This window comes from Trichosurus vulpecula, chromosome 3, assembly GCF_011100635.1.
Source record: "Trichosurus vulpecula isolate mTriVul1 chromosome 3, mTriVul1.pri, whole genome shotgun sequence".
NCBI classification, from domain to species: Eukaryota; Metazoa; Chordata; class Mammalia; order Diprotodontia; family Phalangeridae; genus Trichosurus; species Trichosurus vulpecula.
The window spans coordinates 313,948,374-314,077,458 of NC_050575.1; the positions used below are offsets into that span (position 1 = coordinate 313,948,374).

The window sequence follows — 129,085 nt, forward strand, 5'->3', positions numbered from 1 at the left end:
ACAAACAAAGTCACTGTGGCTTTTTTTTTTAAGTATAGAAGGGTGTTTTTTTTTTCTTTTTGGTAATCATAAGTACCTTTAACCATGTATAAAGCATGAGACATACTCAAATGGAAAGCTGTTTTCTAGCATTGTAGGTGGTAAACATGTCCTGTCTTAAATAGATGGTCTTCGAGGACACATACAGCAAGCTGGCGGAAGATTTGGAGGTCAGAGAGGAAGTCAGAGTCAGAGATACAGAAACCTTCCACACAGAGATGATAGCAAAACAACAATAACAACAAAACCAGTAGTAGATGAGATGAGACAACTAACAAAGAATGAAACGGAGACAGGGAGACAGAGACAGAGAGAGAGAGAGGAGAGGGAGGGAGGGAGGGAGGGAGAGAGAGAGAGGGAGAGAGACAGAGAGAGAGAGAGAAGAGGAGAGAGAGAGGAAGAGAGAGAGAGAGAGAGAGAGAGAGAGAACGAACTCGAAGAGGTCCATGAAGAGAACTTTGGGCAATTCCTATGTTAAACAGGTAGAATGAGGAAGATGGGTTAATGAAGATGACAAAGAAGGAGCAAAGAGGCAGGAAGAGATGGAAGCCAAGGAAAGAGAAAGTGTCAAGAAGGAGTGGGTGGCCAACACATTCAGATGCTCTCTCCTTTTTTCCACGTCAACCATGTATTATGCCATAGACCTTATCCTTCCAAGCCACAGCTTGATATCTTGAAGGATGGCTTGAATTTCAGAATAGATTAGTGAGAGGCAAAATTCTAGCCAATCAAAGGAATTATTGTGAGAAAAATCATGAAGGTGACAAAAAGCAAAATGAATACAGAGAATGACAAGCGATCCAATTTGGCATGCAAATACATAAAGAGTGAAATATGATAAAGTGGGTATTATTTTGTTGGAGAACTTGAATGCCAGGTTAGGGCATTTAGATTTTCCTTGTTATACAATAGGAAGCTTTTTGTGTGGGTTAGCTCCTTCATTTATAGCTATCACCCTAGGTTATTTCACATCCTTTGGATGCATTCATTCCCTAAACCCAGACCACTTCCATTTGCTTTCTCCAGTCCTGCCCTCAGGGCCACAAAACACTACTGGAAGAAGGTATTAAACTGTGCAGACCTCTATGAAGCCATGCTGTACAATTGTCCATTGTATTTTGTTATTACTTAGTAACACCTTTTTCTCATCACTCATGGAATCCTAAGATCACTCCCCAGAGTAGCCCAGACTTTTTTCTTCTCTCCTTAGGTTCTACCAACACTCTCAGCCTGTGACCTTGCTTCTTATTAAAGAGAGAAGTTCTAATGGAACCAATACGAGTTCTTAATACCTAATAGAACCAATACAAATCTATTCTTGCCTTGGCCTACCCTTAGCCTCCTGGCAATATTATTTTCATCCTTGTTCCTCATCTCAGAGGAAAACTAAAGAAAACCTGTCCCTTCTCTCTAAAACTGTCTGTTCCTATGCTTGAGATCCTGTCTCTTTCCAACTCTTAACCCTTCCACAGATAAAAAATTTAATCTCATTCTATCAGTTGGCTCCTTTCCTTTCGTACAGGGCTCCCTTATCCTCAAAACAACAACAACAACCCAATAAATAAAATAACTGCCTCTACTCTGCTACCCACAGTAGTGCCTTGAGACAGGGGAGAATAGTAGGAGTGTCTTGAGATAAGAAACAGCAATTTTCTCTTGAGAGGAGACAGTTTTCATTTTACTGAAGTTGACAGATCCTGGGGCTGTGGATATGAGGTCAAAAGAAGAAAGGGGTGTCTGGTGGAGAGAGGAATAGAATGGCAGCAGTGGGCATAGAGATCTAGATTGGCTCTGTGGTATGTGGGATAGATCAGGAGAAGTGGAAGAAGAAACATTGGACAATGAATGAACCTTGATTATAAGAGGCAGAGGGACTGTTTTAAGCTGGTTCTATCCATCCTTAGTACTTTGGGCTTGTGTTTTAGAACCATTAGCACACACTCACAGGTAGAGCCCAAAACCCAACACAAAAAAAAAATAACCAGGGGACCACCTGCATGTCTTTTTATTGCCTCAAACTCAACACATTAGACATTGAATTCATCTTCCTCCCTGTCTCCTACCAACCTACCAATGTCATGGGACTGTAGCTTTAGATCTTGAAGGGACCTACTTCAGAGGTGATCAAATCCAACCATCTTCTTTCATAGAAGCAGAGAGAAAAGAAGTGGTTTTCACAGGATCCCATGGCTAGTGTCTAAGGCCAGCTTTGAGCCCAAGTCTTCCTGATCCTGGGCCTAGTGCTTTATCCACTATACCCTGATGCCTTTCAATAAGATGAACCTTTATGAAGCTCATGATACACAGCTTCAGCCCTTTTTCACTATATTTTAAAAGGCTTTTCCGTACACAGAGAGTGAAACTGTTGCTTGTAGTAATTAATCACTCATTCTCCTGGAATTGTACTTGCTAAGACACCAAGGATGCTTCTCCTTTCCCCAGTTGGTAGAATGCATCTGCTTTGGAAAGTGCACGTCCCAGATTGACCATGTTCTTATTTCTACTGATAGCACCAGCATCCTCCTGGTCCCCCAGGCTTTAAGCCTTGCTTTGACTCTTACTTCTCCCCCAACCTATATATCCAAATTAGTCTCCAAGTCCAGCACGTTCTTATCCCTATGACAGGTCTCTCCGCTGTTAGCTCCCCTCTATTCATACCTGAGCATTTAGACCCTCATCACCACTCACCTATGCCTACTAACTGTCCTCCTTATCTCCAATTTTCCCCTTCCAATATTTCCTTCACCCTACTGGCAAAATAATGTTCTTGAGAGGAAGCCCTGGCCAAAAACCTTCTGAGATTCTAGCCTACAGCAGTGGTCAGTGGGACTCAAATAAAAAAGGAGGCCACTAATCCAGCCATACATAAGGATCCCTGCCAATGACATACTGGATTAGTGTTAAAACATGTTATCTATATTTTACTGTGTTTTTATTTGTTTTGTTCAATATTTCTCAATTACATTTTAATCTGAATCAGGTGGCTCTAGGAGGGGTATTGTAGGACATATGAGTCCAGAGAACCACATGATTGACAGCTCTGGCCTACAGGAGCAATTCAGTTCAACAAACATTCATTAAGCACTTATTGGACGTGTCGAAGGAATAGCAATAGGTGCAGGGGACTGGGATGGGGAGGGGTGCCCTGGGCTCTCATCCTATCACAATCACCACTGCTAGTCAGAAATTGTTCTGTCATTCATAGTCTTTGAGGAAGGTTTCCTAGGGGGGCACTTAAAGATTCTGTGATCCAGGCAGTGTATATCAGAGATGGGAATTGAAACAGAGTTTTCCCAACTTTTAACCTAGCTCTCTATCCACCACATTATTGGCAGCTAGGTAGTGCAGTGGTTAGAGTGCTAGATTTGGAGTCAGGAAGACCTGAGTTCAAATGTGACCTCAGGCATTTAGTAGCTGAGTTATTCTGGGCAAGTCACTTAACCTCTGCCTCAGTTTTCTCATCTGTAAAATGGGAATGATAATAATAATAATAATACCACCACCACCTACCTTCCAAGGTCATTATAAGGATAGAATGCAATAATTTTTGTAAGGCACTTTGAAAACCTCGAACTGCTATGTAAATGCTGGTTATTATTATACCATGTTAGGCACTAGAGATTCAGGGATAAAAAAAAAATTACATAATCCGTGCCTTCAGGGAGTTTCCATGCTACTACCTGGAAATTAACTTTGTATTTTTAAAAATATATTTTGTATACGTTCATTTTTGTACGTACTATCTCCTCTTTTAGAATATGAGCCCCTTGAGGACAAGACTTCCATGTTTATCTTTGTATCCCTAGCACCTACCACCATGCCTGCAACATAGTAGGTGCTTAACAAATACTTGTTGAGGAAGTAATATCATTGTGTTTCCGTCCTTCATTTTTGAAGAGGACCAACGACACCACAATTTCGAGGTCAGGGTCTAGAGTGCGCTTGGCTGTGGCTGATCAGTCCCCTCAGTGTTCAGAACGTTCTACCACAGGTCAGGCATGAGTAGTCCATTAGAACATTTGGGATGGAGATGTCTCTGGATTTGTGCAGCTCATGTTTCCTTTGTGTTGCTGAGAATCTATTTCGCTCATGGAGTACAGTGCCATCTTTGATGATGGGATGCCATGCTGGGTGGTCCTGTGCCAATGTCTCCCAAGTCTCACAATTGACACAACTGAGAAACCTTGAGAGTGCCCTTGTACCACTTCTTCAGACTACCGTGTGAGTGTTGGACTTATGCAAGTTCTATGTAAAATAATCTTTTAGGTAAGCATGCATTTGGCATTCTGGATATGTGACCAGCCCATTGGAGTTATGCTCCCTTCAGCAGAGCCTGCACGCTTGGCAGGTCCTCAAGTGTCTGGTACCTTATCCTACAGGGTCATCTTCAGAATCTTCCTAAGACAACTCAAGCGGAAGCAGCTCAGTTTCCTGGCATGGTGCTGGTAGACTGTCCAAGTTTCACAGGCACACAACAATGAAGTCGGCACAGTGGCCCTGCAGACCTTCAGTTTGGTAGGCAGCCCAATACCTCTTTTCTCCCACGCTTTCTTTTGGAACCTCTCAAATGCTGAGCTAACCCTGGCAACGCATGCATCAGCCTCATCATCTATGTCGGGTGATATAGATAGAAAAGAGAGGAGGCAAGGAGAGCCAAGAGACCCAGAGTGCTCCAGGAATATTTGAGAAGGAAGAGAACATTTTCCATGATGCCCTTATTGAGACCAGGACGTCAGGGAAAGCTTTACCTACAGACCTGAGTTTAACCTTGAAGAAAGATAAGGGTTTTCAAGGTGAAGATAAGGAGGGCGTGAGTTTTAGGCATGAGATGCCCTAAGTAAATGCACAGAGATGGGAGATAGCATGTTGAGTTTGGACACAGCTGGTAATTTAGTTTAACTAGAATGTAAAGTATGTGGACAGGAAAAATATGAAGTAAGCCTGGAAAGGTAGATTGCAGCCAGAGTACGGAGGCCCTTAGATGCTGCCTAGTTTTCCTAAAGACAAAAGGGACTGAGGAGTGGTCAGACCATGTCCACGGAAAAACTTAAAGAGAGCCACGTCAGCAAAGCCAAGGGAGGAGAGAGCAACCAGGTTGGGACCCTCGGCAGTGTTGAATACTAAACAAAGGTCAAGGAAGATGAGAACTGAGAAAAGACAATTAAATCTAGCAATTAACAGGTCATTGGTGACCTTTGTGGGAGCAATTTCATTTGAGTGGTGGGGTCAGAAATTCAATTACAAGCCTGACATTTGAGGCCTTCTACAATCTGGCTCCATCCTACCTTTCTAATTTTATTGCATTCTATCTATCCGTTTCATGAGCTTTATGTTTTAGACTAAATATATTTACACAAGTCATCCCCTATAGCTGAAGTATAGTCCTTCCTCATCTCTGCCTCTTGAGGCCCAGCTCAGGGCTATATCCTTCATGAAACCTTCACCATCTATCCAGTGAAAGTATTTTTTTTTAAACCAACACATTTTCCCGCAGCACTTTTTCCAGGTCTCTCATTTGCTCCTATCACTTTCTATCTTGTATTAATACTTATTATGTAAATGCTATGTTCCTAGCCCGCTCCTCTCATTAGATTATAAACTCCTGGGAGGCAGTGACTTCTGTTTTTGCATTTGCAATCATAACACTATGATTGGCACACTGAAAATAGATGTTTGTTGAATTTAATCGAATGCCTTCTTCACATACCTTCCTTCTCTCCTCCCCAAAACCCTGAGTGTACTCTGAGAGAGAGGCTTTTCTCTAGTTGCCTGATTTAATACAGGCGTTGTGCTAATGTCCAGAAACACCTCATTTTTACTTTGAACCCACTCTATAATTTCAATGGTATCAGATACTTCTGGTAAGAAAATTCCAATTACCAATGGAGATCAGCACCCAATCTACAATTTACAGTCTCAGAGAATTAACCGAGGCACTGAGGAATCAAGTGACTTGTCACAGAACCACTCAATGTCTGCCATTCTTTTGCCATGCTGCCTTTCCAGAAACACCTCATTTGTCTAACACCCTCACCTAGCAAAAACTGCTGAGACTCAAGGGTAAATCAAAGCAAACAAAGCATGTGAGTAACCCAACATAGATATTGTGTTGAAACATTTATCGTAACAAAGACTCTCATATCCTCACCCAGAGCCTCTTGACTATTATTTTAGACATAAGTATAACAAATGTTTCTTGAATGAATGAATGAAATTTGGCTTTCTCTTTTTATAAGCTCACAGCTGATTAGAAGCAGCAAAATAGAATTGGAGACAGGAGTTACTCAAGGCAAGGCTCATTGTCTGCAGTGTGGCATGACTGTAGACAGTCTAGTAGTGGATGAGAAGACCAAAAAGCAAACATTAGAAGTTCTAAAACCTAGCAGGTTGGGGCCACTTACTATAGGGGCAGAATGCCCTAGATGCCTCCATGGCTCTTGAAGGTATCGTGGTATGATAACATGTGGTGGCCCTAGGAAGTAGAGTCTGGTAGGCTATTTTTGTCAAAGCCTCATGGGGTGACTTTTCTATTGGTGAGATCACCACAAGACCAGAGTCTAGACCTCATATTTGCTGGTTCAGAAAATATTTTGTCAGTTCACTCAGGGATGAACAGGAGAGTCTACTCATGATAACAAAACCTACATGAGACAGATGTACAAACTAGAAGAGAAATATGTTCATTTGCAGTGGGAAGTGTGTCTGGTCTGGGGACTGGCACTGAGCATATGTACAAGGAACTCCTTCTTGATTAGGTGCCCCTTTAGGAAACCAAACCAGAAATTAGAAAGATGCTTAGTGAATATAGATTTAGAGCAAAAGGAATTGGATGTTAAGGGTTGTTTCCTTCACATTTGATTAAATATCCTTTTCCATATTGAGAGATTTTTTCCCCTAAAAGTTAGTGCCAATTCTACAATAACAGTAACCATAATACATTTATACGTTTCTAGATTACTTTAAGATTTATAAAGTCCTTTTATCTATCATAACACCTTCTATGGGGTAGGAAATACATCATCTTCATTTTACAGATGAGAAAATGAGTCTCAGGAAAATGAAGTGGCTTGCCCAAAGTCCCATAGAATTAGATGGGATTTAATAAGGATAAATATAAAGTCTTTATACTTTGGTTCAAAAATTCAAATTTACAAGAATAAGATGGGTCTGTGGGACTAGGGAGGAGTTCTAAAAAAAAAAGATCTAAAGGATTTAGTGGACTTCAAATTCAATAAGAGTCAACCGGATGATATGGCAACAAAGAAAGATCACATGATCTTGGCCTACAAGAAACAAAGTTGTAACTAGGAATTCTGGCACCTGGAGCAAATTCAATTAAGATCAGAGTGTGGGTAGGAACCATCTCAGATGGCTTGGCCTGTTACTCCAGAAAAAAGGCCCAACTGTAAGGTGTAGTTATGAGAGAAAGAAAGCAGCCCATCTCTTAGGAAGCTTGGTCTAGTTCCAGAATACTTCTTCTCTTTTGTGTCCTGGGCCCCTTCGGCAGTCTGGTGAAGCCAATGGACCCTTTTCACATGCGTAAAATAAAAATGGGTATGAGGACTCACCTGTTGTTAGGCCCTGGATGACAGAAGTGACACCATGTTTGACCTCTGATTGACCTGTCTTTACCAAGGAGTCCTTATGTACCCACTAACTGGCTTGGTCAGCTATATTTAGGCAAGGAATGCAAAGTCGGCAAACTATCAGTTTAGCGAACTTCATCTAACCGTGTATATAAGGTTAGTGAATGTTCCTAATCATGATGCCTTTGTGGTTGATGAGAGGCTTGGGGGACGTTTTCTGGATGTTTTCACAGTCCAGACCACCTGTTGATTGACTTCCCCTAAGGTCCCCCTCCCCTACTCATACCTGTGAGTAACACACTGCCTGACTTCACCCAAGATTTCTTCACATAAGGATTACAATGGAAATCAATTGTAATGAAATGCTGCTATTAAAATATTTTTAAAAATATAGATCCCTTGTAATCTATAGACGGGCCCCTTGTGGGAATCTGTGGACCCCAAGGTAAGATCTCCTAGTACAGTGGATAGCATGCTGGCCTTAGAGTCAAGTCACTTCAAATTGTATTAGCCTTGGGCAAGTCACTTAATCTTACTGATCCTTAGTTTCCTCACCAGTATAATGAGGGAGTTAGAATTAGATGGCTTTTTGGTTTCCTTCCAGCTCTGTTAATGATCTATGATCCTTCTTTACCCTAATCTCTGCTAAAAGCAGGTCTTGTCTGTTTTCGGAACTACCATCTTGTCCGTTCCCAGGGCTTACCCTCTCTGATAATCCCTCCAGAGATGTTGGCCGGCCCGGCGGTGGAACTAACCTATCCCATCACCTCCTTCCCCAACCTCTGGCACCCTATGATCTCATGCCTTTGATCTCTCTAATGACCCTACGACATGAAACGTGGAGACCGTGATCAAGGAGGAAATGTTGCCCCCCACTCCTCAACTGCCCCCTCCTGCTTATATCTCTCATATTAAGAATAGCAGGATAAGGAGGGGATAGTCCCACTGTGCTCTGCCCAGGTCAGACCGTATGTGGAGTGTTGTGTTCAGTGGACCATCATATTTTAAGAAGGATATTGATAAACTGGAGAGCACCCAGAAGATAAATGGAGTGAAAAAGGGCATCAATTCATTCCATATAAAGAGCATTTGAAGGAACTAGAATTAGCCTAGTGAAGGAGAGGCTTAATCAATAACCATTTATTATGCACCTACTCTGTGCCAGGCACTGTGCTGGGTGCTAGGGATACAAAGACAAAAATACAACAGTTCCTATCCCTAAGGGAGCTTACATTTTATTGAGGAGGCAACAGATACATATACGTACACATATATACATATATACACACACATACATGCACACACACATACATACACATACATGTGTATATATATATATATATATACACTTAGAGCTGTGGAATGGATTGATTTGGCACATAGTGGTATCTTTCTCATCTGAGGTCATCTTGTCAAGGCTTGATGATTTCATGTCAGATTGCCATGGTGATTCTGGTTCAGGTATGAGTGGTATATATTTACATATGTACATGTTATTTCCTCTGCCAGAAAACAAGCTATTTGAGGTCAGGGACTGATTTTGTCTTTATATCCTCCTCACATAGCACAGTGCATGACTCAGATGGAGCTTTATACAGGCCTATTGATTGATATTAGATGGTCACAGAGCATACTTCTAATTCTGAGATTCTGTGATTTTTGGACTGAAATCCAGGCAATCTGAATCCCATGCTCATTTTACTATATATCATATCCTGTCCCCTGGACATTTCTGGAGACACATAGTCTAGTCTCTTATACTCTAGCTCTCCTTTTTTGATGTTCCTTATCCATTACTTAAAGTTTTTATTGTTATAGGATTACTTCATGAGACACACGTACACCCACACATACACGCATGCTACAATTAATTAGATTTTAGCTTATTTTGTTATTTGTAATTTAGATAGATGTTTTCCTGACAAAGTTTTATGGACAGATCTTGGGCTCCTTGATGGAAAACACCATCATTTACAGATGGGTTATTTCCAGGAATAATTCCAAAGATGGTTAATCTTACCCATTTATATAAATTACTGTTATACCAATCTGAGTATCATTTCCTAAACTTTCCTTCAAACTCCCAGGGCTTAAACTCCCTACGTTGGAACTATAGCTTGCTATTCACAACCATACGGTTTATATAGCATAATATTGTGATCGATGTTCATAATGATGATTCCAGGTCATCAAAAAAAAGAAGCCATTCACTGATAATATTGTATAAATCAAATTTTGTTCTTCAAGTTTTTGGTTTCTTGGTAATCATGCATAGTTTTTGGTTTCTTGGTCCAAACTTGCAAACCCAGATCAGAGCCCCCAAAATATCTTTAAAATCATCCCAAGCACAGGATCTTTGCCTTTGCTTTGCTTGTTCATCTGTGAGCAATATTTTCTGAAGTGGTCCAGCAGTAAGACCAATAAGACAATGAAATGAAAATGAAACTATCATTCTTTCTGAAATCATCAAGATTAAGAAATGTCATCAGTTCAGGTGAGTTAAATAAATACTTATTCATTTATTGTTTACATCCTGTGTAAATATCCTCACTGTGATACGCAGGTGACCCTGGATTCTTGAAGGCTGAGATAGTGACGTGCAAACTCAGAAAGGCCTTACCAAACTGCAAAGGTTTCTCTTTTTGCTTTCATTTTATTTTATTTCTAGTTCCAGATTCTCTACCTCCTCCCCTACCCATTAATAAGGTAAGAAATATAAAACACATTACAAATTTAAAATTATGCAAAACAAATTTCTCCACTAGCCATGTTCTGGGAGGGAAGAAAAAGAGAGAAAAAAATATGCTTCAGTCTGTTCTCTAAGTCGATCCGTTTCCATCTGGAGGTGGATAGCATTTTTCATCATGAGTCTTTTAGAACCATGGTGGGTCCCTGTATTGATCATAGTTACTAAATCTTTCACAGTTTATTATCTTTGCAATATTGCTGTTCAAAGGTTTCAAGTATGAGCCCAAAGCAGACTATTTGTCTGCTATTCAAGGACCAACCTAGCTAAATTATGGAAGGCTCATCACCAGAAATTTGGCCATTAAGTGTTAAACTTTTTTTTTTTAACTATGAAACCCATGAAATATAACAAAACACAGAATGGCCCTTGATCCTGTTTAGTCTCCTTTACGTATCATCCTTGGACAAGCAAATTAAAAGAGTTGATAAAGTTGATTTTTTTTGTGAACACAAGGACAATAAGAACCATAACTTCATGGGACACTTGACCATTTCACCTTGCAGCTGTCAATGACGAACATTTGCAAACAAGCCACTATGGAAATAACTGCATCTTCAATCCCAACAACTACTTCAGAGTATGAAAGAAATAGAAAAATTCTATGAAGAATTTGACAAGATCTTCCAAACTAAGTCAATAAATACATTGGTATATGGTGACTTCACTGTAAAAGTTGGCAACATGGTAGGCTGGCAAAAAGTATCATGAAAAATAAGGTTTAGAATCAAGTAATAAAAGAGGTTAAAGGTTAGCCAGTGTCTCACAAGCTTCACTTTTGTGCATCAAAATACTTCTTTTAAGAAGAGAGTTGTGTGGTACAGACATGGTGAGAACCATTATAATGGATATAGATTATCTTCTAACAAATAGGAAAATAGCAGTCACAGCCACAGGGGTAATTTTAGAGCCATCTGCCTATGTGCAATCAGATCATCAATGGATCAGTTGAAGCAAAGTTCAAAGTAAATGCCAAATTAGAAAGATAAGGATAAGAAGAAGCCATGTATAATTAGAGCAGCTCAGGATATTCACCCTGTCTTAAATAAGGCTTTTCTTGATCTGCCCAGCTTCTAGGGCCTCCTCTATAAAATGTAAACTCCTTGAAGGCAGGTAATACTTCATTTTTTTCTTTGTATCATCAGTACTTAGTATATAATAGGTGCTTAATAAATGTTTGAGTGATTGAGTGTTTGAACTCAAACTAAATGAGCTGTCAAATTTTAAAAATGATATAGAGATAACAATGAAGACATTCACTGGAGCCACTATCATTTCCTAGAAAAGTTTAGCTGATTGAAGATAGCCATCACGTGAAGGGGGCTGAAAAAGGCCAAAAATATCTTCAGCCGATGAATATCTAATTTTCTTGCTAAATGGAGAGATGCTCCTATTTTCAATCAAATCAAGAGTAAGAAACAAGCTGGAGACAGAACATGATATAAAAACTATATTGAGAACCAAACTATTGGCTGACAAGAAGCAGAATCAAAAGTCTCATTTATTTGACTGTGTTCTGATTAAACATTTAGCAACTTTATGACACTGAATGTTGTATTATGTTGTGTAAATGTCATATAGTGAATAAAAATTATTTTAAAAATGGAGAGATATGGTCACCTAGGGCAACCTCAATTTAGAAGTACAAGTTCATTTGTAAAACATTACAGAGGAGAACCATGGAAGATGATGAGCATCATGGCATCACAAAATACCGAAGAGAAATTGAGGGGAAAACTAGACTGCAAAGAACTTGATGTGAGAACCCATTAAATGAAATCACCCCCAAAGCATTTGTAGATGCAACTGAGAGAAGCCAAACAAAGAGTTCAATAGGTCAGGTCTTCTAGATCTCTTTTTTTGTAAAATAGCAATCTCGTTTAATTGATTTTATTAGAGGAATCATCATATTTCAACTCCAGTGACTCAGCATCTAATCTAATCTAAGAAGATAAAATCAAGAAGAGTGAGTAGACCCGACCAAATACTGGCAAATGAAATCAGTTCTGGAAACACTGCAATTTGAAAGGCAATGGGGAATTGCTTTTCATGGTACCCTTCAAAAGGAAAATACCAGCAGAATGGAAAAGATCATAGACAGGGTTTTGGCTTACTTTCCCCATTCCCGGTGACCAAAAAGCTATCATAACTGTTGTCGTTCAGTCATTTTCAGTTGTGTCTGACTCTCTGTGACCCCATTGCAGGTTTTCTTGGCAGAGATATGAAGTGGTTTGCCATTTCTTTCTCCAGCTCATTTTACAGATCAGGAAACTGAGGCAAACAAGGTTAAGCGACTTGCTCAGGGTCACACAGCTAGTAATTGTCTGAGGCCAGATTTGAACTCAGGAAAATGAGTTTTCCTGACTCTACGAGGCTCCATACTCTATTCACTGTACCACCTAGCTGCCCATAACTACTGAACCATATTCTTTTTTTCATCTCTATTACAATCTTCATGAAAATAGTCTAAGAAATATAACATATATTTGTGCCATTCTTTAAAGCTTACAAATCACTCCATTTATATTATTTCACTTGACATTCACAGGAACTCTATGAAGTACATAGTGCATTATTATTCCTACATATCCTCATTTCACGGATTGCAAACTGAGGCTCATTGTGGTTGACAGAAATGGTATGGCACAGTGGAAGGAGCCCTGTCTCTGGATTCGGAGGATTTGGATGCCAACCTTACCGCTGACATCTGTGTCTCCTTGCACGATTCACTTAACTTTCGTAGATCTCAGTTTCCTCATCTGTGAAATGAGGACACTGGACTAGATGGTCTCTCTGGTCCCTTTCGGCTCTTCCATCCTTAGTAACTTGTCCATAACTAAACACAATCCTCTAGGTGAAAAATGACAAGTACGGAATACAATGGGACCACAACTTTTATTCCGGGAAGTTATGCATCTCAATACAGCCAAGATCAAAACTGACTTTTTTGGGGCTACACTCATTATATTATATTATACTATATTTTATTATATTATGTTATGTTATGTTACATCATATCATATCATGTTAGGTTATATTACTCACTAATTCTGATCTCATGATTCACTCAGACTCCCAAAACTTTTTCCACACAATCACTGTTTAAGCTTGCCTCCCCCGTGTTGTACATGTGAAGCTGATTTTTTTATACCCAAGTGTAAGACTACATTTATGCCTATTGCTTTCCTTCTTATTCTGTTCAGCCCGGTGTTAACAGCCTGTCAAAATCTTTATGGATTATGACTCTGTCATCCAGTGTGTTAGCTATCCCTCAGCTTTGTGTCTTCTGAAAATTAGAAAGTATGCCATCTTTATTTTTATACTAGTTAGTTGATTTCTCTGGGCCTCAAATTTCTCATTTGTAAAATGAACTAAGTGATCACTAAAATTCTATGATTTGTGCATGTTTTACCTATTTTTTTTCCTTAGGATATGCCCCCATAGTCCTCAACTTTCATAATATGTGATTTCTTCCAAGAATATTAATCAACTCACGGTCAGTCACACACTACGTGCAGCTATTCTAGGGCCTTTACTTCTCTTTCAGCACATATTTTATCTCTGTCATCACGCTCATAGACTATAAGCTCCTTAGGGACAGAAATTATATTTATGATTATCTTTGGCTTCTCAGTTGGCACATGTAGTTACTTAATAAATCCTTATTAAATGAATCCTCCTCAGAAGAAAGGTAGCAAAGGAAATTTGGACTTTAAAATTCTTGGGAAAGGTTTGGTAGATGGGAAAAACAATGACTAAAGGTTGGTTTTGGATTATCTTAGCATTTTCTATATCCATGTACAATGGGGATGAAGACAGATAGGAAGTTATCTCTCCATTTTAGATCTACTGAGTGGTCAACTCTTCTGGCTCAGTGGTCGTTAAGATGATTGCTTCCTCTTAACATCCAAAGTCCTTCCCCACTGAGCCAGAGTCCGTAGGGCCCAGTGGAGGTGACCCAGGGTCCTGTAGATCAGACTCACTTGTTTACCCCCATCACGCATGAATAGGTGATGGCTTTTTTAAAATGTTCTTTCCCTTTCATTGCCTCTCCCAGGCTGCTTCACCTCATCTCACCTTACCCTGGGTTTATAGCAATATAGGCCCAGCTTGTGGTAAGTGGCCAGCTGTCAGTATTTCTTGAAGGCCCACAGTCAGCTCTGGTTGATTGCCCTGTGTTCCACTCAATATTCAAGTTGCTGGCTTCAAGGATATATGGTAGAAGGTCAAGAATGGCCCTTTAGGCTTGGTCTGGGTGTTGTGTTTTAAAAGGCTGAAGCTCATCCAGTGGAGGCTGATCCCAGTGGGACTGTAAATAATGAGGGGACTGGAAATTGTGTGACATAAAGATGGGACCAGGAGGAGGGGGAAGAGGAGAAGCACAGGACTTACAACATCCACACCCTATTTAGCCAATTCCTGAAGAAAAGAAAATTGAGAACTGGGGAGGATTGTCTAGAGAAAAGATAGCTTAAGGTGGAAGATATATGATAACTATTTCCAAGTAATTGAGGGACTGGCAGGTAAAGAATGATTAGGCCTATTTTGCTTGGGCCCCAAGGGTAAGCCTATGAGCAATGGGTGGGAGTTACACATTTCAGCTTAGATATAAGGGGAACATCTTAACAATTAGAGCAACCTAATAGAGGAATTAATTGCCTCAGTAGGAGATTTCCCTTCAGAAGATCTTTAAGCAAAGCCTGGCTTGCCAGCTGTCGGGGGTGAGGTAGAAGGGATTCCTACTCAGGTATGAGGTAGGATAGAGTGCATTGTAAAGACTGGGGGATATGGAGTCAGAAAACATGGGTTCCCGCTCTGCCACCTACAATAGTAGGTATGCACATATGTACTAGCAAGTCACTTTCTTCTCTGGCCTCAGTTTCCCACTCTGTAAAGTGATGGGTTTGAACTTGAAGCCTTCCAGAGTCCTTTCCAGGTCTAAAACGTTATCACCCTATGAACCCCTCTAGCGCTGATATTCTATGATTCCTTTGATAATCTTTCTGCTGAGGAAATGATTTTACACACACACACACACACACACACACACACACACACACACACACACTCATCCTCATCCTCATCCACCTCCACCCCATCTATGTATTTCCACACCTCCATCACTAAAAGGAGAAGGGGGAAGAAAAAAACAATTTATTACTTCCTTCATAGATAAATGTGCCAAGGAACAATCGCAATTGACAATCTGTCTAATTTCCTTCATGAGCTTGGAAAAGCTTCACTTTTCTCCCTTGGGCTGGGTTGATTCTCCTAACGCTGGTACACGGTGCAATGGCCATCTGCCATTTCTGTCAGATTTCCAACGGGCTGCACACCATGCCCAGTCTGACTGTGTTGTAATGCACGGACAGACATACCAGCCGGAGAAGGCAGTTTCATTATCCTCCCCGCACGGGCCAGGCTCCTTGGACAGTCCACAGGCTTTCAGCCTGCACAGTAGCTCATTGACCGTGGTGCCCTGACTGAGTAGCCAAGACAATGTTTTATTGTGCCCAAAGTTGCAGGAGAAAATGCATGTGTTTGCAGCAAAATGTGCTCCTGATGGTGCTTCTTTCCTCCCACTCTAAGGAAGAATTTGATGCTTATTCAGTGCTTCAGAAGACAAGAGATTGAGAAATACTTAACTTGTTCTGGCTCTGACAATTACTAGCTGTGGAATCCTAGCCAAACCACTGAGTCCTTATTTCCTCATTTATAACACAGGGGTAAAAATACCTGTACTAATCACCTACTGTGGTTTTGTGAAGAAAGAATTGTTAACTTTAAAAGCTATAGAAAGATGAGTTATTGTTGTTTTTATTAACATGTGACAAGTTCTTTTGTAATTTTGTTTTGCCTAATACTCCTCAGATTCAAGAAACTTCGATGGCTCAGCCCCCATCCCAGGAGAAACTGCTTTATCTTAGGTCCAGTTATTAACAGATCATATGGATGTCATAGCACAGTAAAGCAAAATATGAATTACTACTTGAATTCTATTTGAATTTCTAAGTAGCCCAGATACAGGGATTATAAACTGCAACAGACAGAATCTTTTCTAAGGGGCAGGGTTTTCTTCTTCTCATCCACAGTCTTTCACTCAAATGCCCTGAGTCTCATTAGTGCAACATCCTTCGGGCAAACTATAATCACAGAAGCACCCTCAATCTAGGGAAAATGGATGAGGCAAGAGTAGGACTTTCTCATCGCCATAGGAACACTGGCGCCTTCATGCTTTGCTCACCGCTGATGAGCATAGGAACATTGCTCCCATGAGGGAAATGAGGGCTGCTCGGGGTCTAACAGGGCATCAACTTCATCAAATTCACCAGCCAAGCATCACAAGAAGCAACGGCAACCTGCCGATGCCGGTACCCAATGTCTGAACTCCGCAGAGGAGGAGGAATGTCAGTCTCCAAATCCTATGGCAGCGTAAGGCACACACAGTGTGCCGTTTTCTCTCCAGCCCTCCATTTCCTCCTTCACTTTTGACCTGTCTCCAGCATTCATTTAGAAAACTCCCACCACTATGTGTTTATCCAATTCAATTCAACGAGCATGTATTAAGTGCTACTACATACCAAGCGCTGGAGATTCAAAGACAAAAATAAAATATTCCCTGATCTCTAAGAGCTTGTTGTTCAGTCATCTCAGTCACGTCTGACTCTCCATGACCCCGTTTGGGGTTTTCTTGGCTAAGATACCTGGAGTGGCTGGCCATTTCCTTCTCCAGCTCATTTTATAGATGAGGAAACTGAGGCAAACAGGGTGAAGTGACTTGCCCAGGGTCACACAGCTAGCAAGTGTCTGAGTCTGGTTTTGAACTCCAGGCCCAGCCCTCTGTCTACTTCATCACCTAGCTATCCCCTCAGAGAGCTTACATGCTACTGAAATGCAAATCCACACCCCTCAGACACTTAGCATCCTAGGAAGAAAAGGGAAAAATACTAAAGTATCAAACACTTCTTTTCAGTAATAAAAATGCTATGAACAATTATTAATAATTAAGCATTATTACTTATTTTAAATATTACCTGTTATCCTGTTTAACCTCTAGGGGTCAAAAATAAAGTCCTGGGTTTGGCTTTTAAAGCTTTTTATAGCTTGGCCCCCTTTTCACCTTTGTAATCTTATACTTTACTCCAAAATCCAGTGGCGCTTACTACACTGGGGTTCCTTGCACAAGACACTCCATCTCCTGGCCACAAATATTTTCAGTAGCTGTCCACCTTGGCTGAAATTCTCTCCCTCCTTATCCCTGCCCCCTGGCTTTCTTCAAGTCTCAGCTAAAATCCTATCCTCTCGAAGAAGTCTTTCTCAGTGCTGGTTCATCTTCTCTCTGAGGTGATCCCCATTTCTCCAGTGTATATCTTATTTGTACATAGTTTGTGTGTAATCTCTGCCATTAGACTGTGAACTGCTTGAGAGCAGTGACTGATTTTGCCTTTCTTTGTATCCCTACCTCTCAGTGCAGTGCCTGTCACATAGTAGGCACGTAAGTGCTGGCTGCCTGCTTGTCTGACTTTAAATGTCACCTACAAACATGCAACTGCCAAGGAGTCATTTGGGCTTGGCTCTGCCTTTGACTGTGTGACTTTGGGCAAGTCACTTTACCTCTAAGAGCCACACTTTACTGATCTATAAAATTAGGAGGTAAGATCAGGTAATTGATAAAGTATCTTCTAGCTCCAAACCCCGTGATCTTTGTTACAATGAATTTGTGTGGCTTGGCAGCTGGAGAGAAGGCCCCCCCGCCCAAAACTCATGAAGCCTCCCTTTATTTAGCATAGAAGTACAGTGAGCTTTTTAGTTTAGCCAACGTTCACCTTGGAAAGAGGTGAGAGTCTGTGTCAGGGGAGGTAGAGTGTGGAACGGAAAGCAGTGGTGGTAGAAAGAGAAAGGAGGAAATAAGCATTTATTAAGCACTGACTATATGCCAGGAACTGTGCTAAACTTTACAAATATTATCTCATATGATCCTCACGACAATCTTGTGGGGTAAATGCTGTTACTATCCTCATTTTATAGTTGAGAAAACTGAGGCAAACAAGGTTGAAGTGACTTGCCCAGGGTCACACAGCTAGTAAGTGTCTGAGGCCGGATTTGAACTTAGGTCTTCATGACTCCAAGTCTAGCATTTTCTCCTACTGTACCACCTAAATGCCTCAAAGGAGGAGGGAAGGGTCACATAGGGTAATGATCAAAAAGGGAGAACACGGTGCTTTGGGCAGCAGACAGGGGAGATGAAGAAATCCAGACCGGAGTTTCAACAATATCCAAAGCCTGAGGTTCATTGTAACACGCAATATTTTTGTGTGTCCATGAGGTGAGTCAATATACAGGTACAAAGTCATTTATTTTGGATAAAGGGCCCCAGGTACATACTTTAAAAACCGCAGGAGACTCTGAGAGCTATTGGTTGTCTACCCTGGCTTTGCACATAACCTAGCATTAATCAGTAATTCTATTCAGAACCATTGACTAGATCCCACGGAGAGCCTCTGAGCGCAAATAAAAGCTTTGTATCCATTCCTTAGCTGTCAGACAGAAAGGCAAGCTTTTTTCGATGTCAGGGGCCCTAGAATAGTTTCCTACTTAGGTCATGGGATTTAGACCTAGAAGGGACCCTGGAGATCCTCTGGTCCAGATCACTTATTTTACAAAGGTGAAAACTGAGTCTTAGCAGAGGACTTGTTATGCACCTTCTAGATGATGTAACCTTTGGTACTGATGATCTATTATAAATTGTTTCCTGCTGTACAACCCTTTTCTGTTGGGTGTTCACGTTAGTTAGCCTTTATGCTTATGTATTAAGTCAACATGCATTAATTAAGCACCCACTAAGTATAAGGCTCTATGCTAAGCACTGGAGATAAAAAAGAAAGGCAAAAATAGACCCTGCTTCAAAAGTTGCTTCAAGCTCATAGGGGAGAAAGCATGCAAACTACTATGCATAAAAAAGATACATACATATATATACACACACGCACATATAACATGCCTATACATACACACATGCACATGTGTATATTGTGTATGTAGTATATATGATGTATATGTGTGCATATCTAGAGATATCTATATCATGTACACCTATGATAAATTGGAGATCCCCTCAAACAAAGGCATTAGAACTAAAGTGGATTGGGAAAGACTCCTTGCAGAAGGTGGGTGTTCTATTTGAAGGAAGCCAAGGAGGTAGAGGTGAAGAGGGAAAGATCTCCAGGTGTGGGAGACAGCCAGTGAAATGCACAGAGCTGGGAGATGGAGTATATTGTTCAGGAACAGCAAGGAGGGGGATGAGATATATGACTGGAAAGGTAGGAAGGGGCTAGTTTGTGAAGGGTTTTAAATGCCAAAGAGAGTACCTAATAATCCTGAAGGTGATAAGGAGCCGCTGGAATTTATTGAATTGGGGAAGGGGAAAGGGGATTGATATAGTCAGACCTGCACTTAGGAAGATCATTTTGATAGCTGAGTGGAAAGAACGGGAGTGGGTGGAGACTTGAGGGAGGGATGCATTCAGTTGTGTGTGTATGTGTGTGTGTATGTATATGTGTTTAATATGAGAGAAGAAACTGAGAAATGCATCCTTAGCTGTCAACAGGAAGAGAGACACATTGAAGATGTCTTGCCCAAATCCACTGCTGTGTGTTAGTGTTGAACTGTTAAAGGCTCCCTTGTGGGCAGAGCCATCCATAATAGAATCAATCCAAAGCACAACTGTGTTTTTGGCTCCCGCTGAGGACCACCAATCTGCGACTGTTCATTGACCCTGGATTCTGTGGTTGTGAAGTGGAGGGATTAAGGGTGCGCTGATAACCTCGCATGGTATTCCAGCCATACCTGTTCAACCCCTTGGTCACTAACCCTGCTCTGGAACAGGTTAGACTTTGAATCTCTGGGTCTGGTTGGAAAAGGAAAAGATGAATTGCTTTAGCCACACGGGTTGGGGGTTTTGCTGATTTTTGCAGATATTTCTTTGCTATCAATATGTTTGCTATTTTAAGTGAATTGTTCTTGGCGTTCATTACTGGAAAACAAAAGAAGAAACAAGTTAGATCTCTCTCAACCGGAGTCAGGGCGAGGTCTGGCACTGGTAATCTAATTATTCTTCCTGTCTTTTCCTACTTCACATCCCTTTTTCAGCTAACTAATATGATAATAATTGCTAATGTTTATACAATGTTTACTATGTGCCAGGCGCTGTGCTATGCACTTTATAATTATTATCTCCTTTGATCCTCACAACATTTTCTGGTTGAGGAAACTGAGGCAAACAAAGGTTAAGTGACTCGGCCAGGGTCACACAGCTAGTAAGTGTCTGAGGCTGGATTTGAACTGAAGTTTTCCTGAATCTGGGACTGCCACCTAAGGGTGCTTGCAAAATGGAGAATTTATGTGATTCTCTAGGTAGCTTGCTTTTGTGGAACCAAGGACCCCCATGGAACTCTTCCACTGCAGTAACTGGGATCTCTTCCTCGACTGACCATGTGTGTGAATTCTGCTGGGTTAGAGACTCTGGCGTTTGTGATGGGGAGATGCATAAACCTGGATTTGTGAAACATAGAATTTTAGAGTTGAAAAGGACTTCAGTGACCATCAAGTCTAACCCATACCTGAAAGAGAAAAGGTAAAGGGAATGAGCATTTGTTAGTCACCTACTGTGTGCACTGTTCTAAGTGCTTTACAAATTTTATCTCATTTAATCCTCACAACAACCCCATGTGGTTGGTGCTTTTATAATCCCCATTTTACAGTAGAGGAAACTGAGGCAGATAGCAATGAAGTGACTTGCCCCATTTCCATTTTAGATAGATCTAATTATTGGGAAGATTTTCCTGATAGTAAACTTATGATTGCCTCTGCAACTTCTACCTGTTTATCCCTGCCTTACACTTTGAGGCCAAGTAGAGTAAGTCTAATCCCTTTTTCCAAGTGGTATTTTATCTACCCTGAGTCTTCTCCAAGTTGAACACCACCCTTTGGTTCAACTAGACCTCATAGCTAGGCGGTGCATTGTTGCTAGGTAACTAGGTGGTGCATTGTTTAGAGGGTTAGACATAGAGTCAGGAGCTTGAGTTTCAGTCCTACCCTGGACAACCAGCTTTTTGACCCTGGGTTAGTCACTCAACCTCTGTCTCCCTCAGTTTCTTCACCTATAAAATGTCCGCTGCTTACTCCTCTTGAACTTACAGTCCACTAGAACAAGACTGTGCCTATCTCCTCCTATACTTGTGACACTGAGTTTTTTAATCTAAGATGACAAACACATTTATTGCTATTAGTCTCAGCTCCATCACAGGGGTATGCTGGAGTCATGTCTAACCTGCGAAGCCAATTCTTAAATGTTCAGCATGAGCATTTACATCTCAGAAATTGGCAAATTCCAAATCAGGGCTTGATTTATTATTCTTTTGTGGGTTGCCCAGACTTAAGAAAATAATGGAGAAAATATTAATAATGTAGATTAAATTCATATAAGGCATCTGGTTGTTAAATGTTTAGTAGCTCAACCTTAGTTCTACTTGACCAATGCTAGCCTATTGTTGCACAAGTCCCGACATTACACCTACTTTTTTTTATTCTGAACTTAAGAAATAAAATAAGCATTTCCACAGCATAGTAGAATAGGAAAAAAAAAGATGATTGCACATGAAACTGTAAATCTATTATGCACAATTTGCTATTCCTTTTAAATATGTAATAAAGTTATCATGAAGCTTTCTTTTTTTTCCTTTTTTTCTTCCCTCCCCCTACCCTAGAGATGGCTACCATTAGACACAAATGTGTGTGTGTGTGTGTGTGTGTGTGTGTGTATAAAATCATTTGATACATCTATTTATCAGTTCTTTCTCTGGATTTGGATAGCATCTTCCTTCACAGGTCCTTTGTAGTTAATTTGGGAATTTATAATAGTCTACACCTACTTTTTAACGTCTTTGCATAATTTGACTCTTTGGGTACTTTTTGGTTTAAGTGTAAATCATTGTTGCCTGTTGATATGATGTCTGGCTTCTTTTCCTCTGGAGATGAGTAGCACTGAGCTTAGCACCAAGCCTGAGGGTATACCCTTAACTGATGTAAGTTGTACCATCAGTAATAGTCTTGGTTGTTTCATTACATCACTTCCCTGAGGATATAGTGACTGTCTAAATCCAGTGTACTTATGTCTTGATCATTACAATCATTTCATTTCACCAAACAACAAAAACCCTGATATCATAGCCAGAGAGGTATGGCTTAGTAGGTAGGAAAGAAATGGTATCTGTTTTTGTCCAGAAACCTCAAGGGTCTCCTCCTCCCAGACTGATTTCGTTTTTGTTTTTTTTGCTTTTTTTGACTAGGTAAAAGAAGCCATTCTTTGCCTCATTTCTTACCTAGTCTTAATAACTAAATGGGTATTGCCTTAGTCAAAATGAGACCCGGAAAAGACCTTAGCTTAAAAAGGCCAAGGTCTTCCACTACATCCAGGGCCATCTCCAGTCGTCCTGATCTATATCTGGGCCCAGATGGTTCTGGAGGAGAAAGTGAGGCTGATAACTTTGCACAGCCCTCCCCCACTTAAATCCAATTCACTTGCAAGTCAAGAAATCAGTTTCCTTTATCATGGTCCTCTTTGAGAACAAAGGATCAACAGTGAGCCATCTGCTACCTTAAGGGAAACATGCTTGGTAATTAATGGCAATAACCATTGTCCAAAAGAAGACCCCCCCCCGGAGACAGTTTGGTCCAAAATATGATCAGAGAAAGAAAGGCAGAAGCCAGGTAGGGTCAAGCCAGAGTTCATTTGGACACAGGACTCAAGAGGGTAAAATGAGAAATAGAATGGAATTCAAAGCAGTGATCTCCAGTTGCCCAGCAGAGAGTCAGAGAAGATACACTACATCAGTGTAGGTGAAATGGGAATCTGCTTTACATCTCTCTTTTACATCTACTACGGCAGGATCCGTGGCTTCTCCTTGCTTTGCTGTGTTGGTGTTCCTGAGGCTCAAACAAGTGGGACCCATCCTCAGTTTGCCAGTATCCCCAGGAGAACCTGGCCAAGTGTCCTTGCTTCTTTTCCTGGGTGTCTAAGATGCAGGGATCTTCTAGCAGTATCTAACATGATGGAAAAGAAACATCATCGGGCTTGAAGTCAGATGATTTGGATTCAAGCCTCAACTCTATACAACTGACTCTCTGTTTGATGTTGGACGAGTTAATTCACCTCTGTGCGCCTCACTTTCTCTGTAACATGAGAATAATAATCCCTCTGTAATCTTTATGTCACTGTGGCATTATAGGAACCGCCCATCTTGTTTCCCAGTCATACATTGCTCTCATGACATCCTCTGAGCTGCATGTCCTGCACAATTCATTGTTTGTCATGTGCTGTAACTTGGAACACAAAGACAAGAATAAAGAGTCCTAGCCCTCAGGGAGCTTGGAAGAGTTCTGGGTTCTCAGTTTTACAAGAAGTTCCTTACTTATATGCTGTGTGAAACCTAGGTGAACCGCTTAATTTCCAGCCCACAGGCCTTGCCCCCCATTCAATCTCTTGCTCTGAACACAGTAATAAAATACATACTAGCGTTGCTTCTGAAAGGGTTGCCCTATGGATCAACTCACCATACCTGTCACACTCCAGATCAAAGCTGCCTTCCCCAGTCACCACTCCCCTAAATGTGTTGTCTCTCCTATTAAAATGTAAACTCCTTTAGGGAAGGGGGATTTTTGTATCCCCAGTTCTTAGCACAGGGTCTGGCACATGGAGATTACTTAACCTGCTGATATTAAATCCTAAGGTCCCGTTGGCCTTACTTTTTACTCTGCCATTAGAGAAGGGAAGAGAATGTGCATGGTACTGTGCTAAGTGTTTTTTATAAACATCTCATTTGATCCTCACAACAACCCTGTAAGGGAGGTACTATTATTTTCCCAATTGTATAGTTGAAGAAATTGAAGCAAATAGAGGTTAAGTGACTTGTCCAAGGTCACACAACTAGAAAGTATCTGAGGCTAGATTTGAACTTAGGTCTTCCTGACTCCAGGCCAAGGGCTCCATCCATTGTGCCACTACCTCTTCTTTAATCCCATTTCTATTGATAAAAACCTTATCTGTTGACCCATTTGATAATGCCAAGGGTTTTGGTGTCGAAAATTTTCTTTCTGGGTCCTCAATAGGTGTGGTTACTGAGGAGATGAGGGGAGGGGCACTGTGCCTGTGGAAGAAGTTGCCAGATCACATTTCCAGAGGGGTTGCTTCCCAGGACGATGGCTGTGAGGGCTGACCAAGAAGCAAGTGGCCTGGGAGTACTGCCATTCCTAAGGCTCTCGGGGTTTACCTGCCTACCTTGAAGCATCAGAAGGAGATTCAGAATTTAAATCCAGTCCTCTTTCTACCACACCCTGCTTCTTCAAGTTTAAGGGGAAGCCCTTAGTTCTAGAGTTCTGAGATTTAATTAACATATCCAGTCCCTTTCCTAGGAGACTAGATATGTTCACTAAACGTGTATACCTTTTGTGATTTTTGAGGTCCTGGAATATAGAGACATCAAACACAAATAGAAACAGGGCCACTAAACTATACATAAGGCTCGCTGCTGCCGCTACTCACTTAGGAAAACACATACCCTCAATCCTCAACTTTTGTGAGGGCAATTTTCCTAGAAAATGGCACAAAAGTAAAAAGCATGAATGTTGATACATTGAACCTACGGAAAATAAAGGGCTTGGGTCCCACAACCACTAAAAACTGTATTTTTTCACTAGGGATTGCTGAGAATATACTTTTCTGCATACAATTTTTATAATAAAGCATTAATTCTGGTAATATACATTTTTCCTGACATAGTAACCATGAAATAAAATTGGTAACATGCAAAACATTTTTTCTTGCTAGTAATTCCCTAAAATACTGTGATCTTTTGTGCTAACATCTTAATAAAAGGTTGATTTCAGACAATATTTGCTTTTCATAACACATGAAATCTATAGTACCATAAATACTGTACAGCAAATAAAATTCTTAAAACTAAAACATTTTATAACCTGAATCATACCTACTACTGTATCAGATGACAGTGCGAGGGCATTGTACTGTATACCATACTGCTGTAAACCTCTCTACCTTAGCTGCTCCCTGAAAAGCAAGGGAGAGGTTGCTGGGACTTTAATTGATGCTACTGGGAAGATGCTGAGATTAACAAGGTCCTCAATATCACCTCAAATACTCTTGTCCTTCGTGGATGGTGGATGGCATTGAAGATCTCTGCTTCGTGGGCTGTTTGAGATCCTTAAGGGTCTCAGAGTATGAGAGCATTGAGTCTGATTGACCTCAGCAGCCTTGATGTCTCTAGCCAGCTGGTTGATCAGGCCAACAGTGGCTGCAAATGTCCCAGCATGAAGTTTATCTACCACTTATATATTTAGGATGAGAATAAAGAAACATTTGTTAAGTACTTACTCTATGCAAAGCACTGTGCTAAGCATTAGGGATGCAAACACAAGTAAATGATGGGATGGGATGGGATGGGATGGCATAGGGTAGGGTTGGATAGGATAGGATAGGATAGGATGATATAAGAAGGAAGAGGATGAGGAAGGGCAAGATGATTCTGATGATGTTTAAGAGACAACCTGGTAATGGGTGGAGAGCTGGTTTCAAGTCCTGCCTTTGATATGACATATGCTGGTCCTGTGATCCTGAACAAATCATTCAGTCTTTTACTTAGGCAGCTCTCTAAAACTGTCACAGAATATCTGCTGATTTGCATCGGTAGTTCCCTAATCAGGGTTTCTCTACATCCATACAGTGGACAAAAAATAGCTATTATGATTGCCTTTAATCACATCTTCTCTCAATGTTCATCCTCGAAGATGGAAGAAAACTCATGATTTTCATCTGTGCCGCAGAAAACATGAAGCCTTCTCTGGGAGGAAAGCATTTTGGTCAGATAAGCCACTGGTTTACATGCCTGCCTACTCATTAGCTGCGTGACATAAAAAGAAATCAAGAAATTAGCAGGAAACGTACATAACGATGCTCTACAGCTAGATTCATATACACAGTATCATAGACAATTAGAGTTAGAAAGAGCCTTAAGAAATCATGGATCTCAGACCTCTCATTTCACCAAGGAAGAAATGAGGCCCATAGATGGAAAGGACTTGACCAAGGTCATCCAGCCAGTCCATGGCCGACCTAGGTCAAGAATTCAAGTGTCTTTTCCTCCAGCCAGGGCTCCTTACCCCACATGGAGAGTATGTTAAGCCATATGATGAGAGGCAAAGAGCGCCAAAGTTGAAATCAGAAGACCCTGCCTTTAACTTTTGGATTTGACATGAGGACCTGAGTTCAAATTCTACCCTCGTTACTTAATGCTTGACTTAGGGCCAGCCACTTTGGCTTCTCTGAGTCACAGTTTCCTCTGAAAAATGGATTGGATAGTCTCTATGGCTCCTTTTAGCTCTAAATCTGTGATCCTACAGATTGTAAATGGGGCTGATCATAATCGTAAAGCATCCTCCAAAGGGTTGTTGTTATGGAAGAACTTACTGAACCCTAAGTTCTGTTTAAATATGAGTTGTCATTAGGTGAGATTAAGACCTCAGCCAGCTAATGGAAAGGCAAGTGAGAATAGCTAGTATTTATAGTATTTTAAGGTTTGCCAAGTGCTTTATGTTTATTATCTCATTGGATACAACAATGCTGGAAGGTAGATGCCAGTGTCATTCCCATCTTATGGATGAAGAAACTGAGGCTGACGGAGGTTAAGTGACTTTCTGAGGCCACATGACCCTCTCTGAGTTTAAGGCCAGATTCAAAGATCTGTCTCACTCCAAATTCAGCATCGTCTCCCTAGAGTCACCTAACTACCTCTGTTTCTAGAGGAGTGAGATAGATAATTCCCAAATTCTTCGTATCTGTCCTTAAAATGTTATGGCGATACAGCAACTAACTTTTCTCCCTCATTCTGTCTTGATTAACCTAACACTAATTGGTGCTCCTTGGGCACACATCAGCTGACAAGAGGAAGCATCATCAAAGCATAGCAGTACACAGGTGACTTAGTTTTTTTAATTGTCCCAGAGAATCCAAAAAGACAACATTGATCATAGGTTTGAAAAGACACCACTGTCTGACTTGTGCCGCCAAGATCATGCACAAGCATCATTTTTTAAGGAGAGGCTTTTTTTCTTTTTTTTTTCAAATATGTGCAGGACCAGATAAGGTTTTATCCTAATGTCTGCACTGAGGCTCAAAGTTCACTATCTCAGCTCCACACCCAGACAGTGCTGTAGGCAAGATCTGGTGAAGGAGAACTTTGCCTCCAGGCTCTGCCCTTCCAAGGAGCTGTCTTCCATATCTTCCCCCCACAATTCATCCATTGCATGGAATTCCTCACCCCACCTTGCCGCCAATCCCCAAGGAAACAAGAAACATCTGGCAAAACATCTGTGCATAGTTGATTGAATGGTATTCATACATTCATTCAACAAACATTTATTGGGCATCAATGTGTCCAGGACGCATAAATTATGGCACATAAGTTTCCAGCCAAGATTTATATTAAAAATAAAGGAGAGGGGGAAGGAATGGACCCTGGAGGCCAGGCTCACATTTCATCTTTTTATTCAGTAGATATAGAGGATAAAACTTTTTAACCTATACCAAAGTCTCCCTTTACTTCTTCCTTCACCTATCATCTGTTGGGTAAAGCACACGTGTGTAAGCTGCCAGAGGAATCCAGATCTTTAAAGGTGTCAATGAAAGGCCCTAAACTTGTCACAGCCAACCTTGAAACAATCATTGGATAAAGAACCCACATGTAGGTGGGTTTGAATAGACAAGTAAAATGTCCTGAAATTTATACAGCTGAGAAAACATAGGAACAGTTGCTCGTTTGTCAAATATTTGTTGAGCACCAACTGTGTGCAGAGCACTGTGTTAGACACTTCAGGAAATACAAGTCTAGAGAAGAGATGGTCCCTGCCTTCATGAAGCTTATTGACTGATAGGGTAATGAACAGGCCTTAAACCCATCAGTGAGTTAGGGGGATGTCTACCCCAAGCATGTGATGACATCCCCCACCAGAATGGCAGATGAGAACAATTTGTTCCAATAGCCATGAAGGCAGCTGAAGCTGGCACTGTGGAGTGCTCAGAGCTTGGTCAGACCTCGAAGATGCCCAGAGTCATCCACTGCATTCTGAGCTATTTCTAGGCATCCTGACTTTTGTCTTGCTGCTGGATTTCAAGGACTCTGTGAGAGAGTGAAGCTGATGACTTAAATCCATTCATGCACGAGTCAAGACATCGCCCATGACGTCACTGGTCCTCTTTGAAAACAAAGGAAAACAACAATAGTCTAATAAGGGGATAAGACACATCCAGATAGCTTTAATGTACAGTACTATATGGTAGATTCATTAAAAAGGTACAAACCAAAGCATGTGGATGGGAGTAAAGCATAAAAAGGCTGAAAAAGTAGGAAGGAGCCAGGCTGTGAAGGGCTTTATATGCCAAAGAGAGCATTTTATATTTGTTCCAGAGGATAATAGCGAGCCACTAGAATTTACTGAAGCAGGGAGGATGGCGTGGTCAGACCTGCACTTTAGGAAAATCACTTTAGCAGCTGAGTGGACAATGGATTGGAGCGGAGAGACACGTGTTGGGGAGACCTACCAAAAGGTTATTGAAGAAGTCTAGGTGAGAGGTGTTGATGGCCAGCACAAGGGTGATGGCTGTGCCAGAGAGAAGGAAGGGGTGTATACAATGGATGTTGTGAGGCAGAAATGACAAGGCTCGTTAAAAGATTGAATATGTAGTATGATAGGGGTCGAGGATGATGTCAGGGTTTCCAGACTGGGTGACTACAAGAATTGTGGTACCCTGGACAGTTACAGGAAAGTTGCGAAGAGGGAAAGATTTATGGGGAAAGATAACAAATTCTGTTTTGGACGTGACGAGTTTGAGATTTCCAACAGGTCTTTGGTTATGTGGGGCTGGAGCTCAGGAGAGAAATTAGTTCTGAATATATGGATCTTGGAATTATCTGTATAGAGATCATAACTGAACCCACAGGAGCCGATGAGATCATCAAGTGAGATAGTAAAGACAGAGAAGAGAAGAACTATGATAAACCCTTGGAAGGCATCTAGGGTTAGTGGGTGTTACCTGGATGACAATCCAGCAAAGAATACTGGGAAAGAATCTTCATACAGGTAGGGAGAGAACCAGGAAAGTGAAAATTGGGAGACAAGAGATCATTTAGGAGGAGAAGAAAGGCAAAGAAACAGGTATTTCTATTGTATCTACTGTATGCCAGCATTGTGCTAAGAGTTCTTATAAATATTGTCTCACTTGATCTTTGTAACAACCCTGCAAAGTAGGTACAGTTATCCCCATTTTAAATTGAGCAAACTGGGGCAAACAGAAGTTAAGTTACTTGCCCAAGGTCACACAGCGATTAAGAGTCTGAGGCTGAATTTGAACTCAAGTCTTCCTGATTTCAGGCCCAATGCTCCATCCACTGTGCCACCAGCTGCAACAGTGTCAAATGCTGCAGAGAGGTCAAGAAGAATGAAAAATGAGAAAAAGCAGTAGGGAGATTTGTCAATCAGGAGATCACTGGTAACTTTGGAGAGAGCGACTTCAGTTGAATGATGATGATGAAGCCAGAATGCAGAAGGAAAGGAGAAGTGCAGATGCAGAAAGCTTCATTTAAATGCTTCCCCTGGGTGGGGTGGCAGCTGGAAGCTGTGAGAGGGAGAGGTGGGAGATTAGAGAGTGGTGATCATCATGGCTGGTACAATCTGCTGAAAAGGATGGGAAGGGATGGGCAAGAGAGCGTGTTAAAGGCTTGCCCTAGCTTTCATTTCATGTGAGTAAGGGTAAGAGAGCACATAGTGGAGGAAGGTGTCTGAGGAATGTGGGATGAGGAGAAGGGGAGAAGATGGACTTTTCAGTGGATGAGGTGAGTTCCTAAGCAGAGAGGGTGGAGGTGCCGCCAGGGCAGGAAAGTTCAAGAGAGATGAGAATGTCTGGAACCGCCACTGTAGTGAGTGGGACAGCAAACTCATTAGGAACATGGAAAGAGTTTGCCTTGCTGCAGTGAGGGACCAGGTGAGATGGTGGAACATAGATTTGTAGCGGACCCAATCAGCATTGTTTTGTGATTTCCTCAGGCTCAGGAGCATCCATCAGCCTGTGAAGAGGAATGAAGGAGGCAGACAGTAGGAATAAATCAAGGCTGGGGATTGGAAAAGTATGACCTTTAATATAGGATGAAGAGACGAGAGATTTGAGTATTGAGGATAGTGTAGAGTTGAACTGACTCCCCAAGAGTTGAGATGAGGAAGGAAGGAGATTGTAGCCAGTACAGAGATGATGGCCAACAAAAGAACTGGGGAGTAGGCCACAGTGAGGAAAAAGAACAAAGATGAGGTCCTAGGGAAAGATGGAATGATAAGAAATTATGATCAGTTCAAGGAATTTGGGAGTTTAGGAACTTTGTGAGTGATGGTAAGATTAGGGATATGACTTTCTCTGTTGTATTACTGAGACAAAGTGGAGAAGTAGGTCATGAGAACTGAGGAGTTTGAGGAACTAGGAGATTGGGGTATTTGAGGAAGCATCACTATGCATGTTCAGATCCCCCAGTATGAGGACAAGAGTTATGGTGCAAAGACTGAGAACTACCATTAAACTCATTAAGGAAAGAAGAAGAATGCTTTGGAAGTTGGTAGTTAGTAACCACTAGGATCTGGGTAGGATGACAAATTTGAATTGCATGGACCTCAAAGGAGGAGAGGTTGTTGAGTGATGAGGGAAAGTCTACCAGTGGCAATGGGGAGCAAGGAATATTGACTTCCCCACTATGACCAGTGAGTTGGGGGTGTGAGTAAAAGTGCAACCAAGTGGTGGAAGGGATAGCCAGGAATGGAGTGCCAGCAGGAGGGAGCCGGTTCTGAACAAGTGCTAGGAGAGAGAGTGTGAAAGAAAAGGTGAAGATTGGAGCCTGAAAACATTGGGCTTTTGATTTTGTGTACATTCCTTCCTCCTCCTACCTGGCATACACACACACACACACACACAAGGTGCTAGCTACACTCCTAACCTCTAAGAGATGGACATAATAATACATGTACAATGAATAAGCTGACACGAGGAGAGGCTTTGCATACACACTAAAGGGATATAGAAATGTGAGCAGTGGCTGCACTGCTTTTCTCTAGTGTTATAAGATATCTTAGAAAGGAAAAAGATGAAGTGTAATTTCAACTATGCTAAAATTTTTATAGTTTTAAATTAATCTTTGAATTTAGAACTAAAAGGAGCCTTAAATATCATCTGATCCAGGGGGCAGCTAGGTGGCGCAGTGAGTAGAGCACTGGTCCTGGAGTCAGGAGGACCTGAGTTCAAATGCTGCCTCAGACACTTGACACGTACCAGCTGTGTGACCTTGGGCAAGTCACTTAACCCCAATTGCCCTGTCCCCCCAAAATATCATCTGATCCAAACCCTTCATTTTATAAAGGTGTGAATTTACTCTCAGAGAGATTAGGTGATTTGCTCAAAGGTCAGTTGGTTGGTTGTTGTCCTTCGCTCTCCAAGAGGACCCAAATGACATCACTGTACTAGAGTCAAGTTTCAGTGCATCTGACTGTGGCTGATCAGACCAATATGAGCTTGGAATGTTCTACCACGGGTCGGGCACAAATAGCTATAGCTTCAGGAGTATACTGGTATATGTTTAACTACTGTCTCTCTAACAGAAAAAAAAAGTACCATGACCCACCTTTAATTTTGCTCTTCATTATTTACATTTTTTCCATCACTGTCTTAAATTTAGACAATTAGCAAAACAATAAATTAAACCCCAAACTGTAGCATGTGCTGATTTAATAATCAGCTCTAGGTTGGGCCGATTCTCATGCAAATTGCAGAGCTAGGATTTGAACAAGTTTTCTGACTCAAAACTCAGTGATCTTACTTCTATACCATGTTGGCTTATTGTAGAGAAATAGAAACCAAGCTTCAAAAAGTGAAATGACTTATGCAAGGTCTTACAGACACAGGGGAAAAGCCTCAGGATAAAATTTTAAAGTAAATTGAATATTATTGTCTTATGTAATAATTCTTCTTGTATAATTCCTGGAGAGAAGAAGAGATAGGAAGATTTCTTTTAAACCAGAAGGTTCTTAACCGGGGGTATGTAAACTTAAAAAAACTATTTTAATACAATTGGTTTTCTTTGTAAGTTTACACATTTTATTTTATAAATTTAAAAACTTTTTTCTTCTGAGGAGTCCACAGACATCATCAGACTTTATTTTCTTTGTATGTAAAATTAAAGGGCTAAACTGGTTGATTTCTAAGGTCCCTTAGGGCCTTAATATCATGTTTTCTGGTCCCTTCTAATTAAATCATTCAATGAATGTGACTAACAGAATACTGGATAGTGATAGATACTCAATTCAGCAAAAATATTAAATATTAAATCCATGTAGAATGAGTACTCCTTGAATGTTCAGTGTATCAGAATACAGTGATATCTTTGGAATTAAAGAGATCACAGAACTCAGAGTCAGAAGAGCTCTTTGAGACCTTTATGATATATTTAAGTTTATGTATGTCTGGGTAACCCAACCCTTTCATTTCAATAATAAGAAAACCAGAGCCCAATGAAAGGTAAAATGATTTACCTAAGAACACACTAGCATAGTGCCTCAAACATAGTAAGTGCTTAATGAATGTTTGTTGCCATGCTGCCTTGTAGAAGAACTAGGATTTGCCACCCAATCCTTCACAGCTCAAAATCCTGTGTATTTGCATCACCCTACATATCTATATCTATGTCTATGTCTATGTCTATATCTATATCATCTATCTTTCTCAGGACTGGGGAGGAAGATGTACTTAACATTCCTATAGCAGATAAAGGTTGGTTATATAATTCTCTCTAACCAAAGTAATAAAGTATATTGATTCACTTATTTTACTACTTGTATAATTCCTGGGTGAAGAGAAGGAGTTAGGAAGGGTTTTTTGGTTTGTTTGTTTGTTTTTAATGTGAGAGTTCTTAACCTGGGGTCTTTGAACTTTTAAAAAGTTACTGTTTTAATATAATTGGTTTCCTTTGTAATAAAAATGCAAAAAATTGCATTTTTATTTATAAACTTAAAGTCTTCTTTTTCCTAAGGAGTACACAGGCATCAACAGATTGCCAAAGGGCACTGTGACACACAAAGGTTAAGAACCCCAGCTTTAGACTATTCAATTTGGGCTCATTTGGTACAATGTGCAATGTGGTGCTGGTCTTGAATCCTGGCCTAAGACCCATTATCTAGGGCAGGTTGCCTAATCATTGTAGGTCTCTGTTTCTCCACCTATGAAATAGGAGTGGGGCGGGGTTAGACTAGATAAATTCCAAAGTCTCTAAAAGCGCTAACTCCTAGCAACCCCTTAGCCCTTTCTAGGCATATCTATGTCAAGACTGGGGAGGAAGATGTCCTTAGTGCAACTACAGCAGGCACAGCATTAGATAATTCTGTCCAACCAAAAGGCTGGTCAGAAGCACAGGATGACAAGAGTCAAATTTTCTTCCCCCGGGGTGCTCCACGATGGGAGGAGGACAGTGTGGTTTCTGTTTATCTAATCAGAACACCAGGGTGCAATTGGGTTGCTATTTGACGAAGTGTGGGAAGCAAGAGCAATACAGCCCTCGTCCTTTCCACCTTCTGAAGCCCCATGGTCTGAGACATTCCCTCTCCTGGGGTCGTGGGACCCTGGATTTCTAAGAGGTTAGTCGGGTTTGACTTGAAGTAGGTGGGTTGGGCTCTGGTGGTCCTGAGAACTCCCCCTGTCTGGCCCTAGAGGTGGTCTGGGAACTTGGTAGACATGTGGCCTCAGAATAATCAGCTTCTCTGGGTTGGGGGGTTGAGAACTGGGGGCAGGTACCCCCAAGGAACTTACACAGATTTCAGTAGCACATGCATATGATAGTCACGTCGCCACATAGCTTCAGAAGTCCAAGTGGATGATGAAGGCAGATGATGGCAAGGTCCCTGGGGGCTTTAGGGGATTACAAGTTCAAAATGAGTGGGGAACCAGGCGTGGCATGAATACTGGATATAGAATCAGAGGATGTGGATTGAAATAATAATTTGATGGTCCTAAGCAAGTCACTTAACCTGTCTGAGCCGCCATTTCCTTGTCTATAGAAGGGGGTTAGACTAGATGTTTTATGAATTTCCTTCAAGCTATGAAAGCTATAAGCATGTGAGGCAGCTGGGTGGTGAAATGGATCAGGAAATGGGGTCAGGAAGAACTGAGTTCAACTTCTGTCTCAGCCTACTACTACTTAGTTTTACTACTACTAAAACTAAAGTTTTACTACTACTCAGTCACACTAGCTGTGTGACCTTGGGCAAGTTACTCAACCTCTCTAAGCCTCAGTTTCCTCATCTGTAAAAATGAGGATAACTATAGAACCTACCTCATAGGGTTGTTGTGAGGATTAAGTGAGATAAAATGTGTAAAGTGCTTTGTAAACCTAAAGCCCTCTATAAATAACAGCTATTATTATTATTAATTACCACCCTCTAAAAATGAATGGAACTTAAATCTGCATTAACAGAAGCAGAGTGCTCAGTATTTCGCCCTGGTCAGAATACACATGGAGTCTTGGATCCAGTTGTGAACCAGCCATTTTAGGAAAGGTGTCGACGAGAAGTCTAAAGGAGGGTGACCCTGCTGGCTGGGGAACTCAGAGAAGCCTCTATGAAGTTGTATGAGAAAAGGGTTAGGAGTCCTCAGATACTTTCCCTTCAGGAAGGGGAAAATGGCTTCCAAGACATATCCATGTATCTCCAACCACATATGACCAACAGGAGCCACCATGTTTATGATGGGAAGAGTGCAGGATTTAGAGTAAGGGGATGTGGGTTTGAATTCTGACTTTGCCGCTTATTACCTATGAGTTCTTAGGCAAATGACTTAACTTCTCTGGGCCATTTTCTTATCTGTAAGTTTGTGGGTTGAACTACATGACCTCCAGAGTTCTCTTCCACCTCAAACATTGATTCTATGATCCTACAGAGGCCTACCCAAACTAACTAGGAAGAAGCTTAGATTTTAAAAATAGTTCAGAAAATTCTATTTTCAACATTTTTTAAATGTACAGATAAAAGAGTTATTATAAATAAAACAGCATTCTGTTAATTGTGACAGCTTCACACTATCCTTAGCTAGTGTCTTAAAGCACAATATATACTTGGGAATGGTTCCTTAGTAATGGTAGTGGGTATAAATCCATATTTCAAATAATCTTGATAATTCTGAGCTTTTTATCTGACTTCATTAGACACGATTAGGTCATAATTGTTTCTCCCTTGTAATGTGACTTATGTATTTCTATTAAGTGTAGAAGTTTCAGTGCTATCATTTTTTTGTTCACATATATCTATATTATTAGTGTCATCTTCAATCCTTAGTTTCTTTGCAGGAATCTTTTTAAGGAACTTCTCTATTTTGTGAGGATTAGTTTGGCTAAAAGTAAATAATGTAATCTATAGATTCACTTACCCAGACACCAATAAACTGAAATATGTCACAATACACTGAAAGTATACCCACCAGTAGGGATGTTACAATCAGTCTTTTCCTCTTGTGGAATTCCCACCCTTTCCTCAGGATGCATCATGTGTTGCATGTAAATTGTGACCATATGAATATGGACCAGGTGAGGGTAGCATCAGTGTCAATCTATATGTTAAATATTAGTAAAGCTTAATTTCTTTTTAAGCTAGCGGTAAATATAAATACAAGTTTTAGTATGTTCTTCCTGTACCCCTATGGATTATCTTGCCCAGGCGCACATACACCCCATTTTAAAGACCACTAATCCAGAACAAATGAGTTCTAAAGTAGAAGGAGCTAACTACTTTCTGTGTGTGCATCCCAATACCCAATGCAATGGCCTGCATGGAATGGATAGCAAATGACTCTTAAATATATTTACTTAATAGATTAATAATTATGAATAATAATTAATGATACATTAATATATTTAAAATAACTGCTTATTAAATGTCTGATACATTAATAATTGTAATTAATTATATCAATGATATATTTAAAGCAAATGCTTATTAAATATATTTATAAATACATTAATAAGCCATACTTTCTAACATATAGGCTTCATGAAAGTTAGGTTATTCAAGAGGACATTTGCTGTATTTTATGTTATGGAAACTGAATTCTAATCTTGACTCTGCCACTACTACTTGTACGACCTTGGGAAAGCACCCTCACTTTTCTGTGACTTGGATTCTTCATCTGTTGGCCTAGATCACCTTTCTAGCTGTAAAGCTATGATCATATACTTTCTGTAAGCCTCAGTTTCTCTCACTATAAGATGCAACAGTAGGACTAGATCTTCTCTAAAATCCCTTCTATCCTAGACAGCCAGTTTATTTTTCACTGCATTTTCCAATGCATTTGAGAAATTTTGGCCCATCATCAGCTTCAATACATTCACCATGAACATTTTAGTTGATTAATATAAGTATTTTCCCTTTGCTTTTTTCCATTATTCAGTCTTTAAAGAGCAGGTTACATCTTAGCAAGTTTCATTGTTAAAATGGACAGTCACAAATTGGCATCAGTAATGACAGTAATAATAACAATGATAGCAGCTAGCATTTCTGTAGCACTTTAAAGGTTGTGAAGCGCTGTACTCACTTTATCCTCACAACAACCCTAGGAGGTGTGTGATAGAATTACCTCTATTTTCAGATGAGGAAACTGGGGCAGACAGAGCTCAAGTGACTTGCCCAGATTCACACAATGTCTAAGGCCAAATTTGGATTTGGGTCTACCTGACTCTAGGCCCAGCACTCCAACCACTGTGCCACCTTGCTTACTCAGGATCCTCATATCATGTTGCAGCAATCAGAGGCTTTAAGTATCTCACCCAGAGTGGCCAGATGAAGATTGCAATGATTTCTGCAAGTGAGGCAGACTGATGGGATGGCAGGCGAACTGGTTCGTGAGTTAAAAGACTAGAATTCAACTCCTTTTTCTTAGAGCTTCTAGTCGTGTGGCCTTGGACAGGTCAGTTCCCTCTATGTCCCTCTGCTTCCCCATCTGTAAAATGATGGGATTGGATGATCTCTAAGGATTCTAGGATTTTTTTTATCATTTCTGCTTAGAGCATTGAGCCGGGTGCACAACTGTAAAATGATGGGATTGGATGATCTCTAAGGATTCTAGGATTTTTTTATCATTTCTGCTTAGAGCATTGAGCCGGGTACACAACTGCATTTATTATGTTGTGTTATAGATCCAGCTCAGATTACAACGTATTAAAGGACCCATAGAGACAAAGTATTTGCCTCACCTCTTTGGTTGGCATCATGGAGGACAACTAGTATCTGCTATGACCCATGCCTTGAAACCCTTAAAAGGCATAAAAACTGGACTGGAGGGACCATAGGTCAGGGCAGGGAAATGATTCTGATATCCTCTTAAGTTCTGATATGTCATAGGAAGCCATTAGAGTGGACATTTGAGTGAGAGTAAAGAGTCTGAGTTCTTATCCTAGCTTAGTCTTGGGCTTGCTAAAAGTTCTTCTGCTTGGGTATTTATCTGGCTAGAGATAGCCTAAGTTCTGGTACTACTCTGATGCACCCAGCATGTGATGAGGATGAATGAGATTAGTGGAATGAATGACTTCCTTGGGGAAAAAGAAATGGCATGCAGGACATTTAGAAGTAGCTTCATAGAATCATAGAGTCTCAGAGTTAGAGGGACCTCAGAGGTCATTTAGGCAACCTGTATGTGATTGAAACAGTAACGCAATAAACACATCAATGATAATCGTGAATATGCCTATGTAGTTCTGTATCACAAAGTATGAAAGACTCTCCATAAAGAAGGTAAAAGAAATATAACATTCAGACACCAGAAAATCATATCCCATAACCAAATGTTCAGCTCCCACAGGCAGTCAGCCCACTTTATCATAACAGCAAGGAACTTAAAACACCATATCACAGCATGGAGCCTCCCCATTCCAAAACCTCTTTGACCCGCTGCTGGAGTCTTCCCCAAAACAAACTCACAGTACAGCTAAGTCACCCTGTTCAGTTCTAACAATCACGAGGGCAGCCATTAGTAGCCATAACATCTTTCTCTCTCTCAGCATTTTCTGTGACATAACTTCCTTTTCCTTCCAGGAAACTCCTTCCACCACATATTCTTAGGCTTCCTGTGATGTAAGCAGGTCACATGGCCTATTAATGGGTGGGAAAGATCTTCGAATCTAATTGTTACTACAATGACTAAAAATACCTGCTTAACTATTCCTAACAAGTGGTCAGCCTGACTCTGCCTGAAGACTTTCAGTGGTAGAAAACTCACTATTTTCTAGAAGCAATTAGTAAGTGCCTACTATGCACCAGGCATTCTGCCAAGCTCTGGAGATATAAAGAAAGGCTAAAACAGTCCCCGCCCTCAAGAATTTCACAATCTAAATGGGGAGACAATATGGAAACAACTATATATATATGTATATATGTACATATGCATATATATATATATATATATAGATGATAAATTGGAGATAATCTCAGAAGGAAGGTACTAGCTTTAAGGGAAATTGGGAAAGGCTTTTTGTAGAAGATAGGATTTTAGCTGACAAGCCAGGAGGTGGGGCAGCTAGGTAGCACAGTAAATAGAGCACCTGGCCTGGAGACAGGAAGACCTGAGTTCAAATCTGGCTTCAGATACTTACTAGCTTGTGACCCTTGGCAAATCATTCAACTTCTCTGCCTTAGTATCTTCAATAGTAAAATGTGGATAATAGTAGGACTTCCTTGTGAGGATCAAAAGATATATTTGTAAAGTGCTTAGCACGGTGCCTGCCATGTAGCAGACACTTTAATAAATCTTTCCCTCCTTCCTTCCTTTCTTCCTTCCTTCCTCCCTGCATCCCTCCATCTCTTCCTTCCTTCCTTCTTTCCTTCTTATTTTTCTTTCCTTTTCTTTCTTTCCTTCTTTTCTTCCTTCCTTCCTTCCTCTCTCCCATAATAAGTAGCAGATCTAGGGTTTGAACCCACCTCCTCTAATTACAAATCTGGCACTCTTTCCAGTGTGAGCCACCGTCCCCTCAAAGTCTTGACGATTCCTCCAATTCCTGTGAAATAAGTTAGGTTGGGACCTACTACTTGCCAGTGATATACAAAGCTATTCTTGAAAAAAAGTCCTTTTGCAGATTTAATGTAAAGGACCTACTTTTCAAAAGGATCTGGACATTTTACTTTCTTCAGCATAATTTAGTGGGCATCAAACTTGGTTCAGCAGAAAATTCCCTGAACTGAGAGTCCAAAGATCTGCACTCAGGCTGTACAACTTATACTAATGTGGGCTTGGGAAAGTCCCCTAACTTCTTTGGTCCTTCCTTTAGTCATTTGTGAAATACAGGGGCTGAGCAAGAAGATGCCTGTGTATCTTTCAAACTCCAACAATCCATTAGACACATACACACAAGTGCCTACATGTATACGTACATACACACAAATCCAGGCACTTAAGTGGTTCAGTGGATAGAGTGCTGGGTCTGGAGTCAGGAAGACTCATCTTCCTGTGTTCAAATCTGGCCTCAGACACTTCCTAGCTATGTGACCCTGGGCAAACCCTGTTTGCCTCAGTTTCCTCATCTGTAAAATAAACTGGAGAAGGATATGACAAACCACTCCAGTATCTTTGCCAGGAAAACCCCAAATGGGGTCATGGAGAATCAGACATGACTGAAAATGACTTTACAATAACATAGATAGGTAGATCCATAGATAGATCAATAGATAGGTGGAAACACTGGTTTTTGATAACCAGATCAGAACAACAGTGCCCCGCCCCCCCATGGCTCACATTATTCCGTTCCCTTCTCTGGCTTTTAGCTTTGCCTAGAGAGGAGGTTTTTGGAAGTGGGGGTAAGCCAGCATCTCAAGACTGGGTTTCTAGGCAACAGGGAGTGGAGCTGTTGCCAGGGGAGCAGGAGGCTGAGCGGGAAGTAATGCTGTGCTGGGAATAACAGTCAGAAGCAGAGAGGAAGCCATCCGATCAGGGCTGGCTCCCGGCAAAGTTGCAAAGGAGGGAACTTGGTCTCTGGTGCCCTCCCCTGGCTCCTTTCAGCACTCTGAGCAAATCACTTCTCTCTGGGTCGATTTCCCCTTCTCTAAAACAAGAGGGTTGGACTAGATGACCATTAAGGTCTCTTCTGGTTCTAAATCCTCTTCTTTTAGCAGCTCTTTACCATCTGGTGGTCCCCTTCACCTCCAAGGACACACTTGCCCCAAACCATGCCTTATTGCTCTCGCTTCCTTTCTCTCTATTTTTCTGCCTATGAAGACTGCTTTGTTCTGTTTATTATTCCTGCCAAGTTCTCTATCAGTTATCTGTTAAGTGAGTTGATCAAGGGATGCGTGTTAATGACCAATAGTAGCACAGCCCAGGAAGCTTAGTAAAGGGTGGAAAAGGTACCAGATTTGGAATGAGAAGATCTAGGTTTGAGTTCTGGCTTTGACACATAAGTTGGGGGAGATGTCATTATATCTTTCTGAACCTCAGTTTTCTCATCTCTAAAATGGGGGCCAAAATATTTATCCTCATAAGATTATTGGAAGGAGAATGCTTTATTACCTTAACTGTTACATAACTATGAGCTGTTTTGATTATCCTTGGCAGAGATATACATTTTAACAGGGGAAGGAACAGAACTCTTCATTTCAGATTCTCAGAAAAATAGAGGTAGGGAAGTATATTTTTCTAAGGGGTGCCTTTCTAGGGACCCTAAATCATTGTCATGTGGGTGGACCCATGTGTATAAAATAAATCCTGTGTCATATGATATGTGGCAAATGGTCTAGTATTGTAACTTGTCGCTTTAAAAAAAAGCCTGAGGCTCTTTCAGCCCAAAAATATCCCTACCATCGCTAAGACAATGGAGTGGGATTTGCCCACTCCTCCTATGATATATATCTCAAGCTGTGCCTCTGTGATTTCATTTCATTGCCTTCATTCTAGTCAACAGACTTTTTCTAGTCAGCCACCAAGTGCTGGGGACTGGGGGATACAAAAATGTGACACAAAGTCTTCTCTCAAGGAATTTACAGCCAAAGTGTTAGGACTAGGACATGTATATCAATGAATATGATGCCAAATTAAATGGAATAAGGTCAAAGGAAGTTTCCAGGACAAGTGCTCCAAGAAAAAAATTTTCTTATATGTGAAGTTATGCAAAACTTATTTTCCTATTAGCCATTTTTCAAAAGAAAACACACTCATACACAAAATCAAGAAAAATAAAGAAAGTGAAAAAATGCTTCACGCTGCACTCAGAGTTCATCAGTTTTCTCTCTGGAGGTGGGCAGCATTTTTCATCATGGGTCCTTTGAAATTGTCTGCTCTGAGAAAATTTGAGGAGAGAGAAAGATCTCTGAACTGGGACAGTAAGGGAAGAGTACATTAGGACTATCATCTCCTTATTCCTGGGTACTACAGCTCTCATGCAGCCAAAAATTGCCTAAGTTGTCTTGACTTCCATATTACATGGTTAACTCATATTGAGTTTACATTCCACTAACCCCCCTCCCTACTCCTTGATCTTTTTTTCCTGTATGGACTGCTGTCTAGCCCCGCCCCTTCATATTGTATCTTAGGAAGATGATTTTTGGAATTCAACATAAGATTTTACATTTATCCCTATTAATTTCATCTTTAATTTCAACTAGTGTTCTTGCCTGTCAAAATCTTTTTGAGTACTGACTGTCATCTGGTATGTTAGCTAAACCTCTCAGCTTCATGTAGAAAGTGATATTTGAGCTATGTTTTGAAAATTAAAAAAACAAAGGATTTTGAGAGGTAGAGATGAGATGGGAGTTCATTTCAAGCATGGGGGTCATCCAATGTAAAAGGCATAGAGATGGGAATGTCATATGAGGAACAGCAAGACAGCCAGTTTGGCTAGAACACAGAATGTGGGAAATGGAGTAATATATATAAGACTGGAAGTTAGTTTGGAACCAGGCTATGAAGAGCTTTAAGCCTCAATCAGAGGATCTTATGTTTGGATCTAGAGACATCAGGGAACCATTGGAGTTTACTGAGGATGGGAATGCTGTGGTCAAACCTGGACTTTAGGAAGATCACTTTGGCAGCTGTGTGGATGATATCTTGGAGAGGGGGAGAGAACTGAGACAAGGAGTTGATTTAGAAGGCTATTTCAATAGTCAAGACAAGAGGGGATAAGGGTCTGAAGTAGGGAGATATCTACATGACTAGGGGACTGCTACAAGATATGTTGTTGAGATAGAAATGCCAAAATTTGGCAACTAATTAGATATGTGAGATAGGGGAGAGTAAAGAATCAAGGATATACCGAGATTGAAAACTTAAGTGATTGTAAGGATAGTAAGAGACTCATTAATAAAATATAAATATATTATGGACTCATAAACTTATAGAATATTAGACAGCAACTATCCAACCACATTATTTTATAGATAAAAATGCTGAGGCTAGGACTGGGGAAGTGACTTCAGTCCTGTAGTAGAATCAATGTAATAGAATAATAGAGCTGGAGGTGCAGCCATACCCCTCTAGGGCATCTTAGGGTATTGGTCCACAGGGGGCATCTGGTCCCTAGCTGGAAGTCAATCTCCCCACCTAATTCCCAACATTTGAAACTTCCCCTACTCCCTATTGCAAATACCCTTTTTACTTTGTTTTTCTTTTCCAGGTATGCCTTTAAGATACCTTATATGTATACCTGATATATAGCATTTTACAATATACAAAATACAGTATTTCTTTATGTTTGTACATGCCCCACAACAACTTCTGGGACTTCATTAATACGAACTTCTTACAATCAGTCCCATCTGAAAGGGACTGGAAAGATCATCTTATCTAAGTATTTCCCAAATTAATTGTTCACAGAACACCTTAGGATTTGAAATAGATTGACAACTCATAAATACTGATCCAGGGGAGCCTGGGAGCACAGAATACATCCAAAAAAAGGAAATCGGGGAGCAAAATAGAAACTATTTGGATTATTTTCATACTGAACATGATCATGTATGATAAGTATTGTATATATGTGTGTGTATATATATGTACACACATTTTCATATTTAATGTGTTTATTAAGCCCACCCAGGCTCTAGCCCCTCCCTCACCCAGAGTGTATGGACATATACTCTCTGTGCTGACTTGATTACTATACTTTCATATAGGCAGGCTGAGGTTCTCAGAGAAAGATCACCACCACAAGGTAATACTTAAATGTTCTCAGTGTCATAGGGGTAACCCGCTGTATTATAATGAGAACATAACCCCCCTCCTGACCATGTTAGTTCTGGATCCCCCAGAAGTTTGGGTTCTATTTGGAGAAAACCATTCACTCATAATAATGATACTTTTAGATCTTAAATATAACAATTTACTTATAATAATAAGGCAAAAATACAATACCACAGGTACTTATATTAAAGCAATTGTTTAAATAATAAATACATCACAATACACACATAATCTTGGGTCAGATTCTCCCACAGATACATTAGGTATCTGTGGGGGAGAATGAGCAAACCCAGAAATCTGCCAAGGAGACACATGAATGAGAAAAATTAAGTACTCAAGGTAACTTACAACTCTGGAACTATAAACTTCAGTGACTTCTTTCTGACTCAGGAATTGTCCAAAAAGTTCCTTCACGAAATTAGCTTCTGAGTGGAACAGATGCTTCCACTGCTAGGCTCAGCTGATCTGCACTATGCTTGTCCAATATCTTAGTTTAGTTGGCATGACATCTCAGCCAAACCAACTGATCTGCTGGGTGACTTTTCTGATCCATTGGTTCCAAGCTGATCTTCTGCTCAGCTAAACTGGTTTCTCAATAGCAGCTATAGTATCCATCACTTGCAGGTTTAAGCTTAGCTGATGCAGTTCTGAAACCTGTCCTTTCATATTACTTCTCTCCCCTTGAATCCTCCCTATGAATGACCCCACCTTAGCTTGTGGTTGGTAACCAAATTCTCATCTGTTTATACTCAGATAAATTACATCAATCCCATAATAATATTACAGTTCCAGGGCTAATAAGGAAAATCATTCCTAGGCTTATGCTTTTGTGCCTTTCCTCATATACTTCTCCAGGCCCCCATTGTTAATAGATAGTACAGTTTGTGAGTCAGGTGTAGTTGACAAGAGAAGGTGATATCTAAAACAATTAGGCTATAACTATTCCCCTATAACTGATACATATAGATGAAATAGTCTCTACTCCCCATTGCATATATACTTTTTACATCTTTTTTCTCTTCCAATCTGCCTTTGATGATTTCTTATATATAGGTGTATAGTACTTTGCAACATACAAAACACAGTATCTCTTTTACATTTAATAGCAACGCTATGAGGTGAAGACAACAGATATTTTTTGAGCTTTAACAATATTTTATTTTTTCCAATTAAATGTAAAAACAATTTTTAACATTTGGTCTTTTCTTAAATTTTGAGTTCCAAATTTTCTCCCTCTCTCCTCTTCTCCTCCCTGAGATAGTAAGCAATCTGCTACAGATTATACATGTGTAATCATGCAAAATACATTTCCATGTTAGTCATTTTGTGGAAGAAAACTTGAACCAAAAAAAAAAAGAATAAAGAAAGTGAAAAATAGTAAGTTTCAGCCTGCATTCAGACTTCATCATTTCTTTCTCTGGAGGCAGACAGCATTTTTCATCATGAGTCCTTTGAGATGCCAGCAGATATTGTTAATTCTATTTTTCAGTTGAGAGATTGAGGTTCAGAGAGGTTGTGATTTACCCAAGACTGTGACTACCTGAGTCATTAAATGGAAGAACAAGGAGTTCAAACCAAGCCTTCTACCTCCAAGTCCAACATCTCTCCACGCTATCCTGCTGCCTTCAATGTTTACTTGAACCTCATTTTACTCATTTACAAATGCCAGCAAGGCACCTAGAAGGATTTGTCCTGGACTATAATTTGAAAGGCCTTAGCCTCATATCTCCCTAAGAATGACCATGCTTCCAGCTCAAATCTGAGGAAAGAGACTGATGGATACCTGTGACTCCTTTGCCTTTAGGGATCAGTTGCAGAATACAGACTCCACTAATCTTAATTCTTATCCTCCTTCCTGCTTGTAGGACCCTGAGAGTGAGATTCAGACTATCAGGAAAATGAGTGAAGAGAGTGCCACTGAGGCTACCTCCCCGCCTCCTCCCCAGGGACAGCGCTACTTTGACCGATTCTCAGAAGATGACCCTGAATATATGCGCCTTCGAAACATGGCAGCTGACCTCCGGCAGGATTTCAACATGATGGAGCAGAAGAAGAGGGTCACCATGATCCTTCAGAGCCCTGTAAGTGGGATCTCTTTTGGGGCCAAGGGGCAGATTGAGCTGGACATGTGTGTAAAGACTAAGGGGAAGGGAAAGGGCTAATTCTTGGGTTTTCTTTCTTATTTGGAAGTTTATGTTTTTTAAATCCTTGTTTAAATTTGTAAATAGAACATCGTTCATCCAGAGAAGGTGAAAATTTATGCCCAGTAATCAGGAGTCTAATAAAAGATAATAAGCTCCCAGAGCACTGAAGATCCATAAGCAGAGGCTGCTAAGCTACTTCCTGAGGTTGTTGTAGAAGGGATTCTTATTCTCGTAAGGGTTGGACTTGATAAGTGTCTGCCAACCCAGAGATTCTGTGATTCTGTTAACTTGAACTTCTGTTTCTGTATCCTTACAATCAGCGAGCTAGGGATTGTGGGCCAGAATACTAGGAGAAGTGGAGAGACGTAAGTTAACCCTTTACGCTTCCACAGTAGCAGCCCAGAACCCTGATGAATCTCTGAGAATAGAAACTTTGGCCAGAGAGTTAGAACAGTAAGTAGCCTGGGAAACAAGAGCCCCAAATGTGATGTCTTGATTATGACCTCAGTCTGAACAACCAGATTAAACTTGGATCTGACAGCTCACCTAGTCCAGGTCCTCATTTTATGGTTGATGAAATTGAAACCCAGAAAGGTAAAGCCATGAGTATGGTTAATTAAGAAAATATATTCCTACTTTGGGAGGAAAAAAAAGGTATTCTTTATTATGAGCTAATGATCTTTCAGGTTACCTGGATGCTATTCCAGTACAGTAGCAAGAGTATTGAATTTGGAGTCGTGAGGCCTGGATTCAAATCTTAACCTTGCTACCAATAAGATATTAGGCAAAAAGTTGTCACACTTTCCTAGCCTCTGTTTCCTTATCTGTAAAATGAAAAGATTGAACTAAAAGATCTCTGCAGTCTCTTTCAGCTCTCAATTCCACTCCTGTACATGTGTAAGACCATTAACGCTCTGTGTAACTCTGGATCAGTATGTAACTTCTTGGGGTCAAGGACCTAACTCAGAGCGGTGAATCTGAGTCATAGAGCAGGGTAGCACTGTGTCCTTGGGGTCTTCTCATTGTGACCTGACTAGAGCAATCAATTCCGTTGTGTTCTAGAAACACAATGAATTGATCCCAGGGAGCCCAGAAAGGTCAGACAGACTAGGGTCTGGCTGACTAAGGTACTCCCTACTGTTTTCTTGTACTCCTCAAAAAAAAAAAGTGGGGCTGGGTCCTTTAGCCATCATCCCAGGCCCCTTGGCTGAGGGTCGGGACATAGGAGGGAGGGTCAAAAGGGGTGGAATTCTGGGGAACTTGAATAATTTGTGAAAGAGGCAGCCAGTATGGGAGCCGCGGGGTCCTTCTTCAGTCTTTCAGGGAGGAGCTGGAGAGCCTTATCCAAGAGCAGATGAAGAAAGGAAACAACTCTTCCAACATCTGGGCCCTGCGGCAGATCGCGGATTTCATGGCCAGCACCTCCCATGCTGTCTTTCCAACTTCTCCCATCAGTACGTGGGCAGAGGGAAGCTGGGGGCAGGGGATGAAGGAGAGGATGGGGAGCGCAGAGGCGGCAGCTGTTGCCAGGTTACCAAACTGGGTGAGGCTGGGCTAATAGGCCCGGTGGGAATTGCAACCTCAGAGCTATTATCCCTTTGCTCTGTGGCTGCTGCTGAGATGCCTGCTGCATAATTTTCCCTATTTAATCTAGGGGTGGGTGGATCCAAGGAAGGGACCCAAGGGAAAGGTGTCATGCATGCCGGTTATAACGCTGACGTTGAGGAAACAAGGAATTCACATACATGATGGGAGCTTTCATGAAGGACCTTGCTAACGTGAAGGTTTTACTATATCTTAAATATGGTTATACTCACTTGACATTATGGTATTCAGGTCTACTTGGAAATGCTGAGGATTGGGAATCAATTCAATGTTTTATTTTATTCTAGCCTTATTAATAAGGAATAATGTCTCTTATTTTTGATGAGGAAGGAGAGGAGGCAAATGACCAGTCCTTCTGCCCAGTTTTTTAGGGCAGTCACACTGTTGTCTCCTCTATCATCAACTTTGTTAAGTCAGCCTTTTACCCAGTGAGCTCAGGAACAATTCAACTTGATTTCACGTCTGACCGTTTGTCGGGTAGATCTGGTTGGGTTTGGGTTAGACTAGATGGCCTTGAGGTCCCAAGATTTTGTGATCTGTAAATAGGTGTAAATCCAGACTAGTTATTTGTTTCACCAAACCTTCCTCCCCACCCCTCTTTTTAAAATCTACCTCCAAAGACTAAGCATTATGAATCCTATGACAGGGATAGGGGTCTGGACCTCTGAGTATATTGATACAGAGCACTTCCTAGTGAGGAAATCTCTCTACCATTGCAGGTTGGCATCTTCTCTGCAACTCCTAGTCATAGAGTTGCCTAGAGTACTGAGAAAGTAGGTAACTTGCCCAGGGCCACACAGCCTATATGTACCAGAGGGAGGACTTGAACCCAGGTTTTCTTGCTTCTCAGTCTGGCTTTCTATCTACTCTACAATGCTGAGTCAAATAACAATATTTATTTGTGTATATTTTATAGATGATTATTTTGTATATACTCATGTGTACATGTTATCTTACCCTATAGTATATAAGATACCTGAGATCAAAGACTATCTGTTTTATGTCTTTGTATCCCCAGCACCTAACACATTGCATGGTATATATTAGATGATTAACAAATGTTTGTTGATTGGTAATAACCCACATTTATATATTTAATGATTGCAAAGCCCTACAAATGTTTATAATTATTACACCCATTTTACGGAAGATGGAGCAGAGGCACCGAGAGGTTAAAGTGACTGGCCCAGTTGTTAGCGTCAAGGTCTTCTGGCTCCATGACCATCATGTATTGTTATTGTCCTTCCTTTAACAGACTGTCTTCTTTTGCTTGACAGACCAACCCCAGTGGACAGTGCTAAACAGAGAGTATGAGCTAAGACTTAGTACAATAGACTAGGAGTCAAGAATTCCAGGTTATTGATTTGACTTGAGGGTAAGTTACTTAACTTCCTCTGAGCTTCACTTTCTTCAACATTTCTGACAAAATAAATTATCTACAGGAAGAGCTCTAAAGGGACAGGATTATTAAGAAATTGGTATAATTTCCAAGGAGGGGGAGCATGGAGTAGTAGATGGAGAACTGGCTTTCAAGCCCAGAGGGCCTCATTTTAGGTACAACCTCTGACCCAGGCTGGGTCTACGATACTGGGAAAGTTATTTAATTTCTCTGTGCTCAAGTCTAGGCAGTTAGTTGCAGAAATTGTCTCGACCTGCATTGGTAAAGGGAGTTTCCTCATCAAGGATTTCCCCATACCAATAAAATCACAGGACATATCCCTATCCCATTGCTCATAACCCACGTAAAGTCTATACTACTGGAGTGTTAGGAAGAGTTTTGACTCTGGGAAGGTCAGAGAAGGAGAGAAGAATCCGGTGGCCAGGTTGCCTGATCTTGGGGTATCAGCTCTGCTCCCCACTCCCCTGCCCCTCCATAGATCTCTCCATGATGACCCCCATCAACGACCTCCACAGCGCTGACTTGCCAAACTTGGCCAAAGGGGAACGGCTCATGCGCTGCAAGATTGGCAGTGTCTACCGACTCTTAGACCTATATGGATGGGCCCAACTAAGCGACACCTATGTGACGGTGAGGAGAAAGGGGAACGTGGTGGGAAGGCAAGTGGGGGTGGTGCGGGAGGCCAAATAATAACCCCACAATTCTCTCCTGGAGAGACTCCAACTCTTACCTATGCTGCAGGTATCAATCAAAATGGCCTTCCATGAATTCTATCTACTATGATTGTCCAGAGCAGAGGCAGCCAATGGGCACATGCCTCTTGTGTGAGCCATCTTATTCTCGGCTCCTCCCTTGATCCACCAACTGAATCCTTTCCTTTCTCTGTGCTTAGATTTCCCCAGTTCCAGAGAAAGGGCAAACCTCTTCTACCTTCTTCTTTTCTCCCAAGAGAACATAGAAGATAAAGTTATTTGAGTTGTCAAGTGTAAAGTGGCGGGGGTGTGAAAGAAAGGTATTAGGCAGATACCCAGAGAGACTTGCAAGTTCAAAAAGGCTGAATACCAAACTTCAGGGGAGAGCAGAGAGGGGAGTGCTCATGGGAATATACCAGTTAGTCCTAGGCCAGACTTTTCCCTTAAACTTCTGTGTCCTTCCTTCAGCTGAGAGTCAGCAAAGAGCAAGATCACTTCCTGATCAGTCCCAAAGGCCTCTCCTGCAGCGAAGTCACAGCTTCCAGCCTGGTGAGTTCTGGTCAGCCGTTTTACTGTCCTTCCCTTCACTGTCAGTCCTCATTAGCAAAGAAGTCTAGACCATCCCTCCATATTTGGAGTTCACTGCCATTTAAATATTAGTCATTCCCTCATTAGCAATTCCTCTGCCCCTCTAAATCAGCATATAACATAGTTCATTCCTATAACCTCTTTTCTAATTTAGTGTCTCTGTTTCCTCAAGAAATTATTGTGTCAGCCTACTGATTGGTTTCCCTGACTCACATCTCTCCCCACTCTGGTCAACCTCTACTCAGCAGTCAAATTGATCTTCCCAAAACACAGGTCTGATCCTATCGCCCCCCCCCCACCCCATTCAATAAACTCCAGTGGCTGCCTGTTGTCTCAAGGATCAGATATAAAATCCTCTGTATGGCTTTCAAAGTCCTTCATAAGTTGGCCCCTTCCTAACTTTCCAGCCTTCTTACACCTTACTCTCCTCCACATACTCTGTGATCCAATGACAAAGGCCTCCTTACTGCTTTTCTCACACCTCCATCTCCTACCTCTAGGCCAGGGGGTGGGGAACCTGTAGCCTCGAGGCCACATGTGACCCTCTAGGTCCTCAAATGTGGACCTCTGACTGAATCCAGACTTCACAGAACAAATCCCCTTAATAAAAGGATTTGTTCTGTAAAACTTGGACTCGGTCAAAAGGCCACGCCCAAGGACCTAGAAGGCCACATGTGGCCTTGAGACCACAGGTTCCCCACTCCTGCTCTAGGCATTTTCACTGGCCATCTGCCATGCCTGGAATACTCTTTGCCTCTGGACTTAAACATCCTACTTTCTATAGGTAGCCTTTCCCAGTCTTCTTTAATCTTAGTGACTTCCGAGAGAGTACCCCCAATTTATCATATACGTACACATACGTGTATATGTATATATGTATGTATGTATATACACATACGTGTATGTATATTCATATATGTGTGTATATAGACATGTGTGTATACATGTATAACTTGTTTGTATGTAGTATTTACACTGTCTCCACCATCAGACTATGAGCTCCATGAGGACAGGGATTGTTTTATTGCTTTCTTTGGCTCTCCAGCATTTAGCACAGCCCCTGGAGCATAGTAGACACTTAATAAATACTACTTGGCTGACTGACATAGGGCACACATATTCAGAAACCCAAGATAAGATTCCAGGGTTCTAGACTACTACTTAGAACATGAAATCACCAAATTATTCAGATTAGAAGGGACCATAGAGATCATCTTGCCCAACTGACTCATTTTTCAGATGTGGAAACTGAGTGCCAGGAATGTGACTTGCCCTGAAATCCCTAGATTTCTACAAGACTCAAGCACCATCTTTTATATAAACCCTTTCCTTATCCTTCCAACTATTAGTGCCATCCCCTTTCCCCCATCTTTTAGTATCTATTTTGTAATATAATATATGTGTGTGTGTGTGTGTGTGTGTGTATAAAAACAAACACATATGTGTCTCTCCTGAGGGAGCGCAAGCTCTCTAAGGGAAGGGAGTGTTTTACTTTTTTGCTTTGCATCCCCAGTGCTTCATATAGTGCTTGGTATATAGTAGGAGCTAAATAAATGTTTGCAGATAGGTTAATTGATTCTACTATACCACTTTTCCTTTCTAATATCACTGCCCACTTTTAGGATTGTAAGAAAACAAGAACATAGATTCGGAGCTGAAAAACTCATTGGTTCAACCTCTTTACAGATGGGGACAATGAGGATCTAGGAGGGGAAGTGACTTCCCCAAGGTTATAAAGGTAGCAATTATAAGAGCCAAAATGTGAACCTGACCAAGGAAGATAGTGCGATCCAATGGAAAGAGCACTGGTTCTGGAGTCAGAGGATGTGGGTTCATGGCCCGCCTCTGATGGTGATGACATATTTTGTTATCTGTCTTGTATTTACTTGTCTCCATACATGCTACGTCTATAGAATCAGTAAATTTAAATTTGTCTAGCATAGGAATTGTTTGGTTTTTTAAAATGTATTCTCAGTGCCTGGCATACCATAAGTGCTTAATAGATTGAATTGAATTCAACTTCATGGAAGAAGTCTGGCTCTAGCTAGACTTTGAAGGTGAATTGGGAATAATTGGGAATCAAGTATAAAGGAAGAGGAGTGATTTTCAGGTGAGGGGATATATTGGAATAATACTCGTCCTGCCTCCTCCCTCTCCAGTCTGGGATTTGAAATCAACACACTTAATTGATCTGGCTACTACATTGATAACTATTCAAACGAATCTATTGATGTATCCTCACTGCTTCTCCTGGATCTCAATGTTGATTGTGATTCCTACATGTGAAGGAATCATGTGATGGTCCCAGGCAGCCGGCCTAGGTTAGATCGAAGTGGTAGTACTGGGAATGGAGAGGAAGGTCTGTGGATTTTTTTTTAAAAAGTACATTAACTAGATTTTAAAAGTGGGTTAAGAGAACTGGAACTTTTTACGTGTACTGTAATATAGAATAAATAGATCACAGACACCTTGGAATACACAAGTCATCAAGTATGTCAGATAAGGTTGAAGGAAATGTGGTTAAACAATACTGTCCAATGGAAAAAGATCTGAAGATCTTAGTGGACTGTGGGCTCAATATAAGCTAACATCATGATGTGATAGCCATTTAAAAAAAAGGAAACAGAAATTAGATCTTCTGCAACAATGATAGAAACAAGGGAGTTTGTAAACATAGGAGCTACTAGATTTCCTTTGCTGTCAGGGGCTATACTTAATGAACTTAGCCATATCCAACTGTATCACCCTCCTTTCTTGGGCTTTTGAAGCAATAATTTAAAAGTTGTTGACACATTATAGAAAAGGTCACCGTGTGAGTCCACAGCACTATTACTATTTATTATTAATTCTGACGGTGTACCTAATTCTTGTGATTGGTGGTTAACTGTGATTCTCAGCATCCTTTGTCCTCTTTTTCACTACTCTACCTTTCCCTATAATTGAGGGATATTTTACATTTCCCCCATTGCATGGGTTGCCATTTCCAAGGAACTTGGAACATAGGCTCTTCCACCATTTGGGAGGCAAGGCATCAGACAGTAGATACACAGACTGTGGCAGGCCTTACTTAAAGTCTTTCCAGCTTGAGATATAACTCTTAGACGCCATGAGAGTCACCCTAGTAGCTGAGATCTTTGCGGAGAGTAGATTCCTAGTTTGACCATGCTGACTGCAGAGAAAACCATTATCCCAGGAGGGAATTCTGAGAAAATTTCTTTGACACATCAGGGGAGAGCCTCATGAAGTGATGAAGCGGTTAAACAGAAAACTTCTCAGATTCTACGAAAATTATGTGTTTAAAGTATGGAAGATCATTCCTGAGACTGAGATCATTAGTGAGGGCTCAGAAAGGTTTAAAACAATAGTCTGCCAGTTACTTTCATTCTATAAAACCAGCATTTCAGTAATGTCAGGTTGGAGGAAGTGTTTCGACAATTCAGCTAGCGGCTGCTGTGGGGGTGAAAAACCAACACAAGCCCAACAACAAGACGGCTGCAAGCACAGGTTCTTTTGATCTGCTTTACTAAGGAAAGTAGCGTTAAGGCGTTAACAATCTTATTTCAATCCAACATACAAACATCATTCACTTAGTTCAGGGGGAGAAGCCAGCACCCTGAACTTCAAAGCAAATACAAATTACAAACATACATTATAAACAGACCAAATACAATTCAAGCCGGGAAGCTCTTACAGCAACTGCCCAGAGTCCCATGCCACCACTCTTCCAGTAAGTGAGAGCCTCCTGCAAATAGCTCTGTTCTCTCTTTTTATACAGTCTTTGGACGTCATCAAACATCATCTGAGAGACCAGAACTTAGGTGCATACTATTGGCTCAGGTCTTAGCAACTCCCCTTAGGACGCTGAGGGCTTCACACCCAGATAGGGGTTTGGGCCTGGGGCTTTGCACCTAGTAAGGCTCAATCAAAGACACTCAATTTATCATTCTAAAGCAGTAAAAATGTCCCAACTTAATTGATAGTACAGGAAGGTCCAGAGTGAAAGCTGCAGGGCCCTGTCCTCTTCTCCATTTTTATGAGTGGCACGGATAAAGGCAGAGATCAAATGCTTATCAAAACTGCGGATGACAAAAAGTTGGCAGGAATAGATGTTAGATGACAGAGGTGGGATGCAGCAATATCTCAGATGACTTGAACGATGAGCCAAGTTTAGCTGGATGAAACTTAATTAAGGGTAAATGTAAAATCCTTCATTTAAAATGAAACAAGTACAGGTTAGATAAGTTGCCAGTGAAAAGGGTCTTATGTCCTTAGTGGATGGTAAAACTATTATGAGCCAATAGCAAGACATCTGAGCCCTCAAAGGATAGTGTATCTTAAGCTGTACTGATTGAAATGGGAACAGTGAGAGCCCTGCCTTCTGACCTTGTCACACCACATTTCTAGTATTGTGTTCAGTTCTGGACAGTCCAGTTTAAGGAGAGACCTTAACAAGCTAGAGGACCAGCTAGGATCAATCTCCCATCTAATGGAGGGAAGCCAGGATGCTGAATGGTCTGGAAATCACAAGAAACCTTTGAAGGATGTAGTGATTTTCAGCCTAAAAAAGGGAGGATTTAAGGAGTTATGTATATTGTCTTCAAACTGCTGAAGTTTGCCTTCAGAAAGAGGAATTAAACATATTCTATAAGAAGGCAGAACCATGGTCTGTGGGTGAGGATAAAAGAAAGGCAAATCGTGACTCAGTAAAGACCTTTCCAATACTTAGAGCCATCCTACATTAGAATGGCCTGACTTCTGAGGTAGTGGCTTCCCCATTATTGCAAGTATCCAAGAAGAGATTGAATGACCATACAGTAGAGATGTGTAGAGGAGAATGAATCAGGTTGAGCTAGGTAACCTATAATTGTCAGGGCAGCTAGGTGGCATTGTGGATAGAGCACTGGTCCCGGAGTCAGGAAGACCTGAGTTCAAGTCTGTCTTCAGATACTTACTAGCCATGTGACCCTGGGCAAGTCACTTAACCCTGTTTGCCTCAGTTTTCTCATCTGTAAAATGGGGTGAAGAAGGAAATGGCAAACCACTCCAGTATCTTTGCCAAGAAAACCCAAATGGGGTCTCATAGAGTTAGACACGACTGAGACAACAACAACAAAATCAGCAAATGGACTTTTTATTGCTGAAAGAACCATTAGGCATCACCCTAATCTAACCTCATTTTACTCATGAGGAAACTGAGGATCAGAGAAGTCTGTTTGTTGTTCTTGGTTTCAGCCGTGGACAGCCTAACAAGAACATTGTTGTTATCCAATGCAGAGTTAGAAAGCTACGCTTGATTACTGAAGCTAGTCAAGTTCAATCAATTTCACATGGCCAACTTTGTTATAGAAGAGCTTTGTTCCTAGAGGATTAGATAATTGACTTACCATTGTATTTTTTTCTAATAACTTTACCTTGGCTTCTTCAGAGAGATACCGAATATTTTGCAACTATCGTAACATTTAACCTCCTGCATATGTTGACTTTTAGATTTCTAAGTTTCCTGTAAAGTTCTAGGAAAATGGAATTTTGTAAAAACGGTAATTTGCTCTAAACACTTACCAGTTCATAAGACTGATAGCTGAAGGTCATCTAGCCTAATCCCTCATTTTGCAGATGAGGAAAATGAAGTAGAGAAAGGCCAGGAAACTTGCCCAAGGCCTCATAGCTATTTAACAACAGAGCCAGAATTCAAACTCACGCCTTCTAACAACAAATACAGAGCTCATACAGCTGTCCACCAGAAACAATTGGAATTCCATGTCACTTTGCCAACATTGGGGTGTCTCTGTATCTTTCTTCCGCTACCCCTGTGATTTGTTCAGCTTTTTAGACCCAGTGTAGTTATGAGGAAATACAAGCAAACTCTGAAATCAACAAGTGTTCCATATGAAGAAAGCCAATAAAAAAAATTTTATTTTTAAAATCCACTTATTAAGTCTTAAAATGTGCTAATTAAGACTGATTTTGTTGCTGTTTGTTTGTTTTGCTTTAGAGGGTTGTTTTGCTTTCCTTTGTTTGGGGTATTTTTGAGACTGGATCTTCCCCCTAGGCTGGAAGTGCAGCAGTGACTCACAGGCCCAATCCCAACATGGATCAGTATAGAAGTTCTAGCCTGCTCCATTTCTAACCTGGACCAGTTTTGCCCCTCCTTAGTCAGTCTAATTCACCCCACTCCCCGGGGCTCATTATATTGGTGCCACATTTAGTGGACATTGGATTTAGCTTTAGCCCTGTTGCAGCTCAGAACTCCTGAGCTCAAGTGATCCACCAGTCTCAGCATACCCCAGTAGGAAGGACGACAGGAGCATATCACTATGTTTGGCAAGCATGTTGTTTTTAAAAGCAGAAGATCTATGAATATCTTTAAAGAAACATTTTAATCTTCAAATATTTAGTCATTAGCTTCTACCTAACAAAAACAAGAAGCATTTATTAAGCGCTTACTATGTGTAAGGCATTATATTAAGCACTGGTGATATTAAAAAAAAAGCAAAAAAAAGTAATGCGGCTTCTCTGTCCAGATTGACCAAAGTCTCTAAGGGTTGCCAGAGAAATACTGGACTCTAAAAGAAAATTTGGGTTCTGTTAAGTCCAAATTCATACATGACAGGAACAGAGATGATGTCTCCTTGGACTACTATAGCGTTGTGGCCTCCATGCTCAGAATTTCAGTGTTGGCAGGAAATGGGGATCAGGTATGGCATAGGAACAGCCCTTCACCTTTATGGACATTTCCTTCCATTCCTCCTTTTCCTGTTTCAACTTTGGTGCTTCTCGCTTCCAATTTCTTGGACAAAATTTAAGATCATGAGATCACCAATTTGGAGGTAGAAGAGATCTCAGAGGCCATCCATCTCTCTTATTGTACAAATGTGTAAACTTAAGTCTAGAAAAGTTAAATGATTTTCCCAAAGCCACACAGGAAATCAGTGGCAGAGGCAGGATTTGAACCCAGGTCCTCCACATTCACTGCTCTTTTCACCATACAACACTAACTCTCAGGTGACTTCTGAGGTGGCATCATACCTTTAGGCATACTCACATAGAATTCTGGGAAATGTCATTTCCAAAAGAACATGACCTAATCCCAAAGAAAGGACTTGGGCCACTATGGAACTTGGTGCCATTTTCTGTCTAGGATGTTTTCAGGCTTACAAAATACTTTCCTCACAACTCTGTAGAGTGGGGAAATAAAACAAATAAAAATTTTCAAAGACCTCAAGTGATATTACAGCATAGCAACCCAAGAGGCGCTCAAATCAATATGCCTCACATTCTTAAGATCTGTGATTTTCCCTGGTACTCCTTCTACCAATGTAGATTTCAGTCCCTCAATATTTTTGTAGGACCAGTCTTCATCTGGTTCTGGGGCCAACATAATTCATCATCTAATGCCCAACCTTTTGATGATGAACCTCTCTACGCTTAGCTAGACTAGTCTTCAGGTGATAATCAGTGAGCATTTATTAAATGTCTGCTGTATACCAGGAACTCTTCTAGGGACTGGACTTACAAAAACAAAAGAAAGGAAACAGGCCCTGCTCCCATCAAGGGAGACACCATGTCCCTATAGCAATATGTACCCAAGAAATACAAAGAGATATAAGATAGGGAAGAATGTCACTATACTTGGAGTGAATCAGGAAAAGCTTCATGGAGAAGGTTGTTGCTTGCTCTGAGTTTTCAAGAGAATGAGAGATTCTATGAGGTGATAAGGAGGAAGCATATTACACACATAGGGGACAGCCAACACAAAGGGATGGGCATAGGGGATGGAGGGTCACTGTACTCCAGTGGCAGACACATGCCTTGTTCCTTGGCCCCTGCTGGAACCACTTACATGTTAGTAAGATCTGCCAAAGTCTCCCTCCCCTGATTAAGAAATCAGGATCACCTCCATACAGTTATGAGATGTTGAAATAGGACAAGAATCCACTGAATTGGCAAATATTGGAGAACCCTGAGTTAAAGGTACTGATGAGGAAAGATAAAGCATTGCCCAGAAGTACCTAACCAAGGGTTGAGGTGGAATAGTGTGTGTGTATGCACATCTGTACATGTATGTGTGGTTGTGGGAGTCATGTGTGTGCACATGTGTCTTCTTTGCTGTCAGTGACCTATATCTGCTTTACCCTGTTCCTCAGATCAAAGTGAATATCCTTGGTGAAGTAGTAGAGAAAGGCAGCAGCAGTTTCCCAGTGGATCCCACGGGCTTCAGTCTGCATTCAGCCATTTATGCAGCCAGGCCTGATGTGAGGTGTATCATCCATCTGCACACCCCAGCCACAGCAGCGGTAAGTGGTTCACCAGTCTGCCTCTAGCCCCAAGATAGCCTATCCACCATCCGCCGCATCCTTGCTCGACAATTCTTTCTCTGAGGCCAGCAGTCTAATTTGTTCCACAAAGTCACAAGCTCATCCTTTAAAATTGTACTGGCCATTACCATCTGGACTGGAGACCCCAGAGAGATTTCCTGATGCTTTGCTTGCCAGAGAAACCAAGCCAGCCAGACTATAGTTCCATTCGCTCAGCTTGTGCTATGATCATTGGGATCATTCATGATCTTTGGCCACTAGCCCTGTGTTTCACTGCCCAGGCTTAGGTCTATCAGTTCAGGTACGAACAGAATTCTCAAAGTGTGTCAATCAAACAAATATTTATTAAGCCCCTGGTATATGCCGGGCATTGTGCTAAGAGCTGGGGATATAAGAAAAGTCTAAAAAACAATGTTTGTTCTCAAGGAACTCACAGTCTGACGTGGATCCCCATTCCCTAAATTGATCTCCAGGGTGCAGAGAAAATAAGGGGTGGCAATGGTTTCTTGTCCCCTTTCCAACCAACATTAAATCAGTCAGTGGATCAGTGAACATTTGTCATATGCCAACAGTGTGCTTCTTTAAATTATATGGCACAGTTACTGCCCTTGAGGAGTTCACAATCATCTTGCCTGTGCTCTAGTACCCTAAACTTCCGTTTATATGTTAGTAGCACCCTTGTTCCAATCATACAAACTTGACAGTTTGGCATTATACTGTCCATCCTTCCCGTAGAGTGTAAGCTGCTTGAGGGCAGGGATTGTTTTACTTAGTTTTTCTTTGTATCCCTAGCACCTAACATACTGCCTTCTATATGGGCTAAGGGTAGGAATTTGACTTGTGATTTCATTGGTACAGGGAGCTCCTAGTGGGGAATTTTCTCTACCAGTGAAGGTCATCACCTTTGCTACAATTTATTTATAGTCTTAGAGAATGACCTAGAGCACTGAGAAGTTAAGTGAATTCCTTAGGGTCACATAATCAGGATGAGTGATAGGCAGAACAGAAAGCTTGAATATAGGATATGTTTACTAATTTGTACAAAATTTATTGGATTAGATTAGCTTGAATTGAATTACTATCTAGTAAAGGGGAAAAAATCTAATTCTCAATAAAAGATAGTGGAACCCTGACTGTACCTACCTTCCCATACACTGTTTTGGGATTAGAATGAAAAAGATGGGAGAAAAGAAAAGAAGGGAGGGGAAGAGGTATTCTCTGGTGTAGACAGCAACTTCTTTGAAGTAAGGGAGTGAAATTAAAGCTGTCAAAAGGACAGTGTGCTTTCACCCAAAAAGATGCTATCTGTGCTTATCAGAACTCAGTTCTGGGTGTGAGGAATGAAGCCATTTATCTCTTAGAAAAAGAATACTCCCCAAGACCAGCCATAATATGGTCTCCTAGATGCTCTGAAGGGGACCTACACCACTGTGGGGGCAATTCATATTAATGGCAAGTTTTCTATCATCCTCTCCTTATCTTACTTTATGTCAGACTATATATAAGCTTTCTGGGTCCAAGTGACTCTCTTTGGTCTGATGCTTCCTCAACAAAAACTTACGGTAACAAAATTTAAACCTCTGGCTTTGATACTGAAAATGAATGAGTTTTTATTGTGTACAAACATGCACAAAACATAGAAAAATTGGAGAGAAGGAAGGAGGAAGGGAGGAAGAGAAAGAGGATAGAAAGAAATGAAAGGAAGGAAGGGGAGAGGGAAGAAAGGAGGGAAGAAAAAGGAAGAAAGGAGAGAGGGGAAGAAAGGAAGAAAAGGGAGGAAAGAAAAGAAAAAAGAAAGAAAGGCAGGAAAGCAAGGAAAGGTAAGAAAAGGCAAAAAGGAGGGATGCTGTTATAACTTATCTTCGTTTCCTGTAATGTATAGCCCCTCACTTTCATTGTAACATAATTAGTCTTATGTCTCGATACATTCATAATATGCATGCTGTACACATATATGCACTCAAATCTATGAAGGCTGTACCAGTAATAATGTCGCTTCAGGGACATCTTGGTTTCACTATGTCTGTCCTGTGAGTCGGTCCCAACATTATGGGCCTCAATGGCTCCATCCACTGTCATTTACACACCTTGAGACAACATTGATATTCTCCAGGCCCGGCTTCTTTACACTAGTTCTAAATCTTTGGGTCAGAAGCAAGGGAAAATGGCAAAAATTATAGCACACAAGATGGTGACCGTTTCTTATTGTCTCACTCAAGGTGTCAGCCATGAAGTGGGGCCTCCTGCCCATCTCCCATGATGCACTGCTGGTGGGGGACATGGTATACTATGACTTCAATGGAGAAATGGAGGAGGAAGCTGATCGGATCAATCTGCAGAAGTGCCTTGGACCCACCTGCAAGGTTTGGTTTGGTGCTATAGGCAGAAGGCTCTGGGGTGGGCCTCGTCACAGACCAGTGTTGTAGTTGCAATTGCGCTTTAATGGTGGTATTAAGTGGAGAGATGGTGAGCCTAATGGGGAGAGAGTCCTACCCTAGAAATCAAGATTAGTAGCTCCTCATCCCAGCTCTACCAAATGCCTCACTGTGCTACCTTGGACAGCTTACTTCCCGTTGGCTTGCCGATCAATAAAGTGGTGATGAATATTACATGTTGTTCTTTGAGCAGCCCGAGGGATGGTGGAGTCATGAAATCTCAGACTTCGAAGGGCTGGCTGGTCCAATTCCATGCCAGATGGGTGAATACCCCTCTCTACAAAATCTGTGACAGGAGGCTCCACAGTCTCTGCATGAACATATCTAGTGACAAGGAGCTCATTATCTCACCAGTGGGACTCTGCTTACTATTTGTGTAACCTTGATCAGCTCTCTTCTTTGGTCCAAGATCCCTTCCAATTCTAAACCTGATGGCCCAAGGCAGACAACTTCATTTCCAGATCGCCCTTGGAAGCTAAGACATTCTGTATATTACAGTTATAATCAATAATCATATTAATAACTAGCATTTTATAGCACTTTGAGGTTTGCAACGTTTACATCATTTTATCCTCACAACCTTTGGTTTTTGTTATGCTAATTTATCCTAATTTTGTTGTTGGTTAGTCGTATTTGACTCTTTGTGACCCCATTTGGAGTTTTCTTGGCAAAGATACTGGAGCCATTTGCCATTTCCTTCTCCAGCCCATTTTACAGATGAGAAAACTGAGGCAAGCAGGGTTAAGTGCCTTGCCTAGGGTCACACAGCTAGTAAGTGTCTGAAGCTGGATTTGAAGTCATGAAGATGAGTCTTCCTGATTCCAAGCCCAGTGCTCTAGGCACTGCACCACCTCACTGCCTCCCATCCTCGTTTTACAGATAGGAAACTGAAGTAAATAGTGGTTAAGTGACCTATCCAAGAACACATAGCTTGTGTCTGAGGACAAATTTGAACTCAGGTCCTCCTAAATCCAGATCCAATGGCTCTATCTGCTACACTGCCTAGTTGACTCAGGATGTGGAGCCAATATCTTCCACTTTGTGTCTTTCATTTGTTGTTCCTAGTTTTGCCCTCTGGGCCAAACAGAAAAAAAAATCTCTCTATTCTACATAACAGTTCTCCAAATATTTGAATGTTATAAAGATAATGGCTCCATAATACAGGGTGTCCCTAAAGTCTGAACACATAGGCAAAATGCATATTTTCAAGAAACGAAATGAACTGAAATTTTCAACAACATTTTATTTATTTGGAATATTAACAGACCTTAGCCCCCTTGACTTCTTTTTCTGGGGTATGCTAAAGAAGAAGGTGTACCCAATGAAAATCACAGATGCAACACACTTGGTTGAACGCATAAAGAGTGCATGTGCTAAAATTGACGGCAATGTGGAGTTATCGCATTGAGTTCACGTGAATCTTGCAAAGCGCACCAACTTTGCATCACAAATGATGGAAATCATATTGAAGATGTTATTTGTTAATATTCCAATTAAATAAAATGTTGTTGAAAATTTCATTCATTTTATTTCTTGAAAATATGTATTTTTGCCAGACTTTAGGAACACCCTATAGAAGTGTTGTGTACTTGTTTACACTTAATGAAACCTATGGCTCAGAGTTCTAAGCTCTTTCAGTCAGAAGCCAGAAAATAGCAATTATCACCCACATCACTTTCTTTTCACAGATCTATAAGCTTTTCATCTTCTCCACAAGTTAGTGAGTTGAGAAGAAGTAGGAGAAAAGAGTTAGCTTAGTACGAGGGCAAGAACACTTACTCTGGAGTAACAGGACCTGGGTTCAAATCCTGTCTCTGATGTTTACTTCCAGTATTACCTTAAATCACTTTCACTCCCTAAGCCTCAGTTTCTCCTGCTATAAGCAGCTTGTATGGAGAACAGACCAGAACATACAAAGCAGTTTGGCTCAATTTTAGTCACCTATGCCAGCCACGAGACTTCTATGAACATCTGAGCAGAAATGGTCAATCCCTCAGTGCTGCCCTCAGTGATCAATACATTGGAATGCTGATGAGAGTGGAGAAAAAGAGGAGATTATAATGTACCCCCATTATACTGTGGAAAGAGTGATGTGCGGGGTCTCTCTGCCTGATCTCATGGCAAACAAAGCGCTCCAAGGAGGTCACGGGTCATAGGCATACTGAAGGAAGGAAACACCAGGCAGGTTATGTAGCAAGGATGACAGACCTTCTATGGACTGGAGAATATGTACACTAATTCCCACAGGGCCACAAACTGCCGGAGAGGAAACTGAAAACTCAGGAGGCTGGGCCAGTGGTCTGGTTGTGTGGGCAGTTATGGAGAGAGTAAACTTTGCGAACTTTATAAATGTCATCCCTTTATAATTAATATAAATGTCAACTTATAATTAATTTTTATATCTGGTGAATCTGTACCCATTGAGCAACAGGATATTTGAATGTAAATGTGAATATTATAAAGTGGGGTGAGATTCTAATATCAATGAAGTACTCTGAGATTTTGTGAGAAGGGAATATTCATAATTATATTCAATAGTCTTTGAAGGTCAGAAGGCACCAACTCTGAGACATCAGAGAGGAGAAGGAGACAGACTTTTTCCAGAAGGAGAAGATGAAGGCATGTGCTTCAGCCCAGGAATTGAGTTCCCACAAAGACACACTATTAGAACTGACAGAGGTTCTAGGCTGATGTTAATGCTGACATGGATTCACAAAACTAGGGTCAAGATCTAGAGTTGGAAGGTCTCAGATATCATGTGACTTAAAGCCAGAAAGGACCTCAGAGAGCATCTTCACCAACCCTTCATTTTACAGGTGCGGAGACTAAGGCAACTCTTTCAAGGTCACACAGATACTAAGTAGGAGATCTGAGAATCAAATTCAAATCTTCAGATTCCAAATTCAGTGTTCTTTCTACTAACCACATTGAGATCACCATGCAGGAGGAATTTGGAGGGGGGCAGGGTAGGAAGGGAAAGGATCCTTGGTCCTAAAAGAGTCATGTTCTTGAAACAGGTCCATCTCTGGTTTTTCTTTTTCACTCCTGTCTGTCCTAGACATTCCTCCAGGAACCGTCATCCTTTGCTGCCCCAAGGCACAATCCATATTAATTTATTATTGAGCAAAGAGAGTTTCAGGCTGCCAATATCAATAGTGACGATGTATATAATCATTTCGATTCATAGAACTTAGCCACCATCTATTCTATCACGCTTCCCCACCCTTATTTCATAGAAGAAAAAGCTGAGTTACAAATTGCTTAAGAGACTTGACCAAAGCTGCATTGCTAGTTAATGGCAGACCAAACACTAGAACACAGGTCTTCATTTAGTGTTCTTTCTACTATAGGATGGGCAATTTCCCCCCAAAATTAGTTTTTAAACCCTGTAGACTCACAAAATCCAAAGCCTCAGGCACTGCCCAGAGAAACCTGAGACATTAACCCTTGGTTTGCAGAGACATTTTGTTTTTTGTTACATTTTAGGGTTTTGCTTAGGGAACCTTATTGTGGATAAAGATAGGATGGAAACAAATGAACAAGGGTCATTTGAGGACTTGCAATGGGAAAGGAGAGAAGCCGATAAAAAAAATTTTAAATAATATCTTGTTTTTTTTTTTTCTTACAATGACTTTTGGGGAGTTTGTAGTTTTAACCGTGTATATAATCTCCTACAGATCCTGGTGCTAAGAAATCATGGAGTGGTTGCTCTGGGTGACACTGTTGAGGAAGCATTTTATAAGATCTTCCATCTACAGGCAGCTTGTGAGATACAGGTAAATGAACGTCCTCCTAGAAGTGGGCCCTGGGGCGGGGGAGGGGTGTGTTGTAATGGGTCCTGTCCGGCCAAGGCCAGAAACTCCCATACTTAGAGTCACTGCTGGGAGAGCACTGGCTCCATATTCATGTGTTATTTGGGAGGATGTGTCTAGTATATCTCCATCAATTAGTCAACAGTATATATTAAGTACTAATACCAGGTGCTGTGCTAGGCAGTAAGAATACAATGACAAAAATGGTACCATCCTTCCCCTCAAGGAACTTACAGTCTGTCAGAGGAGACATTATGTATACCTGTACATATTCTATGTGTGTATATATATATATGCATGTAAATATATTCAGAATATATACAAAATAAATAAAAGATCGTTTAGGGAGGGAAGGAACTAAAAGCTTGGGGAGTCAAAGGAAGAGGGGGAAAACAATAATAAGTGTTTATATGGCACCAGATATGTGCCAGGCACCATGCTAAGTGCGTTACAAATCTTATCTCATTTGGTCCTCACAACAGCTTTGCAAGGTAGGTGCTGTTATATCCTCATTCTACAGTTGGGCAAACAGAAGCCAAGTGACTTATTCAGGGTCCCACAGCTAGTCGGTGTCTGAAGCTAGATTTGAACTCAAGTCTTTCTGACTCCAAGCCCAACACACTATCCACTGTGCCACCTAGCTGCCCAAGAAAGGCCCCATGTGGAGAGTAGTACTTGAGCTGAGTCTTGACAGAAACAAGGGATTCTACAAGGGAGGTTAGGGGGGATAGGAAGAAGAAACAAGACAAAGGCGCGCAGAGGTAGGAAATGAAGTGTGTTATCCAAGGAACAGTAAGAAGTCCTGGCAGAACCTTAAAGTAGAGTGTAGTGGAAAGAATCCTATGATTGGATTTTAAAAGTTGTTTTATTGTTTAGTCATGTCCATCTCTGTGTGACCCCATGGACTTTGGTCCATGGGGTGTTCTTGACAGAGACTGGAGTGGTTTGCCATTGCCTTCTCCAGTGTGTCCCCATTTTATAGATGAGGAACTGAGCCAAACATAAGTGACTTGCCCAGGGTCACTCAGATATTATGTGTCTGAGGCCGGATTTGAACTCAGATCTTCCTGATTCCAGGCCCGGTGCTTATCCACTGTATCTTCTAGCTGCCCCATATGACTAAAAAGGACCAGGTTCGAATCCTGTGACACTGGGTGTGTCATCTTTATCTTGCCCTCAGCTTCCTCGACTATCTCGAATGTGGTTGTTGTTTGTCCTTTGTTCTTGAAGAGGACCATGACATCAGGGAGGCGATGCCATGACATGCAAGTGAATCGGATTTAAGTGAGGCAGGGCTGTGCAGAGTCACCAGCCTCACTTTCTCCTCTGGAGCCATCTGGGTCCTGTAGCAAGACATAGATCAGGAGGACCAGGGATGGCCCAGGATGCAGTGGGAGGCCTTCAAATGAAGAGGCTGGATAAGATGAATCCTAAGGTTCCTTCCAGTCCTAAGATTCTATAATTCTGAGGGTACAAAGGGTCGGTGAGGCAATCGAGTTAGTCATTTTATCTGACTTTTCCTATTACCACATTAACTAGGTTTCCTTGATCAAATTAGCTAGCTGTCAGCATATTGAGCCCTCTACAGGAGATCTATAATAGTTGTGGTAGTTCACGTTTCGGTAGCACTTTACATTTTCCAAGTATATTCTTTACAGCATGTTCCATTTTAAAGATGAGGAAACTGAGGCTTAACAGGTGCTTTGTAAACCTTGAGGTTTTATATAAATGTGAATTATTGTTATTATTATGTCACCCACCCAAATCTTCTACCTTTATGTCCACTACTCCATCTAGGACACACCACAGTGTGGACAAGAAAAAAAGTCCAAGATCAGGGCAAAGGCAGCAGGGTCAGCCTGGAGCAATTGTGGGGTGCTGAGATGGGGGAGGCCTAGGCACCTGGGGGGGAGCATGAGAGCAATTAACCCAGAAGGGCAGACCAGGAAGACCTAACGAAAAGTCCTCAGAGTGGAGCTGGAGAAGACAATGGAAAGGACCAGCAGCTTACAGGAGAAAGGGAAGGGGAAGGGGAAGAAAGAGGGAGATGGAAGGAGAGAGGGGAAATAGGGTGGGAGAGAGGGGGAAGAGAGACGGACAGAGGGAGGAAGGGAGAGCAAGGGGTGGGGACAAGAAGGGAGAGGGAGAGAGAGAATAGCCCTGTGAAGGAGTTTCTGTGTATGAATGAGATGGGATCGGCACAAAACGGGTTAAAATATGGACAAGTGATTGGGGAAGGCAATGGTCTGAATCTGTCTTTCATGATAATTTCATGAGCTCTTTGTCAGAAGGCGAACCTGTTGCCCTCTCCTGGTAGGTTCTGATATAGCAGCTCGAATCAGAAATCAAATCAAATCACACGGGCGATGCTTTCCCTGCTGGACAGAAATTTGCATTGCTTTTCCATTTTCGTGGTTCAAATGCCTGTTGCCCTGAGCTCATGTAATGAATGATATGCCAGTAGTGAGACTGGCATATCGGAAATGGCGGCACTAAGTACGGAATAATAATGGGAAAATGCCTATAGGAATTGTTAAAATAAATCGATTCAATACACATCTGTTAAAAACTACTGTGTGCTCAGCAGTAAACTAGATGCTAGCGAGATACAACATTTAGATAAGATGCAGTTCCTGTCCTCGTGGAGTTTGCTATTCAGTAGAAGGTAAAGGACACAGACACAGATAAACTCTAATGCCCCATGACAAATGCAGTAGAGAGGTACAGAGTGCTACATTAGGTCTAAGGGGATAAGGTTATTGGAAGGGCATTCTTCTGTAAGCTCTAAAGCACTGTATAAACCAGTCATTCCACCCTGAAGCATTAAACCTTTATTATTATTGAAATTGTTGTTGTATTAGGGAAAAAGGAACAGAACTGGGGAAAAGGAAAAGAGCAAAGTCTAGATTGAAGGGACCGCTGTTCATTCTGACATTAAAAAGCCAACGTGCCGATTATTTAATAATAACAACAATAATGATGACTTACCTTTATATAGTACTTTATAATTTACAAAGCAACATCATCCTAATAACCCGATGAGGAAAATGGAACAATTACTGCTAACTCCATTTTACAGATGAGAGAACTGAGCCCAGGGAACCGGCAGAGCCCAGAATTCAAACTTAAGGTTTCTGACTCCCAGCCCAGCACTATTTCCACCACACTATGCTAGTTTTAAAATATGTGAAGTAACAATAAAATTGCCATCCACTCTGGGTATCATTTGACATCCATGGTTCAGCACTTTTGGCAACAGAGCTGAGCCAACGCTGGCTCCTGCAGTGGTCCCAGTTCTCTGTCTCTGTGACCATATGAAACACGCCAACCCTCTTACAATCAATTTTAGTGGCTTGAGGTTATCAGAACATCACTTATCATTTCTCCTGAGGGCCGTGTCTCATTGCTTTAGATCAGCCCAAGGGCTAAAAGAAAGTGGGTCATCCCCCAACTGTGGCTGGCAGCTTCCTGAGCCATCTGCAGGCAGGCAGAGAGAAACACAGGCAGTCCTTGCCTCCATCTGCCACCTGAACCCATGAGGATACCGAGAGTTAGGAGAGCGGTGGCGCTGCAAAAGCGTGGGCAGTCCTAATTTTCCTCATTCATTTGTTAAAATATATATATATATATGTATACTATAACAATATATATGTGTGCATATATACATACATATGTATGTGTATATGTATATCTTTATATCTATCTATCTAGTGCCTGTTCTATGCAAGGAACTGTAATCCTTGCCAGGAATACAAAGAAAATATGATATAGTCTTTGCTCTCAAGAAGTTTCTGATCTAACAGTGGGGAAAAGACATGGTTACAAATGTGGAAGGAAAGAAGGAAGGAAGGAAGGAGGAAAGGAAGGAAGGGAAGAAGGGACGGGAAGAAAAGAAGGAAGAAAGGAAAGAAGGAAAATTTTAGCGAGATGAGACATGTTAGAGGAAACATGATAACTGTCTGAAGAATTAGACTTGTATGCTTGGCCATAGGGGAGAGGACAAGGAGCAATGGGTAGAAGTTGTAGATGCAGATTTTGGTTTCATCCGAGTAAAATCGTCTTCAGAACTAAATGAAAGCTATTCTCAGAGTAGAATGGGCTGGTTCGGGAGATTGTGAGTTCTCTATCACCAGAGACCTTCAAGCAGAGTCTGGCTGATTACCTGTTCAAGCAGTAGAGGGGATTCCTGTCCAGGTAGGGATTGATCTAAGTTGTCTTTGGATTTCCTTACAACTCTGAGATTCTGTGATTGGAGAGCAGAGAGAGCACTCTTAGCTGGCTGGGTGTTAGGGGAGGCTGTTCATAGAGAAGGGGAATTTTGTTCAGCTGTTTCATTTCTCATTCAAAGTTCATCTGATCATTTCACATCTTGGGCTTTGTATTTGTATGCCCTACTGTAGCGCTTGGCATGTGGTTTGTGCTTAATTGATTGCTGATTAATAGGTGAGGCACTACTCTGCCAGGTGGCTTCTCTCTGCCCACTCTAAATCACCAAGTAATATCTATAGGCAAGGGTGTGCTGATAAATGTTTAAACAGCTCCCTGGGGATTGAAGGAAAATGTATGTAGGACACAATTTTATGTTTTTTTAATTTAATAATTTAGTTTTCAGCATTGATTTTCACAAGAGTTTGAATTACAAATTTTCTCCCCATTTCTACCCTCCTCCCCACTCCAAGATGGCGTATATTCTGGTTGCCCTGTTCCCCAGTCAGCCCTCCCTTCTGTCACCCCACTCCCCTCCCATCCCCTTTTCCCTTCCTCTCTTGTAGGGCAAGATAAATTTCTACGCCCCATTGCCTGTGTATCTTATTTTCTAGTTGCATGCAAAAATTTTTTTTTGTTTTTGAACATCTGTTTTTAAAACTTTGAGTTCCAAATTCTCTCCCCTCTTCCCTTCCCACCCACCCTCCCTAAGAAGTCAAGTAATTCAACATGGGCCACATGCCTATCATTATGTATAACCCTTCCACAATACTCATGTTGTGAAAGACTAACTATATTTTGCTTCTTCCTTTGCTTCACTTCTGACTTCCTTTTGCTTCTTCCTTGCTATCCCCCTTTATTGAATTTTCTCCCTTGACCCTGTCCCTTTTCGAAAGTGTTTGTTTTTGATTACCTCCACCCCCATCTGCCCTCCCTTCTATCATCCCCCCCTTTTTTATCTTCTTCCTCCTTCTTTCCTGTGGGGTAAGATACCCAATTGAGTATGTTTGGTATTCACTCCTCAGGTCAAATCTGATGAGAGCAAGATTCACTCATTCCCCCTCACCTGCCTTCTCTTCTCTTCCTACAGAACTGCTTTTTCTTCCCACTTTTATGCGAGATAATTTACCCCATTCTATCTCTCCCTATCTCCCTCTCTCAATATATTCCTCTCTCATCCCTTAATTTGATTTTATTTCTTTTAGATATCTTCCCTTCATCTTCAACTCACCCTGTGCCCACTCTCTCTCTCTCTCTCTCTCTCTCTCTCTCTCTCTCTCTATATATATATATATATATATATATATATATATACACATATATATATACATACATGTATACATACATACACACTCACATATACACATATATACATAAACACACACACACACTACATATATATATATATGCATATTCCCTTCAGCTACCCTAATACTGAGGTCTCATGAATCATACACATCATCTTTCCATGTAGGAATGCAAACAAAACAGTTCAACTTTAGTAAGTCCCTTGCAATTTCTTTTTCTTGTTCTTTTTCTTGATTACCTTTTCATGCTTCTCTTGATTCTTGTGTCTGAAAGTCAAATTTTCTATTCAGCTCTGGTCTTTTCACTGAGAAAGTTTGAAAGTCCTCTATTTTATTGAAAGTCCATATTTTGCCTTGGAGCATGATACTCAGTTTTGCTGGGTAGGTGATTCTTGGTTTTAATCCTAGCTCCATTGACCTCCAGAATATCACATTCCAAGCCCTTCAGTCTCTTAATGTAGAAGCTGCTAGATCTTGGATTATTCTGATTGTGTTTCCACAATACTCAAATTGTTTCTTTCTGGCTGCTTGCAGTATTTTCTCCTTGACCTGGGAGCTCTGGAATTTGGCGACAATATTCCTAGGAGATTTCTTTTTGGGATCTGTTTGAGGAGGCGATCTGTGGATTCTTTCAATTTCTATTTTGCCCTGTGGCTCTAGAATATCAGGGATATCATTAAGACAATTTCTGAATTGTGTTGGAAATTGAACTAAATTAAATACAAGGGCTCTTCTAACACTAAGATTCTAGTACTCTTGACTATGGGAGTCTATGAACTAGCTTCTCATTGACTCAGCTAATGACTCAGCCTCTGACATTTTGTTTCAGGCACTCAGGGAAGCTATAACACAAGACTAACAATTGATATTCAGGAAATAAAAACTCCGTTTGCAAAGGCTGGGTTGAGATAGCCCAAGTCTAGCAAGCAGAGTGTCTAGAACCCAGCTTTCACTCTGACTTGCTAAGTAATCTGAATATCCCCATCCAGTTTCTATAAAATATCTAATACCTTGGGGCAATCCCACTCACCTGTGCCCTTTTTCTAGTACTCCATGGGTCCACATTCAGTGAGCAATATAGTGGAAAGAAGGCTGGGTTTGGAGTCAGGACGCCTGGGTTCAAACGATAGTTCATATGATCTTTAGGCAAATCACTTAATCTCTTTGGGCCCTAGCTTCCTCATTTGTAAAATAGGCAAGTTGGATTAGACAATAGCTAAAGTTCCTTCCAATTCTAAATCTATAATCCACTCAAAACTAGAGTTCCTATTTCTCTGCCAAATGTGTTTACTTTTATTGGTTAGCCAAAGGACACACAGTTTATGAAGCAAAAGCATTTAATGAAATAGCACAATAAGAAAATTAGAAATAAAATATTTCCTCCATAAAACTGGGACAGTCCTGTCACAAATATAGGGACCATCAGTGGGAAGACTGGAAGGAACACGGAGCACACACACATGAAGAACATGTGGTCCTGGCACAGGTATGGAGGGGAACATATATGGCCAGAAAGCATACTTGAGGGACAGTTCATACCTGTAATACTGCAAGAACATAGATGTCTTCTGGAAATGTCTCTTTGCTCTTGCTGGTGCAGTTCACTCTTAATTACTGCTTTATGCTCAGCTTACATCTCATTGTAACTGTACATTGAGACTCCTCTCCATTTTTGTCTCTCTGCGTTTCTCCCTTTTGTTCTCTCCCATCTCTTCTCTCCCCTTTTCTCTCCTTCTCTCCTCAAATTCTTCTTGCTACTCCCACCTATTGAGCATCAACGACTGGTGTGCTGGTATGTTTAACAACTGGCTCTCACAAATACCTGGAAGTTTAACCTGCCTTATTAAAATTTTTGTCCATCCCTTCCTTAATCTAGGGTAATTGGGTACTGATTGACAGCCTTTGCCAAAATGTAAATGTTCACACTGAAAATGTAACAATCTGTTCCCTTGAGCCAGAGCTGGCTCCATCACACTTCCGTCCCTCAACAGGAGTCCCCATTCCTCCCCCATAAGAGGAGTCATATTTACTGTCTTTCTTTTAACTTTGATTACTGAACCTGTTCCAGCTCTTTCAGTTAGAAAGGAATCTTCTTCAAAATTCAGTCTTAGGATTAGGACTTTCCCTCCAAAAGGAAAGAGATATGACAGCTCCCAAAATCTTGCCTCCAGCTACGAAGCTCCATTGGAACACAGACAGCTAATTAGAGCCCTTAGGCATTTAAATTGTCCTTGAATCTTACTTTCTCCAGCTAGCCTTGAAGTAGAAAGTCTTTGTAACTCATTTAATTTCTGCTTGCCAACTCGTATCCCCTTCTAATTATTTCAGGAGCAACCTTTTAACAAACCACAAAGGACTGTGTGGGTGGAAGACACCACAATTTTCCTTTGCCTCCCAATATCCATTGATTCTCCCAGGCAAATAAGGGGAGAAGGCAAGATGTAGCTTCTATAAGGGATCATTTCCCACTACAACCTTTTTTCTTGTTTGTTTGTTTTTTTCTGATTCCTGCCTTTACTATCGATATACAACCAAAGCCTTCTGGATTTGGAGCCTCAGTCTTGCCCCAATAAAAAATTTGCAGTCCTTGCAAATTATGTTTTTAATGTATCAAGACATTTGTTTCCATGCAAATAAAGGGATCAAGAAGTAATTTAAAAAAAAAAAAAGACAACCTGAAGCCATTATGAGGCTTCTTAATGCTTTATTTCAAATTCTTGCCTTAATTATGTATAGATGGCCAGCAACAAAACTCTTAGACTTTGATCCACCCTACACATATAATTGGGTTACCTTGTAAAGGATGAAGTCCCTAGCACTGGAAATTCATCAGAGACAGAATTCTTACTTTGTTCAAGTAAAGTCAGAATGGCTAGCTGCTAGAGACATTAAGAAGGGAAATGTCCAGTGGGTGAGAGTTTAGACTAGAAACACTTACAGCCTTAAATTCTGTAATATTATGATATTATGATTCTATGATTATATTTTATAGGCTATGGAAACAACTTGTTCAAGTGAAAATGGCATTTCCCCTTGGATCAGTATCTTATCCAAGGATAGGCCCTAGAACGATTAAAGAAATATCCTATATCCCGATTTTAGTGGTGGCAGGCCAGGATAGCTGTCTTTAGGTGTATAAAGTGTATCCCATAAAAGAAATTAGATTTGTTCTGTTTGGCCCCAGAGGGCAGCAAGATCATAGAGTAGAAACAGCAGAGAAGCATTGAAATGATATAAGGAAAAATTGCCAACAATTAGAGCTATATAAGCACAGGATTATAGGGCAGCTAGGTGGCACAGTGGATAGAGCACTGGGCCTGGAGTCAGGAAGACCTGAGTTCAAATTTGGCCTCAGACACTTACTAATTATGTGATCCTGGGCAAGTCACTTTTTGCCTCAGTTTCCTCATCTGTAAAATGAGCGGGAGAAGGAAATAGCAAACCACTCCATCATCTTTGCCAAGAAGACCCCAAATGGGGTCATGAAGAGTCAGAAACAACTGAAAGCCTGGCATGGGCTGCCTTAGGAGGTAGGAGAATCCTTACTGGACATCTTCAAGGGAAGGGTGGCAGGGAGATGATAGAAGGGAAAGCCTGGTTAGGTCGTTTGGACTTTATGATCTCTGAGGGCCAATATAACTCTGAGATTCTATTATTACTTTATATTACACTAGACTACATTGCTTTTAAATTACAAAAACTTTTTATGATCATCTGCTCTGGAAATGTGGAATAGCCATGACATATACCTAGCACTCTGCACACAGAATAAAGGAAAGAAGGAAGGAAGGAAGAAAGAAAGGAAACAAGCATTTATGAAGTACCTACTATGTGTCAAGCACTGTACTGAGCACTTTGCAGATATTATCTCATTTGATGCTCACAAACCTGAGAGGTAGGTGCTATTGTTATCCCTATTTTACAGCTGAGTAAACTGAGGCAGACAGATTCAGTGACTTGTCCAGGGTCACACAGCTAGTAAGCATCTGGGGCTAAATTTGAACCTGACCTCAGACCCAGAGTCCTATCTACTGCTCCACTTAGGTGCTTCTAGAATGAATGAGTGAGTATTTATTAAACACTTGTTGTGTGCCAAGTCCTGGGGATATAAATGGAAGAGTCAAACAATTGCTGTTCTTAAGGAGCTCACTTTCTAATAACGAGAGACAGTGTATCCAGGAGGTATCAACCGGCAAGTCACAAGAAAAGGATCTGTGATCCTAGGGTTATAGGATTAATATGGTGGAGGATCTTCCCCATCCATTCAGTAGGCCTCAGGTGGGGCTAGGTGGGAAAGCTTGATTCTATCTTTGTCTGTAAGTAGGCCTAAAGCTTCTACTTACCAGGTACTAAGTCAATTTGGGGAGGGGGGAGTTGCTAAGACCAGAGTCAATGGTATGTGCACTGAGTTCTAGCCAATCAGATGCTGGCTAGGACTGTATATAAAGAGAGCCAGAGTGTGAGGGAATCAGAATTGAAGAGGGGCAGAACTGAAGGGAAGCAGAATTGAGAAGCAGACATCAAGAGGGCTCTGACGAGCAGACAGTGGACAGAGCTGCAGAAGAGAGTGCTGAGCAGAGAGTTAGGACTCATGAGCGATTGTTTACAGGAAGGCCCTAGCAGGGGGGAAGGTTACAGGATGACTTGGTTCCTCGCTATGATACTGTGTTATAATCTCCTTGTTGCTACATTGAGGTGGGCTTGGTGGTTTTGGAATATAATTACTGCCATATCGAATTGGAATTACTGGTCCTGGGGTTGGATTTGCTGCTGTCTAAATAAATGTTATACTCCCTCTGCCTTCTACCTAGAGAGTTTTTCACACTTTGCAATTAGAAACCATTCAGGCACATTCATGTTCATCCTCGAGGTCATGAATCTTGCTTTACTGATACAAGGGTGCAAAAGCAAAGCAGATGGTAATACATCTTCCTTAATGTCATTTCCACTGATAAAATACTCTGTTTCTGATGTTTGAGCCATTTGATGGTGCCCAGGACTTGGGTGGCAAGAACTCTCTTTTCTGGGTCTTCGGTAGTTTTGCCTGCTGAGGATGTGAACGCAGCAACCCCTGTAGAGGCAACTGCATCTTAACCAGATCCTCTCTCCCCTGGATGCTGGCTTTGGGGATTGGGCTGAAAGCAGGGCCAGTGGTCCAGGGAACTTTGCTATTCCTAGAACTCTTGGGTTTAGGGTTTTGCACTCTCCATTGGGGCCCTAAAGGGATATAATGGCAGTGGTTTTCCTTACCTGGAAGATTGGTTGCCTCTCCTTTCACCAACTGTGATGATCTCCAACTTATCGAGTGAGTGTGTGTGTGTGTGTGTGTGTGTGTGTGTGTGTGTGTGTGTGTTGTTTGTATGTGGTTGTTTGTATTTCCTCTCACCAAGTAGACTGTGAATTCCTTGAGGGTAGAGACTACTTTTGTCTTTCTTTGTATCCCCAAGACAATGGCTACACGTAGTAGGCACTTAATAAATGCTTGTCCACTTGTTAACTTGACTTAAAATGTCTTGCTGCTTCAGCTGAGCTAGCTTTCCTGCCTCATAGATGTCACATGGTTGGGTTGGCTGGCCCTTTCTTCACAAGAGTTTCTCCCTTGGACAATAGTTGTGGGGGATTGGCTGGAAGCAGGGCCAGTGGCCTGGAAGATGCTGCTATTCCCTTGATAAATATTTAGTGAACTGTAATTTAGCTCTGATGTTGTGATTATCTCATTTCATTTCAATTATATATAGAAAAGGGGAAAAGTCAGTGGCTCGGGAGGGTTGCTTGGTCCCCAGAAGCTTCTTAAAAAGAATGGTGGACCATGAATCAGTATGCCTGGGTTCAAATTCCACTTCTAAAACTTATTATCTGGATAATTGTAGGCAATGCAATTAAACTCTCTGAGCCTCAGTTTTCTCATCTGCAAAATGGGGTTAAAGTACTTGCACTATCTAACCCCACAGGCTTGTTGTAGGGAAAGGGCATTGTAAACTTTTAAGGGCCAGGATACATGTTATTTATCCCAAACATACTTACATATGTTCCCCCTTTTTTCTAGGTGTCTGCTCTGTCCAGTGCTGGAGGGTCAGAGAACCTCATCCTGCTGGAACGAGAGAAGCATCGGCCACATGAAGTGGGATCAGTTCGATGGGCTGGGAGCACTTTTGGACCCATGCAGAAGAGTAGGTTGGGTGAGCACGAGTTTGAGGCTCTCATGAGGATGCTGGATAATCTGGTGAGTCTGTGGCCAGAGCCACTTCTTTCATAGACCTTTGTTGGCCGGTGTACCCAGAATTGCTTACATAGGGATTTGATAGGACATCATTGGTATTGATAAGAGTATAGAAGACTTCGTTAATCTGGACCCCAGTAACATGTTTCAGTACTTCCACGGATCCATGAATTTTATTGATGTGGATGTTGTCTCCATTGGTACAAACTGAAACTCACCTGTGCTTTCTCATTCTGTGCATTCTTGTTCTTGTTCTGACATTGGTCCCCCATATGAAACCTACCACAGGGTTGGAAGCCTTTCTTCATGAGTGGGTACTTAGTGGGTACCAGCAAAGCACTAAATTAGCTGTGTCTTTTATCCTTCAGTCTCACCATGTGATTGGCCCAGCTCGCTTTGTGTTCATACTCCTTTAATGATTACCCTTCTGCTACTTCTGAGCAAACCATGAAACTAATTTGTGATTTGTATTGAGAGGGCATTAGGGTTGAAGTTCATCTTGATCAATTGACTGGATCTTCCTGACCAAGAACTCCTTATTCCCAGTGGATCCACCTCCCCTGATTCTAGATTTCCTTCCTTCTAGCTGCTGGTGGCCTCATGGTTTCAGCCACTATAATCAGAATTGTAGAACTCATGCCTTCTGACTCCCAGTCAGACAGATAAGGGAGCTCACATTAACTGTCTTGGGCCAGAAGAGAGATCATGCAGTGAAAGTGTAGTTATAAACAGTAGGAAATCACTGGCGAAATAAGAAGCTAGGATAAAATCTTAAATAGCCCAGTGTAGAAAGCAGACAAAGGAAGTAACAGAATCATAGAAATTGGATCAAGAAAGAACCACAGAGGGGCAGCTAGGTGGCGCCCAAGAGTCAGGAGAACCTGAGTTCAAATGCGGCCTCAGACACCTGACACCCCTACTAGCTATGTGACCTTGGGCAAGGCATTTAACCCCAATTACCTTGCTTTCCCCCTTCTGAATGAAAGAAAGAAAGAAGAGTAAGAAAAGAAAGAAAGAAAGAAAGAAAGAAAGAAAGAAAGAAAGAAAGAAAGAAAGACAGAAAGAAAGAACCACAGAGATCATCTAGTCAGATCCCTCATTTTACATGAGAGGAAACTGAAGCCCAAAGGAGTGAAATGGCTTTCCCAGGTCACAGAGGTAGTACATATCACAAACAGTCACTCACTGTCATGCCCTGTGCTCTTTGCCCTTTTGTTCATCCCCACCACTGCAGAAACTACAGTGAATTCCAAAAAAAATGGCCTTTCCCCTGTATTGTACAACACAGAATCTAACTAGGCTTCTTCTCATCATGGCTCCCAAGACTTGTTTTATAGGATGGGGTTCTAGCATCCAGACTCCCAGACATCATTCTTCAGGGCTTCCAATTTAATAGAGCCAGGTCTAGCCATCTATTTTGTCTTCCTCTCCCTCCCTCCATATTTTTCCCACCCTACTTTATATAAACTAATTCTATAAATAAACTCCTCATTTTGTACCCACCCTAATTTCTTTTGTAAACATAAGCTACATCTCAAGCCTCTTTTCAGGCACTTGAGGGCTAGTTTTTTTCTCACCCTTTCACCCTACTTTAATACTACCAGAGATAGTACATCCCAATGTCTTTTATGGGTCTAAAGAAGAACTGGTAGCTATGAGCAGTAACATGCCCCCTTTAACCTTGGTGTCACCACTGTTCTACTTGCTGGCATTCCATTCGCAGCCTTGAATGCTAAGTAGCAGATCTAGTATTCAAACCCAGATCCTCTGATTTCTGCAGTGTATCTTGTGATTCAGAACAGCCTTGCAAGGCAATTGTAGGTATAAGATACAGCTAATAATAACAATTTCACTTAATTCAACAAACTTGTATTAAACATCTTTTACTTACAAGGCTCAATGAGATACACAGATGAAAAATGATTTAGTTCCTACCCCCAGAAAGCTTCCATTCTATTTTTTTTGGTTTTTTGTTTTATTTTGGGGGGGAAGGCAGGGCAATTGGGGTTAAGTGACTTGCCCAAGGTCACACAGCTAGTAAGTGTGTCAAGTGTCTGAGGTCAGATTTGAACTCAGGTCCTCCTGACTCCAGGGCCAGTTCTCTACTCACTACGCCACCTACCTGCCCCCAAAAGCTTACATTCTAATATGGCATATACAAAAATAAATATGGTACAAGGTAAATGGCAATGGGGAGAGAGAACAGATTCAGACAGAGTGCTAGAAGAAATTTGAGGAAGGAGAGAATTACTCTCAGCTTGGGGGATCAAGGAAGGTTACAGGGAGGTGGCGGCCCTTGATTTGAGTTTTGAAGGAAGAGGTTTTCAAAGGTGGAAATGTAGAGGGAGTGCATCCCAGGTATGTGGAATAGACAGTGGGAATTCATGTATGTAGAAAAAGGCAAGGCAAGATCAAGAAACCCCTAGTCTAAAATAGCTAAAAAATGGATTATACAAAGAAAGATAAGACCAGAAAGGCAGGTTGGAGCCAGGATTTGGAAGATTTTGAATGCTAAGATAAAGCACTTATATTTTATACTTTAGGCCTGTGGGAACAGCCTGTTTCGAACAGGGTCCTTTGCATACAGTGGGACTGCAAGTAGGGGCTGCTTTCCAAATTCATTCTCAAGCCACAAACAACCCTTTGGGAAGCTGGAGTAAAATATATTTACTTTATTCAATTAAAGTTTGTTAAAGCAACTTTGAGCATCATAATAATTTTAGCCAGACAATTAGATTTATGGAAATCTACACCAAAAAACTGTGAGATAACAAAAAGTACAAAAGCTTACTATGTTTTTAAAATTCATAGCCACAGAGTAACAATATAAGCAACAAAATGACAGTTTAACACAGTGCCTGACACATAGTATGCGCTTAATGTTTATTGAATTAACTCTGTATCATCCTAAAATAAAGATAAACACAATCACATCTTAGTTTTTTAAAATCATAAATAAATTTTAAAGTTTTATATATGTGTGTATAGATATATACACGTATATACACATACACATATATACATGTGTAATCTATATATATTCAATCTCTGTATTAGTTCCATACACTGACTCTGCAGGGCAGGTAGGAGGCACATTAGACAGAGTGCTGGGCTAGAGTTCAAATCCAGCCTCAGACCCTGGGCAAGTCACTTTACTCTGTTTGCCTCAGTTTTCTCATCTGTAAAATAAGGTAGAGAAGGAAATGGCCAAAAAAAACCCCAAATGGGGTCATGCAGAGTTGGACACTACTGAAATGACTGAACAACTATTTCCTGCCTGCAGGTCCTGCATTGTACCCACTGTGCCACCTAGCTGCCTTATGCTGACAGTACTCCAGCCCTGATTTTAATCTGAATTCTACAGACTTACTGCCTAGGTCCCACCTTCCAAGAGCCCCCATAATCAGTGTGTGCTTATATACTTATCCCTCGTCTTGTACCAGATGCTGGGACATTGTTTCATACGTTGATCTTTTGCTCACTCTGACATTTTCAAATGCTAAGCATCAGTTCTCAAAGGGGACAATCACATCAATAACTGGCTGACAGGTTCTCATGGTCTAGAATTACAAGGTCCAGCAAAGTGACTCCTCTAATCCAAGAACTATTAGCTTTGCCCATACCTCAGTGGTCTCTGTTACTCTCCTCGCTTTTACTAGTCCAGTAAAAATGGCACCATACAGTTGGGTGATAGCATTGCTACCAGGGATGGGTGTGATGGCACAGGATATAAGGATATAAGGAAACATTACATGCCCACACTGGCGGTGTGTGTATCTGTGCCCACGGAATGAAGTGTAATCTCTTCAGGGGCCAAGGCCCTCTGCAGTTTGGTGGTCCTCTACCTAGCCAGTCTTACCTCCTATTTCTCTCTTCCACATGCTTTACTCTGCTCTAGTCCGGGTGTTCTTAACCTGGGGCCCATGGACTCTGAAGATTTCTGCAGATAGATTCCTGGAGGTCCATGAATTTTCACTAATTCTTGGTTTCCTTTGTAATCCCACGTATAGTATTTTACACATTTAAAAACATTGTTCTGATAAGGGATCCAACAAAGGGATCCATGGCACAAAAAAGGTTGAGAATCTGTGCTCTAGACAAACTCTCAACGTACCTTGCACTTTCTCTACACCTTGGTTCATGTGTCCTTTGTGCTTTGTACCTGTTAAATCCCTACTCATTTTAAAAAGCACAATGTAAATGCTCTCTAAGCCTTCTCAAAGCCTTGTCTTCTCCTCAAAGCCTTCTGTGATCCCCCTTAACAGGGATGACAGGCTCCCCTTCAGGGAACGTATACACTCTGCCCCACCCCCGATACTTTTATCATTTGATCAAAGGTGGGTTATTGTTGTCTGCATGTATGTCTTACCCTTCTACTCCGGAACTCTATGAGGACTGTCACCAGCACCATTATATTCAGTACCTTAGGCACTCATTATATTTGCTGGAGAAGGCACAAGGTGACATTTGTTTGCTCAAACCATAGTTTTTCCAAGGTAATTTACTGCTACTTTTTTCTTCTTAGGGTTACCGAACAGGCTACACCTATCGATATCCTTTTGTCCAAGAGAAGGCAAAGCACAAAAGCGAGGTTGAGATCCCAGCCACTGTCACGGCCTTTGTTTTTGAAGAGGATGGAGCACCCATCTCCACTCTGAGGCAACATGCTCAGAAACAGCAAAAGGAGAAGACCCGTTGGCTGAACAGTCCCAACACGTACCTTCGGGTCAATGTGGCGGATGAGGTCCAGAGGAACACGAGCAGTTCTCGGACCAAAACAACAGTAAGGGTTGAAGAAGGAGGGCAGTTTTCACTTGCTTAACCACAAAGAGCACTGCTGACCAAGTGTCTGACCCTATTCATTGATGAGGCTGGAGGCTAGCAGATCCATGCTCACCCTAGAAATTATTTAAGCCATTATTAGATTGTACCAAACTCTGTAGTGATGCTCTGTCTTACATAATGCCAAGCTCACTATCATTATCAAAGAGCTGGCTATATCTGTCCCCTAGCTTGCCTTTTTTGTGGATAGTATTCCCCATCTAGTTAGTCTAAGATCATAATCTATGCGGATTTATCTCTTTAGTCTCTTGGCTCAGAAACCATCCACTGGTGCTCTCTTCCCTTGTTTCTGAGTTTCAGTGGACTTCAATGGACATGTGAGCATAGCATAATGGAATTGATAGCAAAAGTTTTACTTATATCCATAGAAGTAAAATGAATAAAATAAATTAAAAATAACTTTTGTGCAGCCTCTATGCCTATGGCCTCTCTCAGACCTAGATAGCCTATAACTGAGCATAGGCTTGTCTCAGACCTAGGGATATAGGTCAGGTGCTCAGATTCAGACCCTTCCATCAGGTACTCCCACTAGGACCTAGCAAGTATCCTCCCATTGCTTTTCCACTCAGGCCTTTGAAGTAGTGTCAATGTCCAATTATCTGAAGGAACTTGGGATCTCGAAAGCTGATTCTCCTTCCATCTTCTCTTTTCTGATCACTCTCCTGTCACTGGTTAGGACCTTGAATCCTGCTTTCCAACTGCTTCCTTGGGTATTTGGTTCATTGGCCAGTCTTTTTACATCTTCCGCCAACCCCAACATACTCCCTGATATTCCTTATGCAAGACAATGCATCTCTGGATTCCAGGCATTTTCACCAGCCTAACTGAAATTCCAGGCCTGGAATTCTCTACCTCCTAATCTCTACCTCCACTTCCCTGGTTTCCTCCAAGTAGCAGTAAAATAAAACTAATCCTGTTCCCCTTTAATTCCTTTTGCTGATTTTCTCCAATTTATCTTGTAGATAGCTTGTTTGTACATAGTTGCTTTGCATCTTGTTTCCCCCATTAGACTGTAAGCTCCTTGAGGGCAGTGCCTGTCTTTGCTAGGCACATAGTAGGCACTTAATAAATGTTTATTGGCTGGAATGTATAGGGCCCAATCACTTCTTTACTATTTGTTCATCACTAATGAAGTAATGGAATGGTCTTTAGATTAGTCGCAGAGATGAAGAGTTTCTTCCATGCCTTCCATTCTTCATTCTTGTCCTTGAACTCTCCATGCCTTTCCTGGCTTAAGTCATTTTTTGCCTTGGAGTGATGACTCCCTGACTAGTTGGTTCTTTCCCAGTTATCAATGTTGAGGCCCACAATAATCCTGTTGTGGCATTTCCTGTAGAGGAAAGTTCCACAAGTGCTATTATCTCATTTTACAGATGAGAAAGATGAGATTCATTGTGGCTAAAGAACTTGCCTTTGGTCATATAGCTGGTATCACAGGTGGTAAATTGAACTCGGCCCTTCCTAACTCCAAGTCCAAGCACTCTAGACGGTATCCTATGCTACCTTATATATGCTTATGACACTGAAAATGGGCCTACAGGCAAAAATCTTCATCACTCAGGCCAGAGGTTGCCAAATCCTACCTTAGGTGATAGATCTAAAAAGAAGCCCAGGGAGAGACAATAGTACTGATCATCTCTGAAGGACAAGCAGATTGCCGATTTCATGGAATGCTGTCTTTCTGAGCATCCTTATTCTTTTGCCTAACCTTGTCTGTGTTGTATTTGGTAGTGGATGAAAGCAGACGAGGTGGAGAAGTCTACCAGTGGAATGCCAATCCGAATCGAAAATCCAAACCAATTTGTGCCTCTCTATACGGACCCCCAGGAAGTGCTGGAAATGCGAAACAAGGTAAAATGATGCCTGGTTATCTTCTCCATTCATGTCTCATTTGGTACTATTTCAGGACTTACAGTTGTGGTTTTCAGGATGAGCCTGAGTCCCTGATGCCACAGGTTCTTTATGAAGTGAGGATGTCTGAAAGCTGCATCTGAGAAAATGAATGCAAATGGAATTTCTATAAATCAAATTTTATTGTTCCATTGGCATATGTTATGATTTCACAAATGACTTGTTTTCATTTTTGACTCTGCCTTACATTTCAGTTGCTCTGGTCTCAAATAGTATTTCTTGAACTGTCTGAGTAAAAGGCCAGTTTGCTAGGACCAGAAACCCCACAGAGAATCTACCCATCTGTTCCCACTTGGCATCTTGCTTCTCAAAATCTCAGTTCATGAATATTGCAAAATACTTCTCATCATAATTAAGTGATTACCTTGAAAACAAAAATAGATATTATCTAGTAAACAAAACATTCATTCATCCATTCATTCAACAAGCATTTATTGTGCAAAGAGAATTGTACTTGTTAGGCAAAAAAAAATTAGTACACAGTCTCTGCCCTCATAGAGTTTATAGTTTAATAGGTGGATAAGATATATACGGCATGGAAAAAAGAGAATAAAGGTCATATTGGGGGTAGGAAGAGGTAAGAGCATAGACTAGGTTCAATAGAATATAGGGCATGTAAAGGAGAGTAACATGAAATAAGCCAGGAAAGATAAAGTGGTGTCAGACTGTGGAGAGCCTAGAATTCCAGGCAAAGTAGTTCTAATACATTATATTGGAAACCACAACAAACTCAGAGACCACCTAGAGGACCTTCATGGACCACACAGCTCTCTAGGTCACACTGGAGAACACCACTTATGTATCAGGAATGGCAACTTTAAAAGGGTCTACTATCCCATCATGGTGAACTAACCACTGGCTTTCTGTTCTTTCCCTTTTCAGATTCGGGAGCAAAATCGTCAAGATGTGAAGTCAGCAGGTCCTCAGTCACAGCTGTTGGCTAGTGTCATAGCAGAGAAGAGTAGGAGTCCGGTTAGCAACCAAAATTCCTTTCTGAAGTGGAAACATTTTCCTTCCATTCTGTTGGTCACAGCTTTTAGTGAGAGAACAAAAAATTGTGGGGCAGAGGAAAGGAGTACCAAGTCTCCTAACTCATAGGAGTTTAGATTTTTGTAACTAGAAGGGGCATCAGAGGTTATGTACTCTGATCCCCTCATTAGCCAATCAATCAATGACCATTTATTAAATACCTATCACGTGCCAGGCCCTATGCTAAAGCAGGAGAGATACATGTTGCAGATGAGGAAACAGAGGCTTAGAAAAGTTAAATGACTCATCCAAGGTCACACAGGTATAAAGTAGGAGAGTTGGGAATCTAACCCAGATGCTCTAATTCCCAATTCAGCACTCATTCCTCTCTATCACTCTCCTTCTTCTCATGCCTGCCTCTCCCAATTAGTTCCCCTATGACTGTTGGGTGAGTCACTTCTACTCCCACTTATCCCAAAATCTTATCCTCCTAATCTATCTCAGGGTTTTTTTGTTTTGTTTTTTGAGAACAAGAGAAGCCATTTAATTATGTAGGCTACAACACATGATGCAGGGAGAACATTTTTCTTCTATCTTCCTCCCTTCTTCTCTTCTTAAACCACAATTCTGGTCTAGTTTCAACCTGAGTCAAAGCTGAGTCATGGAGAGTTGTAGTTGTCAGCATCCAGACCCTGAATCTTCTGTGCAGTCACTATGCTGTGAGGTCTGAGCTCAGATGCCACGGGAGGAAGTAGAGACACAGAGGCATCAGAGAGTTCCCACAGGATGGGGAAGGGGCAGTTGACATCCTCACCTTTGCCACTTTAGCCCCAGAGCTGTCTTCCCTTACAAGAAAAGTTCTTAATCTTTATTGTAACATGGACCCCGTTAGCAGTATGGTGAAACCTATGGACCACTTCTCAGGACAGAGTTTCTAAATGTGTAAAATAAAATGCAGAGGATTCCAGAGGAAATCAATTCTATTGAAATATAGTTATTAAAAACATTTTTACAAATAAGTTCATGGAACTCAGGTAAAGAATCCATGTCTTAGAAGGTATACCTAAGTCTGGACCCCAGTATTCAAACTAGAGAATCAGGCTCATGGTGGTGAGTGAAGGAACTTCTCCAGATCTATTGTGATTGGGCCTCCAAGTGGCCAGTAGAAATAATACTACATTTGGAGTCAGTGAGCCTGAGTCTGAATCTGGGCTCTGCCACTTTCTACCTGTGAGATATTGAGTAAGTCACTTTTCCTCACCGACTCATCTGCGAAATAAGGAAGCTAGACAAGATGATCTCTGAGGTCCCTTCAAAGATATGATCCTACGGAACAAAAAGTAATACATTGTCATTTTAATGCTTGAGCTAGGATAGTATTTAGCAGAAGGGAGAAACGTTTTTGATTCTTTAGACAACAGTTGCTACTTATTACCAGGTCAAGGAATTTTACCTAAAGGTAAACAAAAGTTAACACAGGAAATTTTTCTGTCCTATATGGTAAAATAGGATCGATTAATATTTGCAAAACAACCTGAGGTTCCCCCAACATGTTCCTTTCCAGGGTATAGATGGTTTGGAATGCTGAAGCTACAGTGACTTGGTGTATTTTGCTTATGAGTTTCAAATAATTGCAACCCAGCCTCAGGATTTGGTGTGGTCAGGAAGAGCAGTCAGCTCAGGGGCCCAGGGGAGAGAGCACTGAGCTCGGAGCATGAAAGTGCTCATTTTAAACCTTAGCTCAGATGCCTTCTTGCCATGTGACCCTTGGCAAATCATTCATCTGCAAAATGAGGATAACAATAACCGACCTCCAGGGTTGTTGTGAAAATCACATGAGATCATCTATGTAAAGCACTTTGCAAACCTTAATAAATGGTTATTATGAGTTGTTGTTAGTAGTAGTATTATTAGTATTAATCCCAAAGCTTATATGCCCTGGTCCTTCTGAGATTCCGGCTGCCCACTGAGGTCTGAGCTGCTTGGAGAAGGGCTGAACAATGTTATCCTAGCTAAGAAATGCAAAATGCAAAAGTACAGTTTTAGAGATGGGTCTTCTTTAGTCTGTGACATATTTTGGTTTTGTTCTTTGACATTAGTTTGACAATCCTGCTTGATCTTGGAGACCTGAAAGCTTTTAGGAGTCAATGTCTAAGCTTGGGTGGTAGTGAAGTGTGGATGGTAAAGTCAGCCCCTGGAAAAAATACCTTGAGCTGCTTATTGCCCAAGAAGCTGCATATTGGTCTGGCCCTGACCAGATAACTGGGATGTGGGCCACAGAAACCTCAGAGAAAGTTAGTTGGAAAATTAATTAGTAGATTTGTTTCTCCATGTTCATTGGGTGTGATATGTATTCTGTGATTAACTTTCAGTCTACAGATAGCCACCTGGCCTCCAAGGGTGACACAGATACCAAAGACGACTCAGAGGAAACAGTGCCTGTGGGACCAGAACCCCCCAATCCCTTCAGCCAACTCACTGACCAAGAACTGGAGGAATATAAGAAAGAGGTGGAGAGGAAGAAACTCGAACTTGATGGTAAATTGCGATCCATCATGATTATCACAGGGATGACAAGGGTTCCTCAGAGGTATTCCAGAGCAACAGCATAGTGAAGGGGTAGGGATGGGGGTGGGGAGAGAGAACAGTGGGTTCCAGTTTTGCCACAGACCAGTTGTATGCATCTGGGCAAGTCACTTAATCTCTAGCTTTAGCTTGCTCATGTATCAAATGAGGACACTAAACCCCACCATATCTCCCTTTATCTTTTTATGAGGCTAAAATGGGATCATAGGATTTAAAGCTTGAAGTGACCATAGACTTTATCTAGTCTAAGATAATTTTACAGATGAAAAAACTGAGACCCAAATAGAGGAGTGACTGTCTAAATGGATGTGAAAAGACTCTGGAAACAAATGTTATTTATAATGTTAGTCCTATTTCCACCCACCTCCTCAGATGGGAGAACATTCAAGTCATTCCAGGAAACAGATTCTATCCTATTGTTGAAGCCTTCCGGAAAAGGAGATTCTACAGCCTTTTTCATTCGTCCATGGAACCAGCAATCCTTCATTATCAGGATATTCTTCCTTAATTAGGTTAACCTACCCTGACACACCTGCTCCCTGTTTCTTGTTGAGATGGATGAGGGGCACTATCTTGTTTGTTTCTTTTTTTTTTTTGATTCCTGGCAGACCCCAGGTGAAGGGAAGAGGAGGAGGAGGAGGAAGAAGAAAGAGGTGGAGGAGGAGAAAGAGGAGAAGAGGGACTGTGTCTAGTTTATAAGCACTGATGAATACATGTAGGGCATGCTGTCTATAAAAATAAAGAGTGTCAGAGCTGAACGTGTACTTAGGACAATGAATGTTAGAACAGTAAGAAATTTTACAACATCAAATATCTAAGAGGCCTTAAAATATAGAATTTAGGTTAGGATGTTACAGTATAAGGGGACCATATTAATGTCAGAGCTGGACAAGACCCTGGAGAACACAGAGTATTAGAGCTGGAAAGAGTTCTAGAATGTAGGATGTCAGAACTGATGAAATTCTGTATTATAGGACATAGAGGGTGAGGATGGAAGGGATCTTAACATATTTAACCAAGAATGTCAGAGTAAAGTCAGTCAATGAACATTTAATCATCATTTAAGCACTTACTCTACGCTAGGTTCTGGGGATACAGTGACAAAAATGAAATAGCCCCAACACCCAGGGAGTTTCTATTCCATTTGGAAAAGAACTCTAGAATACAAAACCCAGAATGTCAGAGATAGGAAGGACCTTGAAAATCTTATCATTCAATCCCCTTGTGTTTACAGAGGAAGAAACAAGGGTCCAAAGAGATTGTCAGGTGTTTAAAGTCAAGAATCTAATAGTAGCAGAGGAAGGAAGAAGAGCAGGCAGGTCTTCCACCTCTTAGTCCTTTGCAATACGTTCATTAAACCACTCCTATCTCACTGGTCAGCACCCCAAACCCAAATTAATCCAATTGACCCTAATAAAAACATCCTGCCTCTTTTTTCCAGCTAAACCTCTCAGGTTTTGATTGTCTTTTACTCCTTCCTAACCCCTTTAGCACTCAGCACTGGTCCCAATACCTTCCTCTTTTATATTCTGCTGCCAGAAAGGTGATCCATCTTTCTGTCTCACTGGGGAGGCCTTTGGTAGAAGTATACAGAAACAGATGATGATGGAAAACTCAGTGCACCTGGTACCCAAGTGCCACAAGAGAACTAATTTGTCGTGTCCAGGAGTCACTTTCAGAAGAGTATTTGCCTGAGTGTGCTCTGCTGAGCCCTAGGGTCCCATACAATATGGGGATTCCAATGGAATGGGGGTTCGAAAGAAAAGTCTGATGTTATAAGTATTTCCCCCTCTAAAAAGTTAAATGTTGTTTAAAAAATATGGCTCATTTGCGGCAAATTTTGGATAGGAACTACAACCGTGATTTCATTGGCATAGAGAATTCAAGGACGAAAACCTCTACCAAAGCAAGTTGACACTTTCTCTGCAACTTTTCTGCAGAAAGTAGCCCAGAGAAGTTGTGTCAAACTCAAATAGAAACAGAGGCCAGTAAACCATGTGTAAAGGATCCCTGTGGGCCATGTGTTGACTTAGAAAACCAAATATATTTATATATTTCTCTTTTCATTAGTACATCAACATGTTAACATCATATAGTAACTACATTTCAGTCTGGTTTGGGCAATGTTGTGAAATGCTGTGAGCTATAGGTGGCAGCCAGCTGAGTATTTAACACCTCTGGCCAAGAGCACTCTAAGAGATTAAGTGATAGATATCCCTAAGGACACACAGTCAGTAGGTATCAGAGGCATGACTCAATCCAGGAGTGAGGTCTCCACAGCTCCAAAGCCAGTTCTCTACATACTACATCATGCTTTCTCCCTTAAATGTATAAAGAGGCTTAGTCTATTTTTGCTGCAAAATTTCCCTGCCCATCCTCCATCTTTATCTTCATAATATTCCATATCCCTAACCCAACTGTGTCAATATTTAGGTTTCTATCAATATATTTCAAGTCCTCCTAAATGTTAGCTGGCCAAAATAGTTTGGAAAATGCTGATTTAGGGTAAATTTAGAATTTGTTGTTTGGTCGTTTCAGTCATGTCCAATTCTTCGTGACCCCATTTGGGATTTTCTTGGCAAAGATGCCAGAGTGGTTTGCCATTTCCTTCTCCAGCCCATTTTACAGATGAAGAAACTGAGGCAAACAGGGATAGGTTGACTCCAGGCCAGGGCATTGTATACATTGTGCCACCCAGCTGCCCTAGATTTAGAATGCTTAAACCTTAAAAAAAGTCTGAAAGTGAAAAAGGATTTATTAAGCACTTACTATGTACTATGTTAAGTGCTAGGATTACAAATAGAAAAATGAGATAGTCACTGCTCTCAATAAGCTCACATGCTAATGAGGGGAAAGAACACATCTGGGAAGATTCAGCTGCAAGGCAAATGGAGAGGCCCAGTAGTCCTTAGGAAGCAGAGGCTGGCTAGATGACAAGGCCCTGTGATTGCCGTGATATATGGAAAAGTTCTGAAATCAGAGTCATGCCTCGCCTGGGCATACCCATCCAATTTAGAAGGTATTTTATCAAGCACAAACTCCCTATGCCACCCTCCACCAAAGTCCTCCAGCCAGTATCTCCTGCCTTCATTGTAGCATGCAGAGAACTCTGGGCTCTTGAGAGTTGTACCAGCGGAGCATAATTTCCAGCAGGTACTACCAAAATGGAAAGGTTTCAAGTACAGTTCTGGCAATAGCTCAGAGATGTATCATCCAAAGCCCTGCTTAGTTAGCTTAGCTTGTGGAAGGGCTCACAACCAAAGTGTGTGTGCGCTTGTGTTGAGAGGGTAGGGGTAGCCGGATTGTTCTCCCCAGATGAAATCACAAACCCTCGAAGTACCGCATCATTTATGCAGTGCTAGGCTAGGAGGTAAGGGTTTTCAATGCAAATAAGACACAGCTTCTATTCTCAAGAAGTTTATAATTTCATTACATAGATGAAAACATGCACATATGAAATGAATAATGATATAAGAGGTTATATGCTAAATGCTAAAATGAATGGTAGAAATAAGAGGCGTTTACCACCTGTGTGGCCTTAGGCAAATCATTGGACCTGAGTCTCAGTTTCCTCATAAGTAAAGTTAGGGACTGAACTGGATGATCCCTAAGGTCTCTTTTTACCTTTAAATCATAGAACCCTGGCAATGGTGTGAACCAAGCCACACAGCTGGCTGTAATGTATGGGAGTATCATTAAGAACCCCCAGGAAATAGGGTGAGGCAGCAGACTATAGAAAGCATTCTTTGTCAAATGGTATTCGTGAAGGCCAGAATTTGAAAGGTGATCAAACATTTGTAAACTGTAAAAATGCTACAGTACATAAGAATTATTGCTTTGTGATAATTGTTATTGAGATTCGGCAAGCTGTGCTTTTGCAGTCTTTATAGGGGAGGGCAGAATGGGGGCCTGGGGGTGAGGAGGGGTCTGGCCCGCTGCCACCTGGAAACTGCCTGTGAAGCTGGTGATGGCGTCCAGCCTGTTCAGGGGTACCACTCTGACTGCACATGACATTCAGCGCTCCACAACTGGGATGTAAATAGTGATAAAGAAAACCTTACCAGTTCCTAACCCTCCTTATTTTGCTGGACAAATGTTCATATTCGAAAGAATGAGTAAAGCAGAGTTTTCCTTTAGCATTAATAGACCCCAAGGCATACAGGATCAAAAATGGTCCTGATTCCTTAGGGTGACAATGACCTGAAAAGTGGCCATTTATTGTTGTAGTGTTTATGTCACCTTGTTCACAGTTTATACAAGTGCAACAGCCAATACAGATGTAATACCTCCTACAACAGCCCCTCCCATGGTGTGGTGACTCTCTTTATGTCAGAGTGGTAGCTAACATGGGGTAAGCAGGATTTTGTTCCACAGTGGGACGCTGAGATCTAGGGAGGCCCACTTCCTTCTGGGTATGGGAGACACTGCTTTTTGACTTGGAGGGACTATTTCTTCTCTATAATAACTGTGGTTCCCATATTTCATCTCACAGTCCTCCACTGGGCTTTGCACCTTCCCTTGCAACCCTCATAAGGGCAAAGTCTGGACTGTCCCTTCTCCCATCATGACCATACCCTATGATCCAGCTTTTTTCTATACTCCCAGTCCTAAGACACACAGTTTTCCCCAAGAGAAAAAATTCCCTTATGTCCCATCCCAATTTTTCCCTAACATGCACCCTTACTTCTTACAGATGACCTCACCTCTGATCCAGGCCATCTAGCATGATTTCACTCATCTGCTTCCATTTTCAGCCCATTTTCTATCTCTTCGTATATCCTCTTATCTTTCCCTCCCAGCTCAGAGAAGGGCATTTCCTCTTCTGCATAGCTACTTCACTCAGATATCTGGCATTATTTTTAAAGTGAGACTATTCCAACAAAAAGTGGCTCTTTATTTCTGTGCTGTTCACATATTACCTTCTGCTCAGTTATACAAATGTTGCCAGGATCTGCTGAGCTGCCAAAAGGATGCTGTGTCCTCTCTTTCTGCCTCTTTCATCACTTTATTCTGTTCTGAGGGTAGAGGAGAGGTTTGACTGAAGGAAGGCATGCACGGTCAGTATAAAGTGAATATGGCCTTCTTTACTACAGTCCACAGTTCTTTGGAACAAGGGAAAGGCAGTATGGTATGGTGGAGAGACAAAGGCCAACCTGAGTGAGAATCCAAGATGTGTGAGTGCTAGTCTTGTCTTTGCTATGTACTAGCTACATGAATACTCACCTCTTCAGTGGCTCTTTTCATCTACAACATGAGGACTTTGGATTAGATGATCTCTACAGTCCTGTTGAGCTCACGTATAGGTTTCTAAGATCCCACTGCCCCCAGTTTGAATATTCTGTGAGTTCTCTCTCTGCCCTTGCCTTAAAGCCTGAAGGAACCAGTTTTTATAACCAGGACTTTATGATATATTTCAATAATGAGAGTCCTTTTAATGAGGTCCAAGAGGAATCCCTCTTATATTGAATCACACTCTGTGAAGGTGAAACCTTCCTCCTGGACTCTATTTCATTTTTCCTCACTATTAGAAAATTTGCAGATGACAAGAAGATGGGAAGTGAAAGAGACAGCTAATATTTTGGATGACAGAATTGAGCCTCAGAAAGATCTGAACAGTGAATCAAATATAAGAAGATATCTGATAGTATTAAATGTAAATTCCTACACTTAGGTTCAAAAAATGAATTCTATAACGCAGAAGCTAGACAATAGTTCCCATGGAGGGGGTTGGGAGGAATCCTGGGATTTTAATATATTTCAGTCTCAATGAGTTAACAGTGTAGTGTAGCAGGCAAAATAATAATGTGGTCTTAGATTGCACTAAGAGAAGTAGCATCCATAATGAAAAGTGGTAGTTGCATTGTATTCTGCTCTAGTCAGATCCCAACTCTGGTGTTAGGTTTACTTCTGAGCACTATTTTAGAAGAAACATTGAAAAGCTGGAAAATAACCAGAGGAGAATGACCAAGATAGTGAGGGAATGCAAAACCACACCATGCAAATAGCACTTTAAAAATCTTTAGAAAATAAGACTTAGAGGGAATATTCAAACACTTGAAGGTCCATCATGGTGAAGACTTATTGCTTGGCTCCAGAGAGCAAAACTAGAATCAACGAGTGGGAGTGACAGGAAAGTAATTTTTCAGTTCATTAAGGGTAAGAACTTCTCAATAATTAGACCCAATCATTGATTCAATCCAAAGGGGGATTATTCTGCCTTATTAGGTGGCAAATCCCCATTGAAAGAACTGTTTGAACAGAAAGGTTTGATAAGGAAGCTGTAGTAAGAATTCATATTTTTGATTGAGGTTGAACCAAATAAATAACCTCTGAGGGTCCTTTCCAACAATGAGATTCCATTATTCTGATTCTAGCTTCCTAACCAGCCTCACTGCCTCCATTTTTCCCCCTTCTCATTCACCTCAATCATTCCAGATAAATTTTCCTAAAATACATCTTTCACAAAACCTAAAATGGTTCACTGCTCCCACTCATTTTAAGGCCAAACTCCTTAGCTTGACAGCTGGGTGATGCAGAAGACAGAATGTTGGACCCGGAGTCAGGAAGACTTGAGTTGAAATATGACCTCAGACATTTAGCTGGACAAGTCGCTTAAACTCTGCCTGCCCCAATTTCCTCATCCATAAAACGTAGATAATGATAGCACCTATCTACCAGCATCGTTGTAAGGATCAAATGAGATATTTGTAAAGCACTTGATCAACCTTAACGTGCTTATAAATACTGTGAACGTCTTCATTGATCCCACCTAATTTCCCACTACTTCTCAACAAAACTCTGTCGAGCTATTATCCATTCTATCTCCTAGACTAGCATGCTCAAACACTTATTTTGTGACCTTGAATGGGCTCTTCCTCCATCACATCCCCGAACATCCTCCAAATCCCAGGTCAAATCTCACATCTGAAGGGCTGTCGTGCATAAAAGGGATGAGCTTATTCTGCTTGCCCCCAGAGGGTAGAACTAAAAGGACTGGGTAGAACAACCAGGGAGACAAGGATAAGGAAAGGCTTCAAACAATTAAAGTTGTTTAAAGAGGACTCTGTTATCTCGTGAGGTAATAGTGAATTCCCTTTCACTGGAGGTCTCCAAGGGGAAAACAAATGACTACTTTCCAAATAATTTATAGCTAGATGACCCCCCCATGTATATGTACATATGTATATATGTGTGTATGCATATATTATATATATGATCGTATATACATATATACATACACACATATATGATTAGATGACCTTAGAGGTAATCTAATTCAAGCTCCTCATTTTGGGAACTATTGTGGACAGAATTCCTGCTTAGCTAAAGGCTAAACAAGGTGGTCTCTGAAGCTCCTTCCCATTTCTGTGATTCTAGATTTTCTAAGTCTGCCTTCCTTCATGAAGCCTTCTACAACTACTCTAAGCCACACTACACTGTCTTCTCCATTCTAGCATTTGTAGTCTATTCAGTTCATCAGGTATTTTATGAAATACCTCCTTGGTTCCAGGCCTTGGGCCCAAGTTGTGAGAGAGCCCTAATTCTTGCAGAGAACAAAAGAGCTTTCTGCAGGGAGGTGTAGGTGAAAGAGGCAAGCACCCCAGGCATGAGGGGCACAGAGGGGAGAGAGGGAATATAGTGTATGCAGAACATCAAGTGAACCTGTTAAAGTCCTTGGCTCTCGGGTGACTTATGTTGATCTCTGGTTGTTTCATGGGCCTATCTCCTGTCATGATCCTCCCTAGATGGGAAATATGTTCTGCTTCTCCTTGCTTAGTGCTAGGCATTCAGGAGATTCTCAGTAGAAGACTTGCTGACTTGACCCTCTTGAGGGTCTGGGCACTTGGCAGAGAGGACAGAAAATATATAGAGAGGAGGTGATAAAGGTGGGAAATACAAACAGGCACATTTTTATAAATTTATATGTAGCAGTGGCTGTCTCTCACATTTAGCATGGAGGAGGAAGAGTTTGTGGTATAGCTCAAAGGGAGGCAGAATAAACCTTTCTAGCCTTTTATCCCCTCACCCTTCTTTAATTCCTGTCAAGAAAGGAAGCCCTCGGGGCAGCTAGGTGGTGCAGTGAGTAGAGCACCGGCCTTGGAGTCAGGAGGACCTGAGTTCAAATTCGGCCTCAGACACTTTGACACATGCACTAGCTGTGTGACCTTGGGCAAGTCACTTAACCCCAACTGCCCTGCCCCCCCCAAAAAAGAAGCCTTGGTTGGGGCCAGAGACCACTCTGCTCTCATCAGAGAGAAGAGGCTCCCATTATATCTACTTACTCCTTTAAATATTATTAATCCAAGGGATATAGTTTTGAGGTTCAAGCTAAACTTCTGATTACTGTACATTAATGGAGAAAGGAAGCCCTAAGCTTTATATCCAGAACTTGACTCCCTTCTCACCAAATACCAGTTCCACAATGAACATACTTAGCACATAGTAAAGAAATCCATTTATCCAAGTTGATAGCAAAACAGAAACCAGACAAGGTATATATAGGAGAATATATGCCAGACAATACAGAATGAAGGAGCTCTCCCATGTGGAGTGAGGTGACTCATCTCAATCAAGAGAGCATCTCTGATCTCACCCAGTGGGGAATTTCCCAACGTCTCAAGAATAGCAAGCTGGGGATAGTGACAGGAAGGAGACTACCAACTCCTCTCAGTCGGCTTTTCCCAGTCTTTTTCTTTAGTGCCTGAAGTGGGGTTGGCATAATCTTGAAGCTCTTGAAGCTGGAAGCCATGAGCCTAAATGGACTCGAGAGATGGCAGAAACAAAGAAAAGGACCAGTTCTCACTTCTGCTCTTGACAATTCTGCCTCCACCTCTCACACAAGGATGGGGCGTTAATCAACAATGACAAAAGAGTCCCGTGCTAATGGCTTTTGGGACTTGGGTTACATATGAATGCTACATCTACCCTGTTTTTTACAGGAAGTTAATGACATTTGGGTTGGGAGTAAACAGATTAGACTTGTTCTATTTGGCCATACAAGGAATGATAGGTACTAACTGTAGAAAGACAAATTTAGGCTTTGACCCAAGGAAAATCTAATAATTAAAGCTATCCAGTAGTAGAAGAGTGCTATGGGAGAAAGGAAGTAAGTTTCCCCTCACTGGAGGTCTTCAAGCAAAGTTGGATGGTCACTTGTCAATTGTTGTAGGAGGGATTCTTTTAGGAGTATGGGTTGGAAAAAGACCTGCTGAGGCCCCTTCCAACACCGAAATTCTATCGTTCTATAACCTTTTGACATTAATGTCATAAAGGGTAATTATATTCACCTATAAAGTAGGTCACTTCAGAGACAGAAGACTGAGTTAGATTATAGGATTTAGAACTCACATCTTGTCAAACCATTTGTTTGACAGAGGAGGAACATAAGGCCCAGAAAAGGAAAAATGACTTTTCCAAAATCACACACATAGTAACACGATGTATTAGAAAGAACACGGGAGTTGGTGTCAGGTTGGCTGTGATACTATTACTAATGTGGTTTGGGGAAAACCTTTGGGCCTCTGTTTCTTCCTCTATAAAATGAGTTGGAGTAGATAAGGGATCAGCAAACTACCTCCAAGCTAAGAATGTTTTTTACATTTTTAAATAAAATTTTATTGTATTTAAAAATGTAAAAAAATTTTTAACTCATTGTTACACAAAAATAAGTGGAGAGAGGTACATAGTTTACTGAGTCCTGGAGCAGATAATCTGTAAGGCCTTCCAACTCTCAATCCTATGGTTCTAAGAAGCAGAATTCAGTTTCAAACCCAGAGCCTCTGAATCCAGATCCCGTGCTCATTCCATCATACCATATTGCTTCTAGTCTGACCCACTATGGCAATCCTTAAGTTCTTCTATCATTCAGCAGTTGTGCCCTGAATGCGGTGGATATTGGATGAATGTTTACTGACTGAATGAACATCAACAGCAACAGATTTTACCAATGGAACTCAATTGGCTAGGTTATAAATGATGCAGGAGACAGAATTCAGCTAAGGATCTTTCTAATTGCCTCCCCAGAGCTGACAGAAAAAGCTAAGTCCTGGCTGGGCCTGGTAGAACAAACAGGTGACTAGGTAGAAAGGAGCCATTTGTCTCTACTTTCTGTTCCATCTCTAGATGCTTCACCTTTTCTGCCAGCCTCTGACCATTGTTAACAGGTGGTTTTCTCTGTTCACAGGTGAGAAAGAAACAACAGCAGAAGAGCCTAGCTCTCCTTTGAAGTCTGCTCCTGCTTCTCCAGTGAAGAGTCCATCCAAAACAGAAGCAAAGAGTCCTGCCCTTTCCCCATCCAAGTCTTCAGAGGGTGAGTTAATGTCAAAGGGGGTGGGCTGAGAGGAAAGTGCATTCAACTGACCAAAGAAAGTCCCTGAATAGAAGATAGTACAGATGTGTATATGAATAGATAAGGAACCCGTAAAAGTGATATTCTGCCTCTCCTTATCTTTCCCCAATGAACTGAAATGAAGATTGCCAAGTATATATTTGTATTATTTGCAAACTATCATGATAGACTAAGAATTCATTTTGTAAAAAGAAAAAAATCGCAGTCACGGAAGGTTTCTTACACTAAGTAACGTATCACTGCAGTTTGGAATGGATTCTTACAGGTAAGAATGTCTAACCTCTGACTGTGCACACAGGACTAACACATTTCCCATAAAGAACATAATGCAGTGGAAAGAGCTGGTTTTGGAGTCAGAAGACCCATGCCTCAATCCTAGCTCTAACACATCCTAGTGGTGTGCCTACAGGCAGATCCTTTACCCTCTCTCTGAATCTCATTTTCCTTTGTGTAAAAGTGGAGGTAACAATATTTCTTCTGCCTGTCTCAACAGGATTTTGTGAAGAAAGCAATTTCTGAGCCTTTCAGTACAACATAAATGTGGTATTGTTCTTAATCTGATCTCTAGGGAAGAGTCTATAAACTACATAGAAAATCAGTTTAAAAGTCCTGTCAATGATGAGCTTCTTCCTGAAATCTAAATTCAGTTTCCCTCTTCCCTTTTAATTCCTTCCAGAATAATGAGCAAATGAATGTTTGACCAGCAATAGCAACTCAGTTTCAAATATTAACTAAGTCAACATAAGGTCACTTTCATCCATGCTAAAGAATCATGGAAGAAATCAACGTGCAAATAAAATTGAGGGCACTTGGATTCTGGCTCTGGTTCTGGCATTTAATTAGCTATATGACCTTAGGCAAGTCACCTTACCTCTCTGTGCCTCAGTTGCTTCATCTGTCAAATGGGGACAACAATGCATGCCCTATGTACCCTAAAAGGTCATTATGAATATAAAATGTCACAACAGGTTTAAAAGTCCTGTGAAAAACCACATGTGTATGTTATTTGTGTACACATATACATATATGCTCACATTCACATGTGTGTATATGTACATATATGTATTGTGTTTGTGTGTTTACATACACAGGGTGTACCAGAAGTCTCAGTACAGCTTTAAGCTATGGCTTTGTTATTACAATAAGTAGCATAGCAGTATTATTTTCTTCCCAATCGTATAACATGGTGACACATACATTTAGGTGGTGCCGGGAGAGAGAGTTCTGGGCCTGGAATCAGAAGACCTCAGTTCAGATTTGGCCTCAGACACTGACTAGCTGGGGGCCCCCAGGCAAGCCACTTAAATTTTTGCCTACCTCAGTTTCCCTATCCCCTCCCCGGCATCATTGTGAGGATCAGATGAGAGCAGAGTCATAAAGCACTTTGTAAACCGTAAAGCACTACATAAATGCTAGCCAAGATTTTATCAATTTTTGTATGAAATCATTGTTTTTCTACAGTGTGGTGCAGTGGAGAGACGCCAGCCTTGCAGTCATACTCAGGACTTATGTGACCAGGATGAGCTTACATAAACTTCTTTACCCATCCAAGACAATGGATAGGAGAGATGGGTTGTGATCAGCTTTCGGGGAGAAAGTCTCCACAAGAATAAAATCATAAAGTCATAGACTTAGAGCAGAAAGGGATCTCTGAAGAAATCTAGTTCAACCTCCTCATTTTACAAATGAGGAAACTAATGCCTAAGAAAGTCAAATAGCTTCCCCCAAAATCATAGATGTAAACATCAGGGGTAGGATTTGAACCCAGGCCTTTAGACTCCAGAGCCAGTACTCTTTCCATGATACAGGTCCTTGATAAATAATATAATTATTTTAAAAATACTATATAACACTATATTATACTTGTTACATTTATACGATAGGCAACAATAGATATGCTGGTGTCCATTTCTACGCCATGAACCCATCACCAATGTGGTTTAATCATCTTTACTGAGCTCCTTTCACAATATGAGCGCTTCACATTCCCCTAGGGAAAGTACCTCTAGCAGTGAGGTTCCTACCTCTTAAGAGCAAAGCTCACAGAATCACAGACTATAAAAAGCCAGGCAAGACCTCGAAAATTGCCTACATATAAGGAACCTGATGCCCAGAGAGGGAGAGTAAGGTCTTAAAATGCACAGAGAGCATATAGCAGAGCTGAACTCGAACTCTGGTTCCCTGACTCCACGTCCAGTGCTCTTTCCACATTTTAATAACATTCTATAAGTGTCCACCATGAATTGACTGTGTCTTAATTCAAGTCACTTCTGCCCAGGACTCCTTTGCTCCTTAAATCAGCAACTTGCCCAAGTATGAGCATCTAAGGACGCCAGAAGAAAGCAATCAGACATAGGCGTCTTTCTGAGACAGAGACAAGAAAGTTGATGTTTAGTGATTGTTGCTGTTGTTCTCCTTGTGTCTCATTGTGGTGTTGTCCAATTTGTCTCCACAACCTGTTCCTTTCTCTCCTCATCTGTGCTTTCATCAAAGGAGTTACCTCTGATTCTGAATACTTGTCTATGTAGTAAGTATAGAGAGGTTGTTTACTAACTGTACCTACCCTTGTGCCGGGGAGGGAGGACTTTCTTTGGCGACTAACAGGAACCACGGCTACTGAACTCATCGAAAGCAAAAGGACTCCCCTCCCCACCACCTTGGAGAATGTTGCCCTCTGGATATCCTATAACCCATACCCTGAAACCCTGGGCCAATTCTAGGAAGCCTAACACTTACCCTAAGATGCTGAGCCGAAGCCAAGGAATCCTTGGAGCTGTCATAGCTACTACATAAGGTTTGGGGCTGACCTGGTCTGGTCTGGCCTGGCTCTCAATTAAATTTGAGGAAGTGTTTGTAAATCACTGTGAGGAAACCAAAGGGTGAGGGGAAGATGTTCAGAAAGGAAGTTTAGTTTGTGCTCTTTGGATTAGGACACAGCAGGGGTAGAAGAAGAAGGGATGGCATTATTCCTTATAGATGTATACTGGAGTTTAGTTTCCCAAGCCTTTTCCTTTCCAAACCTCCTCAGGAGGAAGCTCATGCAACAGGACCTTTGATAGCACTGTGCCATCTTCACCAAAACACTACAAAGTACCAAGACAGAGACAGAAAGCGCAGGATTCTGTGCCCATCTGTGGCAAAGCTATTCCTTATCATGGTGTATGTGGTGACTGATGGGCAGAGGGCCTGAAGTCATCAGAAATGGGACTATGCTCTGCCAGCCCTCTTAATAGCTTATACAGCTGTGCAGGGTCAATGATTAAATAAAAAAAGAAAATAAAAGTTTATAAATGTGTAGCACTAAAAGCAGCATGGTATACTGGATAGAGAAGTGGCCTCAAAGCCAAGATGACCTGAATTCAAGTCCCACCTTTGTTAGATACTGGCTGTGTGACCCTGGGAAATTCACTTAATCTCTCAGTGATCTAGGTCCCTCTAAGACAATAAATTGCATATAATGCATCTACCTACATTGGTAGAGGGTGTTGCCTCCCCCGGGAGTTCTGTTTAACAAATGAAATCACAGGTTCAGTCCCCATCCCTGCCTATATGCCAAGCAACATTGTGATAAGCCTTGGGGACACAAATAGAAAAGTGAGATGGCCCCTACTCCTAAGGCACTCTACTAAGGAGAGATAATATACAATAAAAAGCTTCAGGGCACATAGCAAGTCCTGGTGGTCAAGGCAGCAGCAACAGCGGAGCTGGCAATGTCTTTTAGGCTTGATACAGCTAAGGTTAATGGCCCAGGCTTTTGTTCATATTTGGATCTCCCCTTCTGGCCCCCTTGCCATCAGATCAGGTTCTCAGAGATTCCTGAATGTTCTAGGCTATGTCCCAGTAGGAGCTCTTGTTCTTTGTTTGTCTTCCTCATGTCTTATGTCTCTCTCGCCTTGCTTCCCTATCATCCTCCCACCTTGAGTTTTCTCCATGTCTGTACACTCCTCTCCTCCTGCAAACTTGAGCATTTGCATCATGTCCCTTGCCAGGGAGGAAAACACCCACTGCCTTTGTGCTGTTCTCCCCCAGCTCCTAGAACCAAGGATGAGAGAAGACCATTCTCCATGGGCTGAGCTGGCTCACTGTTCAATTAAAGAAAATACGTGCTGTACAAATGAAAATAAATATAGAAAGGAAAGATGCTCTATTGAGCCCAAAGTTCAAACTACAAATCCATTCAGTAAAAAGTTCTCCAGTCCCTAGCCAGTGTTTGCTCTAACAACAGTGGAGTCTCACCTGGCAATGCACCTTAGCTGCACTGGGTCCTAAAGAGGTTTCCCCTTGCCCTGTTGCTATGCCCTCTGACCATCAGGACTTAATCATGTGTTCTGTAGCTAAACCCTCTTTGGTTTACTGGGCCTGCTAGATGCTGTGCCTGGAGTGAACAAAATGAAGGGGTCTGGTCCTCTGTGCTTCTGAAGACATAGACATGCAGGCTACCTGTTATCCCAATGGGATGTTTCTAGTTGCCCATGGGCTGTATCTCACTTCCTAAGAGAAGAGAGTATAAAGTAAGTGAGAGAAGTTCTACCTAGCCCCAGCTTGTCCTTTCCTACCCTGTACCCTGGGAATCCCACAGTCTCTCCTGGCTACACTATACTGCTGCATAGGTTCCCTTGGTCTGGTCCAAGAGAGCCATCACACTGTGATTTGTCAAGGCTTCTGTGCATTTTTTCTGTAGCCTCTCTTAGCAGCATGATGCCCAGAGGGAAGAAGGGAAATGGTGGACAACAGTCTACCTGCATTTGAAGTTTGGAAACTTGAAGCAAGCTCAGGGCCAAGAGAAACTGGTCCTCAGACAAACATATACAGAGTCCTGTCCCAAGTTCTGTGATGAATTGTCAAGAAGGCAATGGTACCTGGTATATGGACTCTGCATATACAGGGCCAGGATGGGGAAGGAAGTCTAAATCACTCTGAGAAAACCAAAGGGTGAGGGGAAGATGTCCAGAAAGGAAATTTAGTTTGTGCTCTTTGGATCAGGCCACAGTGGGGGTACAAGAAGAAGGGATGGCATTATTCTTTATAGATGTATACTGGTCTTCAAAGTTCTAACTCCCTATAATGATTGGCCTGGCCTTCTCCTTTCCAAATTGATATAGAAGCTACTGATTACCAGTTAGGAAAAACAGGGAGTCCTCTGTACAACTCTCCTCTATTGCTCTTCCAGCCTCCACTATGGAGAATGATAGACTCTTAGAATAAGCTCTCCCTATTCTTCATCCTCATCCTCATCACTAGTTCTCATCAAGCAAATATTTATTGAGTTCCCATGAATTTTATGGCACCATACTGGTTGATAGGGATACCTGAAAGTCTAAAATAAAATCCCCGCCTCCAGAGTGTGCTCTCTCTCTCTCTCCCTCCCTCCCTTCCTCTCTCTCTCTTCCCCTCCCTTCCTCCCCATCTACCTCTCCTTCTCTCCCTCCTCTCCCCGACCCTTCTCCCTCACTCTCTTTCCTTCTGCAATACATGTATTATATTGTATATACATGTGCACCTGTACATATATATACACACATGTATATTAAATTAAAAGTAGTACATACTTGGTGCCAAATGGATTACAGACAGTAAAAGCTACAGATCACAGAAGGTAGAACTAAAATGTACTTTAGAGATAATTTAATCCAACTCCTTCCTTTTATAGATGAAGAAAGAGAAAGTCACATAAGTAGTCAATAGATAAGCCAGGATTCAACTGCATATCTAATGACTCCAAATGCTATGCCAAATACCACTATTGTGTAGAAGTAATCACTGCAGAATAGGGAGATCAGATAAGGCCTCAAGAAAGAGAAAGGACTTGAGCTGGGCCTTGAGGAAAAGGGAGAATTTAGACAAGGAGAAAGGATGTGGGAAGCTTGGAGAATATCAATTCCCCAGTTGGAGCAAACCATTTATTCCAGTCCCTTGGGCAGAGGGCAAGATTTATGGAGAAGGTGGGTCAACTAGGAATTCAGAGATAGAGTATTTAGACACCAAAATTATTCATGGTCACGATGAACAAAGAGAAAGGTTGGGAACTGAGCCTCAGCAAGCTTGTTTTGTGATTGATTAGGATGGAAAGAAGTATTTCTGTCTCGCTAGCCTCTGGAAATCTCCAGTCATTCATTCATTCTTGTGCAAAACACTGTCATAGATACCAGAAGAAATTAAAAAAAAACTTGGAAAACACAAGATCCTTCACTTCAGGGGTACTATATATGACTCTATCTGTTCATAGTCTAATAGGGGAGAGTGAGACAAATATGTATTACTTTTACTTATGTCGTTCTTTTAACTTTTCAAAAGCATGTCCACATAAGAATATAAATTTAGAGCTGGAAGGGAAGTTAGAGTTCATCTACTTCACCACCTCCATCGTCATCTTATAGAGAAACTGAAGCTCAGAGGTATTAAGTGATTTACCCAAGGTTATAAATATAATAAGTGGCAGAGCCAGGATTTGAATTCAGGCCCTTTGACTTCAAATCTACTTCTCTCTTATGTATTATACCACATTGCTTCCACAAATACTATTCAATCATCACAACAACACTATCAACCAGAGATGATCCCCATTTTACAGATAAGAAAATATGCCCAAAACAAAGACATATGCAGAATAAAAATGAAGGGCTAGAAACAAATGCATCAGGTGAACTCAAAAAAGCAAAGCCAAAAATTCACAATCTAAAAATAAAATGATAAACAAGGAAACTACATTAGGCTAAAAGGAGACAGACAACAAATGAATATCAATATTAAACTTATATTCTCCAAATGACTTAGCATCTAAATTCATTTTAAAAAAATTAACTGACCTACAAGAGGACATAGCAAATAATACAATAATGACAGGAGATTTCAACGTCCCTTTTTCAGTTTTGGATAAGTCTAACAGAAAGATAAACAAAAGGGAAAATATAGAATTTTAAAAAAACAAATTTGGGGCAGTTTGTTGACCCAGTTAAAAAAAAACTTTGCCACTGTATAACATTTAAAAAATTAATCATTTGGTTACAGACTTATATGGTGTCCTTATCAACTCTGAAGATGAAAGAAGCCTGGGATTGATGGCTAACTCATTAGGTGACAAAATCACATTTCTAAAAGACCTCAATAGCCAAGAATTACATGTCAAAATAAAAAAAAAATGTAAAAAGGATAGATGTAAATAAAGTCTTTCATTTAAAAAATTTAAAAATTTAAAAAAAATTAGTTCCACAAGTAGAGAATAAGGAAATATGGCCAGACAATAACATTTGATGTGAAAATAATGAATGAGTTTTAAGTAAATATAAACCCAATACAAGCAAACCCTATGACTTGGCAGCCAAAAAAATTACAGTGTAAGTTTAGACGTCAACAGGAAAAGTGTGGTGTTCAGAATCCAGGGGGTAAAGATACACTCTATCTACACCAGTGGGAGGATCCTTGTAATGTTGTACTGAATTCTAGACACAGCAGCTAAGGAGAGACAAAGAAACAGACTTTTCTGAAAGATGAAGAGATTTGATACTATATCACAGGAGGAATAATAAAAATAAGGAAGGAGGGGACCCTGAAAAAGAGAACTTAGGCAGATATGATAGCCTTCTACAAACATGCAGGGCTGTCATTTGGAAGGTCAGAAAGAAAAATTAGAGGTGGCTTGTGGTTATTCTGCATGTCTTTAGATGGTAGAACTAGGGCATATGGGTACAAGTTAGAGAAAGGTAGATTTAGGTGCAACATAAATTTTTTTTGACAATTTGAGCTATTCTAAAAAGGGATAAGGTGCCCTATGAGACAGTAAGCTTCCTGTCATTAATGGGGGTGCAGTAAAGAGGATTCCAACATTGTATAGGCAATTGGACCAGTTTCATTTCAATTAAGTTCAACAACCTTGATAAAAGGGGACCTTGAAGGTCTCTTCCAGATCTAAAATGCTATAATTTTAGTCTGTTGTCAAGGCAAGACTAGAACCCAAGTTTCTCATTCCTAGTCTAATGACCTTTTCACTATGCATGACTTGTAGTAGCCACAAGGCAGTATGGTGCTTGGAGTAAACCTCTCCATTCCAAAGGATGAAGGGATATATTGAAATGGGGGGAAGAACCATAGCTTCTCCCCAGAATGACAAAGTTACACACATAAAACTCATTTGTTGACGGATGTGAAGTCTGTTCATGACAGCCACACATGCATTTCTTAATCTCTTCTGCTGGAGAGATAGCTACCTGGAGAGATAGCTACCTAATCTAGTTATTTACTGTTGGGGTCAGTTGCTTGGGCTAAAAAGAGTTCCATATAAGAATCACATAGGTTAGTCAGTGCTGAAAACAAAAGGCCTTTTTATTTGGAGTGTTTAAGAGAAGACTATGTGGCTTAATAGAAGACGCCTAAAGGAACACAGAGAGGAAACCAGGGGGTATGAATGGCTAGAAACTAGGGTAACATTTACCCCCCCAAAGTTTGGACAACAGCTAACACCTCTGAACAAGGACAACTATCCACTCCCCCTCCCTTGAACTGGCACCTCCAAATCAGAACAGGGAAGAGTAGTGAAAAAATCAAACCAGGAATGTCATTGGGGAGCTTCAGACACAGTGATCTTCAAACCATAACAGAGTATTCCCATTCTTTAACTCAGCACGTGCAAAACTGAACTAATTATCTTTTGCCCCAAACCCTCCCCACTTCAAAACATTCCTTTTATTCTTGAGGGCACTACCATCTCCCCAATCACTGAGGCTCACAACCTAGGTGTCATCCTTGACTTCTCACTCTCACTCCCATGTGTAATCCCAAGACCTGTGGATTTCATTCACCTTCATAACATCTCTCGTATTTACCCCATCTCTCCTCTGACACTGCCACTGCCCTGGTACAAGCCCTTATCACCTCATACCTAGACTATCTCAATAACTTGTGTTTGGACCCTGCCTCAAGTCCTTCCCCATTCAGCTGTCAAACTAATCTTCCTAAAGTGAAAATCTGACCATGCCACACCCCCACTCTATAAACTCCAATGGCTCCCTAGAACCTCCAAGATCAAAGGTAAAATCCTCTGTTTGACATTCAAAGATCTTGCTTTGACTTGCCCTTCTCCTATCTTTCCAGTCTTTTTATACTTTACTGCTCCCTGTCCCACATGCACTCAATGATGCAGTGATACTGGCAGCCTTGCTATTCCCCAAATAAAATACTCCATCTCCACACTCTGGGCATCTTCACTGGCTGTCCCCATGCATGGAATGCTCTCCCCACTCATCTCCACCTCCTCACTTCCCTGGATTCCTTCCAGTCCCAGCTAAAAACCCACCTTCTACAAGAAAGCCTTTCCTGATCCCTCTTAACACTAATGCCTTATCTCTGCTGAATATCTCCAATTTACCCTGTACAGTATATATCCATCTTTTGTACATAGTTGTTTTCATGTTGTCTCGCCTTTGAGATTTTGATGTTCCTGAAGGGATTTGTTTGTCTTTTGCCTTTCTTTGCATCTCCAGTGGTTAGCACAGTGCCTGGCACATAGTAGGTGTTTAATAAATGTTTATTGCCTGACAATGATCTTGCAAGAGGCTATTCCCAGTACTTGGTGCATATGACACCACTCACTAATTCGAACTCCTAAATCTTTCTTCATGTCATTCTTCAGGGTAGCTCAGGCATCTTGGGGGTGAGAGGGAGGATCAGGGCAGCTCTTATGTTTTACAGAAAGGGGTGAGAGTCTGTTCAGAGAAGTCTGGTTGGTTTCCCATCCATGAGGTAACAGGTAGGGAGACCCCCAATCAGCTAGGAAATTGAATATTTCTTACTTATATGGTTCCAATTTAGTTTTCAGATAAAGTAATTGGTTAATAAACGTTTATTTATTTGATTGATCAGATATGGGGGATTGGGACAAAAAGGAGGGTGTGTGGCTTAGGTACAGAAAGTTTATTAAATAGGGAAAAAGTATGCTGGGGGTGGGGGGAAATGGGGATTTTTCTAGACTACAACATGATAGTGTACATGTATGGTCCCATACTTCTGTTTTTATTCCTGATACTATACTCAAGTCATTTTCAAGATGCTTTACAATAGGGAGAAAAAAAAAAAGTTAATTTGTCCCATAGCGCATTTCAACAAGGAACTGGCAAGCTTGCTGTCCTTTAGTCTCTGTGGGATTAAATATTCATTCATCCTGAATGAAGTTATTTAGAATTGAGGACAATTGTTTTACTGATTTCACAGTGGTGAGAAAGGGGTGCAGAGTTTAGCCATAGGAAGACCAGTGGTAAAAGTTACAGGAAGGAAGCTTTTGCTTCAAGATAAGGAAGAATGATAGATCTTTAAATGTGGTGTTGGCTGCCTGGAGTGAGTTCCATACCATTGAAAATGGTCAAGCAGAGTCTGGATAACCAAATGTTGGATGTTATAGAGGCTGTATTTCTGTCCGCCTCTAAGATGGACTAAATGCCCTTTAACTTTCAACTCAAATTTCTATGATCCTCTGATATTAGTCCTCATCCTTGTAAGGGAGGCAATTATAATGGAAAGACCATGGATTCACAGTCAGATCAAATCCTGCTTTTGCTACTTACGACTTGTATAACTTTAGGAAGGTAACTTAAATCGATCAACAAGCATTTATTAAGTGATGATATGTGACAAGCCCCGTGATAAACCCTGGGGATACGAAGAAAAAGCAAAAAAGATGCTCACATTCTAATGGAGGAGACAACACATGTAAATCAGAATGGAAGGTGACTTAAATCAACAAATAATCCTTTATTAAGTGATGATATTTGCTAAGCATTGTGATAAACCCTGGGAATACAAAGAAAAAGCAAAAAAGATACTCACGTTCTAATGGAGGAGACAACACACATAAATCAGAATGTTTAAGATAATTACAGAATAGATGGAAAGCAACCTTCCATTCTAGGGCTTATCATGACTATCATTAGCAACTGAAGGAATGAGGAGATGGTGCTTGAAGTGAGTCTTAAGAGAAGCCAGGGATTCTAAGACAGAAGAGGTGGACCAGCATGACGGGTTCATAGAATGTGTGGAAGGGCGTAAATTATAAGAAGATTGGGAAAATAAGGAGGGGCCAAGCTGTGAAGAGCTTTAACAAAGGACTATGATTTTGATCCTTGAGCTAACAGAAAGCCAGAAGGGTTGATTGAGTAAGGGGTGACACAGACCTACACTTTAGGAAAACCACTTTAGCAGTTGAGTGGAGGAAAGATTAGAGTGGGAAGAGACCCGAATCAGGTTGTTGCAATAGTCCAGGCAAGAGCTGAGGAAGATCTGAATTAGAGTTATGGCTGTGTTAATGCAGGGTGTATTTAAGATCAGTTGTAGAGAAGGAAATTACAAGATTTGTCACCTGAATGGATATGTAGAGTGAGAGAGAGAGATAGTAGTTGAGGATGACACTGAGGTTGCAACTAAGTGAATAGAAGGGAGATTCCAGAAATAGGAAGTTCCAAAGAGAAGAGAGTGTTTGGGGGAAAAGATAATGAGCTTTATTTCGGACTTTGGACTTTTTTTGGACATGTTAAGTTTGAGATGGCTATGGGACAACTAGTTTGAAATGTCATATAAGCAGTTAGTGATGTGGGACTAGAGCTTAAGAGGAGAAACTAGAGAGGGATAAATAGATCTGGGAATCATCCGAATAGAGGTGATAATTGTACCCAGAGGAAGGAGATGAGATCACTAAGTGATGGAATATAGAGAAGAGGGGCCAAGATAGAGCCTTGGGAGACACCTGGCATAAACATCCAGCAAAAGAGGCTAGGCAAGAGAACCAAGAGAGCCCTGAATCATGAAACCCCAAAGAGGAGATAGTACCTAGGAAGAGAAGGTGTCAACAGTGGCAAAAATGATACAGAAAAGTCAAGAGTAATGATAGAGAAGAAGCGATTATATTTGACAATTAAAATATCACTGGCAACTTTGGAAAGAGCAATTTCACCTGAATGATTGGGTGAGAAACCAGACTGTAGAGCAGGGGTTCTTACCCTGGGGTCCATGATTTTTTATTTAATATTTTGATAATTATATTTAAATATAATTGGTTTCCTTACGTATTTTATATCATTCATTCAAAAATATTATTCTGAAGATTCCATAAGCTTCGCCAGACTGCCAAAGGTGTACTTTTATCACCTAGGGTGTGTGGAGAGTGAATGGAAAGCAAGGAAGTATAAGCACTGATTAGAACCAGCTTTTTCAAGATGTTTAGCCATGAAAAGGAGGAGAAATGTAAAACAATAAAGTTGTCGGGCACAGTAGGATCTAGAGAGGGTTTTTGAGCATGTTTTTAGCAGCAGGGGATGAGTGGTAGATAAGGAGAGACTGAAGATGAGAGAAAAAAGGGGAAGACAGAAAGGGCAGTCTGCTGTTGAAAATGGGGTGTGGGGAATCAAGGGTACATGTAAAAGCACTCTTCTAAAGCAGAAAAGCAACCTCATCGTGGGAGGAATGAAGGAGGAGATGGCGGGGGACGGAGGGGGAGGGAAGACTTCTCTGAATCTTCTTTCCTTCATTTATAAAGTGAGGACATTCCCTAATTGATCTCTGAGGTCCCTTTTGACTTTTATACCTTGAGCATTTGCCCACCTTGTCTGCCCCTAATTCCTGCTGTTTTCCTCTACATTTTCCTTGCCTGCTGGACTCTGTGCATTGGCTAAATTGGACACCTCTGTCCTCCAAACATGCCATGTTTTCTCCCTACACTATGCATTTACTCACATGGTTTCCTATGACTGGCATACCCTCCTTTCCCTCTCAACCTGTTGTCAATCTTAGGAGATCAGTTCCTTTTGATAAAGCTCCACTCAAATGGCACATCCTCCAGGAAGCTTTTCTTAATCTTTTCAGTAAGAAGATTCTGCCTTCACCTATCTAATGTATGTATTGTGGTTTACTGTCTGTTACAGTTATCTATTCCTGATCTGTACTCCAACCAGAATGCAACCTCTATGAGGGCAAATATCATGTTTTATCTAAACTTTATGTTTAGATGTGCATTCTGCACATAGTGGATGTTTAATCGGTGTTCGTTTGTTATTTTAAAGACAGCCTTACCTGTGTTCTCTAATGCTTTTCACCAGAATAAGTGGAAAATCCATTTGAGGAAAACTTGCCACTGTCTACTCTCTTTTCCCCTAGAGGGTTGTTTCAGGCAGAAACTTTCACACAAATGTAATTAATTTGTATGCTTTAAAATTCATAAAATGGAACCCTTGCGATTGAATTTTCCCTTCTGATCCTTCCATCTCTTCCTTGGGCTGCTTTTTTCAAGCATGCATGGCAGTGCCCTCCCGTTTCCTGTAGCTCCTCTTATGTCCATTCCCTCTTTTCTTGGTGGGAAAGACCCTGAACTAGGCAGAGTGGCATAGATTGGGCTGGTCCTGGTTTGGATCCAAACTATCACCTGCATGGTCCCCTGCCACCTACTGACATAGGTATCAACCCCTTACTGGCTGTTCTAGGCTGGTATGTATAAATTTGTGGACAAGAATTAAAAGTAATTTCTCTCTCAGGGACTCTCTCACCTGGACAGGCTACATGGCAACGGGCCCATGGTATGGATGAGATTTGGCTCCTTTGTTCCTAAGCACCCTGCAAGCCAGTTTGCCTTTTCTCCTGCTCCAGAAGAGTAATGGCCAGGTCTATCATCACTACCACCATCCCCTTTTTACCAAAATTGTGAGAAATTGTGGCCTGGAGTATGCCCTTCCTCATTTCTCAGTATCTTCATCTCTGAGACCAGGCAATCACCATGGGCTGTGAGGCTGCCCACATGGCTGTAGGGTGCTTTGGAAACCAGGGGTGAATGCCAAGTTGCACTTGTATCTTATCACCTAGCAGGTATCCTGGTCACCATGGTGGAGTGAATAGAGTAAAATCTCATGGGTCATGTCTCTTTTTTTTTTAAAGATGCTAAGAAGACTGAAACAAGTAAAGCTGCCGATGAATCTGAAAAGACCATTCCTGAAGGGGTAGTGGTCAATGGAAAAGAGGAAGACCAGACAGTAGAAGAAGCTCTCAGCAAAGGAATGAGTCAGATGACTACCAATGCTGACACAGATGTGGATGCCTCCAAGGAAAAAACTGAGTCAGTCACCAGTGGTCCCATGTCCCCAGAAGGCTCACCCTCTAAGTCCCCATCCAAGAAGAAAAAGAAATTCCGAACCCCATCCTTTCTGAAAAAAAGCAAAAAGAAGGAGAAAGTGGAATCCTGATTTTCCCACCCTCAGGCTCCCACTCGCTTCTCCTTCTTTCCTGCCCTTTCCCTCCCCCATCTCTGTCTCTGAAAATAGAGAGCCACGGAAGGATAGAGTAAGATGTAGACTTGTACAGCTGGAAGAGACCTTAGAATTCATCTAGTACCATCCTTTCAGTTGTCAGAGTACGACACTGAGGCTCATCGGGGGAAGTGGCTTGTCCAGGGTGACATACTAGTTAGTGGCAGAGCCAGGACTAGAGCCCAGGTCTTTTGACTCCCAGTCCAGTGTTCTTTCCACTATGGCAATGCTGCCTAGCTGCAAGCTGCCTTTGTTAGAATGGTGCCCGCCAATACTGAGCCAAAGGCTAGAGACCAGGAATGACTTCCAACTTCTCACATTCTCAAGCTCAATGTGAGGGGGTGGGAGCTTTCCCAGCTCATGATCTACTCTTTCTCTCAGGAACCTAGTTTCCTGCTGATACAGCTGTAGCTAACAGAAATCATTTTGTCTTTCTTGATTTGGGGTTCCCATCACCTCTGCTTGAAGACCTAAACACACTTTTCTGTACCCTAAGCAAATGTTAATTTTCACTTTTCTGTTAATAAGGGCTCATTGTTCAGTCTGTATTTACCTGGCTACTAGACCCTGAGCTCTAAGAAAAACACCTCTTTTCATAACTCGTGTGTGTGTGTGTGTGTGTATGTATGTATGTATGTGTGTGTGTACGAGAGAGAGAGAGAGAGAGAGAGAGAGAGAGAGAGAGAGAGAGAGAGAGAAGGGGGGAGCACACACCCTGGGAGTTGGCAGAAATGAGTAGAATAAAAGTTTCTGAATTCAGGGGAGACAAGTGGGACTGAGGGCTAAGCATCTGCTTGCTCAACAACCAAAGAATATCATTTTGGCTTTATTAATATAAAAAGATCAGAATTTCTTGTCCCCTTAAACCTCTAGAGGCTGAGACCACCTTTGTCAGCGGTAGAGGGCAGGGGAAGATGCCCCATCATTCTGTTTCTTAGCTAGGGCAGACATGGGGGAAGCCTAGGACCTCTGCTTGATTTTGGATTTCAAAAAATGAGGCAGGATGTACTATCCCTTCCTTGCCCTACACAAAAGGCCCTCCCTAATCAATGTTTGGTTGTCACAGTCCCCTTGGGAATTAAGCCCTGCTGGTTAAAAATCATTTTCCTTAAAACCAGGACCCTTTGTTTATGAGACCAGAATCAATGCCCTTCCATTTGGTAAGCCACTTGTGGCCTCTCCTGGGTTATCACTAGGTCTGAGAGAAATTACTCAGCAGAGAAGAAGGGTCCAAAAGCCGACTGAAGCCAAACAGCTTAGGCCAGTACTGGGGAAATGGCTGAATCTCCCCACCACTTCTAAAAACATAGCCTATATCATCAACCCATTCCAGGACCTGATAAAAACTGCAAAGTTGTTTATTTTTAATACCAGCACTGCCTTTTAAAAAACATTTTGTCATGGGGCATTTAATAAAGGAAGCTGTAGGAAACAGGTATGCTATTTTCCCTGTGATATTTAAGAAATCCTCTTTTCTACTCTGATCCAATTAGTATTAAAAAAATACCACCAAATCTATTAAGAAGACTTTTTAGTACCAAGTGCTATTGTTAGTTTAGAATCACTATTGATCTTTACTCTCCCCTGTTTAATAAGAACAGGAAATGGAGTGAGTATAAAAACTCCACCTGACTTCCCTGGTGAACTGTTAGCTCACCATGCTGTCAGTGAGAGAGGTGCTAATGATGACACCAACATGCATTTGTGCCCAAGTGAGCAGCAAGGGCTTCTTGGCTAAGTTAGGGGTTCCACTGCTAGGAGTGGGGAGCCTGAATGAGGAAAGGTGATTTTGTTTCTTTCTGCTGCCATATAAAAATCAAAGCCCTTCATGTCACTAGGAACCCAGACTCCCAGATGCTGCTTCTTCAGGACAAGTCCTTTCAGATTCGATAAGGCCTCTATGTTGACCAAGTGAGCAGAGAGAGTCCAAAAACATTGGAGAGCATACATTCTTGTCCTTGGAATCATCATCATAGAATCTCAGCACTGGAAGGGACCTCAGAGGTCATCAATCTAAACCATACATGCACAGAACCACCTCCATGATATCTCTTACAAGTGGTCATTAAACTTTCCCTCGATGATCCGTATTATTGGAGCATTTACAACACCCCAAAATACCCCATTCCTCTTCTGGACAGCTTAAATTGTTGGAAAGTCTTTTATCAAGCCAATATGTCTTCCTAACATGTACATTATACTCATGTAATTCTCTCCTGTTGTTCCTAGGTCTGCAGTCTGGGGCCAACCAAAACAAATCTAACTCTTTGTCCACATGACAGCTTTTAAAATATTTGTAGACAGCAATCGCAAATCCCCTAGGCCTTTTCATCTCCAGGTTAAATAGAGCCAATTCACTTTCTTTTAAAAATAGTAGCAGGGTCACAGTTAAACAAATATACTGGTTTTAATCCCCAAGGTCCATACAATGTGACTAGAGTGAAACTGCTTTATAAAAAGGCCATTTTGGAACTTCAGTAATATGGACAGCATAGCATTCTAGGGGATAGAGTGTTTAATGTGGAGTCAAGTAAGACCTGGGCTTAATTCACACCTCTGACAATTAACCAAATCTCTGAGCCCCACTTTCCTCATTTTAAAAATGGGTTTGATAATGCCTGTAATACCTCACAATATCATGAGGTTCAAATCAGTCAAAATATAAAATACTATGTAGATGTCAATTTTCATTATTAAGCCCCCTTGGATGTAGTCCAAGAAAGAGCTGTCTCACGCTAACTTTTGCTGTGTATCAGGGAGCAAAGTTCTCATGTGGAATCCATAGCTATAAGGTTCTTTGAGAACACTTAGAATATAGGAATGTCCAAACTGGAAGGGAACCTAGAGCTCATCTAATACAACCATCTTATTCTACAGATGGGGAAACTGAGGCCCAGAAACATTTGGACTTACCCAAGTTCACAGAGCTATTAAGTGGCACAGCTGGGATTTAAACCCAGGTTTTCTACCTCAAGTCCTGGTGTTCTTTCCACTACCCACTGCTACTTAGGATAGAGTTTTAGTGAAGAGATAGAGGAAAGTATCAGCAAAGTTGAAACTCAGTACAACTATTTCTATTCTGTTTGAACTTAAGGCAGAAAACATTGAAGTGTCTTTCCAAACACCTTTTTAATTTGCCCAATGAAAAAGGTACAGTCCCATTCATAAAAATAAGTATGCTCTAGAGTGACAGGCAGGGTGACTTTTTTTCTTTACTCCTAGATGAAATAAAGATGAGAGTAGAAATAACTGAAAGGAATTTACAGGAGGAGGATTGATTAGTTTTAAAATGTTATCAATTCATATATGGGGTGAGAAAAAGAAATAAAGACAAAAGTCATTCTAATTTTAAGCTGGCATCATAGTTATTTAGTTTCAAAGAGTACCTGGCTGAGCATAGAAGCAGGCAACATAGTGTGGATCATAAGATATGCAACTGAAATGAAGCTCAAAGTTCATCTTGTTAAACTGCCACTTTACAGAGGAAACTGAGGCCCAAAAAAGATATTTCCCCAAAGTCACATAGATATTAAACAGCAGAGCCGACATTTGGATACAAATCTTCTGAATCCAGACCTGATGTTCTTTCCGTTTTACCAGGGAGACATCAGTGAGAAAGAGAATATCTCCTATATGCTGCTTCCCTGGTATTTCTGTTCTATCCCTTACCCCACTGCATGGATCATTTCATCTATAGAAAGAGTCCTGAATGTGGAGTTAGAAGACCTAGGCTCAAGTTCTGGTTCTTCTATTTGCTGCCTATGTGACCTTGGAGAAGTCACTTAATGTCTCTACATTTTAGTTTCTTCACCTATAAGATGCAGGGGTTGGACACGGTGATCTCTCCAGTCCTTGTAAATCCATGATCCTTGACCAGCCCCTAAACTTGAAAGGAAGCCCAGTTGAAGGTGGTATTTAGTGATAGCTATGCCTAGGCAAGCTCTGGTGTAAGGTTTGGCTAGTTTCCTATTAGTGAGTTAGGCAGACGTTGATTTCCCACTCCAACTTCCAGCTCAATCCCCTACCCTGATTTTAAGACTCTCTGGAGCCTTTTGGTCTACCATAAGTTTAAAAAAAATTGTGGCTTTCTGCCTCTCAGTCAAGTATCTATACATGCCACCTCTTCCTCCCTCCCCTCAAATTCAATGGAACAGCCAAAAAAAAACTCCAAACCCCTACTATAGGGTTCCTCCTCTGCTATAGGCATCAGATGAATGTATTTAAATCATTTTGGGAGATACTAGGAGGAAAAAAATATTATTTTAACAAACCCTACCTTTATAAACAATTTGTTATACCATAGATTTTTTTTATATTTGAGGTCAAATCACATACGCCATAAACACAGGGATCAAATAGGACCATAAACTTGGAGGTAAAAGGGACCTCAGAAGTCTTCTTTCCAACTCTCTCAGATAAAAGATGAGGGATTTGAGGCCTAGAGTCCCAGAAGAAGAGGCAGAGCAGGGATTCAAACCCAGATCATCTGACTCAAAAGTTCGCCCATCTTTTCATTGCATGGAGCTTCTTCCTCCATCTTTCTACAATATGGTAAGCCAGTCATTTAGAGGTTATCTTCCATACAAGCATTAGAATAGGCCATCATAAGGTTTGTCTGCTCAAGGGCAATGGGTGTGTGTGTGTGTGTGTATGTGTGTGCGCGTGCATGTGCGTGCGCGTGTGCCTGTGAGAGAAACATTTTGTTTCTTTAAGAATAATTATTAATATGACATCTGTACAGTGCTTTGTGATTTAGAATGTTATTTAATTTGACCTTCACAACAACTTTCTGAGTTAAGTAGGGCAGTAGTATTATTCCTGTCTTACAGGTAAGGAAGTTGGGCTTCAGAGAGGTTCTTTGATTTGTCCAAGCTCAGACAGCTAGCAAATAGCACTTGGAGCTTTGGAAAGTCAAAAACTCCAGATAAAGATTCTGCTCACTACAAACTTGATAGGGACATATGCGGCATACAGTCTGCATGCTTAGCTTTGTCATTTCCCAACATGCTTATTTTCTGCTGTAGCTCCAAGCCAAATATAACCTATCGCATTAAACCCATATGTGACCATTTAAAGTCTTTTAACTAGCAAAACTGCAATCATATTCCATTATATTCATATGCCACAGTTTGTTCAGCTACTTCCCCCAAACCTCTCATTTTACAGAGGAGAAAATCGAGTCCTGGAGAAGGGAAGTGACTCAGCTTAGGTCACACAATTGATAGTAGAAATAGAAGAAGACTGTAAGTAACATATCTAAATTCTCCACCACCACAGTTTGAAAACTGATGGGGCAACTCTTCTCCACTGTTTTGAGTATTTTGAAAGGAAACACTTGACTTAATAGAAAATTAATAAGCATGGACTTGCTCTGTAATTACATGATATCTGCTCACCAGTTATTCATTTGTAAGTTTACATCTGTGCACAGTAACACTTGTGCTGTACAATATGTGAAGCATAAATAATGATGTAATTATTCCAAAATAACCCAGCAATTATCTGAACAATTATATATTGGATTGCAGTTATTTGTGCCAGGATAAAGAAATGGTTACAAAAGCAGAGTTGCAGCATAAATGAATTGCCTTCAGCTCTGTTGTCATTTCATGTAGAGGACACGTGTACCCAGCAATCAATGGGTAAATTTTAGGCAACCCACCCTCCTCCTATTCAGTGCAGAAAAGAACTGTCAGCGTTTTCTTCTAAGTGATCTTGGAGATTTTCGATTCTCCTTTTAGGGGAGCCCACTTGAACAGCAGGGAGGAAATACATCTATTCATTCCTGGGGGGAGGGGTGTGGGGAAGGGAGAGGGATTTTTTTTAAGTTTTCATTAAAAGCCACATGCCCTGAAAGCGCTGCTCCAAAGCTCTCACTTCTCATCAAGAGGGTTGAAGAGCAAGGGGACTCGGGGAGAGGGAGAAAGCATCTCACAATTCTTGCTCTTCATAAAGAAGGCTAGTGTATGTGTACTTTGGTGGTGCATCTGATTTAGCTTATAACAAGAAGCAAGAAAGAGTTGATTATTTGGGAGACAGGAATAGCATTTACCTCATAAACACAGAAGAACAGGCACTAGACCTGAGGCTTCATTAATATAGGGGATTCACAGATGAGGAAATTCCCTTTACCAATGTAAGTCAGCACCTTCTCCGCAACTTACATCATTAGAGCATTTAAAGGTTAAGTCCATTGCCCTAGTTAACACAGCCAGTATGTGCCAGAAGGACTTGAACCATGTCTTCCTGGTTCTTAGGCTAGGCTCCCTAATCATTACACCATGCTGCTTCTCAACACATAATAATCCCTCAATAAATTCTTGTCGGGTTAAACTGAATGGAGCAGAAATGACTAAGTTTTTCCAGTATGGAATTGCTATGTTTTCAGGTATATGGTTTAACTCTTTCAATTCCATGTAATAAGAAATGTTCATGTGATGGGATCCCATTGTTTTTATGAATTCTATAAAGAGAAAATTTTACACACACATATACACAATGGTAAAAGTTTAGAAATGCAAAATTTGGAACTTGGAACACTGACCACTTTTATGCTTCTTTTTGAATAACTGGCATTCCCAGGCTTGAAATGTATTTACCAAAGGGAAAGCAAAGTGAAAATAGCTCATATTCAGACCTTGGGTAAGTCATGGAATTCCTTGGACCTTAGTTTTCCCAGCTATAAAATGAAAGAGTTGGACTAGATGGCCTCTGAGGTCCCTTCCAGATCTACAGCTATGATTCAGACTCAGTAATTTCAGGAAGATTTATAAACAGAAAAAGGAAAAAACTACCACAGCATAATGGAGGGAAAGTAGCCAGACAAATCCCTGGGACATGAAAGCAAGTTTAGACTCTTCTGGGCCTGGAGGACCCCAAAGTAGGATAATTACCGCTATCAGGGGCTTTAAGGGACCATGAATCTTACATTTTCCATTGGGTGCTCAGCCTTGATAAATATTAGAAATTGTCATGATTGGCCGATGGAACTGGAAAGAACTTCAGAGATCACCTGGCTCAAACACGCTCATTTTACAGATGAGGACACTGAGTGTCAGAAAAGGGAAGTGGCCTGTCCAAGGTCACGTGAATAAGCAGTAGAATTGGGATCTCTACTCCAGAGCCAGGGATCTTCCCACCCTATTACACTGCCTCTTCAGTGATAATGTTGGAATCAAGACTGAGCACTAAGGTCATTGGAATTAGTATTTCCACTAGGGGGAAGGAGGAGCACAAGCATTTTCTGATTGCCCCAGTATCTGCCAGTTCTCCCTTCCCTCCACAAAGCTACTGTGAGCGGTAACAAAGGCTAGTTTTAGTTTTGGAAAAGCCCTTAAATTTCTCTTCAGATCTGGAAACAGGTGGAGCTGCTGGAAAGAGAAAGAGAAATTATATCTACAACAAAATCCCAAACTCTCAGCCCCTCACGGGGAGCTGCCTTGAATAGGTAGCTTTTAGATGGGTTCTGTTAGAGTGAAACTGATGGATTGCAGCAACTGGACTAGGGCTTGAAGGCCATGGGGCCAAGTGGCAACATCCTTACAACTTTGGAAGGACTCTCAGCAGAACAAACAGATTCCCAGGGTCCTCCCGACTCCTTGCCTCATGCCCAGCCCAGGCCTCTAATCCCACCCAAAGAATGACTTTGTTTTCTCCTTGTGGGTTGCTCTATCCCTATCTCCTGCAACACACACCTGGTAACTGCTCAGACTTGGTGTTTCGGCCTCTCATCAGAAAGGAAAGGAAAAATGAAATGGACAGAAGCCAGGGATTGCCTGTGCAGTGGTTAAGTAAAGCAGAGTAAGTCTAGGGTACAATGTTCTGTATAGTTATTGGGCTGTTCCAGTGAAATGTCTGTGTCTGACAATCGTGGCTTCAAAGTGCTATTTAATGTCTCCACTTGTACATATACTCTCTAAGCTTGGCCTTTTGCTACTATTGTGAAATTTAAAGTAGGGGTTCCATGTACATACATACGACTTCAGCTATTGAGATGCTTGCACCCTGTATCTTGGCATTACTGTTGGCAAACCGTCCTGCCTTTCTTCGGCATGTCAACACTTTTGGAACAACGGTGACATGCAGATTAATGGTTGGTCTCTTGGGCTTTTACTTTGCGATTTTATATATACATAATATGACTCTATATTTATGGGTTGGTTTTGTACAGTTTGGGGGTTTGCATCTCCAAGCACCAATGCTGTCCTGCTATTTCCAAGAGAATGTTTTGGAATCACTGTCTGAGCCCTCTCACTTTGCTTGTGTTTGAGTGTCTCATCCAAGGGGATGTATCCCTGCCTATGGATTACTACTACTTTGTGTGCTCTTCTCTCATGAATGGATATTACCATATTAAACATAACGTTCTCAGCCTCCTCCTCTGTAGGCCTCTTCTTTCACTGGGCACTGTGGCAAACACAGTGGTCAAAACAAAGCACCCACCATGTGTTACTCATACTCATAAAGCTGTTTACCCCCTCCCAGAGAAAGTACAACAGAATATATCCAAGTGGACAAAGACAACAGCGGATATGGAAAGAACTATAGACTGGGAGGCTTTCTGAAAAACGTAGTACTCGGGCTGAATCTTGAAAGTTAGATGGGCTCTGGACAGGTGAAGAAGGGAAAGAGAGGTATCCATGCAAGGGAACAGCATGCGCATGGAAAGAGAGGCAGGAAGGAACAAGATAAAGTGAAAGAGACATCATGGGAAGAAAGAAAGATCAAGAAAGGGGAAAGGGAAATACGGATCTTGGCTCCCTCTCAGCCCTGGATCCTCACAACACCCAAAACTCAGACAATGATTCCAGCAAAGCAGTTCAGATACCCCACTTCCAGTCTTCCTGAAGTCAAGAATGATAGGATTTAGCACTAGCAGAAGCCTCAGCAATCACTTAGTCCAAACCTCTTTATTTTGCATAAAAGGAAACTGAAGCCTAAAGATGATAAATAACTTACCCAAGGTCACAAATGACTTTGGGTCATATACAGAAATGTATAGAATGGGAGGGAACCTCAGTGGACATCTAGTCCAACCCAGACCCAAAGAAGAATCCCCACAATAACTTACCCACAAAGTGGTCATCTAGCTTCTGTTTAAAGACCCATTGGTCAAAGCTAGCCTACTCTGTAAGGGGGCAGGTGATTCCTTTTTTGGTCATCTTTAACTGTTAGGAAGTTTTCTTACATCAAGCCTAAATTTACTTCTTTACCACTATTTCTCCTGATTCTGCTTTCTGGAACTAGAGAACCAGTTTTCTCCTTCCACATGACAGCCCTACAAATACTTGAAGACAGCTCTAGGCTAAACATTCCCCTTCATCCATTCATTGAGTCAATTCTCATATGACATGAACTGAAGGCTTTTCACCTTCCTAGTTGGCCTCCTACTAAACTGTGGCACCTAGAACTGATCAAGATACTCTAGATGTGTTCTGACTAGGGCAGAGTAGGATTGCAGGGGTTCTAAACCTAAGATCCATGTACCCCAAGAGTTCAGGGGGGTTCATAAACTTGGATGGGGAAAAATTACACCTTTATTTTCACTAACTGAAATTTAGCATCTCCTTCAATTATGAATGTAGGCGATACGTTATTCTGAGAAGGGTCCTATAGGCTTCACCATAGCAAAAAGGGGATCAGAACTCCTGGCATAATCATCTCCTTATTGCTGGAAACTATGCCTCTCTTAACATCCCACTGGTGTCCTTGGCTACTAAAAAGAGAGTGAGTGATAGAGCAAGGATTCAAACACAAACCCTCCAACTCCAAATCCAGTGTTTTTTCCATGAACCGCATTAAAAAAATATCCAATATCCACTCCCCACCTCAGGCTAAGGTCAGAATCTCTTCCTGTCCTGGATTTAGTACCTGATAGGTCTATAATCCTTTACAGCCTCATCCAGTCCACTCACTCCTTGGATGTTCTGACCCCACTGTCTCTACCGTTGGTTACCCCCTGGCCACTTTACTGACCAAAGGATCCTTTAGGAGTTTGTATCTGAGATTCACCTGATATCCATTATACAAAAGTCAAATCTTGTCAGCTTAACATTCATTTATGTTTGTTGACACTAACAGCATAAGCCCTTCACTAAAATCTTTTTCTGATACCTTAACATGTCATGTAGTAGTGTTATACCAGAAGCGAGTGAGACACGCCACAGAGTATAAGTTTTAAATGGAGAAGTTTATTAGCCGGCGACCGTTCGGGGAAATAGAATCTCCCAAATCAAAACGGCTACGATGCCAGTGAAGAAGCAGTATTTATACAAAAATCTAAGTACAGATGTTAGTTATCTCTTGAAACTCACATGTTATTTTAGCAGGCTCAATAAGCCTTTGTTAACTTTACAGAAAGAAAGGAACCCCCTAAATAGATTGTAAATACAATATATCAGATAGCTGACTTAAGCGTTGACTGAATTACAACCCAGTATCTCTTCGTCCAATCTGCCATACATCCCACGGGAGCATGAGATAAGAGCTAGGAGCAATCACATAAGAAAAGGAATATCGGGGGCTGAGGCTTTCATCCTTCAAGGCCATAGGCAGACCGGGACAAATAGTCCAGCTGGGTTTTGTTGAGACAAGAGATAAAGTTGTAATTCAGTCAACTTAGTTAGGTAAAGGAAGATCGTTAGGCTTTCCTGGTAACTAGCTTACATTCCATGGGAATATCTCAGGGGCCGTGGGAACTCGCCAAAGGCAGGAACTCAGCCTGTTCTTTCATAGCACTCTGGAGTTTGCGATTAGGGGCTGGGGGCAGGGATTTTAGCAATAGCTGGCTACTCAGGTATCACAGTAGGACCTGGGACCTTGAAAACTGTGCCCGTGGAATACAAGCTCTGACAGGTCCTATAGGGTTAGAAAGGCTTTGAAGACAGTTAACAACAGATGGTGTTGTCTATGGCCTCAGCAACAAAAGGTTGGCTGCCTCATTGGAAAAATAGTGGATTTGAGTCAAAGGATGCATGCTCAAATCCCATTCCTTCTAATTACGATTTGTGTGTCCTTGGGCAAGACAATTTCTCTGGCCCCAGTGCCTCAAATATAAAACTGGGGGTGCAGCAGGGATTGTACTAAGCCTATGAGGTCCTTTCTGGCTCTAAATCTATGATTTTGTGATTCAATATGAGTTTTTCTGGCCACAGCAACTCATGAAGATAGAGAGAATAACTATAATGATAGAATCATCTAACTTTTGAAATGCTGAAGTACCACACAGCACAAGGGAGGGCTGGGAGTGTCTGGCAATTAATTTTAGGAAATTTGTTAGCCTAGATAACAGCACTCCAAGTATTTGTCCAGAGGTTCTCATACTATGATTTCCCAATGATGCTTCTTTGACAAGGAGATGGCAAAGTTTTCCTAAGTGATGCCCAATAGCCATTCCATTCAATTCGACAAGTGTTGGGGTCCTCTGCCCCAACACCCAACTTTGTGGGGTCTGTTACCGCACCAACACCCAGGCCTTTGCCTAGCAAAGGGCCTGATCTCCCGGACAATGAATGGGGCGGGAGCCGAAGGTGGTGAGTGACTCCGTTTATTGTTTCAGCAAGCAGCATTTTTATATCTTTGGTTACGTAGGCATTAGGGCCGCCCTCGTTCCGCCTACTCTCCTCCCCTTCTCTTCCCGAGCTAACCCGAAGTTCCCTGCGGTCAGGCAGTCCAGGCAAAGAACTGGAAGTTCCATGTGCTCTGGCAAGCCCAGACAGAGAGCCGGAAGTGCCATGTGGTCAAGCAGGTCCGGGCAAAGACCTGGAATTACTACGGAGGCAACAAAGGCGAGACCCCTCCTCCTGGCTCCACCCATATCTTAGAGCCCTGAGTTTACCTCAGCAGGCCCTGGGCGTGGAGGTCCGAGGAGGGCAGGGCTCAGCTCTAATTCGCCCCGTAACAGACAAGTACTTATTAAGTGATGATTCTGTGCCAGGTACTGGGCTACTCACTCAGAATACAATAGCAAAAAATGAAATAGTCCCTGTGCTCAAAGAGCACTTGAAACATGTAAACAAATGAGAAAAAGGCAAAATAAATACAAGGCAATTGATTGGGGGAAGCTAACAATTGGGAGGGATCAGAAAATACCTCTGAAAAAAAATGGAGGTTGAAAAAATCCTTGAAGAAAGTTAGTTCTAGCAGTGGAAGGAGGAGGAAGGACATTCCAAACATAAGATGGGCACTCACAGCCTGTGCAAACACATGGAAACAGAAGATTATTGGCATGTATGACAAGTAGATAGATCTGAAGTGTTGGGGGGCTTGGGGTGGGGAGGTAATGTATAATAAGCCCGGAAAAGTAGGCTGGAGACAGATGGTGAAGGGATTTAATCCCGAACAGAGGGGTTTGTATTTTATCCTAGAAATAATAATGGAGCCAACCAAACTTCTTAAGCAGGGAAGGGACAGAAATTCTAGATCTTGGCAGGTGATTAGTTATGGAGAGGGAGGGCAGGTTGAGTGAGTGTGAACATTGAGGATGACTCCTAGGTTTCAAAACTGGCAGATGGAAGAATGGTGGTACAGAAATTGGAAAGTAAAGAGAAAGGGTTTAGGGAGAAGGATAATGAGTTATATTCTGGACATGTTGAGTTTCAGATTCCTATGGGACATCCAGATGGAGGTGTACAGAAAGAAGTTGGAAATAAGTGATAGATACGGAGTTTTGGAATTCATCTTAAGAGAAATGAGAGTTGAATTCATAGAAGCTGATGCTATAACCAGGAGAGAGTATGTAAATCGAAAAGAGAAAGAAGAATAGACCGCAGTCCTGGAAGGGGGACAAGGATAATGGTCCTGCAAAGGAGAAAGAGAAGGCACTCTCGGACAAAGAGAAACACACACACACAAACATGATGTGTGGGATGGATTTTACGAATCCAAAAATTAAAACAGAGGCATCTCAAGGTGAAAGTAGAAAGGAAAATTTATTACGATCCTGCAGGAAAGGGCAACCCGGACATCGAGAGGACTGGGGGTCCTCTCAGTGTCAGAGCGCACTGGACACAGAAAATTGGGGTGTTTATATAGGTCCCTAACCGCAATTCCCCCTCCCAACCTCCTTCCTCTCAGCTTGCAGACGTAAGCTTTGAGGGTACAATCTGGACGCGATAAATCTACCCAGGGACAATGGCAAGGAACAAACAGTATGGTTATTTTTGACAAGCAGGTGATGAACATGAACTTCCCACCATTCTTATTTCATTCTACTATCAACCTCAAGGTAGTAAATCTGTCTTAATAACAATGACAATGACGATTGAACAAACAGTTCAGTTATCGGTAACAGGCAGGAATTAGTTGTTGGTTACCTCATCTTCACATCTGTGGCAAACTAGCCTTTCCCATCACCCTTACATCTGTGACGGATATCCCCAGCACCCTTACACCTTGTCTCCCATCATTCATACCTGACTGGTCTTGCACGTCTACATTGCACCTGGCTTTCCGGCTTTTCATTCATTTTTCTGCTGAGCTGAGGGTCCCTTATCCTGGGGTCAATGCACAGGGGGTGAGCATCCTGTGTCCTATCCTTACTTTCAGAGGATTTTATGGTTGCTGACTTATTCACCTCAACCCTTCTTTCTTCCAGGCCTCTCGCCATTAGGTAAATACACAGGATGCGAGCATCCTGTGTCCTGTTCTTAACCTCGGGGGCCTTACAGTCACTAGCTAAGCTTGTGGAGGGGAAAATAGCTAAGTGGAGAAATGGCTTTACAGAAAGGAAAATGTCTAAGCAGAGAAATGGGACTCACTATCCTACTTATTTCTATTTATCTAATTTGTTCCCTTTTATGAGAGGTCTTCACTCGTCCCACACAATGATGAAGCTAATATGAAGGGGGAAGCTATTACCAAGGAGCCTTTTCCTGATTTCTACCCTCCTCTCCATTTCAGATTACTTCTGCCTAGTTATTTGCATATTGTCTCCCCTTCAGAACTCCTTCAGAACAGGCCTTGTGTTTCTGCTTTTCTTTGTGTCTCCAGGGCTTATCATAGTACCTGGCACACAGCAATCAATTAATAAATAAATGCCTTTTGAATGACTGATTGACCCTATCTGGAAAAGAATCCTTTCCGTCACAACCGCAACAAGAGACTACCCAGCCTTTGTTTAAACACCTCTAGTGCTGGGGACTCTACTATGTGCCAAGATAGTCTCTTCTACTTTGAGGCTATTATAATTATTAGGAAGCTTTTCCTTATGTTGAACTAAAATCTGTTTCCCTGAACTTCTTGCTCTGCCAAGCCTTGGCCTATGATTCCTCCCACCATCTGCTAGTTTCACTCCTCCTCATGTGCTGCTGAATGAAGCTGGAGAATATCACAAAACTGTACATACATACTTACATAACACACCACTTCAAATTTATGTTACATAATCTCAACTGGGCCTTCAGTACAGCAAGGCAATCCTTTTACACCTCCCTAATCAATTCACTATTCCACTTATTACAGTGACTCTTCCAAACCTTTTCTTTACTCTTAAATTTCCCATGTCTCCCCATCCTCCTCCTCTCTCTTCTGAAAACCTTGTCTCAATTCACTGAAAATAAAAAAATTAGGTCATTCACCAAGAGCTCTCTCTTCTTCCCTCCTCCCTATCTCATATTGCTCAGATGCCTTCCACAATCTCTTCTTTCACTCCTATCTCATATGAAGAGGTAGCCCTTCTTCTTACCAGGGCAAACTACTCTACATGTAAAAAGTGATCCCATTCCATCTATCTTCTCCAGCACATTGCCCTCTATCCTGCCCCCCCACTAACCTTCGATTCCTCCCTATATACTGATAGCACCTCTCCTGCCTACAAACATACCTACCCTCCCCCCTCCAAAAACCATTAACCAACAAAATCCTTGAAAAAGACACCTGCGGTTGTTGCCTCCTTTTCCATTCCTCTCCCTCTCTCCTTAACTCTGCAAGTCTGGCTTTTGACCTCATCACTGAACTGAAAATGTTCCCTCCACAGTTACCAGTGATGTCTTAACTGCCAAATCTAGGGACCTTTCTCAGTCCTCATTCTTCTTGACCTCTCAGTAGCCTTTGACACTATTGGTTACCCTTTTTCTCCTTAATATTCTCTTCATGACACTGATCTCTTCTGCTTCTCCCACCTGTCTAACTGCTTCTCCTCAGTTTCCTTTTCTGAATCTTCATACAGGTCCTGCCCACTAACCAAGAGTATCCCCCAAGTCTCTGTCCTTGGTCCTCTTCTCCCTCTATACTGTTTCATTTGGTAATTTCATAAGCTTCCATGGTTTCAATGATCATCTCTATTCTGAGGATTCTCAAATCTATTCGTCTGGCCCTAACCTTTCTCTCCTGACATCTAATCTTTTATCTCCAGCTGTCTAATAGGGATCTTGAATTGGACATCCTTAAACTCAACGTGTCTAAAACTCAATTCATTATCATTACCCCCAAACTCTCCCCTCTTCCTAATTTTCCTGTTCCTGTGGAGGGTATTACCATCCTCCTAGTTACCTAGGCTCACAGTCTACTTCTTATCCTCAGCTCCTCACTACACCCCACCCCCAGCCTCACATTCAATCTGTCGTCAAGTAGAATCAATTCTGCCTTCATAATATCTTTTTATATATGCCCTATTCTCTCCTCTGACACTTTCACCACCCTGGTACAGGTCCACGACTACTGAAATAGCCTACTGGTGAATCTGTCTGCCTCAACTTCTCCAAACTCCAGTCCATCCCTCCTCAGTTGTCAAAGTAATTTTCTGAAAGCAAAGGTCTGACCATGTCAACACCCCACTCCCACCCCTTCAGTAAACTCTAGTGGTTCTCTATCATCCCCAGGATCAAATATAAAATACTGTTTGGCACTAAAAGCCCTTTTCAACTGGTTCCTTCCTAGCTTTCCAGTCTTCTTACACCTTACACCGTCCCCTCCCTGAGGTTATCCATTGACATGGGCCTCTTTGTTGTTCCTCAGAACAAAACTCTCTCTCCCAACACATACTGCACTTTCACTAACTGTCCCCCATAAATAGAATACTTCTCATCTCTACCTTGGGCTTTGCTAGCTTCCTTCACATCCAAACTAAAATCCCACTTTCTACAAGGCGCTTTTCTCAAACCCCTTAAACGCTAGTGCCTTCTCTAGGCAGCCTGGTGGTAGAATGTTTGGATTGCTAGACCAGGAGTTAAGAAGACCTAAGTTCAAATTCAGCCTCAGATACTTGCTAGCTGTGTGACCCTGGGCCAGTCACTTAACCTGTTTCCCTCTGTTTCCTCAAATGTAAAATAGGAGTATTATTAGCACCTACGTACCTCAAAGAGTTGTTGCTCAAGATCAAAAGAGATATGTGTAATGTGCTTAGCACAGTGCCTGGCACATAGTAGGTGTTGCTTAAATGAGCATTCCTCCCCCTTCCCCTGAGATTATTTCCAATTTATCCCCTCTACTGGCTCATTTCCTACTGCCTACAAACATGCCCGTGCCCTATTTTGGAAAAAAAAAAAACCCTCATTTCATCTTTCCATCCCTGATAATTATTGTCCTATATCTCTCCTGCCCTCTATAGCTAAACTCCTGGAAAAAGTCATCTACAATAGATTCCACAGAAACTGTTCTCTCTAAAGTTACCTCTTAATCTCTTAGTTGCCAAATCCAGTGACCTTTTCTCAATTCTTATTCTCCTCGACCTCTCTGTAGCCTTTGATACTGTTGATCATGCTTTCCTTCTTCAGTCTCTGCTCTTCAGGTTTACAAGACACTTTTCTCTTCCGGTTCTCCTCCTACTTGTGTCTGACTGCTCCACAGTCTCTTTTGCTGGACCCTCTTCCACATCATGTCCTCGATGGGTGTCCCTCAGGGTTCTGTCCCGAGCCCTCTTCTTCCCGCTATATTACTTCACTTGGTGATCTGAGCAGTTCCCATGGACTTCATTACCATTTCTATGATGATGGTTCTCAAATCTACCTATCTTGCCCCAAACTCTCTGCTGACTTTCAGTCACATATCTTCAACCACTTTTCAGACATCTTGAACTGGATATCCAATAGACATCTTAAGCTAAACACATCCAAAAAAGAACTCATTATCTTCCCCCATCCCAAATCTTTTCTCCACTCCCACCTTCTTTATTACCGTAAAGGGCAACACAATCCTTCCAGTCCTCCAGGTTTGCAATCTAGGAATCACCTCCACTCCTCACCCTTTCTCCCCTCCCCCTATCCAAGCTGTTGCCAAGGCCTGTCGATTTCACCTTTGCAGTTTCTCTGTAATAAGACCCCTTCTCCCCTGACACTGCTACCACTCTGGTGCAGGTCCTAATCCCCTCAAACCTGGATCATTCCAGTAACCTGCCTCAAAGTCTCTTCCCATTCCAATCCACCATTCAGCCTCTGAAAGTGATTTTCCCCAAACACAGGCGTGACCATGTCACAACCCCCCTGCCTCCGCTCAATAAACCACAGCGGCTCCCCACCGCCTCCAGGAACAAATCCAGAATGCTGCCTGCCATTCTGACTTCCTTTCCAGTCTTCTTACACCTCCTGCCCCCCACATCTATTCTTGCCTCCAGAGACACGGGCCACCTGGCAAACTGGTCCCTCCGTCTCCGCTGGAGGCTGCCCCCTGCGTGAAATGTTCCTCCTGCTTCCACTTGGACTCCAGACCTTTCACTTCCTTTACATCCCAAATAAAATCCCGTCTTCTGCAGGGAAGCCCAACCCCTCTT

General features: G+C 41.4%; 1 protein-coding gene across 1 annotated transcript; it reads left to right on the plus strand.

Annotated features, from left to right (window-relative positions):
• Window positions 1-45,598: 45,598 nt before the first annotated feature.
• On the plus strand, window positions 45,599-111,533 carry ADD2 (adducin 2). Its single transcript, XM_036752642.1, has 14 exons — window positions 45,599-45,810; window positions 47,189-47,327; window positions 49,356-49,507; window positions 50,038-50,118; window positions 58,302-58,451; window positions 60,692-60,835; window positions 64,585-64,683; window positions 76,279-76,455; window positions 80,978-81,235; window positions 83,026-83,145; window positions 84,088-84,177; window positions 86,547-86,712; window positions 96,944-97,069; window positions 111,014-111,533. Exons 1-14 carry the CDS (start codon window positions 45,628-45,630, stop codon window positions 111,316-111,318), a joined length of 2,190 nt encoding a protein of 729 aa, XP_036608537.1. The 5' UTR covers window positions 45,599-45,627; the 3' UTR covers window positions 111,319-111,533.
• The last annotated feature ends 17,552 nt before the right edge of the window (window positions 111,534-129,085 follow it).

Coding starts and splice junctions, on each gene's coding strand:
- ADD2 (XM_036752642.1), top strand. CDS start 45,628: ATGAGTGAAGAGAGTGCCACTGAGGCTACCTCCCCGCCTCCTCCCCAG. Junction 45,811..47,188: donor CCATGATCCTTCAGAGCCCT/GTAAGTGGGATC, acceptor GTCCTTCTTCAG/TCTTTCAGGGAGGAGCTGGA. Junction 76,456..80,977: donor TGAGGATGCTGGATAATCTG/GTGAGTCTGTGG, acceptor TTTTCTTCTTAG/GGTTACCGAACAGGCTACAC.